Source organism: Notolepis coatsorum (assembly GCF_963971535.1).
Source record: "Notolepis coatsorum genome assembly, chromosome: 16".
Taxonomy (NCBI): Eukaryota; Metazoa; Chordata; class Actinopteri; order Aulopiformes; family Paralepididae; genus Notolepis; species Notolepis coatsorum.
Genome location: NC_140180.1, coordinates 78525017 through 78669195, shown reverse-complemented (window position 1 = coordinate 78669195; position 144179 = coordinate 78525017). Strand labels below are relative to the sequence as shown.

At 43.7% G+C, this 144179-nt stretch overlaps 2 protein-coding genes across 2 annotated transcripts; both read left to right on the top strand.

The window, feature by feature from the left end:
* Positions 1-2046: 2046 nt before the first annotated feature.
* med7 (mediator complex subunit 7) lies at positions 2047-3989 on the top strand. Its single transcript, XM_084331612.1, has 2 exons — positions 2047-2204; positions 2896-3989. The coding sequence occupies exon 2, from the start codon at positions 2902-2904 to the stop codon at positions 3646-3648; it is 747 nt and encodes a 248-aa protein (XP_084187738.1). The 5' UTR covers positions 2047-2204; positions 2896-2901; the 3' UTR covers positions 3649-3989.
* A 28859-nt stretch (positions 3990-32848) lies between these two features.
* lonrf4 (LON peptidase N-terminal domain and ring finger 4) lies at positions 32849-124290 on the top strand (the record flags this gene model as incomplete). The annotated part of the gene is made up of 12 exons (XM_084331837.1): positions 32849-33155; positions 49861-49979; positions 54552-54674; positions 56697-56885; positions 69000-69117; positions 88640-88715; positions 108312-108426; positions 112033-112154; positions 113034-113192; positions 118638-118800; positions 119518-119667; positions 124141-124290. The coding sequence occupies 12 exons, from the start codon at positions 32849-32851 to the stop codon at positions 124288-124290; spliced, it is 1791 nt and encodes a 596-aa protein (XP_084187963.1).
* Positions 124291-144179: the final 19889 nt, after the last annotated feature.

Sequence of the window (144179 nt, the reverse complement as noted above, 5' to 3'; positions counted from 1 at the left end):
TCCCCTTAACAATTGTATGTATTGAGCTGTACTGTACTGAGTCTGTACCCATTCTGCAATCTGTTAATAAACTTTTCAATCAATCAATCAAACCCTCTATCTTGCTGGTAAAAGACTACACGCAACAGGGACCGTTACGTGATTGACGCCTCACGATTTATGTTCATTGGTTGTTCAACATCACCGAATTGTTATTTTACCGATGAGTATACGGTCTAATGCTTCCTTTAGTTGCCCGTGGCACGGGACTCATCCCGCTGTAGCTGCTGTTCTATTAGAAAATATTGAAATGACAAGTTCACAAGAGAGAAAAGCAAGATAGAGGGTAAAACAGGCCTATATGTTGTCATCATCTTCACCATCACGGAATTGATCGTGCATAATGGATATCTTTTGGATATGAATTGTGCCAGCGGAGTTAACTGACTTGTGTTTCGTTTTTAAAGATCCACGGATTTAGGGTTGAAGTAATAACTTTCATATATTTTCTTGATAGCACATGCTCACATTATAATCGTATTGACTAATTTCAGAATAGCCACCGCAAGCCAGAAACACTTCGAGGAAGCTCGAAACGGGCAACAGCATTACACACAACATTAAGGTCCCCTTATAGGGGGACCCTGCTTTTCTTTATCATAAATCGATCAATAGAGACCGTATTAGATCCCCAATTATCATATCATTGGGTATCATTGGAAAGCCACACTCATTGGCTACAACCCTGTGCAAAGATTTTCGAGATCGCCAAATGATTCACGGAGCTAGAGCCCCGGGAGTCGGGGGTGGTAATGTGTACTTTTGCATACTTTGGGGCACGCCTCACATATCGGCATGTAACTCGAGAACCGCTGAACGGATTTTGTCACCTGAAAGGGCAATCGACAGGCAACAAATAGGGCTTTAATTCTATCTATAGATTGTATTAAAATAAATGCACACCCAAGCCACTAGAGGTCGGCAAAGAATCGTCTACATGTGGGCCCTTGGATGTTAAGAGGTCAATGTTTTAAAAAGAAATTTAGCCAAGAGTAAAGACCATAACCCTATCAAAAACAGTAGACAAAGTGTATATTTTCATTTTTACCAATGTTTTATAGAATTGATCGGAAATACAAATTTATCGGAAAATGCTAATTATCGTAAAAACCGCAAGGAAATTACTAAATCCAGATTCAACCCTGCCATTGGAAAGAGGAGCCTTTTCCCTATCCATAGATGTATGATTTGGCCATAATAAGGTCAAGTTCAAGGTCAAATATGAATTTATAATTAAAATCGATTATCATTAATTACTGTATCTACAAATCCTTCTGTTTAATCATCTTCCCGCAGTTCATTTGCTTAGATTTTCTGTACACATGATCTCAATAAGGTGGTGAATGAGCTCAGTGAGCATGTTCTCCTACCCGTATACATTTTTGATCAAAGATGCAAAAATCATAAATCATAATTTATATTCTCCTTTTCTTCATTACAATTTACTCAAGCCTAGTAACAGACACAATATTTCTGACACTGGAAATACATACCCCCAGGTCCCTAGATGTTACTAGATACCAAGAACATGCTAATTGACCTTGCAGAAGTGGAGCAATCTACCATTTACTTAGGCATGTACCTTTAGGCGAAATACGGCTTACAGTTTATCAGGTTAAGAGAGAGAGAAAACACTGCTTTAAGGAAAACAGCTTCTCTCAGACTTTGGACAGGATTTTAAAGTAAAGGCTACATGTCTTTTTGTTCTCCACATATAATCACGCTGCTGTTAGCAACTTGGACAGTAGTTGAATGAGAACCTGCGAGGCGGCAGCTACGCGATTGGCGCAGAGAGAAACATCACTGGCCAATCAGATCGCGGAACCCGAACGCGGAACTGCAAGTGTGTTGGTAAAGGACTACACGCGGCCGGCGTCTTGCCTTATCCGCTCCAGTTGCTGGGTTGTACAGTAGGTGGCGGTATGCGCCTTTCTGTGGTTGCGACCCGCCATTAACTCCAAAGAAGAAGAACAAACGGAGCTCACCCAATGGCGTGTCAGCAAAGACTGCCGCTGTGATGATTTTAGGAATTTTTAGCATGGTAGCACTATGGTAGCACAGCACCAGCCAGCTACATGTCCATGCAGTATAGCTGTTGTTGTTGCCGTGAAGCTAATATCTCAGTAACGTGACTATATTCATCAACCGAGGAGAACATTTGAAAGGTATGTGAAACTAGCGTCGCTCTTTTTTCTTTGATATTATCGTGTCGTCGTCTCTTGTCAGTACAGCAACCATTAGCATGTCGCTACTGCCTCAATGGAAAGCAACGCTCCCTTGCTAGCCGGCTAACTAATTGACGTTAGCTAGCTAGCTAAGCTAAACGTTAGCATTGTGTATAAGTTACGCTACCTAGCGAGTTGAATGAACAACTAAGTCATTGTATTTGCTCTTTCTTGTGGTGTTTTGAGTGACTCGTTAACATTGCACACACACAGTAAAATGTATATTCGCTATATTTTTATTTGTCATTATGCTGCTATTTAACAAGGATGTCACTCTACTATAAAAGGACAGGGATGTGACAAATAAACTTGAAACTTGGGCAATTTAAGCCATTCAAGAACAACTATACTAACGTTATGTTGTGATGAAGCTATTAGCTATCAACATATCAATAAGATATACTCTAGTCTTGAGTAGCCAACGTGTTTCTTGTTAATTATTCATTGAAATGGGGACTTTTGATAACGTTATTTATTCTACTCCTTTTGATTGTAGACTAGTAGTTCATTATTCCACTATTTTCATTGTAGACTAGTAGTTAATTATTCTACAATTTTGACTGTAGACTAGTAGTTAATTATTCCACTCTTTTCATTGTAGACTAATAGTTAATTATTCTACTCTTGCCAGGTCACCATGGGTGAACCGCAGCAGGTGAGCGCCCTGCCTCCTCCTCCGATGCAGTACATCAAGGAGTACACGGACGACAACGTCCGCAAGGGCCTCGCCCCCAAGCCGCCCCCTCCCATCAGGGACAGCTACATGATGTTCGGCAACCAGTTCCAGTGTGACGACCTCATCATCCGGCCGCTGGAGAGCCAGGGCATCGAGAGGCTCCACCCCATGCAGTTCGACCACAAGCGGGAGCTGAAGAAGCTCAACATGTCCATCCTGGTGAACTTCCTGGACCTGCTCGACATCCTGATCAAGAGCCCCGGCAGCATCAAGCGCGAGGAGAAGCTGGAGGACCTGAAGCTTCTGTTCGTCCACATGCACCACCTGATCAACGAGTACCGACCGCACCAGGCCAGGGAGACCCTGAGGGTGATGATGGAGGTCCAGAAGAGGCAGCGGCTGGAGACCGCCGAGAGGTTCCAGAAACACCTGGAGAGGGTGGTGGAGATGATCCAGGGCTGCCTGGCCTCTCTCCCCGACGACTTGCCCCAGTCCGAAGGCCTCGGCGGGACGGGGGATGGGTCCACGGGTGGTGGCGATGTTGGAGGCTGCTCCGGGCCAGCCCCCAGGTTGAAAACGGAGCCTATGGATGTGGACGAGGTGGGGTCGAGCTGCATGGCAGTGAGCCAGCAGGACAGGAGCAGCACACCCACCTCAAAGAGGGACAAAGATTTGGCCATGTGCAGTATTATAGACGAGATCGCCTGAGGTTTCTAAGAGTAGTCATGTTCTTTATTTTTTTCAAGTGCACATAACCTTTAGGATTGTTTTTGTTTGTTATTGTATGTATATTGTAGGTAGCCTGGAAAAACTTATTTTTCCTTTTCTTCATTTTGTGGATTATCCTGAACCGAAAACATTTTCACAGATCCCATTTTGGAGTTGTTGGATAACAAGATTTATTACAGACTGTCTATCCAGTAACCTCAGACAGGAATTCTGAAGAATTGACAGATTAAAGAAGATTCAAACATTTGGATTTTATTAGGGAGATATGCTTCTCCCATTCAGGTTTTGGTAATGAATCCAATAAAGCAGTTTCCCATCGACATGAGAGTTCACACAAGACTAACTGGTTTATTATTGATATGATAGGCACACAAGACTAACTGGTGTATTATTGATATGAGAGTTCACACAAGCCTAACTGGTTTATTATTGATATGATAGGCACACAAGACTAACTGGTTTATTATTGACATGAGAGTTCACACACGACTAACTGGTTTATTATTGATATGAGAGTTCACACGACTAACTGGTTTATTATTCATATGAGAGTTCACATGACTAACTGGTTTATTATTGATATGAGAGTTCACACGACTAACTGGTTTATTATTCATATGAGAGTTCACAAGACTAACTTGTTTATTATTCATATGATAGGCACACAAGACTAACTGGTTTATTATTGATATAAGAGTCACACAAGACTAACTGGTTTATTATTGACATGAGAGTTCACACACGACTAACTGGTTTATTATTGATATGAGAGTTCACACGACTTATTATTGATATGAGAGTTCACATGACTAACTGGTTTATTATCGATATGAGAGTTCACACAAGACTAACTGGTTTATTATCGATATGAGAGTTCACACAAGACTAACTGGTTTATTATTGATATGAGTCAGACAAGACTAACTGGTTCATTCTTTTTTCCACCACTGATATGATGGCAGTCTTGAGAAGAGGATGTATGGTATATGTTTTACTGTCCGCTGTCGGTACTGTAATAACATATTGCGTAGAAACACATTCAAATGTCAGTTACTTGCACGCCTTTAACCTATCCTTGAACTCTAAGAAGGGTCAGTGAAAGATTAGCCTACAGGTCCCAGTTGCCTGAATACTTTTACTAACGGATTTCCAGTTCTGCGCTCTGATTGGCCACTGACGTTTCTGGTCATGTGACATGTGCACAATCGTGTGACGGCAAGTTCTGCCACCGGTTAAGCTTAGGCACTCTTTCTTAGTTGGTTATGGTTAGAGTTTGTCTTAGAGCAGGGTGATAGAACACCAGCCCTGATTCCAAACTCTAACCTTAACCAACTTCGAAAGAGCTAAGCTTAACCAGTGATAAACTAGGCGTTAGGCAGTTTGCTGCTGTTCGAGGCGGAAATCGGCGCGTCACGCGATTGGGCGCACATGTCACATGACCAGAAACGTCAGTGGCCAATCAGATCGCACCAGAAACGTCAGTGGCCAATCAGATCGCAGAACACGGAACTGGAAATCCGTTGGTAAAAGAATAGACGCGTCCCAGTTACATAAAATGCTAGCTACCCCTTAAAGGAACACACCAACATTATGCTTACCATCTTCTCCAGAATCAGACAAGGAGATGGATACCAGTTTCCTCTCTATGCGTTCAGTAGAAATGAATGGAAGCGGGCAGTACCGGTTAGCCTAGGCGTTGGCCAACAAACACCCCTTTCCCGGAGTTTAAGCTAGGCTACCGGTACTGTCTGCTTCCATTTATTGTGCTAAGCTAGGCTAACGTGCAGCCAGATAGCTTTCTACACAGAGGAAATTGGTATCTTATCTTCTTGCCTAACTCTGGAGAAGACGGTAAGCGTCCCTTAATGTTGGCATGTTTCTTTAAGACCCTGACACCCTCCCCCTGTTTACATAGTCTTTTTGGCCCCGTCTATGGAACATGATATGTAACTTGGGCTTTAGCAGTAAATAATGGCGGCAAGGCCTAGTTGATTCCTACAAAGAAAATGTAAAATCCAACATCAGTCTGCTTGCTCATCCTGGGCTGTGCGAGTTACACTTTAGTCAGATGCAAACTACCACACACCAATCCCATGTGTCCTTATTACAACACAGGGGTGAAACTTGATGCTTGTCATGGACTCTGAGCAAGGCACTTTATAGCACAACCGGAAACGGTAACTCCTCTATAACAGTTGTGCACACATTCATTTAGTTTGACAGTTATTGAGAGTAAAGTAGTTTTAATATGGCCACCAGTGATGTCAGTGTTGTGTTAATTACAGCTCAATGAAATCATTTGATAGCAGTCCCTGTAAAACAAGGTATTGCTATTTTTATGATTTGATTGAGCTGTAATTAACAACAAGGATTCAATGTCCCAGATCACTGGTGGCCATATCCAAACTCAACTATCAATAACTGTCGAACTAAAGGAATGTGTGCAAAACAATTTAGAGTTTTTGGATGTGTGTGAGATTATAAATCAGCATTGTTTTTTTGGTAAAGCCACAGGGAACTGATGATGCGTGACAGCAGCGTCATAGGGCGATAATTTTTTTTTTTTACAGGGATGTGGATAAAATGTCTGCGTCATAACAGTACAGATAAAGATGTAAAGGCACAGTGCAAATGAAACTCAAGTGGGTGTAAATGTTATTTGACTAAAACAAATTCCAACCTGAACCTCCCCATTACTGTTAATGGAGAAAGTCCAGAAAGTTGCAGATAATCTTTCTCTCAAATCTCTTCAAGTCCAGCTTTGGGAGAGACTTGTTAGTGAACACAATACTTATCTAACCGGTTATGTCCATAACTGAGGTTGCTATACTTGCATGTCTGATACAGCCTGTTTGCAACACTCACAACGGTAAATCAGATGAAAGTGGATTAAATAAAATAAAAAAAACATTGTTATGAGGTATATATATATATGAATATAAAATGATAAAGAAAGATCTCTCCTTTCATTAGCAACAGAGGTCGAAGCCAAAGCAGTGTCCAGTGACCATCTGGGTCCTTTATAGTGCAGCCTATATGCTCACCTCCTGCTGCTGTTGTGATTTATGGCCCAGACATATGGGCTGAGGATAAAAAAATTACTTATAATGTATATATATATACTAAATATCTTGCATGGACTTTAATATTTTTTGACCCATTTTTGTTTCTCCAGCCTTACAGCGCAAACTCTATCAAGTATCTCTGAACGCACGTCCGACCCGGGACTCCTTCACGTTGCCGTGGCCTCCCTGAAGCCGCTGACCCAGAAACAACGCTGGTGCATAAGAGATTACATGCTGACATGCCACAGTAGCCCATGTAACGACAAACCCACATATAGATGTTATTATGACACAGCTCTGCAGGTCCCTCAACCTAAAGAAGCCAAGTTGTTGTTGTTGTTGTTGTCTATTTTTCTTTTCAGGAGCAATTATTGAGGATCTTTCTTCAACCTTCCTAGTTTAGATCTCTATTAGCCGATTGTTTTGGAATGCTAAAATGCCAACTGTGTTTTTACAACAGATTTGGCCAAAAGAAAAACACTATGCATTTGAAAGTGGAAAAGTTTTGCTATGAACGTTTCTGTATTGTAGTTAGACTGGCAATAATTTGTATTTTGGATCATTTGGAACACTCCTAATTTAACCCTAATTTGTATTAGATTAGATTAAAATGTATTGTCATTATACAGCACAATATAAGTACAGTACAACGAAACTAGGTTTGACATCCAACCAGAGTGCAAATGTAACAGTAAAGTGTATGTACAGAGTTGTAGTATTATTAGGTACAGTGATACAGGTATGAAGACACTATGGTAGTAAGTCATACTGGCCAGCAGCATAACTAGTAAGAGTAGAGTCAGGATAGGCTACATGTATAGATTGAATTTAAGATGTTAATAACAAAATAATGATATATTATTATTATATAAATAAATAACACAAACCATTCATCCCAGCATGATCTTTTACATATATTGACAGTCAATAGTAAAGTAAACCAAAACATAACGTATATTAAAGAGAGAAAACTGTTTTAAGTGAGAGTTAGGGTCTGGCAAAAGCTGAAAAAGACAGGAAATTAAAATGAGTAGCTACTGCAGAACCTAACTTGACCTATGACCTGATGAGGCTTCCCAGCAGGCACTGCTTTCTGTTACGTTAGTAGCAATGTTGTTCTACTCTACAACATACTCACCACTGGGTTGCTGAGGACATTAAAAGTCTCTCAAATAGCCTAATAGATGCTCTTAGAGGTTTCCCCATGCTTTACAATTATATATACTGGCATACATTCCCACCTTTTCAATATATAGAGCTCCTTTTACACAGTTATGTTAATATTATAAACAAAGCCTATTTAATTTAATGTTTTTTTTTTTTTTTTTTAACAGTTCTTCTACTACCTGCCTACACCTAGGAGGCTGTTTCATAGACACAGATTAAGCCTAGTCCTGGACTAAAAAGTCCTTTGAATGGAGATTCTCCATTTAAAAATGCTATTTAGTCCAGGACTAGGCTGTGAAATAGCCTCCTACGGCTGGTGTCAAGAACACAGATTAAGTCTAGAATTGAATTGACTTTGAATCAAGAATCGCCATTCAGAATTATATTTAATCCAGGCTTAAACCCTGTCTGTGAGACCGGCCTCTAGAGTTGTATTCAGTATTCAGGCTATTTTCTCCCAGCAACAATGAGGACTCTTTCTGTTGAATCTTGTATTTGACACTTTTACATGTGCACTTAAAATCGTTGACGTTTGAATGTTACACACCTTCGGCTCAGCTTCTTCCCCCAGGCCATCAGAGCCTTGAACACTGAACTCTCCACACACAAGCACACATGAGCACACAAACGACACACACACTGTAGTGTACACGCTCACACACTAGCAGCCACTTTAACATGAGCAAACACACACTCATGCTGCACACGCTCACACTTCTGGTCACTTTACAAAAGGAAAGGTCACTTTAAGAATAGTATAGTATAACTTGAGATTGTATAATATAGCATGTACATAAAGATCCAGTGCCTCATCCGTAGCTAACAGTGTATTGCACTACCACAGGACCTAGCATGTCCTACCATGCTCTGTAAATAACTCATGTACATATACCGATATGCCCTACTCTGTTTACTTGTTTTATTGCACAATGTCGTTCTATTGGATTCTATTATATATTACTATTGTATTATTGTGAGGATTGGTCCAATACCGCACGCTTCCAGGTACCAATTACCTTCACGCACCTGAAGTGAGTTTCAAATCAGCTCGGTGGAGCCCTTATATACTCTGGGGTTCTGTACGTTCTGGGTCGGGTCGTTTTGCTTACCACTACCTGCTGCTTGTTCCTCCCGTGTGTTTCTCCATCGTTTCTCCAGAACGTCCTTGGAAGTCGCCACTCTTGCCCTTGGTGAGTTTTTGGAAACATACTTTTTGGATGCTCTGTTTTTTCCTTGCATTTTCCTGGACTCGGGACCTTTCTGTTTTTGTGTGTTTTGGTAAACACTGAAGATGTGTCGCTTGTGTTAGTACTGGACTCAGCTAATAATACTGGACTGCCTCGTATTCCATACGCTCGTTTGTTGACATTCTCTCTCTCTCTGTTCCTCCCCGAGTGGATCTGTTCCTCCCCGAGTGGATGTCCAAGTAGCTGCAGAGCCGCAGAGTCAGAGGCGCAACGCCACAGTGCCGTCTCTGCTCTGAGCCGAGCTGCAGAGCCGCAGAGCCTACTCTGCCCAAGGACATTCTCCCCTTATGATTTTTGTTGTTTTTGCTCTTCTCTGTTTTGCAAATAAATACGCCCTGGTTTTTGGCTAACTCTGAACTACCTGTCTGTGCCGTGCTGTTGGGGTTGTTTACAAACCATAACAATTATGCACATCGTTGCCGGCAAGACCACCCGCATTTCATTGTATACTTGTATGCCGTGACAAATAAAACTCTTGACTTGACTTGACCTTGTTGATGAGGCAGTTGTCCAATTATGGTTGTATCTATTATTTTATATACAGAGCATGGGGTACCCCATTTTAACACGCATGTCAACCCTTTACACAAACACTGAAATGAAAGAAAAGAATTTTGTTGAACGTTTATCAGTTTACAGTTGGATCGATGGAATTAGCGTTAGCTGGCTGGTTAACTAACTAACTAAACTAGCTAGGTAGCTAATTCGCTCAAGTGAAACGAGCAGTCATGATAAGTGGCCACTGTTTAAAGTAGAGCGATATATATAGCACAATAGCTATTCGTCAGATGATTTCTGGGGATGAATGACATTGAAATACAATACAGGCAGTCCACTAGTAAAATGCTCTATTTCGTGCCTGTAGACGGGGTAGACGTTTGTGCACATAGACACCTCCCTGGTGTCCATCCACTTGATGAACAAGAGGTCCTGTCTCTGATCCACTGGATGGAACCTCTTGGGGACCTCTTGCTCAGTGCATTCTCCAGGGTCGTAGGCACTCCAATACATCCCTGCCTGTAGGCAGTGGCTCATTTCAGTAAAAGCCAAGGTATGGCAATTCGGGAAGGGGGGGGGGGGTGGATATTTTTTTGTCAAATCAGTTGCGCAATAGTCACTTTTGGTGAGTTGTTTCTATACAATTCACTTATATGACATTTAGGTATGACACAGGACTACACAAGCATTTTTTGTATAGAAATGTGTCAACAGACTAAAGCAGGGAACCACAATATTTTGCATACAATTTATGCAGAATGTAATATCATAACTGTCTATTATTTTTCTTGCAATTGAGCCAATTTTCCTTAGGTACGGTTTTGAGGTGTGTTCAACAGAATGTAGTATCAAAAACACGTTCACAAAAAGTATGGGTTACTGAATGCTGAACTGCACTGTTATAATCACTAAGCCATTGTAAGACCTTACCTGTGTCCCTGTATCACTTGTCTCTGCTGCCCTTTGATTCAAAACGTCTGTATGTCCATTTTCCTTTTTTTTTTGGCATATTTGAGTTATATTAGTAGTAAAAGTCACCTAGTAAAAGTGAGATAATTGACAATATCAAAACATGCTAGGGCTGTACCGAATAGTTCGAAGCTTCGTTCATAATGTTGACATTCGAATTCTAAATAAACATAAAAAAAATTGTAATTATAAAAATATATAGGCCTATATATATATATATTTTATTTTTAATTTGCCAAGGTACCAAAATGACGCCCCTGCCTGTAGGTACCACAGGCCCCAAATCCCTGCGGGCCCAGGTGACGATAGAGGAGGGGACTGGTGTAAAAATTATCAGTATAGAGATAATATAGCCAGTACCCAGGTACGCCTTGTTGACGAGCATCGCCACAATGTCGTAGGACAGCCCCTTCCCTGTAGCAGCATGCTGTTTCCCGGTGTAAATCATGTAGTCAACTGTGTACCCGTTGATATTGGCCAGGTCAAAAAATTTGATGCCCCACTTTGTTGGCTTTGGCCTTCATGTATTGTTTGATGGCCAGCCTTGCCTTGGTGCCGACCATCCGCTCATCCACGGAAATGTGCTGCCTGGGGTGGTAGACTGACTTGCAGCGGATCCGCATCATCTCCATCAGAGGTCTGACCCGGTGGAGGGGGTCATACAACTCCTCTGTCCCCTTCAGTTGGTCATTGATGATGTCCTCGTTGGGGTCACTCATGTGGATATTAGCTCCAATAGCCAGGAAGCGGTCCCGGGACATTATGGTGGCAGGGAAGGGGACATGAAAGATGGAGTTCTGACGCCGGAAGTTGGAGATGGTGGGCAGCTTCAGCACAGCTGTAGAAGCTAAAACCGACATATTAGAAGTTGTATTATTTATGGTGTTGTATTTGTGTTTGAACACTAGGGGGCACACCACCTCTACTATAAGAGGCTCTGCTGATCAGTGCAATTTATGCACCTGCCATGGAGTCACGCTTTTGTTTTCACTGTTGGAACTGATCACTGCTGAACAACTGACAACTGTTCTGTCAAACCATCATCATCATCTTTCCTTTGGACAATAAACTCTGCAAACTACATCAGAAGCAGCCTGGACATTCAACCTTTTATCAACATCCACAACTTTGTTAACTGAGTAAGAAATATCTAAGTGTGCATCGTGACGCTTGTCAATACATCTGGGGAGTGACAAGTGGCCACTTCAACAGCCATGTACAATAGCAGCCCTATGTATTGACGCAGCTCCGGTGCTTCGATGTCCGTCCATGCAAACCGCCCCTGCAGGTTCTTGGCCGCATATATATTCGTGTTTCTGCTGAAGAACCTCTGCATCGAAAAACTTGGAGAAGATCTCCGATGGGCTCGGGTCTCCCACATTCAGCAGTGCTTGGGGTGAAGTGTGGGGGTTGAGTGACATGGTCGTCAGCCTCTTCCTCCGATTTCCATCAGACACACTGAAAGAAATGAAGCCATAAGTAAAACATCAACAAGAGAACTATTCTCTGCTTTCAAGTCAAGTCAAGAGTTTTATTTGTCACGGCATACAAGTATACAATGAAATGCGGGGGGTCTTGCCCGCAACGATTGTGCATAATACAATAATAATATATAATAATATAATAAGAATCCAATAGAACAAAATTGTGCAATAATACAAGTAATCAAAGTAGGGCATATCTGTATATGTACATGAGTTATTTACAAAGCATGGTAGGACATGCTAGGTCCTGTGGTAGTGCAATACACTGTTCGGTACGGATGAGGAACTGGGTCTTTATGTACACTGCTATACAATGCTATATTATACAATCTCAAGTTATACTATTCTTAAAGTGACCTTTCCTTTTGTAAAGTGACCATAAGTGTGAGCGTGTGCAGCATGAGTGTGTGTGTGCTCATGTTAAAGTGGCTGCTAGTGTGTGAGCGTGTAAAGTGTGTGTGTTGTGTGCAGGGGTGCAGTGCTGGGCATACGCGGTCAAACGACGTTTGGGCTTCGTCACTGAGGCCGAAGTGCGCGCATCCTATTATTATGCAAAGTCTAGGTGATAAGTACCGGCGCGACGACACAAAAATGACTCGTCGCCGGCACTTATCACCTAGACTTTGCATAATAATAGGATACCGACAACCAAATACAAGCCCTGTAGGTGGGGGGTTGCTTGATCTCTCGACTGGAAGGATGAGACAAGGTGTATCATCTGTTCTGTGCGCAACCGAGGGAACATGTATGCGCGTGCACGCGCGCGCGGGCGTTTGGCTTTCGCCCATATTACGACTGCACCCCTGGTTGTGTGTGTGCTCATGTGTGCTTGTGTGTGGAGAGTTCAGTGTTCAAGGCTCTGATGGCCTGGGGGAAGAAGCTGAGCCGAAGTCTCTCTGTCCTAGTTGCTGGTGTTCGCAGGGTTTGCCTGACCGCAGCAGCTTGAGCTGTTGTTGGGGTGGTGAGGGTCTGTCATTATTCTGCAGGCTCTGGATTTGCACCTCTTGTTGTATAGGACCTGCAGGGGTGGTAGTGCAATACCCGTGGTACGCTCGGCTGAGCGCACCACTCTCTGTAGGGCCTTCTTGTCCTGTGCCGTGCTGTTTCCATACCAGGCAGTGATGTTTCCAGTCAAGATGCTCTCTACAGCTCCGGAGTAGAAGGACTGGAGTATCTTCCCAGATACTCTGAACTTCCTTAACTGTCTCAGGTGGTAGAGGCGCTGCTTCGCATTTTTTACAACTGAGTCTATGTGTGTTGTCCATGTCAGATCCTCTGAGATGTGGACCCCCAGGTACTTGAAGCTGCTCACCCTGTCCACGGTAGCCCTGTTTATCCTCAGTGGTGTGTGTGTCCCCTGCTGTCTTCTCCTAAAATCCACAATCAGCTCCTTGGTTTTACCAATGTTCAGGAGCAGGCTGTTGTCCTGGCACCAGCGTTCCAGTACCTCAACCTCCTCCCGGTAGGCCTTCTCGTCGTTGTCCGAGATCAGCCCCACCACCACTGTCTCATCCGCAAACTTCACTATGGAGTTGGATCTGAACTTGGCCACACAGTCATGTGTGTATAGTGAGTACAGCAGGGGGCTCAGAACACAGCCCTGGGGGGACCCGATGCTCAGGGTGATGGTGTTGGAGGTCTGACCCCCCACCCTGACCGTCTGGGGCCTTTCACTCAGAAAGTCCAGTATCCAGGCGCTCAGAGCAGAGCTCAGACCCAGCTCGATCAGCTTGTCCACCAGTCTGGTGGGGACTATGGTGTTGAACGCTGAGCTGTAGTCAATGAACAACAGTCTCACATAGCCCGCCTTCTGGCGGTCTAGGTGAGAGAGGGTGCTGTGCAGTACTTGGGAGACTGCATCATCAGTGGACCTGTTTGGCCTGTATGCAAATTGCATAGGGTCCATAATACTGGGGAGGGAGGCACAAATGTGATCCTTGACCAGCCTCTCAAAACATTTCATGGCCACAGAGGTGAGTGCCACCGGTCTGTAGTCATTGAGACCTGTTGGGGAGGATTTCTTTGGTACCGGGATAATGGTAGACATCTTGAAGCAGGCAGGGACCACTGACTCCGCCAGGGATAGATTAAATATGGTGGTGAACACAGGGGCTAGCTGGTTAGCAGAGGACTTAAGTATGCGTCCTGTTATTCCATCTGGGCCAGCCGCCTTCCTGGTGTTCACCTGCATAAAGCTCTTCTCACACTGTGTTCCGTCAATGAGAGAGCGTCCCGCCCCCGCGGATGCCCCCCCCCCCTCCACAACAGCCGGCGCGCCAGTGACGTCACTAGCCGGTGAGCTAGCGTCGCCACTGTTTGCCCCAAACCGAGTGTAGAAGGAGTTGAATTTGTCCACGAGAGAGGGGGCGCTGACTTTGTAGTTAGTTATCGTCCGCAATCCCCGCCATAAGCCTCTTGTGTCATTCTGTGCCATTTGTGCCTCCATTTTGTCAGCATACGACTTCTTAGCAAGTTTAACAGCCTTGCGCAGAGTGTAGACTGTTGTTTTATACTCGTCCATATTTCCTGTCTCTCTGCCCAGGTTGTAAGCAGTGGTGCGAGTTTTCAGAGCTGCTCTGATAGTACTGTCCACCCACGGTTTCTGGTTCGGGAACACCCTCGCCTTTTTTGTGGGGACGATACTATCAGCTAAGGTTGCTATGAAGCTAACAACAGTGTCTGCGAACTTGCTGACGTCACTGGCGCTTCCCTCGAACATTCCCCAGTCGACGTCTTCGAGTGTGTCCTGAAGCGTGGCCTCTGATTGGTCGGACCATCTCTTTACCTCATGTGACACGACGGCGTCACGTGATCTCTGCCTGTAAGCAGGAATGAGGAAGATGGAGTCGTGATCCGATGTGCTTGTAGCCCCCGCTAATGGCGGAGCCGGTACTGCCTTGTACCCGGCTCTGAACGGGGTGTAGCAATGATCCAGCGTGTTTCCTCCCCTGGTGGAGCAGGCGATGTGCTGAAAAAAGGATGGCATCACTTTCTTCAGATTCGCCTGGTTGAAATCGCCGGCTATGATCATTGCTGCGTCCAGGTGCTTGATCTGGTGGATGTTGAGATGTCCCTGTAGCTCCGCCAGGGCCCTGGTGGTATTCGCTTGGGGAGGGATGTACACTGCAGTCATGATGATTGCGGTGAATTCTCGGGGGAGATGAAACGGTCGACATTGAATGGCCAGATGTTCCAGGTCCGGGGAGCATGAACTGGAGAGTATCTTTATCTCCTTTGGGCTAGTGCAGCCATTGTTGGTAAGGAGACAGACACACCCGCCAATGCTCTTACCGGAGGCTTCAGTACGGTCCGCTCGGAAGACGGTGAAGGAGTCCGAGGGAGAGACGCTGTGATCCGGAGTCGCTGGTTTCAGCCATGTCTCCGTGAAGCACATGATGTTACAGTTCTTTCATTGAGTTCTGATCCCAATAAAATATGTTATGTAAAACAATGTTGAAGAGACAGCCTGGCTTGAGTTGAGAGACTAGCTGCAGGCTAACACAGGTCTGCAGCAGTGGCATCACTAGACCCCATTTACTGCTCTCTATTACTGCTTCTCTGTATACCTGTGGCCACACGGAATACTGTATGCGTTTTCCCCCATCCATCTGATACACCAGTTGTTGGAGCGGGTACGTCGGGAACACAGGACTCTTATTCTGGTTGCGCCGGATCTTGGATCAGCCTGTTGGTTTCCTAATTCAACTCTTAGTCGCTCCACCATGGCCTATCCCATGGTCTCAGGAGTCCTCTCTCAAGCACGCGGCTCTGTGTTTCGGCCGCCTGTCCTGGGGCAGCGTCTGATGGCTTGGCTGATTTTTGTTTGAATTTGGAAAGCGCACACAGGGCCTCAGGGCTACCAGTCAACTGTTTGTTTGTCACGATGGCCCTAACAAAGGTAAGGCGCTGTAAAAACAACATCTGTCACATTGGTTGTGCAAGGGCATCACCCTTTGTTACACCTTGGCTGGACAGGTTCCCTCCGCAGGTATCAGACCACATTCCACTCATGATGTGGCAGCCTTTTCTGCCCTGCTTAGAGGGGTCTCGGTGGAGGACATTTGCGCTGCGGCTTCGTGGTCCTCCCCAGGTCCTTTTGTCAGGTTCTATCTCATGGACTGGACTGAGAACTCTGTCTCTCATGCAGCCCTCAGTGCTGGGACCTCATCGTAGCAGCTAATAGCAAATTAGACCCAGGCAACTACCGCCCTGTTTCTATTCTTACCTCCATCTCGAAAGTCATGGGAAAAATTGTCTACGAACAGGTCGAAAAGTACCTTGCGAAAAAAAAGCTAATCTACGAATTCCAATCTGGCTTCAGAACATCCCACTCCACTGACACATGCCTTCTCTATTTGAGCGACCACATCAAACAAGAGGTGGACGCGGGCAGATACTGCGGCATGGTCATGCTGGACCTACAAAAGGCTTTCGACACTGTCAATCACTCCATTTTGATTGACAAGCTAAAAGCAATATGTTTTGATAGTTTATCGGTGAGCTGGATGCAATCCTACCTGGAGGGGAGAGAACAGATGGTGGAGGTAAACAGTACACTATCCCCCCCCCCCTCCCTGTGAGCTGTGGTGTTCCACAAGGAAGCATACTAGGACCATTGCTGTTCCTAATTTATGCAAATGACATGTCATCAGCTTGTGACTGCAACTTGTTCCTGTTTGCGGACGACTCAGCCCTGCTGGTCTCTGACAAGAACAAGTTGCAGGTTGAAAAAGCCCTCAGCTGAACTGGGCAGAATCTGCACCTGGCTCGCAGATAACAAACTATCATTACACCTGGGTAAAACAGAGTCTATTCTCTTCGGATCAAATAACAAACTCAGCAAAACAAACGGCTTCTCTGTTACAGTGGGTGACAATATTGTCACAAGGAAATATATAATTACATACCTGGGGTCCATCCTAGAGGCAAATCTTTCCTGTGAAAAAAAGTCAACCAACGAACAAGATTCTTGTACCCGATCTCCTCCCTGGTAAACAAGAATACCCTGAAGACTCTAGCAGGAGCACTCATTCAAGGGTACTACGACTATGCTTGCACCTCATGGTACCAAAGCACCTCAAAGGCACTAAAAACAAGACTACAAACATCACAAAACAAACTGGTCAGACTACTGCTTGACCTTACTCCTAAAACCCACCTCACCCCTGCCCATTTTGACAACCTAGGATGGCTTAGAATAGACAACAGAGTACAGCAACTTGCAATGGGCCTGGTCTACAAGATACACTACACCACTAAGGTACCCATGTACATGTTGAGGTACTTCCCAAAGGTCAGTGAATACCACGACCACAACCAGAGGGAGTTCCACAAACCATGTGCAACCCAGATTCGGCTCAAACAAGGGACTAAACACATTTTCACAATTATGCCACATCAATGTGGAACGCCCTACCCACAGCCGTAAAACGCCCTACCCACCTGCAAGGCTGCAATTTGAAACTGGCCCCTGAACCCCCCTCCTAATGTACAGTTCCCTCCCCCTTGTATGTATATATTTTCTGTTATGATCTCTGTTTAACAGTACTGTATATTTGCATATCTTGTATGTCACAAATGTAACAGTAATGTATATCTGTATGTCATGTATGTCACAAAGGTCGTGATTAGATTAGATGATTACATTTTTATATCTGTATATCTGTATGTTGTGTATGTCATAAATGTCATTATGAATTGAAAATGGGGGACCCTGATGTAAACAAGACAAAAGTCTTTCTCTGGTCTGCATCCCCTTAACAATTGTGTGTATTGAGCCGTACTGTACTGTACCCATTCTGCAATCTGTTAATAAAGTTTTCAATCAATCAGTGTGTTTATCACCATTAAACTCATAATTAATCAGCATATTTAATTTAAGCAATATTACATGAGAGGGAGGTCCTATATTGTTAACATCAGTCCGGCTGTTACGTCATAGGCACAAACTGTTGACAGAGTCACCTGGGGAGCAACAATAATATGTTCATGACGACAAGGTCCTTCTTTAGCCTTTGGCGTGGTTTATTATTTCACACATAGCTTATGCACCATGAACCCTTCTCACTGTGAGAGGCGACGGAGGAAGAGACAGCTACAATATTACCTGACGTCAGCTACAATAGCTACGTCTCCTTGCGCCTATAGCCGCCCTCTTGTGGAAACAGTTAAGCAGTTACATGCAATCATTATAACACAAACTCAACAATTTTTATTATTTTTTTTTACCAAAAGCGAATTACTCATTCTTAAATGTATATCATCATTGTTCCACAAGTTAACCCCAACAATATAAATATATCTCCTTTTAATCGCTTTTTTAACAGTAACCAAAGACAACATGAGTAGGTGTGCAAAACTGCCAACCCATTATTAAATCATCTTCGTTTCAAAACAACTAACAAACTTATATGTCGCAGAAATTGTGTTATGAAACTCGGCATCGTTATGTATAAAAGGGTTGAACGCCGAGCTCTCCTCCAATTGGATATGCCCGCTGCCATCTCACGTGGCTTTTTATTTACGTTGTGTAATGTATTTGTAGCCGTGTCAAGTTGGTTTAATTAAGCTTAATTTTGGCTTCCTGTATAGACGTTTTACTTTTCAAAATAAATGCGCTGACACTGGCACGAACGCATTCATGTGGATTAAAGTGGATACAAAATATACTAAATCATAAAGGAAGATCTCTTCTTTCATTAGCAATGGAGGTTGAGCCAAAAGCAGTGTCCAGTGACCTTCTGGGTACTTTATAATACAGCCTAGACTCACTTCCTGCTGCTGTCATAGCTTATAACCACACATTATGTAACGGATGGTACCGCGAAGCGCAGTCACAACGACTTCAGATATTGTGAAGTGACTGGGGTGAGTAGCGGTGCTATGGGTTAAACTCACTCTCATCCTCAAAAGACACATAGACACGTTACAGGGGGCGCAGGGGGTCCGCCAGACCACAGATGATTTTTTTTTTTTTTTAATTTTTTAATTTTTTTTTTTTTATTAATTTTTTTTTTATCATCAGAAGCATGAATAGTCTTAGCATCTTGGAGAAAAATAGAAGAAAACATAGTAGCCCCACATAGACTGAAGGACATAGCATACACTAAACTACCAATCAAGCACTGTGAACGAAAATTTGGCCCCATAATTACTCATGCGATCCGGATATGGCGTGAATCACAAAAAAAAAATCCTAACCCACAAGAATGGCACAATCATACTCCCTTATTCAATAACAATGCTCTCTTAATTGGAAAACGACCTATAAGATTCCCAAGTTTAACAGCCTTGCGCAGAGTGTAGACTGTTGTTTTATACTCGTCCATATTTCCTGTCTCCCTGCCCAGGTTGTAAGCAGTGGTGCGAGTTTTCAGAGCTGCTCTGATAGTACTGTCCACCCACGGTTTCTGGTTCGGGAACACCCTCGCCTTTTTTGTGGGGACGATACTATCAGCTAAGGTTGCTATGAAGCTAACAACAGTGTCTGCGAACTTGCTGACGTCACTGGCGCTTCCCTCGAACATTCCCCAGTCGACGTCTTCGAGTGTGTCCTGAAGCGTGGCCTCTGATTGGTCGGACCATCTCTTTACCTCATGTGACACGACGGCGTCACGTGATCTCTGCCTGTAAGCAGGAATGAGGAAGATGGAGTCGTGATCCGATGTGCTTGTAGCCCCCGCTAATGGCGGAGCCGGTACTGCCTTGTACCCGGCTCTGAACGGGGTGTAGCAATGATCCAGCGTGTTTCCTCCCCTGGTGGAGCAGGCGATGTGCTGAAAAAAGGATGGCATCACTTTCTTCAGATTCGCCTGGTTGAAATCGCCGGCTATGATCATTGCTGCGTCCAGGTGCTTGATCTGGTGGATGTTGAGATGTCCCTGTAGCTCCGCCAGGGCCCTGGTGGTATTCGCTTGGGGAGGGATGTACACTGCCGTCATGATGATTGCGGTGAATTCTCGGGGGAGATGAAACGGTCGACATTGAATGGCCAGATGTTCCAGGTCCGGGGAGCATGAACTGGAGAGTATCTTTATCTCCTTTGGGCTAGTGCAGCCATTGTTGGTAAGGAGACAGACACACCCGCCAATGCTCTTACCGGAGGCTTCAGTACGGTCCGCTCGGAAGACGGTGAAGGAGTCCGAGGGAGAGACGCTGTGATCCGGAGTCGCTGGTTTCAGCCATGTCTCCGTGAAGCACATGATGTTACAGTTCTTTCATTGAGTTCTGATCCCAATAAAATATGTTATGTAAAACAATGTTGAAGAGACAGCCTGGCTTGAGTTGAGAGACTAGCTGCAGGCTAACACAGGTCTGCAGCAGTGGCATCACTAGACCCCATTTACTGCTCTCTATTACTGCTTCTCTATATACCTGTGGCCACACGGAATACTGTATGCGTTTTCCCCCATCCATCTGATACACCAGTTGTTGGAGCGGGTACGTCGGGAACACAGGACTCTTATTCTGGTTGCGCCGGATCTTGGATCAGCCTGTTGGTTTCCTAATTCAACTCTTAGTCGCTCCACCATGGCCTATCCCATGGTCTCAGGAGTCCTCTCTCAAGCACGCGGCTCTGTGTTTCGGCCGCCTGTCCTGGGGCAGCGTCTGATGGCTTGGCTGATTTTTGTTTGAATTTGGAAAGCGCACACAGGGCCTCAGGGCTACCAGTCAACTGTTTGTTTGTCACGATGGCCCTAACAAAGGTAAGGCGCTGTAAAAACAACATCTGTCACATTGGTTGTGCAAGGGCATCACCCTTTGTTACACCTTGGCTGGACAGGTTCCCTCCGCAGGTATCAGACCACATTCCACTCATGATGTGGCAGCCTTTTCTGCCCTGCTTAGAGGGGTCTCGGTGGAGGACATTTGCGCTGCGGCTTCGTGGTCCTCCCCAGGTCCTTTTGTCAGGTTCTATCTCATGGACTGGACTGAGAACTCTGTCTCTCATGCAGCCCTCAGTGCTGGGACCTCATCGTAGCAGCTAATAGCAAATTAGACCCAGGCAACTACCGCCCTGTTTCTATTCTTACCTCCATCTCGAAAGTCATGGGAAAAATTGTCTACGAACAGGTCGAAAAGTACCTCGCGAAAAAAAAGCTAATCTACGAATTCCAATCTGGCTTCAGAACATCCCACTCCACTGACACATGCCTTCTCTATTTGAGCGACCACATCAAACAAGAGGTGGACGCGGGCAGATACTGCGGCATGGTCATGCTGGACCTACAAAAGGCTTTCGACACTGTCAATCACTCCATTTTGATTGACAAGCTAAAAGCAATATGTTTTGATAGTTTATCGGTGAGCTGGATGCAATCCTACCTGGAGGGGAGAGAACAGATGGTGGAGGTAAACAGTACACTATCCCCCCCCCCCCTCCCTGTGAGCTGTGGTGTTCCACAAGGAAGCATACTAGGACCATTACTGTTCCTAATTTATGCAAATGACATGTCATCAGCTTGTGACTGCAACTTGTTCCTGTTTGCGGACGACTCAGCCCTGCTGGTCTCTGACAAGAACAAGTTGCAGGTTGAAAAAGCCCTCAGCTGAACTGGGCAGAATCTGCACCTGGCTCGCAGATAACAAACTATCATTACACCTGGGTAAAACAGAGTCTATTCTCTTCGGATCAAATAACAAACTCAGCAAAACAAACGGCTTCTCTGTTACAGTGGGTGACAATATTGTCACAAGGAAATATATAATTACATACCTGGGGTCCATCCTAGAGGCAAATCTTTCCTGTGAAAAAAAGTCAACCAACGAACAAGATTCTTGTACCCGATCTCCTCCCTGGTAAACAAGAATACCCTGAAGACTCTAGCAGGAGCACTCATTCAAGGGTACTACGACTATGCTTGCACCTCATGGTACCAAAGCACCTCAAAGGCACTAAAAACAAGACTACAAACATCACAAAACAAACTGGTCAGACTACTGCTTGACCTTACTCCTAAAACCCACCTCACCCCTGCCCATTTTGACAACCTAGGATGGCTTAGAATAGACAACAGAGTACAGCAACTTGCAATGGGCCTGGTCTACAAGATACACTACACCACTAAGGTACCCATGTACATGTTGAGGTACTTCCCAAAGGTCAGTGAATACCACGACCACAACCAGAGGGAGTTCCACAAACCATGTGCAACCCAGATTCGGCTCAAACAAGGGACTAAACACATTTTCACAATTATGCCACATCAATGTGGAACGCCCTACCCACAGCCGTAAAACGCCCTACCCACCTGCAAGGCTGCAATTTGAAACTGGCCCCTGAACCCCCCTCCTAATGTACAGTTCCCTCCCCCTTGTATGTATATATTTTCTGTTATGATCTCTGTTTAACAGTACTGTATATTTGCATATCTTGTATGTCACAAATGTAACAGTAATGTATATCTGTATGTCATGTATGTCACAAAGGTCGTGATTAGATTAGATGATTACATTTTTATATCTGTATATCTGTATGTTGTGTATGTCATAAATGTCATTATGAATTGAAAATGGGGGACCCTGATGTAAACAAGACAAAAGTCTTTCTCTGGTCTGCATCCCCTTAACAATTGTGTGTATTGAGCCGTACTGTACTGTACCCATTCTGCAATCTGTTAATAAAGTTTTCAATCAATCAATCAGTGTGTTTATCACCATTAAACTCATAATTAATCAGCATATTTAATTTAAGCAATATTACATGAGAGGGAGGTCCTATATTGTTAACATCAGTCCGGCTGTTACGTCATAGGCACAAACTGTTGACAGAGTCACCTGGGGAGCAACAATAATATGTTCATGACGACAAGGTCCTTCTTTAGCCTTTGGCGTGGTTTATTATTTCACACATAGCTTATGCACCATGAACCCTTCTCACTGTGAGAGGCGACGGAGGAAGAGACAGCTACAATATTACCTGACGTCAGCTACAATAGCTACGTCTCCTTGCGCCTATAGCCGCCCTCTTGTGGAAACAGTTAAGCAGTTACATGCAATCATTATAACACAAACTCAACAATTTTTATTATTTTTTTTTACCAAAAGCGAATTACTCATTCTTAAATGTATATCATCATTGTTCCACAAGTTAACCCCAACAATATAAATATATCTCCTTTTAATCGCTTTTTTAACAGTAACCAAAGACAACATGAGTAGGTGTGCAAAACTGCCAACCCATTATTAAATCATCTTCGTTTCAAAACAACTAACAAACTTATATGTCGCAGAAATTGTGTTATGAAACTCGGCATCGTTATGTATAAAAGGGTTGAACGTCGAGCTCTCCTCCAATTGGATATGCCCGCTGCCATCTCACGTGGCTTTTTATTTACGTTGTGTAATGTATTTGTAGCCGTGTCAAGTTGGTTTAATTAAGCTTAATTTTGGCTTCCTGTATAGACGTTTTACTTTTCAAAATAAATGCGCTGACACTGGCACGAACGCATTCATGTGGATTAAAGTGGATACAAAATATACTAAATCATAAAGGAAGATCTCTTCTTTCATTAGCAATGGAGGTTGAGCCAAAAGCAGTGTCCAGTGACCTTCTGGGTACTTTATAATACAGCCTAGACTCACTTCCTGCTGCTGTCATAGCTTATAACCACACATTATGTAACGGATGGTACCGCGAAGCGCAGTCACAACGACTTCAGATATTGTGAAGTGACTGGGGTGAGTAGCGGTGCTATGGGTTAAACTCACTCTCATCCTCAAAAGACACATAGACACGTTACAGGGGGCGCAGGGGGTCCGCCAGACCACAGATGATTTTTTTTTTTTTTAATTTTTTAATTTTTTTTTTTTTATTAATTTTTTTTTTATCATCAGAAGCATGAATAGTCTTAGCATCTTGGAGAAAAATAGAAGAAAACATAGTAGCCCCACATAGACTGAAGGACATAGCATACACTAAACTACCAATCAAGCACTGTGAACGAAAATTTGGCCCCATAATTACTCATGCGATCCGGATATGGCGTGAATCACAAAAAAAAAATCCTAACCCACAAGAATGGCACAATCATACTCCCTTATTCAATAACAATGCTCTCTTAATTGGAAAACGACCTATAAGATTCCCAAGTTTAACAGCCTTGCGCAGAGTGTAGACTGTTGTTTTATACTCGTCCATATTTCCTGTCTCCCTGCCCAGGTTGTAAGCAGTGGTGCGAGTTTTCAGAGCTGCTCTGATAGTACTGTCCACCCACGGTTTCTGGTTCGGGAACACCCTCGCCTTTTTTGTGGGGACGATACTATCAGCTAAGGTTGCTATGAAGCTAACAACAGTGTCTGCGAACTTGCTGACGTCACTGGCGCTTCCCTCGAACATTCCCCAGTCGACGTCTTCGAGTGTGTCCTGAAGCGTGGCCTCTGATTGGTCGGACCATCTCTTTACCTCATGTGACACGACGGCGTCACGTGATCTCTGCCTGTAAGCAGGAATGAGGAAGATGGAGTCGTGATCCGATGTGCTTGTAGCCCCCGCTAATGGCGGAGCCGGTACTGCCTTGTACCCGGCTCTGAACGGGGTGTAGCAATGATCCAGCGTGTTTCCTCCCCTGGTGGAGCAGGCGATGTGCTGAAAAAAGGATGGCATCACTTTCTTCAGATTCGCCTGGTTGAAATCGCCGGCTATGATCATTGCTGCGTCCAGGTGCTTGATCTGGTGGATGTTGAGATGTCCCTGTAGCTCCGCCAGGGCCCTGGTGGTATTCGCTTGGGGAGGGATGTACACTGCCGTCATGATGATTGCGGTGAATTCTCGGGGGAGATGAAACGGTCGACATTGAATGGCCAGATGTTCCAGGTCCGGGGAGCATGAACTGGAGAGTATCTTTATCTCCTTTGGGCTAGTGCAGCCATTGTTGGTAAGGAGACAGACACACCCGCCAATGCTCTTACCGGAGGCTTCAGTACGGTCCGCTCGGAAGACGGTGAAGGAGTCCGAGGGAGAGACGCTGTGATCCGGAGTCGCTGGTTTCAGCCATGTCTCCGTGAAGCACATGATGTTACAGTTCTTTCATTGAGTTCTGATCCCAATAAAATATGTTATGTAAAACAATGTTGAAGAGACAGCCTGGCTTGAGTTGAGAGACTAGCTGCAGGCTAACACAGGTCTGCAGCAGTGGCATCACTAGACCCCATTTACTGCTCTCTATTACTGCTTCTCTATATACCTGTGGCCACACGGAATACTGTATGCGTTTTCCCCCATCCATCTGATACACCAGTTGTTGGAGCGGGTACGTCGGGAACACAGGACTCTTATTCTGGTTGCGCCGGATCTTGGATCAGCCTGTTGGTTTCCTAATTCAACTCTTAGTCGCTCCACCATGGCCTATCCCATGGTCTCAGGAGTCCTCTCTCAAGCACGCGGCTCTGTGTTTCGGCCGCCTGTCCTGGGGCAGCGTCTGATGGCTTGGCTGATTTTTGTTTGAATTTGGAAAGCGCACACAGGGCCTCAGGGCTACCAGTCAACTGTTTGTTTGTCACGATGGCCCTAACAAAGGTAAGGCGCTGTAAAAACAACATCTGTCACATTGGTTGTGCAAGGGCATCACCCTTTGTTACACCTTGGCTGGACAGGTTCCCTCCGCAGGTATCAGACCACATTCCACTCATGATGTGGCAGCCTTTTCTGCCCTGCTTAGAGGGGTCTCGGTGGAGGACATTTGCGCTGCGGCTTCGTGGTCCTCCCCAGGTCCTTTTGTCAGGTTCTATCTCATGGACTGGACTGAGAACTCTGTCTCTCATGCAGCCCTCAGTGCTGGGACCTCATCGTAGCAGCTAATAGCAAATTAGACCCAGGCAACTACCGCCCTGTTTCTATTCTTACCTCCATCTCGAAAGTCATGGGAAAAATTGTCTACGAACAGGTCGAAAAGTACCTCGCGAAAAAAAAGCTAATCTACGAATTCCAATCTGGCTTCAGAACATCCCACTCCACTGACACATGCCTTCTCTATTTGAGCGACCACATCAAACAAGAGGTGGACGCGGGCAGATACTGCGGCATGGTCATGCTGGACCTACAAAAGGCTTTCGACACTGTCAATCACTCCATTTTGATTGACAAGCTAAAAGCAATATGTTTTGATAGTTTATCGGTGAGCTGGATGCAATCCTACCTGGAGGGGAGAGAACAGATGGTGGAGGTAAACAGTACACTATCCCCCCCCCCCTCCCTGTGAGCTGTGGTGTTCCACAAGGAAGCATACTAGGACCATTACTGTTCCTAATTTATGCAAATGACATGTCATCAGCTTGTGACTGCAACTTGTTCCTGTTTGCGGACGACTCAGCCCTGCTGGTCTCTGACAAGAACAAGTTGCAGGTTGAAAAAGCCCTCAGCTGAACTGGGCAGAATCTGCACCTGGCTCGCAGATAACAAACTATCATTACACCTGGGTAAAACAGAGTCTATTCTCTTCGGATCAAATAACAAACTCAGCAAAACAAACGGCTTCTCTGTTACAGTGGGTGACAATATTGTCACAAGGAAATATATAATTACATACCTGGGGTCCATCCTAGAGGCAAATCTTTCCTGTGAAAAAAAGTCAACCAACGAACAAGATTCTTGTACCCGATCTCCTCCCTGGTAAACAAGAATACCCTGAAGACTCTAGCAGGAGCACTCATTCAAGGGTACTACGACTATGCTTGCACCTCATGGTACCAAAGCACCTCAAAGGCACTAAAAACAAGACTACAAACATCACAAAACAAACTGGTCAGACTACTGCTTGACCTTACTCCTAAAACCCACCTCACCCCTGCCCATTTTGACAACCTAGGATGGCTTAGAATAGACAACAGAGTACAGCAACTTGCAATGGGCCTGGTCTACAAGATACACTACACCACTAAGGTACCCATGTACATGTTGAGGTACTTCCCAAAGGTCAGTGAATACCACGACCACAACCAGAGGGAGTTCCACAAACCATGTGCAACCCAGATTCGGCTCAAACAAGGGACTAAACACATTTTCACAATTATGCCACATCAATGTGGAACGCCCTACCCACAGCCGTAAAACGCCCTACCCACCTGCAAGGCTGCAATTTGAAACTGGCCCCTGAACCCCCCTCCTAATGTACAGTTCCCTCCCCCTTGTATGTATATATTTTCTGTTATGATCTCTGTTTAACAGTACTGTATATTTGCATATCTTGTATGTCACAAATGTAACAGTAATGTATATCTGTATGTCATGTATGTCACAAAGGTCGTGATTAGATTAGATGATTACATTTTTATATCTGTATATCTGTATGTTGTGTATGTCATAAATGTCATTATGAATTGAAAATGGGGGACCCTGATGTAAACAAGACAAAAGTCTTTCTCTGGTCTGCATCCCCTTAACAATTGTGTGTATTGAGCCGTACTGTACTGTACCCATTCTGCAATCTGTTAATAAAGTTTTCAATCAATCAATCAGTGTGTTTATCACCATTAAACTCATAATTAATCAGCATATTTAATTTAAGCAATATTACATGAGAGGGAGGTCCTATATTGTTAACATCAGTCCGGCTGTTACGTCATAGGCACAAACTGTTGACAGAGTCACCTGGGGAGCAACAATAATATGTTCATGACGACAAGGTCCTTCTTTAGCCTTTGGCGTGGTTTATTATTTCACACATAGCTTATGCACCATGAACCCTTCTCACTGTGAGAGGCGACGGAGGAAGAGACAGCTACAATATTACCTGACGTCAGCTACAATAGCTACGTCTCCTTGCGCCTATAGCCGCCCTCTTGTGGAAACAGTTAAGTAGTTACATGCAATCATTATAACACAAACTCAACAATTTTTATTATTTTTTTTTACCAAAAGCGAATTACTCATTCTTAAATGTATATCATCATTGTTCCACAAGTTAACCCCAACAATATAAATATATCTCCTTTTAATCGCTTTTTTAACAGTAACCAAAGACAACATGAGTAGGTGTGCAAAACTGCCAACCCATTATTAAATCATCTTCGTTTCAAAACAACTAACAAACTTATATGTCGCAGAAATTGTGTTATGAAACTCGGCATCGTTATGTATAAAAGGGTTGAACGTCGAGCTCTCCTCCAATTGGATATGCCCGCTGCCATCTCACGTGGCTTTTTATTTACGTTGTGTAATGTATTTGTAGCCGTGTCAAGTTAGTTTAATTAAGCTTAATTTTGGCTTCCTGTATAGACGTTTTACTTTTCAAAATAAATGCGCTGACACTGGCACGAACGCATTCATGTGGATTAAAGTGGATACAAAATATACTAAATCATAAAGGAAGATCTCTTCTTTCATTAGCAATGGAGGTTGAGCCAAAAGCAGTGTCCAGTGACCTTCTGGGTACTTTATAATACAGCCTAGACTCACTTCCTGCTGCTGTCATAGCTTATAACCACACATTATGTAACGGATGGTACCGCGAAGCGCAGTCACAACGACTTCAGATATTGTGAAGTGACTGGGGTGAGTAGCGGTGCTATGGGTTAAACTCACTCTCATCCTCAAAAGACACATAGACACGTTACAGGGGGCGCAGGGGGTCCGCCAGACCACAGATGATTTTTTTTTTTTTTTTTTTTTTTTTTTTTTTTTTTATTTTTTTTTATTTTTTTATCATCAGAAGCATGAATAGTCTTAGCATCTTGGAGAAAAATAGAAGAAAACATAGTAGCCCCACATAGACTGAAGGACATAGCATACACTAAACTACCAATCAAGCACTGTGAACGAAAATTTGGCCCCATAATTACTCATGCGATCCGGATATGGCGTGAATCACAAAAAAAAAATCCTAACCCACAAGAATGGCACAATCATACTCCCTTATTCAATAACAATGCTCTCTTAATTGGAAAACGACCTATAAGATTCCCTATATGGGAAGAGCAAGGCATACACTCATTAGGGGATGTTTTTAACAAACAGGGTTTTTGTAGTGATAAAGAAACACGCAAAAAATTTAATCTCACCAAGTCCACATGGCTTTTTCACAAACAGTTAGAGCTATGTTTGAAGTCTCACGGTGTTCCATTAGACAGACCAATTGAACACCACAGATACCACAAATTCTTCTACTCAAGAGAGACATCGAGAGGTTTTGTTTCAGAATTTTATCATCAATTACTAACGTCCTCGTATGAAACCCTCCAACTTGACTCTGTCTGGAGGAGGGATATACCAGACCTGGAAAATGACTTTGATTGGCAAGGAGCCTGGGCAAATGTCCGACTTACATCAAGGAACCCGGATCATCAACAAATCAATCTTAACTATATTCACAGGACATACTTGACTCCTATAAGACTGTGCCGAATGGGGCTCAAACAAGATTCCAAATGCACCCAATGTACAAATGGGGACGAAGGGACATTTATGCACATGTATTGGGACTGCTCACCAGTTAAGGCATTCTGGAAAGATGTGACCCAACAAATATCAAAACTCGTATCTTGGAATATACCTGTACACCCCTCGGTATTGCTGTTGAATGATGTTTTTGAGTTTGCAGTGAATCCACAGCTAAAGAGATTGGTTTTATCGGGTATCACAGTAGCCAAAAAGCTGATCGCATCACGCTGGTTTCAACCGGAAAAAATGTGCCGTAAAGTTTGGTTTCTTACATATCTCGATGTAATTTACCATGAAATATCTACAGCAAGAATTCTGGGTCTCAATGAATCCAAAATGTCAATGTGGTTAGAAGTGGTGGAGAGAATAAAAGCTAGCTTATATTGGTAGTGTCTGGTTAGGTGCGAGGGATAGTGGAGGTACTTCTCAAGGTGGGGTCCGGGAGGGGGGGGTTCGAGCTGAGCATATGTGTGTAGGGTTTTTTTTTTTTAGATAACAGGTATTATGGGTATATCTTATATAAAACAACTAACCAAAAGGTGATCTCATTGGATGTGCCCTGACAATTAATGCTTGTATATCTTATCGTGTGTTGTCATGTTTGTTTATATGTTTGTTTAAAAAATAATAAAAAAATAAAATACAAAAAAAGAAGCATGAATAGTCTCTCCACTACAATAAAAAATAAAGATAAATAAATAAACATCTAGACATGATTTTTGAACGTTAACAGTAGGCTACCGGGTAGCCGCTAAAACGCGAATCAGTTGACTGTATCACTTTCTGTAGCTAGCCTAGCACGCTAGTTAACTTTCTCGGCTCGTCTGCAGTCAGCCGCCAGAGGCGAAAATGTGTGACAAACGAAAAGGAGATGACGGCAGCTCATCTGCAAAAAAAGTTAGGACCTACAGCAATCGCGAAAATTACATCACCATGGGCTTCACTGAGGGACCAGACAAACGACCTGAGTGTGTGATTTGTGGAGAAAAGTTGGCAAACTCGAGCCTGAAGCCCAGCAAGCTGAAGAGACACCAGGCGTCTAAGCACCCAGAAACCGTTGGGAAGGATCCAGACTTTTTTCGGAGGAAAGAACAGTCTCTCAAGGCGAACAAGCCTGTTGATGTTAGAGTAGCGTGGAGCAGGGGTGGCAGTGATTTACAGAAGGCTACCGAAGCCTCCTTTGAGTGTTCGCTTTTAATTGCAAAAGCAAAGAAACCGCACAATATTGGCGAGCAGCTCATCAAACCAGCCTGCATCAAAATGGTTTAGAAACTGTGCGGCCCACAGGTGGCGGATAAACTAAAATCAGTACCACTCTCGAACAATGTAGTGAAAGACCGAATTGATAAGATGTCAAGTGATTGCGAGCAGCAGCTGTCAGAAAAGCTTAGAAAGGGTCCATTTGCCATACAACTTGATGAAACTACAACTGTCGCAGACGAGGCTGTGCTCATCGTTTATGTGCAATATATTGAAAATGAGGATCTGAACCAGGACATTCTCATGTCAGTCAACCTTACTACCACCACTCGAGGTGAGGATATTTTTACTGCAGTGGATTCTTACTTCATTCAACATAAATGCAAACCGTTCACCATTAGGGCCTGATTTGAGAGGATGAATACAGGATTTGAATATTGGCCAAAATTTTGAAATACATATGGTGCAAGATTAGATTTGTTGATTGAAGGCACAAGTCAAAGAAGCATAGTGGGTCTAATTATGATGCATATGCCTGTGTATAAGCAGTTTGTTATTAAAATGACAAAAAAAAGGTATTAAACCCAGCTAGGACAGATTCTCTCTGCTACTGATTGGAATTTCCTGTCTCATATTTAGTTTAATTTGTTGCATTGATTTGTTCCATAAATGCAAACCGTTCACCATTAGGGACTGATTTGAGAGGATGAATACAGGATTTGAATATTGGCCAAACATTTTGAAATGCATATGGTGCAAGATGAGATTTGTTGATTGAAGGCACAAGTTAAAGAAGCATAGTGGGTCTAATTGTGATGCATATGCCTGTGTATAAGCAGTTTGTTATTAAAATGACAAAAAAAGGTATTAAACCCAGCTAGGACAGATTCTCTCTGCTACTGATTGGAATTTCCTGTCTCATATTTAGTTTAATTTGTTGCATTGATTTGTTCCATAAATGCAAACCGTTCACCATTAGGGCCTGATTTGAGAGGATGAATACAGCATTTGAATATTGGCCAAACATTTTGAAATGCATATGGTGCAAGATGAGATTTGTTGATTGAAGGCACAAGTCAAAGAAGCATAGTGGGTCTAATTGTGATGCATATGCCTGTGTATAAGCAGTTTGTTATTAAAATGAAAAAAAAAAGTATTTTATGGTATCTTATTAGGAGGGGGTCCGCGAATTTCATCAGAGATGTTTGGGGGTCCCTGGGGGGAAAAAGGTTGGGAACCACTGACTTAACTACTCTTACTAGTTACACTGCTGGGCAGTGCTGGCCAGTATGACTTACTAACATAGTGTATGTAATGTATACATGTATCACTGTACATAATAATAATATAACACTGTAGTATACATACATCTGATTAACACTATTACTCAGTAGTATTAATTTATATGATTTATACACTGTTTAATCACTTGTACATTGTATATAGCTATTACACTTTACTGTTACATTTACTGTTACATTTGTGGTCTGGTTAGATTCCAAAGTATTTTTTGTTGTATTGTACTTGTGCTGTATAATGGCAATACATTTAATAATTCAATTACTACAAATTTGTTTACTAATTTTATATAATCTCATCTAAAAATGGAATTGCATTTTTTTTTTTATAAAAATAGTTTATTTTGAAAAGTCAAATCAATGTCTGTCCGGAAGTAGAAGTCCTGATTCCAACTGACTTGACACTGCGCGTACAGCTAGAACCTGGGATACAGTACAGGACAACTTTTCACAGAAGGAGAATTAATTGAAGGCTCGCTCCGTGTAAATATGCAGACAGAAAGAGGAAGACAGCGTGTACGGTAAAGGGAAGATGTTATTATATGCTCCAAAGCAGATACGGCTACTATAAGTTATGATTTACAAATGGATAACGTCGGTGAATGAAACGTTATAGAATAAAACGGAAAGCTATCATTTGGAAAGATTGGGTGCACACATGTGTATTTATTTTGGGAGTAGTGCAGTGTGCCAGCTATGGTTAGATAATAATAAGGTGCGTCTTTTATTGTAGCCAACGCGTTACTTAATTAACCCCGTCCGTTTAATTATAACAATGTTGCGCTCGACAGATAATAAACCTCATAATACTCGTTTGACTTGAGGAATAATAAAGTAAACAAATAAATAATAATAACAACAACAACCAGTGCGGCCAATGGATCTGCTGGAGTGTCCGTCCTGTCTGCTCCTGATGTGGGAGCCTGTCACCGTGTCGTGCGGCCACTCGTTCTGCCGCCGGTGCGCGTCGGGGGGCTACCTGCCGTCCAAGTGTCCGTTATGCAAGGAGCGCTCCTTCAGACAGAAACATGTGAAACACACAAAGAACAACGTTCTGCTGATCAGCGTCATTGAGAAGTGTTGCCCCGGCGAGAGCAGACTGATGTGCCGGATCCAGGAGAAGCTCAGAGCCGGCGACTTCGCAGATGCTTTACGCATCATCACGGACGACGGAATGGAACTAGGTACGGTTTTAAATACTGTCCAGTGTCTACCCACATAACTCTGTGCTAGCATGTACAATAATGCTGTATATATATTAAATATATTAAAACCCAATATGTCTGAATATATCTGCATCCTTTCTATACGTATACGCCTTAATATAACCCATATAACTGTATGATATATATTTTATATATTTATTTATTTATATATCCACAGTTGTCTGTACATACCTGCATATTTAACCCTTGTTACATGTCTGTAGATACTATATCATATATGTATATCCCTTACTCTTACTATACACTGCAGTACTGTATGACACTACCATTAGTGTCTTTAACTCAATAACATGGTCACTGAAAGTTCACATTGCTGTCAGTAGGCTAGTTTTGCGTTTCTAGCTTTACGCACTGCTCAAACTCTTGGCTTTTTTACCCAGTGCCCCAACAAATTATGTCATGACCTCTGTACATCTGGATGACTGAGTGATTGATTGATTGAAAACTTTATTAACAGATTGCAGAATGGGTACAATACAGTACGGCTCAATACACACAATTGTTAACACATTGGTCGCCAAAATCGCTTTCCAGCGTTATTGCCTGCCATGCGTTGACCGCCAACATCGCTGTACAGCGTTTTTGAGATCAATATTTAATTTGTTTGCCATGGCATTCATAATTCATCCACCCAACCCCCGGTGCCCTAGCGGGACCCTAGATGGGACTGCAACGGCTCAATACCGCCGCCTGGTGGATGGTCGGGCGAGTTACACACTCAAAAAACGGAAAGTGTCATCGGTGCGTCGAGGAAATTCCTCCGGTAGTCACATCTCGCTACGGGACTCCTGACAAACACTATAGTACATATGGATCGCTGCCATAACGCAATAATCGATATGATTTCGGCGTTTATTGCGCCATACAAACCGGAAATGGATCTAGGAGATCGGCGTCGAATAATTGGGATCTTTCTCCGCTAGTCTCATCGGCGCACGGTAAGGGGGCAGTAACGTTATTTTCAACCCGATTGTGCATTTCCTTGTTTGCAAACAGTCTGATCAATATATCCACCCATACTACATAAAGCCGTTACTGACGATCAAGGACTTATAAACGACCCCCCCCCCTTTCCTCCACGCATGATGAAGCATAATGTATACCGATCATATACATTTGAATTTTTTAATATAGCGTGTATGGGAAAGAAACGCCAATCGATAATCAATATATGCTTCAGGGCCTATAACTACTGTTTTTGGAATTACAGCAGAAAAGATTAAAAACATACTTATATTCTCGAAGGTATCAACACAACAATGTATGAATGAAAAAATATAACGTTCCCACATCCTGAACGATAGATAATCGATGTTGAATGGGCCATAGTAATGTCAATATAGCAATACAATTAAAAAAGTTATAGCCCTGCAAAGAAGGTAAACATCTCCATAGGCTTTCAACGGTGGCAGAGAGTGGTATAAGATGGGCACAATCCCCGGCGCACAATGTGTTAAGGGGATGCAGACCAGAGAAAGATGTTCGTCTTGTTTACATCAGGGTCCCCCATTTTCAATTCACCATGAATTGAAGCAGATAATATAATATACGCATGCAGATATATTATACGCAGATACAAACAATTTCAACTTGAGTTGGAAGAGCACTCTTGAAAGTACACGCTACTTTTGATTTTGTGTAGATAAACCAATAAATAACTGAACCAGGATCATTTCAATTTGATGCTAAATAAATCAGTATAGCTTACTATTTATTTATAAAAAAATATTTATTGGATTACACCATGATATTATCATAGCATTATTTAACTACCATGGTGACCCTGTGACTTTAACAATGATCATTGTCTTATTTATACAAATCCTGGTATCACACTGTACATCAGTTGAGGTTATTGCATGACTACTAGTGAGGCAGTGCTTCACTAGTAAGTATACAGACAAAAATATATATATATATATTATTACATATTTTTATTATTTTTTTAATATGTATTTTTATTAGAAATGTTTTCCTCTGTGAAAAAAACAATGCCAGTGACATTTTTTTTCTTCAAAAATGTCCAAGTGACAACTCTCTGACCCTGATCCCATAACACATTGATGCTGGTCAGGCTGTCAGCTGTCAATCAGTCACTGCAAATGTTTGCACTGGGCAGGGCTTAAGAATCTAATAATCCAATCAAAATAGGGTATTTGAGAAAGAAAGAAAAAGGCGGTTAGTGAGGCCATGTGCACTTGATTGATTGGCGTTCACGCCGTGTTACATTGTGTTGACAACCTTGAGATCCAATTAGAGAATGCCATGGTGCCAGCTAATGATGATACAGAACTGCAGCTGGACCCTATTGACTGTGGCGTCAATAGCCATCTAATGTTCTAGATTTTCTGTCATCATCTCACCACTGAGACTGACTGTGTGGAATTTGCCTTGAAAGATACTGACATTGAGAAAAGAAGATTAATTTGCCTAATATAATAATTCATATTTTAAGATCTTTATTCAATTGTTCATGAACTTATTGTGCATAGTTTGATGATATATATATGTATATATTTTTTTTTTCTTCTACCTTTTCTCCCCATTTTCTATTTTTTCTCCCATCCCAATTTTGTATTATCCAATTCTACCCTCCCCTGTCGAATGTTGTTAGACCATGCCTCCCACTGGTCGGCTGCAATGTGGATGAAGCCTTGCATCACGTGTCCCCTCCGGTACACAAGGAGGCAGCCGTCGCATCTTTTCACCTGCACAGCGGGATCTCTCAGTGGCGAGGAGTAACGCGTGGGAGGCTCACGCTGCCCCCGATACTTCCTGATTCTGCTGTACAGGCGCACCAACCGACCTGTAGGAGTCGCTGTCCACAACGTCCGATCCCCACCCACCGGCTTTCCCACCCCATAATACTGCCAATTGTATTAGTATGAACGACCAGCCAAGCCGGAAGCAACGCAGAGAGCTGGGCTCGAACCCAGCATCTCCTGCGTTAGTGGCGAGCGCCTTGCCCACTGCGCCACTTAGCCGCCCTATATATATTTTTTATCTCAGTTGAAGTAGTGTAGTTGACGTGAACGTGCCGTCTTGGACTCTGTAAGCTAACTTGTTAGCTTACAAGCTAGTAGCTTAGTAAGCTCCTGTCCGGTCTTTCTCAATTCTTTCCCCCAAAGTCATCGAAACGTTCGCCCAGAGGAAGAACCGCTGTGCTCCCTTCCTCTTCATGTGAGCAGCACACAGCTTTGGTGAGTGAGTGCTACTGCTCTCTGTGGACATTTCGAGACTATCTTAGTTGGCAACTTGGTCCATATATGGGCATTATGCGAGTGCGTGACGCGAGGAATTCCCCTCTGCAGTCTGCAAGCATCCAGTTTACGGAGGAGACCAGACTTACGACGGAGGAGAACAGCGCTGCTCAAGCATGCAATTATGACTTTTGAAGAGAAAAGGATTATTATTGCAAGAGGACGTCCAACTCCCAAACTTGTTGTCGGACAGCAGCGTTTGACTGCACAGATGCTGCACAGATTAGAATGAAGACATCCGACAGCTTTTATGACAAAGTCATCGCAGAATTCACAAAGAATGATCGGAGGATGGACTTCATGTACAAATAAGGTAGGAAGTTTGCATATTTTGAGCATTATTTTGTATATTTGTGTATTGTATTGTAAATAGCTGCTGCGATTTGTTGGCCCGCTGTGGCCGTTGTGTTTATTATGTGCACTGCGTGTGTGTGTGTGTGATGTGTGTGTGTGTGTGTGTGTGTGTGTGTGTGTGTGTGTGTGTGTGTGTGCTGTAGTCAGGGCCGCCTCAGGGGGTGTGCGAGCAGTGCGGTCGCACAGGGCCTCGCGGGAAGGGGGGCCTCGCAAAAAAAAAAAAAAAAAAAAAAATTTATTAATTTTTTTATTATTATTTTTTATTTTTTTTATTTTTTTTTGCGAGGCCCCCCTTCCCGCGAGGCCCTTTTTCATCACAGACCTAAAATCTAGTTTTGCTTATATGCTTATATATTTCACATTAGACACGTTTGTAGAATGTGTCTGACTTGTTCCTGGGTCTGCAGTCCTGCAGCTGCAGACATACTCACTATTGGAGCTCAGCCTCTGGGGTTCTGCAGCAGCATTGGTTTCAACGAAGGGAGTGGTTTTACTTACATCATGTGTAGACAGTGTAGTACGCCGGCAGCGTGAGTCGGCTGTGTTTGACATTTTCGCGCGTGCAGCTTTTGACTATGCTTAGTTATGCCCAATAGCCAAGACGAAGAAAGAGGTCGGTCATTATCAGTCGGTCGGTCACCAACCAAGGAACGTTGACGAAAGGCCTCTCGCTAGCGGGACAAATGGCCGGAGCCTTTCATGGTATAGCCATGTCGGCTAGTAGCTAGCTTAGCTAAATGCTAACTAGCGTTAGCTAACCTAGCGAGGCGAGGCGAGTGGATGTCTTTTCAAAAGAAGGAGAAGAGAACTTGTGAGCAGATAAATCTGTTAGGCAGCAATACGCCGAAATTACACCGTGGGGCCAAGAAAGTCTCCTTCCACGTTGATACTGCGTTATGGTGAGTCAACTTATGATTATATACCCGCCGTGGACCTGAGTCACCTGACCCTATCTCTCTTTCTCTCTCTGGAGCCAAACTGGTCGACTAGCTAATACTACTAGTAGCTAACTGTGTGAGCTAACTGTTAGCAGGCTGTTTAGCGTCAGCTGGGAACGTTCGTTTGATGCTATCAGTTAGCCTTGAGAATAGCAGGCCCTTTGACAGAAGATGTAGTCGGGCCTGCACCATGACAAGGCTCTGGCCATAGCTTCTTTTTGTCCCGCCAGCGAGAGGCCTTTCGTCAACGTGGAGACCTTGCGGCCTTTCGCCCTGCGTTCATCGTGCAGGTAACTTGGATTAATGAAAATGTCATGATGACATTACCCCACTCTTCCTTCCTTCCCCTCCCGAATGTTTTGTTAATAACGATGTTTTTTTCCAGGCAAAACATATGCTACTTCACAACATTTGGAGATACGACATGTGCTGTGTGTGAATGGTCGTTTGTGTAGCTTGGGTAGCGTTGGGCCGTTGGCCAAAGCTGTGTGTCACGTGGCCTGGTGTCACAGTACCTGGCTAGCCTATTTAGCTGATGTCGGCCATTGGCTCCTTGCTGCTTTGGTTTCTCTGTTGACCCTCTTCTTGTTGGATTTAAGTGTTGATCTTTGTCCTTTTGAATCTCTCATACATGCTATAGTCTCTCTCTAACACACACACACACATGACAAACACACATGTTCTCTCTCTCTCTCTCTCTCTCTTTCTAACACACACAGTCTGCCTATGGCGGCCTTTCTCGATGGCTAGGCTCAAGGATCTTCAGTCACAGTGCTCAGGTATTCTGCCACTGTGTACTCTCTGTTTAGGGCCAAATAGCATTTCAATTTCTTTCCAATGTGTCTCTCTCTCTCTCTCTCTCTGTACACTGTATATTGACTGTAGAACGGGAGCTCTCTCTCGCTCTCTCTTTTGCTATATGTTGACTGTATCATGCCCCGCCTCGGGCAGCGCTATTATTTAAGAATATGTTGACTGTATAAAAAAAAAAAAAAAATATATATATATATATATATATATATATATATATATATATTATTATTTTTTTTTTTTTTTACCTTGTGTTGACAACCTTGAGATCCAATTAGAGAATGCCATGGTGCCAGCTAATGATGATACAGAACTGCAGCTGGACCCTATTGACTGTGGCGTCAATAGCCATCTAATGTTCTAGATTTTCTGTCATCATCTCACCACTGAGACTGACTGTGTGGAATTTGCCTTGAAAGATACTGACATTGAGAAAAGAAGATTAATTTGCCTAATATAATAATTCATATTTTAAGATCTTTATTCAATTGTTCATGAACTTATTGTGCATAGTTTGATGATATATATATGTATATATTTTTTTTTTCTTCTACCTTTTCTCCCCATTTTCTATTTTTTCTCCCATCCCAATTTTGTATTATCCAATTCTACCCTCCCCTGTCGAATGTTGTTAGACCATGCCTCCCACTGGTCGGCTGCAATGTGGATGAAGCCTTGCATCACGTGTCCCCTCCGGTACACAAGGAGGCAGCCGTCGCATCTTTTCACCTGCACAGCGGGATCTCTCAGTGGCGAGGAGTAACGCGTGGGAGGCTCACGCTGCCCCCGATACTTCCTGATTCTGCTGTACAGGCGCACCAACCGACCTGTAGGAGTCGCTGTCCACAACGTCCGATCCCCACCCACCGGCTTTCCCACCCCATAATACTGCCAATTGTATTAGTATGAACGACCAGCCAAGCCGGAAGCAACGCAGAGAGCTGGGCTCGAACCCAGCATCTCCTGCGTTAGTGGCGAGCGCCTTGCCCACTGCGCCACTTAGCCGCCCTATATATATTTTTTATCTCAGTTGAAGTAGTGTAGTTGACGTGAACGTGCCGTCTTGGACTCTGTAAGCTAACTTGTTAGCTTACAAGCTAGTAGCTTAGTAAGCTCCTGTCCGGTCTTTCTCAATTCTTTCCCCCAAAGTCATCGAAACGTTCGCCCAGAGGAAGAACCGCTGTGCTCCCTTCCTCTTCATGTGAGCAGCACACAGCTTTGGTGAGTGAGTGCTACTGCTCTCTGTGGACATTTCGAGACTATCTTAGTTGGCAACTTGGTCCATATATGGGCATTATGCGAGTGCGTGACGCGAGGAATTCCCCTCTGCAGTCTGCAAGCATCCAGTTTACGGAGGAGACCAGACTTACGACGGAGGAGAACAGCGCTGCTCAAGCATGCAATTATGACTTTTGAAGAGAAAAGGATTATTATTGCAAGAGGACGTCCAACTCCCAAACTTGTTGTCGGACAGCAGCGTTTGACTGCACAGATGCTGCACAGATTAGAATGAAGACATCCGACAGCTTTTATGACAAAGTCATCGCAGAATTCACAAAGAATGATCGGAGGATGGACTTCATGTACAAATAAGGTAGGAAGTTTGCATATTTTGAGCATTATTTTGTATATTTGTGTATTGTATTGTAAATAGCTGCTGCGATTTGTTGGCCCGCTGTGGCCGTTGTGTTTATTATGTGCACTGCGTGTGTGTGTGTGTGATGTGTGTGTGTGTGTGTGTGTGTGTGTGTGTGTGTGTGTGTGTGTGTGTGCTGTAGTCAGGGCCGCCTCAGGGGGTGTGCGAGCAGTGCGGTCGCACAGGGCCTCGCGGGAAGGGGGGCCTCGCAAAAAAAAAAAAAAAAAAAAAAAATTTATTAATTTTTTTATTATTATTTTTTATTTTTTTTATTTTTTTTTGCGAGGCCCCCCTTCCCGCGAGGCCCTTTTTCATCACAGACCTAAAATCTAGTTTTGCTTATATGCTTATATATTTCACATTAGACACGTTTGTAGAATGTGTCTGACTTGTTCCTGGGTCTGCAGTCCTGCAGCTGCAGACATACTCACTATTGGAGCTCAGCCTCTGGGGTTCTGCAGCAGCATTGGTTTCAACGAAGGGAGTGGTTTTACTTACATCATGTGTAGACAGTGTAGTACGCCGGCAGCGTGAGTCGGCTGTGTTTGACATTTTCGCGCGTGCAGCTTTTGACTATGCTTAGTTATGCCCAATAGCCAAGACGAAGAAAGAGGTCGGTCATTATCAGTCGGTCGGTCACCAACCAAGGAACGTTGACGAAAGGCCTCTCGCTAGCGGGACAAATGGCCGGAGCCTTTCATGGTATAGCCATGTCGGCTAGTAGCTAGCTTAGCTAAATGCTAACTAGCGTTAGCTAACCTAGCGAGGCGAGGCGAGTGGATGTCTTTTCAAAAGAAGGAGAAGAGAACTTGTGAGCAGATAAATCTGTTAGGCAGCAATACGCCGAAATTACACCGTGGGGCCAAGAAAGTCTCCTTCCACGTTGATACTGCGTTATGGTGAGTCAACTTATGATTATATACCCGCCGTGGACCTGAGTCACCTGACCCTATCTCTCTTTCTCTCTCTGGAGCCAAACTGGTCGACTAGCTAATACTACTAGTAGCTAACTGTGTGAGCTAACTGTTAGCAGGCTGTTTAGCGTCAGCTGGGAACGTTCGTTTGATGCTATCAGTTAGCCTTGAGAATAGCAGGCCCTTTGACAGAAGATGTAGTCGGGCCTGCACCATGACAAGGCTCTGGCCATAGCTTCTTTTTGTCCCGCCAGCGAGAGGCCTTTCGTCAACGTGGAGACCTTGCGGCCTTTCGCCCTGCGTTCATCGTGCAGGTAACTTGGATTAATGAAAATGTCATGATGACATTACCCCACTCTTCCTTCCTTCCCCTCCCGAATGTTTTGTTAATAACGATGTTTTTTTCCAGGCAAAACATATGCTACTTCACAACATTTGGAGATACGACATGTGCTGTGTGTGAATGGTCGTTTGTGTAGCTTGGGTAGCGTTGGGCCGTTGGCCAAAGCTGTGTGTCACGTGGCCTGGTGTCACAGTACCTGGCTAGCCTATTTAGCTGATGTCGGCCATTGGCTCCTTGCTGCTTTGGTTTCTCTGTTGACCCTCTTCTTGTTGGATTTAAGTGTTGATCTTTGTCCTTTTGAATCTCTCATACATGCTATAGTCTCTCTCTAACACACACACACACATGACAAACACACATGTTCTCTCTCTCTCTCTCTCTCTCTTTCTAACACACACAGTCTGCCTATGGCGGCCTTTCTCGATGGCTAGGCTCAAGGATCTTCAGTCACAGTGCTCAGGTATTCTGCCACTGTGTACTCTCTGTTTAGGGCCAAATAGCATTTCAATTTCTTTCCAATGTGTCTCTCTCTCTCTCTCTCTCTGTACACTGTATATTGACTGTAGAACGGGAGCTCTCTCTCGCTCTCTCTTTTGCTATATGTTGACTGTATCATGCCCCGCCTCGGGCAGCGCTATTATTTAAGAATATGTTGACTGTATAAAAAAAAAAAAAAAAAATATATATATATATATATATATATATATATATATATATTATTATTTTTTTTTTTTTTTACCTTGGGGTAGTAGTAATCAATGCTATTGGGTCTGTGCTAAATGCTATACACAGTGAGTGCAGAGGTTTTCTAGCATCAGATGTTGTTTGTAGGCCTGTTTGAAGTGTGAGATGGAGGTTATTGCTCTGATGTGGAATGGGATCTCATTCCAGATTTTGCTGTTTATGTGGAACAATGATCTTAGTCCATAATTATTTGTGTAAGCCGGTACTGGAATGAGTGCATGTGGGATTGATGTGGTGATACTTCTTGACTTGTAGCCTATTGTGTCTTGGCAGTAAAGCTGTGAGTGTTGGGGAAGTGTTATTTTAATTTTTTATTTTTTTATTGATCTTTTTCCCCCTCCTTTTTCCTCAGATTTTCTCCCATCCCAATGTTAGTCGTTATGCCAATTCCCAATCCCCTTCCTGGTCGCTGTGCACTTACCCCCCACAGTCGGTCTGGGAGAGTGGAGGCTATCACGTGCTTCCTCCGACACACGTCTAGCCAATCAACCGCTTCTTTTCACCTGGCAGCGCGGACTCTCACTGAGAGGGTGTAACGTGTGGAAGGATCACACTACCCCCCTTAGATCCTATCCGCGCTGAGCAGGCGCCCCGACCGAACTGTAGGAGTCGCTGTTTACAACGACCCGGACCCACCCCGCCAGCTTTCCCACCCTCTAATACTGCCAATTGTATTAGTGTGAACGGCCAGCCAAGCTGGTGACAACGCCGGAGCTGGGAGCTGGATTCGAACAGCGTCTCCGGCGTTGGTGACGAACGCAATCTCCGCTACGCCACCTGACCGCTGGGGGAAGTGTTATTTCTGAGCATAAAATAGAACTTAGTGGCTAGATTTTTTGTGTAGTTCTGAAAGGTTGTAGCAGGGAAGTGTGAGAGTGCAGTACAGTGTTGAGTCCAGGGTGGAAATTTACCATGCATTTTATAAGCTCTTTTTGCATGAAATTGCAAACAAATTGCATGTAGATGTGTTTTGAAACAGTGAGGATGAGAAATGGTCTGATCTTGCTGTAAACAAATAGTTTTTGATTTGCGTTCTTGACTAAGCTATTGTTGTGATGTGTGTAAGTGAGGTGTGTGTCAAGAGTTACTCCAAGGTATTTACTACTAGTGCCTGTTGTCTTTAACTGTAGTGTCTGTCTGCTGTCTTCATAACCACACTGTGTCTGTACTTCTTTATTACATTTATTCGTATCTCTCCCGTCCTCCCCAATTTTTTAACTCGTCACCAGCCACTACTGTCACACACATTGGGGGATGTTTTAAAAATATAATATAATATAATAATCTGTGCTTAACCAAACATTTTTGTCAGCAGCCGCCACTGCTGTACATCATACTGTACCATCATACTGTACCATCATACTGTAGCTGACTATCTGTACATCATACTGTACCATCATACTGTAGCTGTATATCATACTGTACATCATACTGTACCATCATACTGCACCATCATACTGCAGCTGTACATCTTACTGTACACCATACTGTAGCTGTACATCATACTGTACCATTATACTGTACATCATACTGTACTACATCATACTGTACATCATACTGTACCATCATACTGAAGCTGTACATCATACTGTACCATCATACTGCAGCTGTACATCTTACTGTACATCATACTGTAGCTGTACATCATACTGTACATCATACTGTACCATTATACTGTACATCATACTGTACTACATCATACTGTAGCTGTACATCATACTGTACCATCATACTGTACATCATACTGTACCATCATACTGTACCAGTACATCATACTGTACCATGGTAAAATGAAAAATACAATTTAATACCAGCATACTACCACAGTACCTTTTTGTTGTGCCATAGTCCACTGAAGCGTATTTTAGGGCAGTGGGGTCCCCGGGTTTGTGTTTTAATTCCCGGTGGGAACAGGGTAGAAAGGGATCCCAACCTGAGCACGGAGAGCAAAATGGCCACCATGTTAATATGGTCAATGAAGGAAGGGAGACCTGGTGGAAAGCCCTAAAATGTACCCTAACGTACATCTGGATGATTCTGATGTCCTGTTGTCGATGATTAACCTGTGCTGTCCTGAATTATGTGTTATGTGTATGTGTTATGAACAGCCTCTATTTTGTGAAAGCGTGTCCTACTCCTGTGTCTCTGCATCACTAGATCTCTAACCACATGCATACTGATATTGTCCTGATAGGTAACAACAATAATACAGGCCATAACGCAGACAACGTGAGGTAAGGATTCAAGGAGTAGGGACACGTTATGGCAACCATGTTAATCTGGTCAATGAAGGAAGGGAGACCTGGTGGAAAGCCCTAAAATGTACCCTAACGTACATCTGGATGATGCTGATAAGCCTGTTGTTGATGATTAACCTGTGCTGTCCTGAATTATGTGTTATATGTATGTGTTATGAGTAGGGCTGACCTTCGATTTTTTTTGGAATTTGAAGCTTCGTGGCCGAGATTCGATTTTAATTCGAAGCTTCGAGATTAGAAACAAATATATATATAATTTTTAATTTAAAAAAAAATGTATGTTGTGGGACTAAGTAGAGCACTTTGTTCAACTCTATCAGTGCTGTAAAGTTTAAACCTTTTTAAATCTTAGACAAACAAAACACTTTGCTTTCATGAAATATTGTAAGCCGTCATTTGAGGCTTTATAAAAGCAGCACAATGAACACAAATCTGTCAGTGCCGAGTCCGACCTCATCTTAAATAACAAACAGCATTGCTTGTTGTAGTTAACAAAGAGAGGCAGAGTTGATTTACCAAAAAAAGAAAAAACTTTATATATATTTTTTTTTAATAATCGATTTGAATTTTTATATTCAAATCCCATGCCCATCGAACGAAGCTTCGAAGTATTTAAGACAGCCCTAGTTATGAGTCATGAACAGCCTCTATTTTGTGAAAGTGTGTCCTACTCCTGTGTCTCTGCATCACTAGATCTCTAACCCTGCATACTGATATTTTCCTGATAGGTAACAACATTATTACAGGCCATAACGCAGACAATATGATGTAAAGATTCAAGGAGTTACTTAAAGGGACACGTTATGGGAAATGTGCTTACCGTCCTCTCCAGAGTCAGACAAGAAGATACAGTAGATACTAATTTCCTCTCTGTGCGTTCAATAGGAAGCTATCTGGTGTTTTAAGCTAAGCTTAGCTAGTGGTCCATATCCGCTTCCATTCATTTGTGCTAAACTAGGCTAGCTTGCAGTCGGATAGCTTTCTACTGAACGCACAGAGAGGACATTGGTATCAATCTTCTTGTCTGACTCTGGAGAAGACGGCAAGCGCATTTCCCATAATGTTGATTATGTGTTCCTTTAAATGTAACCTAATACCACTATACACTGGTTGCTTATGGTTTGTACTTATCTGTGTCAGAGCCATTTAATACATTTTCTCCCTGCAGTTGTGTGAGAAGTAAAATAAATGTGTCTGTCCTAGATCCTGCAGGTTCTTTGGTCTCTATAACAACACGCGGGGGGGGGGGGGGGGGGGGGGGGCGTGGGAGTGTTTGTGACGTGTTCTTAGCGTAGTAGTGAACCACGTAACGCATCAGCCGCCCTGCTGCCAGTCCAATTAAACATAGCCTTGTTATCTTTCTCACTGCGCTCTCTGCACCTTCACTTCTTGTGTAACAATCTAAATAGTATACCTTGGTAGTAACGCTGGATCCTATATGGTGCATGTACATGTACATGCACACACACACACACACACACACACACACACACACACACACACACACACACACACACACACACACACACACACACACACACACACACACACACACACACACACACACACACACTGGAATGTCCATTATAAAAGGTGTACTGTAGTTGCTCTTGCTGCTTCAAGTACACACAAGAGGAATGCCAGAATTCCTGTCAGGGCCACATCCAATGCATCTCAGAATGCTTGGAAGTCTGACCAGGTCACGATATTGCATTGTTAAAAGGTCAAATCCGCCAGTCTGTGAACACAAATATTCCCCCTATTCCCAAATTTAGAAACAAGAGAACGGAGACTTTAATCTGTGATGTCACCAAGAGAGACACTGTTCTGTTGGCAGTGAATGGGAGGTGGAATTTGAGTAGAATGAGTTTCAATTCATGTTAGTGCTAACCAGTGTTGGGCAAGTTACTTTTAAAAAGTAACTAGTTACTTCTTCCAAGAAGTAACTAAATTACATACTCAGTTACAAATGATAAAAGTAACTCGTTACTTCAGAAAGTAACTATTGCGTTACTTTCAAGATTTTTTTTACATAAACAACATACACAAATCTAAACTATTTTAATGTTGCTGTGGGACAAAGTGATACTAGCCTCCAATCAAATGCCATGTATGTAGATATTATAATTACTATGTTTATATAGTGGATCATACAAATACAAACACAATAGATGTTTTGGAACTTTTTATATGTATTGCCCCTCAACAGGCCACAACTGGGCAACATTAAATTATGCTTGTTAAGCACTATACCAAAAATAAATAACAAATATATACTGATTGATTGAACATTTTAATTAACAGATTGCAGAATGGGTACAGTACAGTACGGCTCAATACACACAATTGTTAAGGGGATCCAGACCAGAGAAACACTTTCGTCTTGTTTACATCAGGGTCCCGCATTTTCAATTCATGACATTTATGACACAACATACAGATATAAGAATCTAATCTAATCATCTAAACTAATCTAATCATGACATTTAAGACATGCATGACATACAGATACTGTATATATCTCTGAGCACCAGACTGTGCTATTAAACCAGGAAGTGCAGCACTATGTTGATAAGGCTGTCAGCAGTATAGCCACTACTGCAGTGCCCTGCGCTGCAACACAACAAGAGTGAACAAAAAACGCTCATGGACCCGCGGTCTGTCGTTGACTGCTTGCTTGTGTTGTTCGTTGGATTCGTTTTGGATTATTTGGGCTCGCCAAACAAACTATCAAAACGTACACTACACGGACCCGCGGTCTCACGCTGAGTCGCTTGTGTTGTCGCTGTGTGTCAGACTCTGGATGCTTTAGACACCCGCCCACCTCTACCTCTGATTGGTTTACCATGACATTTTACTCAACCTCAGCCAATCGCGCACTGCCCACTAACCAGGAAGAATAGTATGCCTCTCGGCGCAGAGATCTGTCTGATGAAAGAAACAGGTTCAATCAGTAACGTGCCGCATTTTTTGGCAGTAACGGTAACAGCGTTATTAAGATTGGAAGAGTAATCCGTTAGATTACTCGTTACTCAAAAAACTAACGCCGTTAGTAACGCCGTTACTTATCACGCCGTTATTCCCATCACTGTCTGGTGCTAACACTACACTAACATTGATGCTGACACTATCGCTAACACTAGCACACCAGCTACTAGGACAGAGAGACTTCGGCTCAGCTTCTTCCCTCAGGCCATCAGAGCCTTGAACACTGAACTCTCCACACACAAGCACACATGAGCACACACACGACACACACACTGTACACGCTCACACACTAGCAGCCACTTTAACATGAGCAAACACACACTCATGGTCACACGTATGGTCACTTTACAAAAGGAAAGGTCACTTTAAGAATAGTATAGTATAACTTGAGATTGTATAATATAGCATGTATAGCAGTGTACATAAAGACCCAGTGCCTCATCCGTAGCTAACAGTGTATTGCACTACCACAGGACCTAGCATGTCCTACCATGCTCTGTAAATAACTCATGTACAGATACCGATATGCCCTACTTTGTTTACTTGTTTTATTGCACAATGTCGTTCTATTGGATTCTATTATATATTACTATTGTGTATTGTTGCGGGCAAGACCCCCCGCATTTCATTGTATACTTGTATGCCGTGACAAATAAAACTCTTGACTTGACAAACGCGAACACCGCTAACGCTAACACTATCACTATCACTATCACTATCACTAACACTAACACTAACACTATATCTATCACTATCACTAACACTTCTGGACCAGAATACACTCTGGTATGTAATATCGTTATAAAATGTATTTATTTTAGGGCTATCAATTGATTAAAATATTTAATCGTGATTAATCGCATGATTGTCCATAGTTAACTGTGATTAATCACACATTTCTTCTCTGTTCAAAATGTACTTTAAAGGGATATTTTTCCCTTTCTGCCCTTTTAAAACACATTTGTTTCTGCTTTTGTAATGTGTGTTATGCGTCAAAAAGATTAGTGGCGTTAATACGCAATCCTTTCTCTTTGTCCGTATTCACCTTGTTACACTTTGTAGCCTGATCAGACCGTTCCTTTACCTGCTTCATTATCAAAACAGCCGCATCTCTTTCTGGGATACATTTGGCGTTCACGTTAGGAGGAGCAAGGATGTCAACGTTTAAAACATCTATATATATATATTAAGGCTGTAAAAGTTAACGCGGTATTAACGCGTTATCGCCCGATTCTATTAACGCCACTATTTTTTAAAACTCACGATTAACTTTTAATAAAAAAATCATTTTTTATTTTTATTTTTTTTACTAGACTTCACTCAGGTGTATTATTGATGCTCTCATTGATACTATGTTTGTTTCTGAAGTGTGTGTGTGTGTGTGTGTGTGTGTGTGTGTGTGTGTGTGTGTGTGTGTGTGTGTGTGTGTGTGTGTGTGAGAGTGATATATAGAGAGAGAGGGGGGTGAGAGAGATGAGGAAGGGGCAAGAGAGAAAGAGAGCTGGCAGAGTGTGTGTGTGTGAGAGAGAGAGGGGGGTGGGGGGTGGGGTGGGGGGTGGGATGGGGGGGGGTGAGTCCTCAGCCCTTGTGTGGGTGAATGTAACAAGTTCCTAATGTTTTCTTTCCCCTATTATTTCATGCACACTTTATTCATTGTTTTAAATTATTATTTTCTTTTAAGTTATTTTGTGCATCACTCTGTTTTGAATTTGATGCAAATTTGCAATGCATGAGGGTCATCCTTTTGTGTTAAATGGCTGCATAAAGCAAGCATTTGTTGACTCGCATGTTGATAAGAGTATTAAAACTTGGAACTTGAAAAAGATCCGTTAAGGTACAAAAAAAAAAGATTGATTTGCGATTGACAATCATGCGATTAATCGAGTTAAATATTTTAATCGATTGACAGCACTAATATATATATATAATTTTTTATTTTTATTTTTTTTAGATTCGATTACATTAAAATGGGTTGGCATCTAACCAGAGTACAAATGTAACAGTAAAGTGCAATAGCAATATACAATGTACAGGTGATTACTGTAAACTGTGTATAAAATATATAAATGACTACTAATCAGATATATGTACAGTGATACAGGTATAAAGGCACTATTGTAGTAAGTCATACTGGCCAGCGATATAACTATAACTATAAATAGTAAGAGTATAGGTAAGGGATTTGTACATATAGTAGGTATGTAAAAAGGATTATATGCAGGTATATACAGACAGATGTATATATATATATATATATACAGGTGCCATATTATGGTACAGTATATATATAACTATATAATTTAAATACATATATATATATATATATGATGTCATGATATAAGAGCTACTGAAAATCATGTGTCATATATCCTCCTCTCTTTCCCTCCCTTTTCCTCTTTCTACCCTCTTCCTCCTCAGTCCCAGACGATTTGAGTCTGAAGGTGTTCAGAGCGGAGGCCAACTGCGGGTTGAGACATTTCTCTGAAGCGCTGACCGACCTCGATGACCTCTGTTGCCTTCGCCCAAACTGGACTGAGGTTTGATTGATTGATTGATTGATTGATTGATTGAAAAGTTTATTAACAGATTGCAGAATGGGTACAGTACAGTACAGCTCAATACATACAATTGTTAAGGGGATGCAGACCAGAGAAAGACTTTCGTCTTGTTTACATCAGGGTCCCCCATTTTCAATTCATCATAACATATATGACACACACGACATACAGATAGACAGTACTGCTACATCTATACATTTATGACATACCAGATTTGCAAATACAGTACTGTTTGTGATACAAAAAGTGTCCAGAAAAGAGTGTATATACATTTGATGTAGAAACTGTACATTGGAGGAGGTTGGGTAGGTGGGGTGGGGTTGGGTGGGTGGCGGGGGACACTGTACACTGTACATTGGAATACTGATACTGATACATACTTGGTCATTTACTGTACAACTGGGTTAGGACATTTGTAGGGGCCAGTTTCGAATTGCAGTCTCCCGTAGGTCAGGGGCGGATTTAGGATTGTAGGAGATCCGGGGCTTAGCCCAGATAGGTGCCCGCGTGAGCGGGCACGGATCTTTTTTACTTCGACACCACAACCTTTAACTTATACCACCACCTTAAAGCGGACAAAAGGCACTAGAGAACACTTAAATTCACACCCTTTAATTAATGAAGCAAACTATAATAATTTATAATAATAATAATAATAATAATAATAATAATAATAATACTAATAATAATAATAATAATAATAATAATAATAATAATAATAATAATAATAATAATAACTGTGTTTGTATAGCACCTTTCATACAAGAATTGCAGCTCAAAGTGCTTCACAGCAGTACAAAAAGACAGGCATAAAATGAGCACAACATTGGCAGATCAAGAGCAATGCATAAAGTGCAGACATAAAGCATAAAATAGATAGCAGTAAAATAGACAAAGTCAAGGTAAGACATAGAACATTAAATCACATCGTTTTTCATATTAGGATCTAAGATCTAGGGTTAACTCGATAAAATAGAATAGTAAATTAGTATTAGAATTAGAATTAGTAAAATAGAATAAAATAATGCAATAGTGCATTGCAATAAAATAGTTATCATCGTATTTTTTCGGGAGGCCGGTAAGGAGTGCATTACAGTAGTCGAGTCGGCTTGAGATAAAGGCATGGATCTGGTTTTCAGCATCCTTTTGATTTATAAATGGCCGTACTTTAGCTATGTTTCTAAGGTGGAAGAATTATGTTTTTGTCAACTTGTTGATTGTGATTTAAAGCTTAGGTCTGAGTCTACCATAACACCAAGACTTAACTCACTCAAATACAGTTAGCAGCTGGATAGACTACAGATAGAAATTAGCTTCTGCTAAATCTGGTGCAAACATATTTTCATGTAACAATGATTAATTGTAAAAAAAAAATATATATATATATATTATTTATAATATTTGTATTTATTAATTTTTTAATAGATTCGGGGCTTTTCAGTAAACATTCGGAGCTTAAGCCCAAGTAGCCACCCCCTAGCCCCGCCCCTGCCGTAGGTGTTCTTTGAGAGTGTTTTTGAAAGTGGGTAGTGATTCACATTCCTTTACAGCTTTGGGTAGGGCATTCCACATTGATGTGGCATAATTGCGAAACGTGTTTAGTCCCTTGTTTGAGCCGAATCTGGGTTTAACATGATTTGTGGAGCTCCCTCTGGTGTTGTGATCGTGGTATTCACTGACCTTTGGGAAGTATTTTGATGATGAGTGAGGGGATGTCGGCTGCTGGACTGGATGTTGTAAGGCAGTGGTCACACCTGATCTACAGTGTGCCCTAGTCTCGCACGGCCAGACCTCTCTGTCTCCACACTATGTTAGCACTGTGGTCTGGCTGAACCTATTATCATTCCGGTATAGGGCGGGAAAACACTCTGGCTTGTTTATATTTCCTTAAACCAATCACAATCATCCTGGGCGGTGCTAAGCAGAGACGGTGCCCTTTGCAAAATAGTCTCTCAGATAGCGGTATGGGAGGATAATTCCTACTGAAATAGTTGGCTAAAGGCATGCTTATACCCACAGTGTCATGATGCCGATCCAGATTATGTCTGCCCTGACTGTATTTTCATCAAGAATAACATCACATTTGATCAAATGATTTTCACGAGGTACAGGGCTGAGGAAGGGATTTGACATTCACGGGTGTTTACATTTTTATTTGATTTCGTTCATGTTTTACATATATAATCATTTTAGTTTTTTGTTTTGCCTATATATATTTGTTTTGTAAGGTTTCAATTAGTACACTCATTTGAGTAGTGGAAAAGGGGTAGGATTAAATAAGTGTATACTTCTTCCTACTCCTTTTCGAACATGTAAATTGAGTTATGTTTTGTTTTTGTTTATTTATTTATTTGTTTGTTTCCATTTAATTTCTAGAGATCAATGATTTGTTTTGATTTTATATTGTTTGTATTTACATGTTTGAAATAAAGATTTCAAATCAAATCAATAACCACACCTGACCTGACCAATGTCCTTTTGGGCAATGGGGCCTTTGCATAGACCTCTGCATGCAGTTTGCAGCAACATAAATCTATTATGGATTAGGTGCAATTGGAGTGTAATCCTACAGCAAACCTGATTTGACTCAAAACACCGATTGGTTTTGCCAGTTTTTTAAACACATAATCACAGAATACATTTTTTGATTTTCAGATCACCATTCCTGAGTTGACCTGCTTAGAACCAGTACAATGTACCCATCCTGCTGACTTGTTTGTGATTATCCTTGTGTTTGGATAAAAGCATCGGCTAAATGACTAAATGTAAATGTACAATTGTGGTAATTCAGTGAGGGAAAAAAAGTTTGATCGGTTGCTATGGGAGATTAACATTGGCTAACCTGTGCTAGCAGGGGATGAATACATTGTCACAGTTGCTGTGGATGTTTTTGAACCACTAAATAACTTGTAGCAAACTACTTTCATTACTTGTTTGTGAACTAACTAGCTGCCTGATCTCCTTTACAACTACTGACAGATATGAACCCAAGTAGAGTATGCAATCTCTTCAGGGAAGCAGATTGGATGATATCTGAAATGTTTTGATTTAGTTGATATCCAGGGGGATAGTGATAATTCAGTCATAATTTTCACAACAACAACAACAGTTCTAACATTTGGGCAATTTTACATCAACATACCCTCCGTAAAAAGATGCGATGAGATTGTAAAAAAAACATGATTTTCATTGTACTAAATCTTGTTTTTGTGTTTTTTGTTAGATTCCATTGATGTTATGTCATTTAGAATGTTATGCAAGCTACTTATGTCACAGCGCAACTGACAGTAGTTATGTCATTGAGTAGGTCTAAACAGTAGCTCACATGTTACATGACTATACTTATGTTTACTCAGCTGTCCAGGGAATCTCCAGAGGTCCATTCATTATAGAGTTATGAAACAGCCGATCAGCTCTTAAGTGCATCTGGAGACTATTGCCTTGTCTCCATTAGCTATTTTCAGCCTGGCTGGCTCTAGCCCTGGTCTAGCATGGTATGGCATGGTTGTGTTTGTGTCTCCATTAGCTATGTTTAGCCTGGCTGTGTCTAGCCATGGTCTAGCATGGTATGGTATGGTTGGGTTTGTGTCTCCATTAGCTATGTTAAGCCTGGCTAGGTCTAGCCATGGTCTAGCATGTTATGGTATGGTTGGGTTCGCGTCTCCATTGCGTTTCTTGTAAACTCTCTGGTTGCTAGGCAACCTTTCAAAATTCACACCAACAACTGTGGTACACAAGCTAAACCATGATGATATAACACAACCATGTTGTGAAAGGTGGCTGTCTCAGGTTTAGGTTTAGGTTTACTTTATTTGTTCAAGGGGGACAGTGTACATTAATAAAACATTTTACAAATGTAAATGCACCCAATTTTAGCCAAAAGGCTAATTTCCATTGGCAGTCCCCCTGCCAGAAGGTACAGGCTAAAATCCTGTGTAAAAAAAGGGTTAGCAATAAAAACAGAATAAAATCAAATCAGAATAAAATCAAGATAAATAACATTAGAATAAAAACACAACAAAAGCACATAGACATAGTAGGGATACAGGTCACAATACAGTCATGGACACAAGGACAGAGCACATCATGACATATTAAGAGACCCAGACATAGACAGACGCACCATATCCACACACACACATACACACACAGACACCTCAGTGTTGACAGTTCTGGTTTTCAATGAGCCATTCCCTAACCCTGCACTTGAATGAATGGTATGATGTGGACACTCTAATTGTTTGAGGAATTGAGTTCCATTGGTGGGATGCTCTGTATGAGAAGACGGCCTGGCCAAATACACTTTTTTGAAAGGGATTGTACAGTCCCCCCTTGCCAGGCCGTCCAGATATGTTTGACCAGGTTCTAAAGACAATGGAGACGCTCACTGTGTGCCAGACAGGCCACAGCACGGCTGAACCCTGGCTAGTGGAGACAAGACATTGTGTAACTACCATGCTCTTTGAAACTACAGTATATCCTATGGGCATATGAGTGAATTACAGAAGATAATGGTGTATCATAGCCGCTCATCTCTCTCTTTGTGCACAGGGCTTCTTTCGTAAAGGGAATGTTCTGCTAGAGATGTTCCGCCAGAAAGAAGCCCTCGTACACTTCCATCGCTGCCTCAAACTTCAGGCCGACTTTGTCCCTGCCAAGAGCCAGATCAAAAAGGTCAGTAGCACTGGACTCACCGCACCTCACTGACTGCTCAACAGATCTCGCTTATAATATGTAAATAAAGTACTAATCAACCACAGGAAAAAAGGTACATAATGTACGATAAGATAAGATAATCCTTTATTGATCCCCTTGGGGAAATTCAGGAATGTATGTTATGTTATAACTATAAGTAATATATTTACGTATTGTATAGACAATTTAACATGTACACCTATTACAAATAAGTGTAAATAAATACATATTACATATAAAAATATCTTTAACTTTTTACATTTTCAGAGAACGATTAAGTTCCCCTGCAGGGGATCGAACCCTAACTTTATGTCCTAACCATAACCGTTAAGCAAATGTTAAAACTAACCTTAACTCTTAGTTATCTATAGTTAGATAGTGGTGAGAGCACTCGCCCGCGATGATTGTTGGTTCAACTCCTGAATGCGCCGTTGTTTTGAACTTTTGCAGATACAATACATAAATATATTACTTATGGCTATAACATAATGATGAGACTGTGTTGCAACAGACCATAACAGCACAGAAAACAATAGAATGAGATGATAGTATGAGTATGAATTCTGAGAAATAGCCTAGTTAGTCTTGATGGTTGTACTGTATCAACATGTCACGTCGTGTTTCTCTGCGTGGCTGAATGGGACAAGGAAAAGCCAGGATACAGAGACACAGCATGACATCTCCAGGTCCCTGTATTAGGAGGGTTATGTAACGGATAATGTATGGCTACGAGGTCATTGTCGCAAAATAATTGACCGACACAGAGTTTAGAATACCGAGGCGTCTCGCCGAGGTGTTTTAAACGTAGTGAAGGTCAATTATTTTGCGACAATGACAGAGTATATAAAAAAGTATATAAAAAAGGCTTTAATAAATAGCTTAGTTCATATTCGAACCATTAAAAACCACCAACATGTTTCGGCCTCTCTATCGGCCTTCTTCAGGGCATACAGACATACAAATGAGTAAACAGAGCTATATACAAGGTGGAGGCTGTGCTGATTGCTCTATTGAGCTCAGGTGTGTGTACCTAGTCAGCTTGAGGTCTAGCTGTCACAATAGTATGTGCCTCTAGAGGTCCTCAAAAATCTATAGACTTACAGCCATGTCATATCCAGGGATAAATTATACTATAGATATGGTGTCCTTTTTGTAAATATGGGAATAATTTGTGTTGGTGTTTTGCCTTTCTAGTTTAAAATTGTATATATGATGATTTATGCTTGTTTTGGTCTCTAGATGTTTGAGGACCTCTAGAGGCACATACTATTGTGACAGCTAGACCTCAGGCTGACTGCTTAGAAAACGGAAATGTCTAATTCAATTATTTTTTATTTCTCCACGTGGTAAATACACAGGTCACAACATGTTTACAGGAACGTTTTGGAGTTGTATTTAATTGTAATTTATAAAAAAAAATTATCATTCTTTCCAAAAGAAAAGAGGCCTAGAAGCGTGGCTAACGCTAATGGCACGCATACCAGAGGCTAACTGCCTACGAAAACAGGCACAGAGGCACTGAAAGAGGATTTCACCCATCTAATGAACACACTAGACTAGACAATATCAAGATGTATCCATCAGTGGACCAATTGCATGCTTTTGCAGAGGACAAGAAGCCTTCAGTCGACTCCTTCAGACATTAAGCACCCCCACAGCCCAAATGGAATGATAAAAAAAAGAATTATACTTTTTTTTGGTCGACTAATAGTCGACTAACGGCAAATTTTGGCCAATCATAGTTGACTATCCAAATCCTTAGTCGGGGACAGCCCTACTGTAGTGTACACTGATACTGTAGTATAGTGATATATACTGTAGTATACACTGATATACTGTAGTATAGTGATATATACTGTAGTATACAGTCAACATGTCATTTTTCAACATCAGGTACAGGTGCAGCACGGTTGTCTGAGGTGGCTTTAGGCCGATGCCAATGGGAAAACAGATGTAATATGTTGTGGCTGACTTAATGTTCCCACTGGGTCGAATTGGCAGATTCTGGAGTCGGAGGGTGTTGTGGTGCCAGAGGAGGTGCCCCGTATCCTGCAGGTGGTGTCTGAGTACCTGGAGGAGCCCTGCCCCATCACCAGCCTTAGTGGCTCCCAGGAGCCCACGCACCTCCAGGGCCTAAACAACCCACAGGGGGAGGAGGGAGAGCGGGACGGGAAGAGAGAGGCTCACCAGGTAGGCTTTGCACAGGATTATGTGGATTATGTTATGGACTGGTAGGTCTGCTGTTTATAAATGGTATACCCATACCTGTGTGGCCAGGTTCAGCTCCAACTCCATAGTGAAGTTTGCGGACGACACGGTGGCGGTGGGGCTGATCTCTGACAATGACGAGAAGGCCTACAGGGAGGAGGTTGATGTACTGGCACGCTGGTGTGCCAGTACAACTAACGTGAAGGAATTATCCAACCACTGCTGCCCAGACCTGGAATATATAACCATCAAGTGTCGTCCTTTCTTCCTCCCGAGGGAGTTAACGGCGATCATCCTTGTAGGAGTGTATATTCCACCGCAAGCCAGCAACAACGTCGCGCTCTCCAGACTCCACGACGAGGTAAATAGAATACAAGCGGCGAACGTTAACGCCGCCATTTTGGTGCTGGGTGATTTCAATAGCGCCAATCTGAGAAAGGTATTACCTGACTTCTATCAGCATGTGACTTGCAACACCAGAGGCGGTAACATCCTAGATCACTGTTACACGCAATTTAAAGGTGGCTACAAGGCTCATTCTGATAGTGGCTTTGGTAAATCAGATCACGCACCAATGTACAAACAGAGAATCAAAAGTACTCCTGTAGTCTCGCGAGAGGTGCAGAAATGGGATTTGACGTCAGAGGAGACGCTCCAGTCTGCGTTTCACTGCACAGACTGGAATGTGTTCCGCGACACAGATAACATTAATGTCTACACGGAGACAGTGCTGGACTATGTTTGTACTGTGGTGGAAGAAACAATCCCCACTACCAAAATGAGAGTTTACCCAAATCAAAAACCCTGGGTAGACAAATCCGTCCGTGAAGCTCTGAGAGAGCGCACCAAAGCATACAACGACGGCCTAGTGGCAGGCAACATGAATGACCACAAGGTGGCGCGATACAACGTAAGGAGGACAGTGTCAGAGGCCAAACGGCGCTACAGGGATAAAATTGAACTCCAGTTTGAACAAGCTGACTCTAGAGCTATGTGGCAGGGGCTCAAAACGATGACAGACTACAAAGGCGCCTCCCTCAAACTGAACAGTGACATCTCCTTAGCAAATGACTTCAATACCTTCTATGCGAGGTTTGATGCTGGTAATAACAACACCAGCTCACAAGCCACGGCAATGGGGGGGGGGGGGGGGGGGGGGTCGGCTGCTGATGGAGGCGCAGTGTTCAGGGTAACAGAGCATGAGGTGAGGCGGATCTTTAAAAAAGTGAATATCAGGAAGGCAGCAGGTCCGGACGGCATCCCCGGCCGCGTCCTAAAAGTCTGTGCCGACCAACTGGCCCCAGTATTCACTGACATATTTAACCTGTCCTTAGAACAGGCTGTCATCCCCACCTGCCTGAAGAAGTCCACTATTATCCCTGTACCCAAAAAATCCAAGCCTGCTTGCCTCAACGACTACCGCCCTGTAGCTCTCACCTCCATAGCCATGAAGTGCTTTGAGAAGCTAGTAAAGGGCTACATCTGCTCCTCCCTCCCCATCAACATGGACCCCCTGCAATTTGCATACCGCCCCAACAGGTCCACGGAGGACGCCATAGCCCATGTGCTGCACACAGCAGCATCACACCTGGACAAGAGGCAGGGGAACTATGTGAGAATGCTATTCATCGACTACAGCTCGGCATTCAATACCATAGTCCCCTCCATACTCATAGCCAAGCTCAGGGACCTGGGCTTGAACTATGACCTCTGCCAGTGGGTCTTGGACTTCCTGACTGGCAGACCCCAGGTGGTGAGAGCAGGCAACTGCACCTCCTCATCCATCACCCTCAACATAGGGGCCCCCCAGGGCTGTGTTCTGAGTCCCCTCCTCTACTCCCTGTACACACACGACTGTGTGGCTCAGCGGAGTAGCAATACAATCATCAAATTTGCTGACGACACAGTGGTGGTGGGCCTGATCTCTGCCAACGACGAGAGGGCCTACCTGGAAGAGGTCAAGGTCCTGGCGGGATGGTGCCAGGAAAACAGCCTCTCCCTGAACGTCAGCAAAACAAAGGAGATGATTGTGGACTTCAGGAGGTCGGGGGTCAAGGACTACAGCCCCCTCAGCATCGACGGGGCACCGGTTGAGAGAGTCAACAGCTTTAAGTACCTCGGAGCCTACATATCCGAGGACTTGACATGGACCACACACATTGACAGTGTTGTGAAGAAGGCACGACAACGCCTCTACTTCCTCAGGCGCCTAAGGAAGTTCCAAGTCAGTCAGAAGATCCTTAAGAACTTCTACTCATGTACAATAGAGAGCATCTTGACCGGCAACATCACCTCCTGGTTTGGGAATAGCACTGCACAAGACCGAAGCAGACTACAAAGAGTGACACGTTCAGCCGAACGCACAATTGGAGGGGGGCTCCCCACCCTCCAGAACATTTACAACAAGCGTTGCAAGGGCAAGGCTAAGAGAATCATTAAAGACTCCAGTCACCCGAACAACTGCCTCTTTGAACTGCTGCGGTCAGGCAAGCGATACCGGAGTCTCAAGGCGAGCACAGAAAGACTCAGAAGAAGCTTCTATCCCCAGGCCATCAGGCTGCTAAACGAACAATGAACACTACACAACAACAACCACCAAACGCACATAGCACACACATCCACACGCACACACTCACTTTAAACAAACACACTGTAGCACCCACTCCACACACTTTATAGCACACACCCACTTTAAACAAACACACTGTAGCACCCACTCCCCACACTTTATATTTATTGATGAAGGATTGCACTACAACTCGTACACCTTACTGTAAATTGTACCTAAATTGTACCTCATCCCATTTCTGCTTTGCACTATATAGTACTGTACATTAGTACACTGCATAGTATTGTATATTATATGGTAACTCAGAACATTGTACATATGTCTATACCGAACACTGTGACCTAATTTTCTTCTTCTAAATTACATGCTATACTATGTTATTTGATACTATCTTGTCTAGCACAGTCTCTGGAGCGTAACAGTAAGAAGCATTTTGTATGAAAGTATTCTGTACTTCTGTATGACAACTATTAAAGAAACTTGAAACTTGGTGCCGGGATAACAGCCTACTCCTGAACATTGCTCAGGTGTTCAATCTCAGTGCTGTTGATTTGGAGATGGGAATTCTCAGTCTGCAAAATTACATCCAGTTGAAGTCACATAAGTCTGCTGCTGATTTCTGGAAGCTTGTGGGTGCAAAGAAGCACCCCAACATTAGCACAGGGGCCATGGAATGTGCTACTCTGTTTGGCTCAACATACCTGTGAGAATCTGAACCTACTAGGCCTAATTGATCAAACATTTTCCCACAGGAGTGACAAAATGCTTACTTGTGGTGTTTCTGATTTAGGAGTTAGTGACCGTTGCCTGTGGCAGTGTGGCATGTATCAGAAGCACTCAGGTTAACCATCTGTAGTGTGGTAGTGAAAGGGTTAAAGAAGACACAATATCACACTGTTATCAACAGAAATCTACAAAATGTTGATCAAGCTTTTTTAATTGACCATTTCCACAGCAACATCCACTATACTACATCTCAAAGTTCTGATGTTTAAAAAAAAGCACTGGGTTTTTTCAGACCTTTCTTTCAATCATTAACAAACATACACCATTCAAAAAGCTTAGAGTAAAAGACAGCCCTTGGTTTCCCCATAAATTATCTGCTCTATTTAAGGAACAGAACAGAGCCTGGTCTCTTGCTAAATGAACGGCCTGATCTCAAACCTACCGAAGTCAGCCCATGTCACCCCACTTCTTAGGGACCTGCACTGGCTCCCCATTGCCGCACGAATCCGCTTCATGGCCCTCGACCTGGCATACCGTGCGGCAAAGGGAACCGCTCCCGCCGACCTCCGGTCAATGGTCTCTAACTACTAGGGATGTCCCGATCCGATCACGTGATTTTCCGAAGATCGGGATCAAAAAAAAAAAAAAAAAAAAAACGGGATTATTATTTTATTATTTTTTTTATTTTTTTTTATTCAACAAACATGACCATGTTCACGTCTTAAACTCATACTGAGGCCTTAGTTTTATTTATTGTCACACAGAGCAGAAGAATTTTGCCAAAACAAACCAATAGTATCCAGCTGCAGAACGGCAGACCAGCCACACTCTCAGACCCAAACGCATTTCCTTTGATTTAATTATACATCAAATGATTTATGTCAAGGATTGCAATGCCTCGCTTCAATGAAGTTAACTTTTCACCTGGATAACGTCAACATTCAGGGTGAATGTAATGGGAGAAATTGGGATTTTTTTTTGATCGGATCGGGAAAGATCGGTATCGGTAGATACTCAAAATCACATGATCGGGATCGGATCGGGAGCAAAAAAATGTGATCGGGACATCCCTACTAACTACACACCCTCAAGACCCCTACACTCTGCATCTTCTGGCCATCTCAGACCCACTCCTATCCGAGATCCGGAAGGATCATCAAGGAGAAGCCGCCTTTTCTCAGTCCTTGCCCCACAATGGTGGAACGAACTCCCCACCACAGTTAGGACAGCCGAAACCCGTCCAATCTTTCGCTGTCGACTAAAGACGCACTTCTTCAACCATTATCTGAAAAAAATAAAAAAAAAAAATATATATATGTAACCCTAACTAACCTTACTGTCATGCACTTGTCCTAATACTAACCTACACTGTAGCACTCAACACTTTGATGAACATTGTTACTCTGCTGATAGAGTTGTGCCCTTCCTGATGACTTGTCGTACAGAACTTGTAAGTCGCTTTGGATAAAAGCGTCAGCTAAATGACTAAATGTAAATGTACTAGGGATCCATCCCATTGGTCTTCATTTAGACAACTTAAATGCACATCCTCTGTGAGGGACACCAAATCAAATCCGGTCCTTGCCCCACAATGGTGCAAGGAACATCCCACCACAGTCAGGACAGCTGAAGCCCACCCAATGTTGTAAAACACTTCAATATCAAAAAAATGTAATAAAAAAAACTCTTACTGTCTTTTACTATTATGTACTACTATGCTACTACTACCTACCATGCTACTATACTACTATGCACTTCAACATTGTTTGAAGAACAACACCACTTACCCTTAGCTGCCAGAGGTGTACCCCTCCTGCTGACTTGTTGTACACAATAGTCGCTTTCGATATAAGCGTCAGCTAAATGACTAAATGTGAAAACATTGCATTGAAAATGCCAGAAAACATTTTGTATACTAATAATAAATGTAGCCGCAAGCAGCAATTAGCAGGGGTCCAAGCCTTGGGCATAATTATGGGGAATTGAAAGTCAGCGATTTTGGCAGGTATGAAGCATTATGGTGTTTTGGCAATAAACATGGCATTAAGCATTATGGCATTTTAGCATCGAGCATTATAGCATTATGATATTGGATATTATGGCATTGGCAGCATTATACATTATGCATTATGGCATTAAGCATTGTGGCATTGGGCATTATGCATTAAGGCATTAACTCATTCCCCGCCAACGACGAGTATACTCCAATCGTTGGACGCCAACAACGAGTATACTCGTTATTTGATCGTTATTTCTTTTATTCGCTATTTCCATTAATAAATCATCCAGGAAGCAGGGCTGTACAGTGCGAGATATATATTGCACGTGCTACAGCAACTTCGGTCTGTGCGATGAATGGATTTACTTCAGTAGCACTGGTGCGATAGGCATTTGGTTCATGTTGAAAATCCTGTAGCGGGTCTCATTTCCGCCTAAGCGCAGCTCCAGCTATAATAACTATGGCTCCGGCAGCTAGCAACGCTCAGTTCATATCGATACTCTTATTTTGAAAATCTGTGGTGTCGTGACTCATATCCGCTCTACAGCACACAGCAGTACTCGTCTCAGTAGTAGCAGTAGCGTCTGGAACACGCACATTGCAACATAGCAAGGCTAGTGTGCCTATTTCGCGACCCAAAACAAATCCCTGCTGTTTTATTCCGCAACGGGTCAAATGCATATAACATGCTTTGCAATCCTCGCCATTCCTTTATGACCACGTCATGTTTAAGACCGGAATTAACGTTACGTTAGCATAAGCTAACAACAAGCTAAAACCCTGTTCAGAGCGATAGAGAACAGCAGAGTGGGGACTGGGAAGGAGGGGGGGTGGCAGGCATTCTCCCTTCTGTGTGTGTGCGTTTGAAAAGATATGATGTCAGACGAGTATATTATATTGATAGTAAATGTACTGAGGGTGGACAGATAATGTTGATATTTAAACATAAAAAATACAATACATAATAAATGTATGCATGATCATCATGCAACATAAAACAATTGCAGGAACGGTTTGGGAGAGGAAGGGGTTTTAGGTTGCGTGTTCCAAAAGAAATTTACTTAAAGTTTAAAGCTCAATATATCAAAACGTGGCACTTTATAGTGAACAGGAGGTCTATTTGTATTAAAAACAATAAATAGTTTTTCATTTAAATGTCTGGAAGAGCTAAACATTTGTTTCCAAATTATATTTGTTACCTTTTTTGAGTTGATCTAAATGTTACTGATTGTGTTAAATGGGCTTACGATATCATCTCATATCGATTGCAGGCACCTGCATTGTATCGTATCGTGGCAGATATCGGCAAATATCGTATCGTTGTCCAAAGAATCGATATCGTATCATGATGAAACTGGTGATTCCCACCCCTAGTAGAGTCCATACACCCAACACCAAATCCCATAATTCCTTACACGTAATGTGTCTGGCTGTGTGACGTCAACTTGTCAGCATGAAAATGACAGCCAAACATGGCACTGCAACTAAATAACACAAATACAATAGGCACATTTGTGACTGTTACAAATATAACACGTTTTATACTTGTGCTACAAGATTTTGGCCTGTGCTACAAAACTATCAACCTCTGTAGCACCAGTGCTATGTGCAAAAAAAGTTTACGTACAGCCCTGCAAGAAGGCTGTGTTACCATAGGGAATGAGTCTGAGATCGCAAAAGTACAATACCGCCGCCTGGTGGTATGCGGCCGATGTTGCACTCCCTTTGAGACTCTGTGTATGTGGCTGTGTGCCGATGAATGTCATCCGGGCGGACGTTTCTAGTAGCCTGGATCGATGGCATTGAATAGTTTTCGGGACCCCCGATTCATCAGGGTTCCCACGGTACCTGGAAAACATTGAAAACATGGGATTCATTTTTTCATTTTCCAGGTATGAAACTTGAGTGAAACTTCTTATGCAAGTTTATCCTCAAATGTAAGTAGCTGTGTTTTAACTATGTGGTAAACCTGGGTTTATCAACGTTAGTTAGTAAGCAGTGCAATCTTGCTAACTAGCTAGCCAACGTTAGCTCTCATAACGAGCCAGTTAGCCAGCGCCAGGTACAGTAGCTAGCCAACGTTAGCTCTCATAACGAGCCAGTTAGCCAGCGCCAGGTACAGTAGCTACCAACGTTGGCTCTCATAACATTAGCCAGCGCCGGGTACAGTAGCTAGCCAACGTTAGCTCTCATAACGAGCCAGTTAGCCAGGAAGAGAAGAGGCCGCGAAGATGGAAGAGGAGGATGACAGAGGAAAAGGGAGAACAGTGGAGAGGAGTTGAGAAGAGTAGGAAGAGAAGACAGGAGCGGACACAAGGGGAGGTGTGGAGAGAAGAGGACAGGATGAGATAGGAGAGGAGTGGAAGAGAGAACATATATCAATCCCAGTGCTCATGTGTTCCAGTTCAATAAATTGTTGTTCATCTACAGCTTGTTGCATTATTTCATGCATTGATATTATCAATAAGACAATCTCTACGCATTTACAATGTAGACTTGACTGGCACATCTTTTAAATCAAGTAAGTAGTCAGGTGTCCTAGGGGGTTGTGTGTGTGAGGGGAGGGGGGCGTGGATGGGGGCGGAAAACTTCAGGGGCCTATAGATCATCACTTAATATGGTACCTGGAAAATCAGGAGGTAGTATGGAAAAAAATGTCAAGGCAAGCGTGGGAACCCTATGCTATGGTGGGTTATGTCGTGGCCCAAATGGACATACGGTCTAGCAGATGGCAATCAAATAATTGGTATATTCTTTTTGGAATCTTACTGGCTGGCCACAGGTAAGAGCAATCTAACGTCAATTTCAGCTCGATTGTGCTTTGTTTTCATAGCCATTGCCCTGATCAGCGTATGCTGTTGTACTAACGAATGCCGTTATTGACAATCAATCAGAACCCCCCCCCCCCCCTTTCATGCATTCATGATGGAACATAATATACCGATCATATGCATTTGAATTTTTTATTGTAGCATGTATAGGGACGAAATGCCAATGGATTAAGTATAATATGCGCCACGGCCTATTACTAGCCTCCCAGGAATGACCCTAAACCACTCTAAAACCATACTTATATTCACCACGGTATAAAACGGGAATGTATGGATGGAAAAAATATTCCTTTTTCACATCTTGAACGATAGATACTCGATATCAAATGGGCCATAGTATTGCATCCATAGCTATACTATTTATATAGTTATAGCCCTGCAAACAAGGTGAGCGACTCCCATCGTTTACAGCGGGGGCAGTAGCTACTACAGGATAAGGCTAATAGCTGGCAGTCAATGAGTTAAGCACTGTGGCGTTATGCATTATCTCCCCCTCCCCCCTCTGCCCCCAAGTGACACTGGCACAATGACACTGACTGCACTGCACTAGTCCGTACTGGAACTCTGCACTCTTCACTTTATATATATATATGTATTTTATTGATTAATCCTCCACTGCACTGTTTCGTTTCTTGTCATGTGTCTGTGTTGGTGTTGTTTACTGTGAAAAAAAGAAAAGAAAATGCATACACTGTATTGCTGCAACAATTACCAATGTGTTTTTACACAAATGGCTCAATAAAGGAATCTGAATCTGAATTGAGTATTGAGTACGTATTATGGCATTATACATTACGGTGCCGCTAGAAGAAAAGTCTTTGGTGATTTGTAATTAGTAGTGAGCGGCCATAGGAACTCACCTGGTGAATGTAGTTGGTCTAGGGCAGTGTTTCTCAACTGGTGGGTCGCGACCCAAAAGTGGGTCGCGGGGCCATTTTGAGTGGGTCGCGGATGTGTGTGTAAAAAAAAAAAAAAAAAAATGTTTTACTACCTATCTTTGTGAAAGTGGCTTCTCAGCTCTGTTCCAGCTGAAGACAAAGCAGAGGAACAGATTGGACATTGAGCATGACCTCAGAGTTGCTTTGTCTACCAGACTCTTGTCAGGAGCAAACAACATCCCCAGTTATCCCATTAGTTCCCTGGGATGTTAAGCTAAGAAGTCTGCTAAGAAGCATATATTATTTATTATTATTATTATTATTATTATTATTATTATTATTATTATTATTATTATTATTATTATTATTATTATTATTATTATTATTATTATTATTATTATTATTATTATTATTATTATTATTATTATTATTATTATTATTATTATTATTATAAATTATTATTATTATTATTATTATTATTATTATTATTATTATTATTATTATTATTATTATTATTATTATTATTATTATTATTATTATTATTATTATTATTATTATTATTATTATTATTATTATTATTATTATTATTATTATTATTATTATTATTATTATTATTATTTTATTTTATTTTATTTCATTGTGTTTTTAGCCCTAGTTGCACTTTTGTTGCAACCCCAGTTATCCCATTAGTTTCCCCAAACTTAGGTCTGTTATGTTAAGCTAAGAAATCTGCTAAGAAGCATATATTATCTATTATTATTTTATTGCATTGGGTTTTTAGCCCTAGTTGCACTTTTGTTTTTAACAGTGCATGAAAGATTGTGTATTACTGCAATTTTTTTGTTGTTGAAATAAATCATAGTGGTTCAAAAATTTGGGTCGCGACTTAATGACTAAGGAAAATGTTGGGTCCCGAGGCTAGACCAGTTGAGAACCACTGGTCTAGGGCTTATGGTTGATACTTTTAGTGGAGAAAAATAAGAATAATCCTAACATACAATAGGGTTCCAGTAGCTTTGCTGCTTGGACCTTATTACCATTTAGCTGCCAGGGCATGAATACAGATACAGTTAAACAATGGTATAGGTGCGCAGCGCCACTATGACAACGCACCAGCGCCACCATGTGTTCAATTGTATTTTCTTTTTAATATATATATTTTCTTTGCAGTGAAGGCTTGGGGCCAGAATAGAAACAGACACATCATTGTGTAATACGTGATTGCTTGGTCGCCTGGTCCTCTGTTCCACTGTGTGTTTATGCATGTGTGCAACCATGGGGGTTTTAAGTTGCAGGAAATGTCTTCATTGGAATTTTTTTTGCCACCCCTTAGTTATCTTGTTTGAAAATCCTGGGGAAAGCCCTGAAGTTGTGTTAACTAACCCATGTATTGTGCTAACTAACCCAGGTGTTGTGTTAACGAAAGGTTATGTCTATAACCTATTATATGAGTACTGGCTGAGCGTCTCATTCTTCGCCATACTGAGATATACCTCATCTCCAGTACCTACTGTACTTCATTAACGAAAACAATGCACCCATGCACTTGACCAGGCCCCGCCCCTAGTGTCCCCTATAAGACACCGGACATGGTCACACTCGCCCTTCCTCTGGAAAAGTTTTCCATCATAGAAAAAACCCAACCAAGGGACCTCAGGGCGCGCTAAGAGCGAGACGCTCAGCCAGTACTCATATAACTAGGTTATAGACATAACCTTTCGTTATATATTTGTACTGGCCTTGCGTCTCGCTCTTCGCCATACTGAGATATGAGGCAGAGCAGACGCGTGGCCCGACAAATGTACCCCCTGAGGACCTGCAAGCCCTACCACCAGGGGGGAGGGGAGTCCCGTCCACCCGCCCTTCCTAGAGACAGAACCCCCAGTCATGTCCCTGAGGTAAAACCTAACGAAGGGACCCGGGGAGGACCAGGAGGCCGCAGCAGAGATGTCCTCTACCGAGGCCAGCCCAGCCAACGTGTAGCAAAGGGCAATGCCCTCGCACAACCAATGTGACAGGCGCTGTTTGGACAGTGCCTTACCAGCGCGAGAGCCACTGTAACAAACATCACCTCATGGCGTCGGCCGGGCGGGGCACTGTTCCAACATGCCAGAGGCAAAGGACTGATGCCACCTGCTTCACAAGCAACCAGCAACCTCCACTGTGGTGTGCACCCATGAAGGGGTTAATGAATAAATGAACTAAAACTCCACCAACACACTACAGAATGGGCTAGCCCATACACACAACGTTAAGGGGATGCAGACCAGAGAAACACCAGTCCGGCACACCATTAATAAATTCACAAAAAGCACACCAGCCCTAGGCCTCAGCCCATTCACTCATGAAAAAAGGTAAACAAGCCCCTGTCAACACTCCCAACAGTAGACACCGATTGACCGTCAGCATGAATGGTTAAGAGGAGGGAAGACCTTTTATTAAATTTTTTTAAGACAGCCCTCAGCGGGGAATCAAACAGAACAGTAACCCAGCATCGTAGCATAGCGTTAGCCGCGCGCTCCAGGATAACCGGGAAAACGACAACGTTTACCCAGATATCCTGCCCCTTGCGCCAATACACAACTCGGTTGTCTCACGGGACAACGAGCAGCATCACTAACGCCAGCATTGTTATGCCTAGTGGCGCAGACCCTACCTGGGCGCGACCTAGCCACGACAGCTAGCCGCCGCGCGACGTCCCTCGATCGGCTGTCAGAAGACTAGGAAACCCCAGGACAGGGCCGACGCGCCGTTGGAACGTGCCGAGAAGATTCCAGGGGCTGGCAAATCTCCGGCGAAAACCCAACATTGTTCAATTTTCTCTCTGCATTTCATCAACAGCTAGTTCATGGAATGCACTGCACGTCCATGATGGAAAACGAAAAAGAGGAAGGGCGAGTGTGACCATGTCCGGTGTCTTATAGGGGACACTAGGGGCGGGGCCTGGTCAAGTGCATGGGTGCATTGTTTTCGTTAATGAAGTACAGTAGGTACTGGAGATGAGGTATATCTCAGTATGGCGAAGAGCGAGACGCGAGGCCAGTACGAATATATAACTAACCCAGGTGTTGTGTTAACTAACAGGGCTCCAGGGAGAAGCATGGTACCAGTGGTGAATGTTGCCTCAGCCTCTGCCAAGCCATCTCCTTCCTCTCCCCCAGCGAGGAGGACGAAGAGATGATGATGAGGAAGGAGGAGAGTCACCGTAAGGGTAAGCATGCATGATGCAACGCATAGTACACTTTTTAATCACTCACTCACAGTTAGCCACTCTGCCCCTAGTGGCAATTCACAAGCATGACACTTCACTAACATGCTGAGAATTTGCCCTTGTCCGTATCAGACATCTGGGTACCTTTTTTCCTACTTTTGGGGGAAACACAGACACGTGCTGAGAAGCGCTGGGCAAACTGCAAGGTTGTAAGAAAATACAATGTGGAATTTGCAAAAGCTGCAACTAATTATGCAACTGGTACAAGTAACCTCTTCGGGTCGTATTTAGCACGTGAAACTATATAAAAGTGCACCAGGGGACTTCCGGTATGAGAGCAGACGGATAGCACACGTGCGGTGGAGCTCCTGGTCAAATGAGCGAAAAAACGGATAAATAAAGACCCGAAAAGAGATTAAAAATAAAGATGCACACGAGAAGTAAGGAGGAAACAACAAATGCGAAGGAGAGAGAAATGGAGGACTCACGAGAAGAGGAGAATTTGAAGGAACAGAGCCCCCGAAACGAGGACGAGAAGAGACAGGTGGAGGAAGGGGGAGGATCGGCTGAGACCGACACGGGAATGCCAGGCTGGGCCGTGATCATGCAGGCCGGAATATTGGCGACTATACAAATGAACACAGACACGATAAGGAACGATATAGGGAGGCTACGGGAGGAATTGAGGAAGGAACAGGAGGATTTCAGAGGTGAAATAAATACAGGACTCAAAGCGGTTGATGAGAAGATGGCGGAGCAGGGTAGGAGTGTAACCGCGCTGCAAATAAGAGTGGCGGAAGCAGAGGAATGGAACACAGAGATACACAAGGTATTAACGATAGCAATTCAACAACAAGAAAAGATGAAGACAAAGATGTTGGACATGGAAGGGAGATCACGGAGAAATAACATCAGGCTATGGGGATTGAAGGAAGGAGTCGAAGGGGAATCGATGGCCCTATATGTGGAAACGCTTATCAAGAAGGAATTGAAAGAGACGGGACTGGATAAAATGGAGATACAGAGGGCTCACAGGGCGCTTGCTCCGAGACCACAAGCGGACAGACCCCCGAGAGCGGTGATTATTAACTTTCTGAGATTCGAGGTAAAGGAACTGGTACTTAGAACCGCGTGGAGCAAGAAAATAGAAATCGAGGGGAAAAGGCTGTCGTTTGACCACGACTACTCGACAGCGGTGGCAATAACACGCCGGTCATACGCGGGGCTTAAGAGAACTCTGAAGGAAAGCGGAATAAAGTCCCAATCGCCCATGACCTCGCTACGAATTCACTGGAAGGAGGGGACCGTGACATACGCGACGGCGCTGGAGGCGGCGAAGGAGATGAGACGGAGGGGGGTGGAGGCAGCGGAGGAAGGAGACGGGAGGAACGAGATGGAGCAGACGCTCAGCCTGCAACGGAGATTGGAGAAGGCACGCGTGTGGACCAGGGTAGGCGACCGGGGTCCTGGAGCGGAGAAAGGAGGACCGGAGTGAACCGAGGCAGACCGAGGGCGGAGGGGGGGGGGGATAAAAAAAGAAAATTAAAAAAAATATATATATATATATATATGGGCGCACACAGAGGATACCACATGTTAGACTGGGTGGAAGGAGGGGCAATGGACAGTGTGACTCACATTAAGAGAGACATAGGAGATGGGGATCTTTGGACAGGAGGAAGGACATTTAGAGCACTTTGACCAGGAGCTCGTAAGCACTAAAAACAGCACGAATGCTGGACAATTATAGTGAGAAGATGGGGGCCAAGGCTTTAGGCCCCCACGCCGCTAGGAGGAGCCCTCTCACTAAGCAGTTACTCTTCACCCACCAGCAGGGGACAGGGGGGGACACACGGAACCCCCGAACACCTTGGGAGCACTATATGTAGAGTTTATGTTTTTCTTTTTTGTTAATTATGATGGGTATTCGGTAAAGAGAGCGGAGGCTACAACCGAAGGTAAAACTGTAGGTGACATGGGGGGGACTGACAGACGAGCAAAGAAGAAAGATGACAAAGGTTAAAGGTATAAAAATGATGTCGTTGAACGTAAATGGAATGAATAATCCGATAAAGAGGAGTAAAGTGATGTTGAAATGTAGAAAGGGTGAGATGCAAGTGGTATTATTGCAAGAGACGCATCTTACAGCACAGGAACACAAGAAACTGAAGAGATTTGGATATGAGAATGCATATTATAGTTCCTTTAAACGGACCCTGAGGAGAGGAGTAGCCATATTAATCAAGAACACGGTAAAATTTGAATTGGTCAAAGAAGTAAGGGACAGGGAAGGGAGATTTGTTCTGGTGAAGGGGAAAATGGAGGGTCAGATGGTTACGTTAGTGAATGTATATGCCCCCCCGGAGAGTGAGAGATGTTTATATGAGACCATTTATGACATGATAGCAATGGAATTGGAAGGGATATTGATATGTGCGGGGGATTTTAATGTGGTATTAAATCATGACTTGGACACTACAAGTACTAGGAAAGGGAGACCACGAATCAGTAGGTATATGAATATACAGATGACAGAAATGGGAATTACAGACGTTTGGAGGGGGATGCACGCTTTGGACAGGGAATACACGCACTACTCACATCCACACGCGACATATGCGAGAATAGATTTTTTTCTTATGACGACGGGGGACAGCTACAGGGTAAAGGAGAGCAGAATAAGGGTAGCGGACATATCAGACCACAGTGCGACATATCTGACAGTAGATCTGGAGGGAAGACAAGGGGGTGGTGAGTGAAATTAAGGAGGAGATAGCCAGATATAAGGAGGAAAATGACAACGGGGAGGTCGACCCAAACATTCTATGGGACACACTGAAGGTGGTGATAAGGGGAAAATTGATGGAGAAAGCAGCACTACTGAAGAGAGCCAGAACGGAGACATATCACAATCTGATAGGGAATGAATGAATGAATGAAAACTTTATTTAACAGATTGCAGAATGGGTACAATACAGTACGGCTCAATACATACAATTGTTAAGGGGATGCAGACCTGAGAAAGACGTTTGTCTTGTTTCCATCAGGGTCCCCCATTTTCAATTCATATAGACATATATGACATACATGACATACAGATAGTCAGTACTGCTACATCTATACATTTATGACATACCAGATTTGCAAATACAGTACTGTTTGTGATACAGAAGGAGTCAAGAAAAGGGAGTATATACATTTGACGTAGAAACTGTACATTGGAGGTTGGGTGGGGGGGGTTGGGTACATTGGGATATTGACAACCATACTGGGTAATTTACATTGGAGGTGGTTGGGGGGGGGGGGGCGGGGGGCACACTGTATAAACAAGTAACACTGTACATTGAGGGGGGGGGGGGAGGAGACACTGTACAAACAAACACAATTGTACATTGAACTATTGACAAAACCATACTAGGTAAATGACTGTACATTGGAGGGGGTTGGAATGATTGGGTTAGGATATTTACAGGGGCCAGTGTTGAATTGCAGTCTCCCGTAGGTGTCCCTTGAGAGAGGTTTTGAAAGTGGGTAGTGATCCACATTCCTTTACAGCTTTGGGTAGGGCGTTCCACATTGATGTGGCATAATTGCGAAACGTGTTTAGTCCCTTATTTGAGCCGAATCTGGGTTTGACATGATTTGTGGAGCTCCCTCTGGTGTTGTGATCGTGGTATTCACTGACCTTTGGGAAGTATTTTGACATGTACATGGGTACCTTGGTCGTGTAGTGTATCTTGTAGACCAGGCCCATTGCAAGTTGTTGTACTCTGTCGTCTACTCTAAGCCATCCTAGGTTGTCGAAGTGGGCAGGGGTGAGGTGGGTTCTAGGAGTAAGGTCAAGCAGTAGTCTGACCAGTTTGTTTTGAGATGTTTGTAATTTTGTTTTTAGCGCCTTTGAGGTGCTTTGGTACCATGAGGTGCAAGCATAGTCGTAGTACCCCTGAATGAGTGCTCCTGCCAGAGTCTTCAGGGTGTTCTTGTTTACCAGAGAGGAGATCCGGTACAAGAATCGAGTTCGTTGGTTGACTTTTTTTATTACATTGGATGCCATTTTGTCACAGGAGAGATTAGCCTCTAGGATGGACCCCAGGTAGGTAATTTCATCTTTCCTTGTGACAATATTGTCACCCACTGTAACTGAGAAGCCGTCGGTCTTGCTGAGTTTGTTATTTGAACCGAAGAGAATGGACTCTGTTTTGCCCATGTGTAATGATAGTTTGTTATCAGCGAGCCATATGCAGATTCTGCCTAGTTCCGAGCTGAGGGTTTTTTCAACCTGTAACTTGTTCTTGTCAGAGACCAGCAGGGCTGAGTCGTCCGCAAACAGGAACAAGTTGCAGTCACAAGCTGACGACATGTCATTTGCATAAATTAGGAACAGTAGCGGTCCTAGTATGCTTCCTTGTGGAACACCACAGCTCACTGTGAGGGGGGGGGATAGGGTACCGTTTACCTCCACCATCTGTTCCCTCCCCTCAAGGTAGGATTGCATCCAGCTCACTGATAGACTATCAAAACCAATTGCTTTTAGCTTGTCAATCAGAATGGAGTGATTGACCGTGTCAAAGGCCTTTTGTAGGTCCAGCATGACCATGCCGCAGTATTTGCCTGCGTCCACCTCTTGTTTGATGTGGTCATTCAAATAGAGAAGGCATGTGTCAGTGGAGTGGGATGTTCTGAAGCCAGATTGGAATTCGTAGATTAGATTTTTTTCCGCTAGGTACTTTTCGACCTGTTCGTAGACTATTTTTTCCATGACTTTCGAGATGGAGGTGAGAATCGAAACAGGGCGGTAGTTGCCTGGGTCTAATTTGCTGCCCTTTTTGTGCAGAGGGGTCACCCTCGCAATTTTGAAGTCCTTGGGGACGTGTCCCTGTTTTATGGAGAGGTTTATTATGTGTGTGATGATTGGTGTGATGGCGGCTGCTGAGTCTCTGAGGAATTTGGAGGGGATGTTGTCATGGCCAGTGGCCTTGTTAGGTTGGAGGGCGCTCAGTTTATTGAGTACCTCATCTGTTGTTACCATTTCCAGCTTGAAGTCGTCCTTGCGGACCCCTAGGTTTTTGTAGAAAGCTACTATGTGTTCTACCCCATAAAGCCCTGAGTGGGAGGGTAGTTTGTTTACCAGTGTTGTGGCTATGTTTGTGAAGAAAATGTTTAAGTAATTGGCTACATCCAGCTTGTCTGTGATGAGCGTGTTGTCAGTTTTTATGTTTATGTTTGAGAATCTGGTTTTAAGTTTTTTACTGCATCCTAGTTGATTATTGAGTAATTTCCAAAGTTCACGTGGTTTGTTTTTGTTTTCCTCAGTTTTGTCATTGATGAAATTCTTTTTTGCAGTTTTGATCATGGAGTTTACGTCGTTTCTTAGTCTGTTTCTTTCTAGTTTGAGTTCAGTCACGTGGGCTTGGAGTTCACTGCTCGTGCTTTTAGTAAGCTTTGACTGACTTTTACGAAACTCAGAGCATTTTTTGTCTCTGGTTTTCATAGCGGCCAGTATTTCGGAGTGCATCCACGGCTCAGCGCGATTTTTTACCCTGGTGGTTCTTAGGGGGGCCATGTCGTTTAGTATTGCTGAGAATTTGGTTTTGAAACCAAGCCATGTTTCGTCAACCAGTGTACCATTGAGTTCATCTGACCAGTCCAGACTCTCCAGTTCAAGGTTGAAGGCCTCGCTAGAGTAGGTTTTGAGGTCTCTAGATGTGACTGTTTTGTGGCAGCCAGCCTTTTGTTTTAGTTTTTTTCGGGTACAGAATATCATATAATGATCACTTAACCCACATGCTATAACCCCTTTATTTGAGATCTTGGACTTGTCGGAGGTCAGAATGAGGTCAATGGTAGTCTGAGTTGATTCACATACACGTGTGGGTTGGGTGAATAGCTGGCTGAGGCCATGCAGATCACAAAACCTACTGAAGGCCTTGAAGACGGGTGCATCTTTTCGTTGCATATCCGTGTTCCAGTCTCCAATAAGAATTTTGTCTACATCCTCAACTCCAGCTAAACACCCATCCATTGTATCATAAAAGCCACTATGATCTGGCGGCCTGTAGACTGTGCCAACCAGTAGGGATTTCGCCCTTTCGAATAGGATTTCCACCCATACAGTTTCAATTGATTTATGATTCAGGTCATTTCTGTTGATGAATTTGGTGTCCTTGTGTATGTACATACAGACACCACCTCCATGTTTGTTCCTATCATTCCTGATTATTGAGTAGTTCTCAATCTCTATCTCTGGATCTTTTACAGAATCGTCGAGCTTAGTTTCTGAGAAGCACAGTATGTTTGCCTTACCATTTATGAATATTTGCTTGATTTCATCCAATTTGTTTTTTAAGCTGTTAATGTTAATGTGAAAAATGTTCAGTCCATTGGCGTTGGTTATTTCATTTATGTTGGCAGGTTCGAAGTATTGTCCGTTTGTGATCTGTTCCTCTGTGTTGTTGTGGGTGGGAAGGGGGGAGGGGGGCGTCGGGTCCCGCGCCGTGTTGGAACAACAAAGAAGGGGGGAGGGGGGTGTCGGGTCCCGCGCCGTGCTGGGACAACAAAGGACTCGTTCCTGGTTGTTTTTGTTGTTAGCTCTGCTAGCTAGCCGGCTATCGGGCGTCGAGATGTTTACATCCCGCGTCGAGATGGTCGTCATGGTTTCGACCCTCGGTTCACCTCCTCTCGTCACTGCCTCACGTGTGCTCGTCTGCTGCGGCGTCATTGGGGAAGCGTTGCCGTCCGCGCAGTAGATGTAGCCACAGGTTGCGTTGTTGATGCTGTTGGTCGCGATGGGAACCTCCATCGCTTCTTGCTGTAGTCTCTGGTTCCGTGTCATTACGGGACCAGGGTTCTGATGTATGTCACCCGACATGAGCAGATATAATAAAAACATTGATCTCTTATTACACTTGCCTGCCGGGGGTAATTTCTTTCGTTCCGGATTTGCAGTAAGTACTGCGTGGATCGCCGAGGCTCCGAAGGGTGGATGTTTCCTCTCCGTGCCCGTTAACAAGTAGAAGTCGCAATGGGACTGTTGATTTACGTTTTCGCTACCCTCCACTTCTGTCTGGAGTTGCTGCTTGAGTTGTGAATTCAGGTACAAATCCATAATCCACAGGAGGGAAAGTAGAAAATGCGCAAAGTACTTTGTTGTTGCTCTGTTGCGTTGGCTGTTGCGTTGGTTACGGGAGCTACGTAAAATGCGACCGTCCATGTTGAAGCCAGGGGTGGGGAAGCTGAAGGATTTAGAGAGGAAGCACCAGATCTCAAAAGAACAGGAAACGCTTAGAGAAATCAAAGAAGTAAGGGCCAGGATAAATAGGGAATTACTGACGGAAATAGAAAAGAAAGCGAGGTTTATGAAACAGACGTACTATGAGGGGGGACCAAAGGCGACTAGATTGCTAGGAGAATCAGGACCCAACAGAAGTTAAACACGATACACACAATAAGGGATACAAAGACTAACGAAATATTGAGAGACCCAGCTGAAATAGAGAGGACATTTAGAGATTACTATAAGACACCATACACACAGCCAATGGCAGCGGGAGAAGATGAAATAGACGCTTTTCTGGAGAAGCTGGAGTTACCATCGATAGGGAGAGAACAGAATGAAGAATTAAATAAAATAATTACAGAACGGGAACTGGAAGAGGCAATTAGTAGAGCAAAAAACAACAAATCGCCGGGGAGCGACGGATTCCCATCGGAATTTTACAAGACATTTAGAGTAGAATTAGTGCCCATGTTAGGAGCGGCATTCAGGCACACGATGGAAGAGGGCAAAATGCCTCCCTCATGGAAGGAAGCCATAATCACCACGATACCAAAAGAAGGGAAGGATAGAGAATTATGTAGTAGTTTCAGACCTGTGTCCATACTCAACGTGGATTATAAGATGTATACATCAATAATATCAAAGAGATTCGAGACGTTTATGCCAGACATTATAGGAAGATCAGACTGGATTCATTAAAGGGAGACAGACGCAGGACAACGTGAGAAAGACATTACACATAGTGGAGGAGATACAAAAGCAAGGTGGGAGTGCGGTACTGATTAGCCTAGATGCAGAAAAGGCATTCGACAGTGTTAGATGGGTATTTTTATATAAGGCGCTAGAGAAATTCGGACTAAACGAGAGGGCAATGAAGATGATCAAGGCACTATATCAGGAGCCGACAGCGAGAATTAAGGTGAATGGCAGCCTGACGGATAGAATCAGATTAGAGAGGGCTACCAGACAGGGATGTTGTCTCTCGCCGATGCTCTTCGACGTTTTCATAGAACCACTGGCACAACTGATCAGACAGACCAAGGACATCAAGGGGGTAGAGATAAAGGGGACGGAACACAAATTAGGCCTATTTGCAGACGACGTGATAGTGTACATGAGACAACCAGATAAGAGCTTCCCGGCACTGATGGATCTACTGAAGGAATATGGCCACTACTCAGGATACAAACTGAACGTGACAAAGACACAGACCTTAGCGTGGAACTATACTCCAACGACAGAAATTAGGGAGGAGTACGGGATAAGGTGGGACATGGACAAGATTAAATACCTAGGGGTGAACATTACGAAAGGGGTGGGGAAGTAGTTTGAGGCGAATTATACACAGATCAATCAGAACATCAAGAGAGACTTAGAGAGATGGACAGTAATGCCCTTGGACTTCAACTCAAGGATAGAGGTTATTAAGATGAACATACTATCAAGGTTACTATACCTGTTTCAGTCACTACCGATACAGATACCACAGAACCAATTCAGGGAGTGGGACAGACTGATATCAAGGTTCATATGGGCAGGGAGAAGACCATGGGTCAGATATAAAACACTGCAACTACCAAAGGAAAAGGGGGGAATGGCAGTACCCAGCCTACAAGACTATTATTATGCAGCACAGCTGAGAGCAGTGACATGCTGGTGCAACAACAACTATGAGGCCAGATGGAAAGACATTGAAAAAGAAGGGGGGGGGGGGGGATACAAAGTTCAGGTTCTGGTAGGGGATAGGGAACTATTCAAGGAAAAAGAGGAACTGTTAGATCCAATCACCAAGTGCACCTTGATTATATGGAACAGAGTAGTGAAAGCACACAAATTGGGGAAGCAGTCAGGGGTTCTGAGATGGGTAGCACATGACAAGAGGTTCGAACCAGGGAGGGTGGACCATGGATTCACAAGGTGGGAAAGGGGCAGGGCAACAGCGATATGCAAAATGATAGAGAAGGGGGAATGCAGACCCTACAAAAATTAAAGGAGAAATTTGGACTAGAAAACAGGGACCACTTCAGATATCTACAGATTAGAGATTACTATAACAAAGAAATAAGAGGGGACAAGGATGAAGAACAGAATGGAATAATTAGGATGATAGTAAGGGCGTACGAAGGAGGGAAAGGAAGGGTAATATCAGCACTGTACCGGGCTATAATGGCCAGCAAGGGACACACGACCGACTATATAAGGGAGAAATGGGAGAGAGAACTAGAGATGGGAATAACAGAGAAGGAATGGGATAACATATGCGAGGTGCAGCACTCAACAACAGGATCAAGGGTTTGGGAGGAATTTGGATGGAAAAACATAATCAGGTTCTTTATAACCCCGGAGTTGAAGGGTAAGTATGCACCAACACAAAGGGCATGCTGGAGGATGTGTGGGAAGGAGGGGGCAAATCACACACATGTATTCTGGGGATGTCAGAAGCTGAAGGGGTATTGGGAGGAGATAGGGGAGGCAATAACCAGAATAATAGGATACGGGTTACCCCAAACGGGACTGGTGCTTTACTTAGGGGACCTGACGCACAAGGGTACACAAGGGGGGGACAAATATTTAATAAAGATAATGCTGATATCGGCCAGAAAAGCAATAACGAGACTGTGGTACAAGGAAGATCCACCAACAATAGCACAATGGGTAGGAATAGTAGACGAGATACAGGATATGGAGAGGATAACACACATGCTGAGGCTACAGGAGGAGAAATTTGAGGAAAGATGGGGAAAGTGGGAGGATTATAAGGGGAACGAGAACGACATCACAGAGGAAGAAACAAATGCAACACAAGAGGGCGAAGGGTAAAGGAGGAAAGAGGTTCAAGGAGGGTCTCTGAGCCCATGTCGCACATTTTTGCTTTAGTTAGTATTTTCTATTTAAATTTTTTTTGGGTATGACAATTGTTTTTTTTGTATTTTATTTTTTTATTATTTTTTAAACAAACATATAAACAAACATGACAACACACGATAAGATATACAAGCATTATTAACAGTGCACATCCAATGAAATCACCATTTAGTTAAATGTATTATACAGGATATACCCCTAATACCTGCTATCTAATACCCTACACACATATGCTCTAGCTCAGGGCTATTCAACTGGCGGCCCGCGGGCCAGATCCGGCCCGCGGGATGATTCTGACTGGCCCGCCAAAGATTACATGATAATAAAAAAAAATTAAAAAAAATTAAAAAAATTTTTTTTTTTAATTTTTAATTTTTTTTTTAACTTTTTTCTTTTCATGTCAATGTTAACACGCACAATTGAGCCAAAAGTCACTCAATTAATGACAGATTTCATTGATAAATTGAGGGAAAACTTTGCAAGTCGATTTGATGAATTTGACATGTCCAGAGAATTGATGCATTTTGTGAGCAACCCATTTGCCAATGTAGCTGCTATTTCCACAAAAGGACACATTGATGAAGGTCTCCTGCAACTTGAAATAATTTACATGCAAGCATCATCTGCTCTGAAGCAGGCACTTGAGAATGAATCCACCACAACATTTTGGATAAAGTGTATTCATGTCAAGACATTCCCCAAAATAAAAACGCTGGCAATATCTGTGCTACGTGCCTCCTTGACAAATGAGCATTTGCATCACTGTTTGCGGGTAGCCCTCACTTCCTATGAACCCTCTTTCTCTGCCATTGCCCAGTCAAAGAAGTGTAATCGCTCTCATTAGATGTGTGTATGTAGGCTAGGCCTGTCTGCCCCCCACCCCCCTGATGTTTGAGAGTTAAGAGTGGACAATAAGTGCTAATAAGATGCTGTGATTTGCTGTTGTTGCACAGACATGAAGCACTTTTTCATAAGCTCAGCTGCACTATAAATGTGTTTTTTTGTTCAAGTGTTGATGTTAGAATGTTCAGATGCACATCATGCACTTGTTTGTTTTTTATTTTATTTTTATATTGAAATGTTGAAGAGGAGATGTTGCAGTTGTTGCACAGTCATAAATGAAGCACTTTCTGCAGGAGATGTTGCAGATGTGGCACATAAATGAAGCACTTTTTTTGAAAAGTATACTACTTTTGCAACGTAGTTAAATAAAAGTTGTGAAAATGTGGTTGCGTGTTGTGTCAAGTGTACATATATTCATAGCACGGGGAGGCGCCGTGGCAGTCCGGCCCCTGGCCCCTTGGGTTTCTGACAATGTGGCCCCCTGAACAATTTAGTTGAATAGCCCTGCTCTAGCTCGTACCCCCCCTCCCAGACCCCCCATTGGATAATCCATCCATTATCCCTCGCTCCTAACCAGACACTACCATTATATGCTAGCTTTTATTCTCTCCACCACTTCTAATAAATATATTGATCTTTTTCCCCCTCCATTTTCCTCCGATTTTCTCCCATCCCAATGTTAGTCGTATGCCAATTCCCAATCCCCTTCCTGGTCGCTGCGCACTTACCCCCCACAGTCAGATCATCTGGGAGAGTGGAGGCTATCACGTGCTTCCTCCGACACACGTCCAGCCAATCAACCGCTTCTTTTCACCTGGCAGCGCGGATCCTCCCTGAGAGGGCGTAGCGTGTGGAAGGATCACACTATCCCACTCAGGTCCTATCCGCGCTTAGCAGGCGCCCCGACCGAACTGTAGGAGTCGCTGTTTACAACGACCCGGACCCACCCCGCCAGCTTCTCCCACCCTCTAATACAGCCAATTGTATTAGTGTGAACGGCCAGCCAAGCTGGTGACAACCCCGGAGCCGTGAGCTGTATTCGAACAGGCTCCGGGGTTGGTGACGAACGCAATCTTCGCTACGCCACCTAACCGCCTCTCTCCACCACTTCTAACCACATTGTCATTTTGGATTCATTGAGACCCAAAATTCTTGCTGTAGATATTTCTTGATAAATCACATCGAGATATGTAATAATACAGACCTTTCGGCAAATTTTTTCCGGTTGGAACCATCGTGATGCTATCAGCTTTTTAGCCACTGTTTTTTTAAAGGAAAATTAAAAACTTACCTATACAGTCTAGCTTACAAATAGTTATGGCTTGGAAAAACCTGATGGATCCATGAGGCTAGGATAAGCCTTGTGGACCCAACTCTTTAGATGAAGGAACGGGTACATACGCACACAATACACGACCACTGATGGATCCGTAAGGCTTGGATAAGCCTTATGGACCCAACTCTTTAGATGAGGAAACGGGTACATACGCACACAATACGCGACCACTGATGGATCCATGGGGCTTGGATAAGTCTTATGGACCCAACTCTGACCACTAATAAAAAAAAATTAAAAATAAAAATAAAATCACTAGCGTTATAAGAGCTAACATTGCTACCTACCGTACAAGTGCATTGGTTTAGTGCATTTCCTACTTCCGGTTGCTACTGAGCGGACATGTTTGTGCGGACCTGTTCTCCCAAACTGGTAAGCAAATGACTGTTTTCATGTTTTCATTTTTACGTTATTTTTATTATTATCATTATTATTATTATTATTATTATTATTATTATTATTATTATTATTATTATTATTATTATTATTATTATTATTATTATTATTATTATTATTATTATTATTATTATTATTATTATTATTATTATTATTATTATTATTATTATTATTATTATCTTTTTTTTTTTTTTTTTTAACATTGATCTTAGCTGATCACTGTGACTTTATTGCTTTAATTGTTATATATGCCTATGTTTGTGTACAGCACTTTGAGCTACATGACATGTATGAAAGGTGCTTTATAAATACTTACTTACTTACTTACTTACTTACTTACTGTGATACCCGATAAAACCAATCTCTTTAGCTGTGGATGTACTGCACACTCAAAAACATCATTCAGCAGTAATACAGAGGGGTGTACAGGTATATTCAAAGTTAAGAGATTTGATAATTGCTGGGTCACCTCTTTCCAGAATATCTTAACTGGTGGGCAGTCCCAGTACATGTGCATAAATGTTCCCTCGTCCCCATTTGTGCATAAGGAGCATTTGGAGTCTTGTTTAAGACCCATTCTGTTCAGTCTTATAGGAGTCAAGTATGTCCTGTGAATATAGTTAAGATTTATTTGTTGATGGTCCGGGTTCCTTGATGTAAATCGAACATTTGCCCAGGCTTCTTGCCAATCAAAATCTTTTTCCAGGTCTGGTATATCCCTCCTCCAGACTGAGTCTAGGTGGAGGGTTTCATAGCAGTAGTCTTGTCTTATCCTAATACGTTCGTTCAACGTATCGTTCGTTCCTTACTAGTAAAGCCTTCATCACGAGTCAACGACCAAGTGAAGTGAGCAACCGTGCATCTAAATAGAGCACTTATAACCGCGTGCGAATAGGATAGTAAAGTGTCAGAGCTTAGTGGAATAACGTCAAGTTCGACCTAGTTAATGTGAAGTACCGCGCACCGGATAATCTACACCGGTGAATGCAGAGCCCTTTCCAGCTGGATTATTGCTTGGTCCTGTGGATGTTGGAGCGGAGGAGAATTGTCTACACCCGCTACTGTGTGGGATTTACCCGTGAGGAACATCACTCGAGCCCGTCTCTTGGAGAGGCTGGCCGGCTTTCACCTATGCTGCACGCATAATTGGATTACAGCTGCTGCTTTCGTCTGCTGATGGAGGGAGTAATGTACCGTCTCCCGTAGCTGGAGTTTATTGATTCCCCGTTGATCCAGAGCTTGCATTCGAACATTTCCTCCCCCTGCTGGCTTACAACCGGAGGGACCCTACCAGTATCTCCCGCTGCCTTACTAGAGTACCATAGATATAATTCCTAAGATTCAGGTTGTATTCATTATCTCCTGCGTAATATGAGAATGGACATACGTTATTGATTTGCCTACGCACATTCCTTTGCCTTATAAGCGCACCCTACGTAAAGTATTGTTATATATACTATCATTGCTGCTAATAAATATTCTTAAACCCAGTTTTGTGTGGAACCGTGTCATTGTGGAGGTGTTCTCATCATATACCTGTGTACTGTATGGCCAGTAGTAATGTACATAAGACAGTAGTGGTTTAATGATACCATACTTATTAATACAGTCAGGGAATTGTACCCCTCAGTTACATAGGTAGTACGTCCATCTTAACTATTGATATCCGTGCCTGTACTGAGTTTTTAAGTTTTGACAACCTGTCAAGGTCGTCTTTGATTTTGTTTTGGATTTTTATGTAATTGTGCTTCACCGTTTGTCTTATGGTGGGGAATATTTCCACTCCCAAACATCTAAAGTGTTTTACCATAGGTATCTCTTCTGGGAGGGTTATATTTCTTTTTGCAGGGGCGTTAAGTGGAAGGAAAGCCGACTTCGGCCAATTTATCTTAAATCCCGATAAATCTCCAAAGTCCTCAATCAACTTGAGCAGATGAGGCAATGTGGTGTTGGGGTTTTGCATGAACAGTATTACGTCGTCCGCATATAAACTAATTTTATGTTGTGTGCCCTTGATTATGATTGGTTCTATGGATTGGGATTGTCTTATATATTGTGCTAAAGGCTCTAATGATAGATCGAATAGTCCGGGACTAAGAGGGCAACCCTGTCTAGATGAGCGTGATACCAGTCGCGACTACTTTAATCATATCAATGAAACCTTTACCTAACCCCATCCTTTCTAATACTGCTCATAGATACAACCATTCCAATGACAATTCTTTTATGTTTTTTTACTTTATTATTTATGTCTGTTTAACAGTGTTGTACATTCCGTCTTTGTATTATGTACATGGAAGACCAACGGATGTGAGATTATAATTCAAGGAGGATGTTGTTTGTATGTTTGGGAGTCTATGTAAATACAAATTTTGTTTAGGGGGGAAAAAAAAGAAGAGAAAAAGGCAAAGAAAAATGAGGTTTAAAGGAAATAGAAGGATAAGGGAGGAAGGAGGTTCAAGGAGGGTCCCTGGACCCATGACGCGCATATCTACCTGAGTCAGAATTTTTTTTTTTTAAGAGCAAGTATTATAATTTGATATGATGGTTTAAGGACGACATACACTAAGTATCAGTACCAAGTATCTGGGAAACCAACTGATGTGAGATTAATAACCAAGGATGATGGGGTATGTAAAACAAAATGCAAGGTAAAACTGAGTTTAAAACTTTTCTATATATACCTGTGCAAGGAAGATGTACATACCGTCATTGGATTTTGTACAGGCCAACGAATGTGCGATTACTATTCAAAGAATGACTTAGTCAATAATTGTATATATTCTTCTTTCTGCAAGAACGGTATTTTTGTATTTTTTTTTATTTTCTCTTTATGGTTTAGGCCTGTATAAGGGCAATGTACACTATGTCTGTGTAATCTGTACCTGAAAAGCTAAATGGTGGAAGATTGACAATCAAAGTTGTTACTATTTGTATGTTTGTGAATATAAATGCAAATACAAATCGAGTTAAAAAAAATTAAAAGTGCACCAGGGTTGCAGGAGTTCTGCTCACAACCATTACAGCAGACAGTTTAAATGTAGTAATATATAGATAATAATAATACACTTTATTTGTTTAGCACCTTTCTTACAAGAATTGCAGCCCAAAGTGCTTCACAGGAGTAAAAATAGATGCAGACATAAATTGACATAAAATGAACATAAAATAGAAAGAATAAAATAGCTCTCATTTACAACACAATAATAACAGTGTGGATGTGATGAGTCTAAGTGGCAGAATGTATTAAAAGGCTAGGGTGAAGAGATACATTTTTAGCTTACCTTTGAAAATATTTAGTGAGCTAGCTTCCCTAATGTCCATAGGTAAAGTGTTTCATAGCTTTGGTGCATAATTAACAAAGGCTGCATCCCCGGTGATTAGGTGAGAAGGGATAGTTTGGATTTCTGGACATTAAGTGGTATGAAATACTGTATAGTTGATGCAGTGCCATTAGTTTACTCATGAGTCCCGTGGTCGGAGTTCTGGCTTGGGAAGCTTCAGACAGGCAAATAGGGTCAGGAGACAAAGTGTTAATCCACCATAACATGCAGGCAAGTGTTGTAACTATATACTGTACAATAAACGCAGTCCTTAAGCATTTCCTATGCTTCATAGTGACGCAATGTCTTCTAGTCCCAAAGTGACATAGTCACAATGCGTTGGGACTTGTACCAACATGAATCAAGCATGCTGGCACACTGCCTGCATGTTATGGTGCGGATTGTCTCGTGACGCCATTTGCTGTCTTTCTGAAGCTTCCCAGTTTGCTCAGAAATGGGCCAGATGAACTCCGACCACGGGATTTGGTGAGTAAGCTAACTATACTACTAGTTAGTATTGCATGGCACTTAAAGGAACACGCCAACATTATGGGAAATACACTTACTGGATACGGACCAGCTAGCCTAGCTGTTGGCCAAACCTGTCCCAGAGTTTTAAGTTAGGCTAGTGGTCCGTATCCGTGTACATTCATTTGTTCTAAGCTCGGCTAGAGGAAATCGGTATCTATCTTCATGTCTGACTCTGGAGAAGACGGTAAGCGCATTTCCCATATGTTGGCGTGTCCAAAGATTAGACCGGCTATTAGCAAAGTCTCAAGTATTTTCAGGGAGGTAGAATATTCCTTATTGAGGTTCAAGGTGCTATAGATAAATATTTTATGTAGAGTAATAATTTGTATAACTTACAACGTAAATAACTTAAAAATTATTCTAAATAACTTTTTTCTGAAATGTAGTCGTCAATATTCACTCAATGTTGATTGAATGTTGCTTTCCCAACATAAAAAAGGTCATCAGTTGTCAACATTAATTCAATGTCAATTCAACGTTGATTAAAAATGTTGTTTTCAACTTCAAACAAAATGTAATTTCACCATTGAATCAATGTCACTTTGCTTTTGGAGTGTGGCTGTTTCTTTTCTCTCACATCCAAGGCCATTAGTGAATACAATGCATTATGCGTGGCCTCAGAGCACATAGCGGATAGCAGTATCAGCTTAGAAAATGTAAAACCACACTAGGGTGCATACCATGTAAAACCACACTAGGGTGCATACCATGTAAAACCACACTAGGGTGCATACCATGTAAAACCACACTAGTGAAGGATTTGGGGTGCTTTTTCAATGTATGTGATGTATAGATTGGGGGGAGGTGACCACAGCTAAAACGGGGAGATCGAAATGTGCATGGAAGCAGGAGACGGTGGTTCAGTAGAGCAGGGTGATTGTTGTGAGGCACACTGCCAGCGAGAGAATGTTTTGCATTCCTTGTAAGAACAAAGATAACGGAGCGGTACAGGGCGAGGGAGAGGGGTGACCTCTTTAATGCAACAGTGAATGAAACGTTTAATGGTGTGAAAGGTTATTAACGCAGTTGTCATGACAACGCGGCACATGACAACCAGAAAGGGGTGGGCTATCGTTGCTACGGCGAGGATCTATAAGTCGAACGGTGTTTCCGAGTGTAGGGCAGACTAGAATCTGACCAAGAGCGAGTAGGACTGAGATCACACAGAAGACACTCTCTCCTCTCATCACAGAGAGGAGTGGGGGGGGGGGGGAGAATGCCACATCATCATTAGCTTCGGCTAACGCGAGGAGGGTTAGGCTAAAGACCAGGCCTGAACACTATTGGACTGAATAACAAAAGGACGATAGACGAACACACCGAAAGGTCATTAGAATAGACTCTTCAAGGACAATACAATCTGTTAACATCTGAGCTGAGGTTTCTGTTTATCAAATAAAACCACGCTTTTCCTTGTAAGGTATTTCACGTTGTCGAAGTGTCGAATTCTTACGGAGGTGGAGAATTATTATGGTTTGCGGATTGTACTAACGGGGAGAGATAAGGATCTTATCAACCGGTATCGGAGATGTCAGGACCATTAAAATGACACAACGCAGAGGAATTGGATGGAGAGCCAGACAGACGAAGACGTGATACTGGCCAGTTTGATCAGGATCTAACACTAGGGTGCATGCCATGTAAAACCAGACTAGGGTGCATACCATGTAAAACCACACTAGGGTGCATACCATGTAAAACCACACTAGGGTGCATACCATGTAAAACCACACTAGGGTGCATACCATGTAAAACCACACTAGGGTGCATACCATGTAAAACCACACTAGGGTGCATACTGCATACCATGTAATCACAAGGTCTTGGGTTTGAATCGAACCCAAGAACTTTGATGCATGTCATCCCCTTTCTATCTAACCATGATTTCCTGTCACTAACTGTCCCATCTAATTGAGCAGACATGCCCTAATTTTAAAGCGTCCTTGATGCACCAGGTTCCTGATGTTCAACTCACAATCAATACTTAACTATTCTATGGACAATTTAAAAACATGATTAAAAAACCTCCCCACCTCAGTGTGTAACTGTTTTTAATTTAAGAACATGATCACAAACCTTCCTACCTCAGTGTGTGACTGATTTTAATTTAAGAACATGATCACAAACCTCCCTACCTCAGTGTGTAACTGTTTTTAATTTAAGGTTATGGGTGGGGGCAAGGGAGAACAGGTGGGTTTTGAGGCGAGCTTTGAAGGTGGAGAGTGTGGGGGAGTCTCTGATGGACTGAGGGAGGGAGTTCCAGAGTCGGGGTGCAGTTCGAGAAAAGGCCCGATCACCAACGTTTTTGAGTTTGGATGTCGGGACAGTGAGGGAGGCAGTGGAGGAGGACCGGAGGGAATGGGTGGGGCGGTAGGGAAGAAGGAGATCAGTCAGGTAGGGGGGGTGCAGGCTGTGGAGGGCTTTGAACGTGAGGAGTAGTGTTTTGAAGTTTATGCAGTGTTTGATCGGGAGCCAGTGGAGGGAGTGGAGGACAGGAGTGATGTGTTCACGGGACCGGCGGGCGGCTGAGTTTTGGACCATCTGCAGTTTATGGAGGGAGTGGGAGGTGATGCCAGTGAGGAGGGAGTTGCAATAGTCCAGGCGGGAGGAGATGAAGGCGTGTATGAGTGATTCAGCAGCAGGGGGGAGAGGCAGTGACGGATTTTAGCAATGTTGCGGAGGTGAAAGTATGATGTTTTTACAATGGAGCGGGCGTGGGGGTCAAATGAGAGGGTGGGGTCGAGGAGGACACCAAGGTTTCGGACTATGCAAATGTATTTGATCCCTTTTATACAGTATGTGCTCTGAACTGTTTGTACAATATTTGTAATCTCGATGGCATTGCAAACTAACGTAAAACCTCATGCTTCGATAATAAATAAAGGTATCAAATCAAACTGTAGACCATGCCAGGGGCAGTGAATAATCGATGTTTCTTTGCGTGTCTCCCAGGTGTCTCTGGTCAGGGGAGTGAGACGGTATTGAACGTTCTCACAGTATCAGACTTTGAGTGCCCTCTCTGCATACGGTGAGTGTACTCCATGTACAAAAATCAATCATGTATTATTAACGTGTATTATTAACGTGTACTCTCTGTACCCACTGCGCTGCAGTCACACAGTGTCCCTCGTACCAGTGCTCGCTCCTCTCTCGGTGTCTCTCCTATTATACACACACACACACACACACATACACACACACACACACACACACACACACACACACACACACACACACACACACACACACACACACACACACACACACAGTAATAGTAGTAGTAGTTTATTCAGTCATCATCTCACACAATACAATATGCACAATCATTTAACAATATTTGATTTTACAGTGACTGAAAAGGTACAAACTGAAGCATAATGCTTATACATGCCTGTCCTATATTCTTAATAAAATTAAGACTCAAAAACAGTATTCTAAAAGAAAATAGCAAAAAAACTGTATTATTCACCTTTGTAGTTTTCAAAAATAGCTTTACAAACCATTTTCTTAAAAACCAAAAGCGAATTACTCATTCTTAACTGTATATCAGCATTGTTCCACAAGTTAACCCCAATAATAAAAATACACCTCCTTTTAATCCCTTTCTTAGCTTTTTGAACAGTAAAATTACAAATATCTCTCAAATCATATTTTCTTTCATGTATTGGAAAAAAAAACTCCCTGTCCAGGAGTAACTTTGCTTTAGCTCTGTACATTATTTGCATAATTTTATAATAAACCAAATCATTAAATTTCATAACATGAGACTTTATAAACAATGGATTTGTGTGGTCATAGTAACCAGCATCAAAAATGTCAAGCTCTCTTTCAATATCAAACAAAAGTTCCTTTAAATTACTTCCTGAACAATATAAATTTGTATCGTCTGCAAAAATAACAAACAGTTCAGCAACATTGCACATTTCATTAACACATCAAGTGCCAGTCAGCAGGGGGCACTGTGGGCCGTCAGTGCCAGTGCTATGTTCAATGGGGAGAATACCGTGTTTGCAGTGCTAAAAACTATATTTTATATTATAGCTATGGATCTAATAACGCCGTCGATTGTCAGTGGGTTTCTTCCCGTCGACATGCAAAAAACAGATACTTTCTTCATACATACATTTCCGCTTTATACCGTGGTGAATATGAGTATAGTTGTAGAGTGATCCTGTGTAATCCCAGGGAACTCCGTCAAACAGCCCTTTAGTGAAAATCCACTTATCACGTTGCCATTTTTCAACTGATTATCGAATCATCCTGAAATCAACCCTAGATTATCGGTATTATGTTTCCTCATGCATGCACGAAAGGGGACAGGGGAAAACCGGCTATCGCAGCCAAAGGCACGCACACACAGGCTGCAATCGTGGGGAAAAAATCATCGGATCAACGCAAAATTGATAACATAGAGTCCTTACCTCGTCTATGATGTACTGCAAAAATAATAATCCAATTATCTGATCGCCATTCCAAATATTGATTGCGTCGTGTGTCCAACGTTTATCCACCAAAACACATGAATCCACGGTGCTCCAGTGTCCCCAATCCATGTGTTATAACGTTACTCATGCCCAAGAAGGAAAACCCGGACCAGACTTCTTAGATCGATGCACAGCCCAAGCCAGAGGGATTCCAATGATGTGCAATACCGGCTGCAAGGCGTTAGGCGGCGGTATTGGCCATCTGCGATCTCAGACACATTCAGGACAGCATGCACAAGGTGCCTCGATGGATTATGAATGGCAATAGCAAATAAAAGAAATAATGAAACAGAAACGTAGATAGTTTTTTGGCACTCAACGGTATGGCCACGTAGCTCTACGTGAACGGCAGTCAATGTGTTAATATAAAGTATAAAAAGTTTTGGACCTATCACAGATCCCTGGGGTACTCCACAGGTGACCTTCCTAAATCCTGACACAGTGTTATTAATTTGCACACATTGCTGTCTGTTTTCCAAGTAGCTCTTCAGCCAAGAGTTAGCTATACCTCGTATCCCATACATCTCCAGTTTTCTCACTAATATGCTGTGATCTATTGTATCAAAAAGCCTTCTGTAGGTCAATATAAATACCAATAGAAAACTTGTCATTTTCAACTGCTTTTGTTATTTCTACTCTCTCCATCACTGCATATGTAGTAGTTCTATTTTCCCTAAACCCATACTGGTGTTCACTCAATATTTTGTATTTGCCAATGAAAAGATCCAGTTGTTTCACAAATAATTTCTCTAATATTTTAGAAAATTGAGGAAGTAGAGACACTGGTCTATAATTGTCCATTTGATGTTTATCTCCATTTTTTAATATTGGAATTACCTTGGCTGATTTCATATTATTAGGAAAAACACCTATTTGAAAAGACAGATTGCATATATAGGTCAAAGGTTTTACAATAGACTCAATTACTTCTTTAATAATTACCATGTCAATGGAGTTTATATCAGTTGATGTTTTGTTTTTGAATTTACTTACAATTTCAATTATATCAATTTAATTTACTGCACAAAGGAACATAGAACTGATATTACCATTAATCAGATTATTAAACATTTAAGCATTACATGACGCGACAGAGTGTGTTATAGAAATTAGATCACGCCTATGGGTAGTTGTTAGGCCCGAGGCACAGCCGAGGTTCGTTAGACCCCCATAGGCGTGATCTAATTTCTATAACACACTGTCGCGTGATGTAATGCTTTTATACAATGGCCGAATTCATCCAACCTTATTGCTATACAATAAACACACAGTAATTGAAGCATAATGGAGATTTATTCACAAAACCATCAGCAGAAAAAGTAGGTAAAAAAAAAAAAAAAAATTGCCTCCATGTCTAGAAGCAGCTGGGAGGTGCGGTGCTTCAAAGCATGCCATCTAACAGTGAAGTTACCAGTTGTTATTTGATTGATTGATTGAACATTTTACTAACAGATTGCAGAATGGGTACAATACAGTACAGCTCAATACACACAATTGTTAAGGGGATGCAGACCAGAGAAAGACTTTCGTCTTGTTTACATCAGGGTCCCCCATTTTCAATGCATCATAACATATATGACATACAGATAGACAGTGCTACATCTATACATAGGTTGCTACAAAGCATGCCATCTAACAGTGAAGTTAGCGGTTGTTATTTGATTGATTGATTGAACATTTTATTAACAGTGAAATGACAGTGGGTCTCATTCCCGAAAATTTTTCAAAGATATATTCTGGAAGACTTATCTTGGAACCACTGAGACATAATCTATGACAAGTACACTCTGAGTCCTGAACGTGCTGGTAATATGTCTTAAGTGGCTGAAAAGGTTGCACAAATTATATTATCTGATATCTGCTTGGAGAATGGCATTCTGTCTTAAACTCGAAAGCGCGTTCCCGTTCAGCTCATTTGCAAAACAGCTCAGCTCAAAACAACGCCTCCATAGCTCCTTATAAGGCAACTGGTGACGCAGCTGTGTGAAATGGAATGGCGGAAGTGCTTTGCGAGTCTTGCGAGCCGCGTGATTACGAAACCTAGCGTCAGTCAGTGCCAATCAGAGAGCGTCTCCGAGAAATGCGGCTAGGTTTCGTAATCACGCTTGCGCCCATCAAAACTAGATTAGATTAATGTATTGGCATCATATACAGCTCGCGGTACACACCTGCCGCAGCGCGCGCACACACACACACACGCACGCGCAGTACTGTATATGAATGAATGAATGACATATAATATATATAGCCTACGGCGGGCGTAATGATTGAACGCAGTATGGCTTATTATTCCATAATTAAGCCTATAGGCTACTGTTCATTCGTAGGCGCACACAAGACTTGTTATGGAATATTAATGCAGTCTATTTCCACCGATTAGCTTTAGTTCTTATTTATTTATCCACTGTCATTTCAGTGTTGGTGTATAGGCTATATAGTGTATTTCAATATAAGTTTAATTGATTAATGATATATTCGAAGGAATGCAGGTTTATAGCTATATCAACCCCATCCAATGTACAGTAAATGACCAAGTATATTTTTGTCAATATTCCAATGTACAGTTTTGCTTGTACAGTGTAAGTCTATCCCCCACCCACCCCTCCTACCCAACCTCCTCCAACAGTTTCTACGTCAAATGTACTCTCTTTTCTGGACTCTTTTTGTATCACAAACAGTACTGTATTTGCAAATCTGGTATGTCATAAATGCATAGATGTAGCAGTACTGTCTATCTGTGTCGTGTGTGTCATATATGTTATGATGAATTGAAAATGGGGGACCCTGATGTGAACAAGACGAAATTCTTTCTCTGGTCTGCATCCCCTTATGTAATTGAGCTGTACTGTACTGTACCCATTCTGCAATCTGTTAATAAAGTTTTCAATCAATCAATCAATCAATCAAACAAAGGTCTGTCCCATTGTATACCAATCAATGGGATACATTGCATGTTGACCTGCATTCTTTCAAATGTATATAATTAATCATTAAAACAGACGTGTAACAAATAAGAAATACAAATTCCACAGAAGGCATTCAATTATTATTATTTTCAATCATTTCACAATAATTGCATAATTGTGTTTGAATATCTGAGTAATTAAAGTAATTATACATTTGTCCAAAATAGCTGGTTCAGATATGGTTAAGCAGCTGCCCTGTGATCAGATGAATCCATATTATTTATTTTTCCGACATCAAATGCGTAATTTCTTATCGTACAAATATTGTCATATTTATTTGAATTATGATTAAGTAATTAATTCCAAGGAGGCCTGTAGCGTTGACGTGAAGGAATCACTATGAGAACACAGTCTGTCAAGTTATAATAACATTTTAAATTTGTCAATCAATCATGAGATTTGATCGTGGGCTGAGAGCATATTTAAGTGTGCTCCTCAGCACTCTTAAATCTGCTCTCAGCCACAATCAAATAAGATCTCAGGAAAGTTTAGGGACTCCCACTCCCAGCCCTAATATGTCTTAAAGGGGAACTCCAACATTTTGGGAAATTAGCTTATTTAACATCTTCCCTGGAGTTAGACAAGAAGATACATACCTTTTTTGTCTCTGTGCGTGCATTTTAGCTTTGGGAATAGACGCTCCGTTAGCATAGCTTAGCTTCATCACTGGAAGTGAGGCAGGACAGTAGCCTTACAGTGCCTTACAGTGTATTGCAAGGTCTGACATTGACCAAATTTGATATGCATGACCTTGGTGGGCTCTAGGTCAACTCCTGAAAAGGGGGTCAATGTCAGACCTTGCAATCAAAAGTTAGGGGGCGCACTGAAATTATGGCAAGGGTTATTAGCCCCCTAACTTTTGATTGCAAAGTCTGACATTGACCCCCTTTTCAGGAGTTGACCTAGAGCCCACCAAGGGCATGCATATCAAGTTTGGTCAATGTCAGACCTTGCAATACACTGTAAGGCACTGTAAGGCTACTGTCCTGCCTCACTTCCAGTGATGAAGCTAAGCTATGCTAACGGAGCGTCTATTCCCAAAGCTAAAATGCACGCACAGAGACAAAAAAGGTATGTATCTTCTTGTCTAACTCCAGGGAAGATGCTAAATAAGCTAATTTCCCAAAATGTTGGAGTTCCCCTTTAAATGGGCTGAAATCTGGCTAAGACGAAATATTTTGTCGTAACTTCGTTCGGGAATGAGACCCAGTGTCCTTTTGAAGGAGAGGGAGGTTCTACAACGAATGCCATCTAACAACACACTTCCCACGATAAAAATTTGTTTCACAATGAGTCATGACCAACCAATTACATAATCCAACATTGTGTAAGCAACTAACACATTCCACGTGACTTTATCGATTTTGAATGAGTCATTATGACGCTATCAATACATCCATTCATAAAGATTATTGTCCGCCATCTTGGTTTCATTCCTAAAAACACGAACGGCGGAGTGATTCGGGTGTGGGTGGGTTCTGGGATCACGTGGAGTGTGTTATGAGAAATAACAACGTCTGAAAGAAGTGTTTCAGCCAATCAGAATCAAGAAATTTGCATGCCATTGTATAAATCTTTTTTATCCTCGGGCACAAAAATTTTGCTGGCCAAAGTAGTTCCAACACCCACAAAGTAGTAATTGAAATCGTCAACGATGCTTTTTACATTGTCCACTTTAGCATCAGAGCTATTTAGAAAATAACTTGGAAATTCAGATTTATAACCTCTATTCCGAATAATATTATTGATTATTTTCCAGGTCCTTTGTATATTATTTGCACTGTCCTCTAATATTTTATTGTAGTATTCCCTCTTCTGTACTCTCACACACTTCTGAGTTCTAACCATGATGTGAATGAATATCCCTGATCTGCTAAGTTGTATTGTGTGGGTTACAGGGGCCATATGATGGTATATGGCTTACATGGTATATTATATAAATGGAATTCATTGACGTTTTATGAAGTTCTAGTTTTGAGCCAGTGGATCTTCGTCAGCCAGCGGATAGTCATACATGTCTATACAGAGACGTCACCTGGTCACAATGTAGGTCTACACAGGTTTTGAATAGAAACGCATTATATCAATATCATCATATTAATTTATAAATGCAGGTGTCATAGCAGCATGGGGGTTAGAATTAGGGATGTCCGATATTATCGGCCTACCGATATTATCGGCCGATATCGGCATTAAAATGTGATATCGGAAAATATCGGTATCGGTTTACATTTCTATAACCTTTATTTGGGGGGGGGGGGGGGGGGGACCCTGCATATATCGGTATCGGTTGATATCGGTTGAAATTAAGAGTTGGACAATATCGGTATATTGGTATCGGTAAAAAAGCCAATATCGAGCATCCCTAGTTAGAATAGGTAATAATAATGATAATAATAATAGAGCATAGAACAATAATGATGATAGTGATAATAGTGATAACAGTAGTGAAGAGTAGTGAGTGGCAATTAAATCAGACAGAGTATGTGCAGTGTTTATTATTAACACTTTGAGTGCCACGGGTCCGGTGCCCCGGAACCTTGTTGCGTGCCACCACCCACTTCAATGACAGAGCTCTCATATTTGCGAACGCATAAACTATATCTTAAATTATGGCTATGTGTCTAATATGGCCGTCGCTTATCAATGACTTGTTTGCAGTCAACATTGTCGAAACGGATTGTTTTTTAATCGGTTCATTTCCGTTTTATACCATTTTGAAAAACGCTTGTTTTTTTAAAGTTCCAGAAAAAAATTAAGATTCTGTGATAAACGCCCTTTACTGGAATACACAAAACACGTGTCATTTTTCGGCCTATTTATGAATAGTTTTCAAATAAACTCTAGATTATCGATAGTATATGTTGTTAGATTCTGATCAATCGGCCAGTATCACGTCTTCTTGTATTATCATCTCTCCATCCACTCCCTCTGCGTTGTGTAATTTTATCTCTCCGACGTCTCATCATACTGGCTGATAAACCTTATCATTCCCCGTTAGTGCAATCCGCAGCATAAGTATTCTTCACCTTCGTAAGAATTCGACACTTTGACAGCATGATACCTTTCTTGGAAGAGCGTTGTTTATTAAATAAACAGAACCTCATAATCAGATGTTATCAAATTGTATCGTCCTTGCTATCGTCCTTCTGCTATTCAGTCCAATAGTGGTCAGGCCTGGTCGTTAGTCAGAACCCTCCTCGTGTTAGCCGAAGCTAATGATGATGTGGCCTCCTTCCTCCCCCCCCCCCCCCCCCTCTGTGATGAGGGGAGGGAGTCTCTTCTGTGTGATCTCAGTCCTAGTCAGATTGTAGTCTGCCCTTACCCGGAACCACTGTTCGATTTATATGATCCTCGTCATAGCAACGACGGCCCCACCCCTCTTCTGGTTACTAGGTGCCACTGCCATGACAATTGCTTTAACCTTTACACACATCAAAACGTTTCATTACTGTCAAAACCTCCATCGCTCTGCTCCTGTGCCCTGCCGCTGTATCAGCTTGTTGTGTTCTAGATCGGAATGTAAACATTCTGCCCTGCTCAGTGTGGTGCTCACACTAACACCCTGCTCGCTCTGAACCACCGTCTCCTGCTTCCACCACCGTCTCCTAAACCATGCACATTCCGACCTCTCTGACCTGGCCCCTTTTAGATGCGGTCATCTCCCCCAATATATACATCACATACATTGAAAAACCACAGATTTCTCTCAATGTGTACTTATGCACACTATAGAAGCTGGCTGAAAAATCGATTATCTTATTTCCTGATCGCACACACACACATACACACATATGGCACATGCTGATATATAGGTGAAAATAGCTCTGATTATCCCAAGACTGGTAAAATAGATTCCTTACCTCAGATCAGATGTTCTCCAAAAAGATTATTCCAATTCCTGATCGCCATTCCAAATATTGTTCGCGTTTATTGATCCAACGCTGGGTACTGGAAACACACATTCTCCGCTGTTCTGGTGGTAGGCGATTACTTGGATCGTCTCCGGTTACATGCCTGACAAGTAAAATGTGGAAGCAGGACTTTTTTTTCTCCATGCGTTTCATTCAATCCAATCCAAAGGGGTGCAGTACCATCCGGAGAGACGATAGGAGGCGGTATTTTCCCTGTTCGAGTTCAGACAGATCCCCACTGGTAACGTGAGGCTAGATTGATGAAAAATGATAATAATGAAAAAAAACGAGATCTCTCGTTTTGGCACTCAACGGTTGGCATGAACTAACGAGAAATCTCGTCGTTGGCACTAAAAGTGTTAAGAGTCAGATAGTCCTAACAGTTCTCAAGTTCTCCAGCTCGCCAGCTGCAAATGAACACTGACTGACCTCAGTCACTCGCACAATAAAAAGAAAAAAAAAGTAATGACAACATTATATTACAAGTCAATTTATTAATTATAAAAGTCCAAAACAAACACTGCAACCAAGAGTTGAACTAACAATCATTGCAGTCGTGGGCGAGTGCTCTCACCACTATGTAACTATGATTATAGTTATAGTTGAGGTTAGTTTTAACATTTGCTTAACGGTTATGGTTAAGACATAAAGTTAGGGTTAGGGTTTGATCCACAGCAGGGGAACTTAAATGTTTTCTGAAGTAAAACAAGATTTTGAATGATGTAAAATAGGTACTTATTTGTAATAGGTACACATGTCACATTTTCAATACAATACATACATATATTAATTATGGCTATATCATAACGTACATTACCATATGTACCTTTTTTCCTGTGGCCAATTAGTACTTTATTTACATATTTTAAGCAAGATCGGGTGACATTATCATATATAAATGAAAGTAGTGTGTTGGCAGTGTTGAGTTTCTACTATGATGTGAATGATATAAGTTGGTAGTGTTGAGTTTCTACTATGATGTGAATGATATAAGTTGATATTGTTGAGTTTCACTTTCTACTATGATGTGAATGATATAAGTTGATATTGTTGAGTTTCTACTATGATGTGAATGATATAAGTTGATATTGTTGAGTTTCACTTTCTACTATGATGTGAATTATATAAGTTAATAGTGTTGAGTTTCTACTATGATGTGAATTATATAAGTTGATAGTGTTGAGTTTCTACTATGATGTGAATTATATAAGTTGATAGTGTTGAGTTTCTACTATGATGTGAATTATATAAGTTGATAGTGTTGAGTTTCTACTATGATGTGAATTATATAAGTTGATAGTGTTGAGTTTCTACTATGATGTGAATGATATAAGTTGATATTGTTGAGTTTCTACTATGATGTGAATTATATAAGTTGATAGTGTTGAGTTTCTACTATGATGTGAATTATATAAGTTGATAGTGTTGAGTTTCTACTATGATGTGAATTATATAAGTTGATAGTGTTGAGTTTTTCTACTATGATGTGAATGATATAAATTGATAGTGTTGAGTTTATACTATGATGTGAATGATATAAGTTGGTAATGTTGAGTTTATACTATGATGTGAATGATATAAGTTGATAGTGTTGAGTTTCTACTATGATGTGAATGATATAAGTTGGTAGTGTTGAGTTTCTACTATGATGTGAATGATATAAGTTGATATTGTTGAGTTTCACTTTCTACTATGATGTGAATGATATAAGTTGATATTGTTGAGTTTCTACTATGATGTGAATGATATAAGTTGATATTGTTGAGTTTCACTTTCTACTATGATGTGAATTATATAAGTTAATAGTGTTGAGTTTCTACTATGATGTGAATTATATAAGTTGATAGTGTTGAGTTTCTACTATGATGTGAATTATATAAGTTGATAGTGTTGAGTTTCTACTATGATGTGAATTATATAAGTTGATAGTGTTGAGTTTCTACTATGATGTGAATTATATAAGTTGATAGTGTTGAGTTTCTACTATGATGTGAATGATATAAGTTGATATTGTTGAGTTTCTACTATGATGTGAATTATATAAGTTGATAGTGTTGAGTTTCTACTATGATGTGAATTATATAAGTTGATAGTGTTGAGTTTCTACTATGATGTGAATTATATAAGTTGATAGTGTTGAGTTTTTCTACTATGATGTGAATGATATAAATTGATAGTGTTGAGTTTATACTATGATGTGAATGATATAAGTTGGTAATGTTGAGTTTATACTATGATGTGAATGATATAAGTTGATAGTGTTGAGTTTCTACTATGATGTGAATGATATAAGTTGGTAGTGTTGAGTTTCTACTATGATGTGAATGATATAAGTTGATATTGTTGAGTTTCACTTTCTACTATGATGTGGGTGATATAAGTTGATATTGTTGAGTTTCTACTATGATGTGAATGATATAAGTTGATATTGTTGAGTTTCACTTTCTACTATGATGTGAATTATATAAGTTAATAGTGTTGAGTTTCTACTGTGATGTGAATTATATAAGTTGATAGTGTTGAGTTTCTACTATGATGTGAATTATATAAGTTGATATTGTTGAGTTTCTACTATGATGTGAATTATATAAGTTGATAGTGTTGAGTTTCTACTATGATGTGAATTATATAAGTTGATAGTGTTGAGTTTCTACTATGATGTGAATGATATAAGTTGATATTGTTGAGTTTCTACTATGATGTGAATTATATAAGTTGATAGTGTTGAGTTTCTACTATGATGTGAATTATATAAGTTGATAGTGTTGAGTTTCTACTATGATGTGAATTATATAAGTTGATAGTGTTGAGTTTCTACTTTGATGTGAATGATATAAATTGATAGTGTTGAGTTTATACTATGATGTGAATGATATAAGTTGGTAATGTTGTTTCAAGTTTCAAGTTTCTTTAATAGTTGTCATACAGAAGTACAGAATACTTTCATACAAAATGCTTCTTACTGTTACGCTCCAGAGACTGTGCTAGACAAGATAGTATCAAATAACATAGTATAGCATGTAAATTAGAAGTAGAAAATGAGGTCACAGTGTTCAGTATAGACATATTGTAACTGAGGGGTACAATTCCCTGACTGTATTGATAAGTATGGTATCATTAAACCACTACCGTCTTATGTACTTTAATTACTGGCCATACAGTACATGATATATATATATGATGAACACTTCCCACAATGAATCGGTTCCACACAAAGTTATAATTAAGTATTTATTGCAGCAAAAGGTATCCACGGGGGCTCAATAAGCTCCTGCTATGGGAGGCGGTATATTACTCCCTGATCGGCAGACGAAAAGCAGCAGCTGTAATCCCAGTATGCGTGCAGCACAGGTGAAAGCCGGCCAGTCTCTCCAATAGAGACGGGCTCGAATGATGTTCCTCACGGGTAGATCCCACAGCAGTGGGTGTAGACGATTCTTCTCCGCTCCAACAGCCTGGTCCAAAGCAATAAGAATAATAATCCAGCCGGAAAGGGGCTCTGCATTCACCGGTGTAGATCCTCCGGTGCGCGGTGGTCCACATTAACTAAGTTGAACTTGACGTTATTCAACCAATCTCTGATACTTTACTATCCTATTCGCACGCGGCTATAAGTGCTCTATTTAGACGCACGGTTTGGTCACTTCACTTGGTCGTTGACTCGTGATGAAGGCTTTACTAGTAAGGAGCGAACGATACGTTGAACAAACGTATTAGGATAAGACAAGACTCTATTTTGGGGCAAAACGGGCCCACTTCACAGCACGTTGTATCGTGGTGAAGGCTTCACTTGGGTAACTCGAACTCGAACTACTTCTGTATTCACCTGCGCCATATTTATATGTACGGGGAATAATCTAGTGCCAACCTTATTTCTGTCTCGTATTCATGGGCAAAGCCGGGCATGTACAGACATGTCTTGACTGTGGCTTTGAACTCGACTCTGGGGGCATGGCAATGGCGCTGGTGGAACGCTATCCAATAAGAGAACGAAATATTATGGTCTGTACTAGGCTAAAGGGATATTCCGTGTATATGTACAAAGAATACACAAGGGATATCAAACGATATACAAATATTATGCAATATATATCAATCAATAAATACATATATTCGGTTTAATCTGACCCTTTGTAACAGCCGCCTCCTAATTAGTCCCACCTAATTAGATAAGCAGAGACAGATTAACCGCACTGTCCACTACTCAATGTCCGTTGTGAGGGTAGGGCAGTTCACAAGTCAGGGGTCATGGTCGTCATTAAGCGAGTCGGGGAGCCTTGGCGACTCTATCAGCCTCGCCATGGGTCGGTTGTAGGTCCGCCCTTGGACGAGCAATTCTGCCGCTCTGACCTTTCCGTCGGCACCAGTGGTCACTTTGCTTACGCGGCCGGCCGGCCACGCAGCTCGGGGTAGTGACTGGTCTATGGTCATGACGACTGGACGGGATGAAGGGGGGCTTAGGAGGAAGCGGGCCTGAGACTGCTTTGATCTGTGCTTGGCTGTGCCTCCTCCTCCTCCGTCTGTTTCTCTTGTTTGCTCTGTACCCCGTTTGAGGAGGGGCCGGTGCCGGCCGCCCCGTCAAGGAGTCGCTTGGGGTGCTGGGTTCGAGGTCAGCTACATCTGGAGCGCAGCTGAGGGGGGTGGAGTTCCGAACTCCCTCTTGTGCCCACTGTTCTCTCACAGGCCTCTCGCTTAATGTCAATAGCCTCTGCTGTACGAGGGAGTGGCCGGTGTCGCTCGCCTTTGTGTGTAGGCAGCGTGTAGACGTGGGTTGACTGTCAAGTCCGTAGAGGGGGCCCTGGAGCGTCCATCCCAGTCGGGTCTGAACCGCGACTGGGCATCCTTTGGGTCCGATGTGGGCCGCCTCAATTGGGAGAATGAGGTCCGCGTGGTCGAAGCCGATGAGCAGGGTCGGTGTGGCGCCGTCGATAAGCGGTATAGGTAGTTGATGTAGGTGCACATACTTGTGGCTGGTGAAGACGTTGGTTATACTATACTGCTTCTCGGGCTGGTCCACCGCTGCTATCTTGAAGGAGACCTTTTCACCTTTTATGGTCTTCTGGTCCCTTCTGATGGTGCGTATGGTCATGGTATCTTTGACACCCCGCAGGCCCAACTGGGCTGCTGCGGAAGCGAGGAGGAGAGTCTTTTCAGACCCATCGTCCAGGACGGCGTAAGTGTCCAGGACCTTGTCCTCGTAGCTCAGGAGCACTCTGACCACTTTGATGAGCACTCGGGGGGTCCCGCTATGCTGGTCAATGTGGAGCACTCCTGTTGGTCGGTTGCCTTGGATCTTCTGGTGGGCTATTATTCTCATGTTATCCTCGCACAAGAATCGGCGGTGACCGGCTTGTGGGGGGTCAGACGCAATCCACTGCTCCATTTCGGCAATGGTCAGTTCCGGGAACACGTCGCACTGGTCCAGCCAGTGTCCTCCGCGGCAGTACGTACAGTCGATCTTCCATACCTCCTTTGCCGGGGGGTTGTCACCTGTCTGTGGTGACACAGAATCTATATGGTGCGAGTCGCACCGTGACTCCCAGTGTCTGCTGTAGCAGTCGGGACACCAGGGAGCGGTCTGGTGGAACTTTGGTACTGGTGCCACCGCCTCGGCATGGTACATTACCGCGACGGGCCCACTCTGTTGTCCTGGCTGACGCTTGTTGATGTCATGCAGGACCTCCAAGTGGGTGCCACCGCACCTGCTGCACTTCTTCTTCAAGCGGCATTCAGCTGCCAGGTGGCTGCGCGCGCAGCGGAAGCAGCGGCGGTGGTCCTTGATCCACTGACTCACCTCATCCGTGGTCAGCTTCCCGAAAGTGTCGCATTGATACAGCCGATGTTCTCCCTCACAGTACTGGCACTCAATCTTCCACTGGTCCTCTTTCGTCGAGGGGGTGTTGTGGTTCTTGTGCTGCGGTACTGATTCGGCTTGGTGCATAACGGTCTCCAACCGGCGGTTATCTGTTGATCCCCGAGGTCAGAGTCTTGGGCTTGGTCCACTCCATACGAACGTGTCGAGTCGTAGGCTACTGACCTCCCTGGCGAGGAACTCAGATAGGTCTAGGAGGGATGCCTCTGGACCGTTGGGGTCGCGGTGGTCTCTCTGCCGCCTGAAGCGCTCTTGTCGGGCGGGAAGGAGCTTCTCTAGTATCCTCTCTACATTAGAGTTAGCGTACAGTTCATAGATCCCCTTTTCCTTTTGGGACCCCAGCATCCCTACCAGGGACTGTACCTTGATAGAGAGGTCATCTAATGCTCTGTTGTCTCTGGCTGGGGGGAGACGGTCAATGTCTCTTATCTCCTGTATCACATAGTCCCATATGCGTCCATAACGTTGGTCGAGGGCTACTAGAGCCGCGGTGTATGGGGTAGTAGAGCTGGAATATGCCAGCGCTATATTGTGCGCTCTGGGCACCTTCAGGTGCTTGAGTAGGATAGCATACTTGTACGGTTCATCTGGTACGTCGGACAGCATAGTCTCTAAGCACATTCGTAGCTCTGTGTACTGTGCTCTGTTCTCGTGTGTGAAGTCCGGGAACGTCGGTGTGCCAAGGTACGATGCCATGGATGACTGGCACATCGGTGAGCGTTGGGGGAGAGGCCTCCTGGGCGAGTCTCCCCGTGCGTGTCGTCTTGGGCTGGTACTTGGTGGGTACCGAAGGTCGGGTACCCAGGTGCTGTTCCTCGGGGCTGGCGGTGCGTCAAACTCACCCGTGAGTTGAGTCGGGGGTTTGTAGCGCAGGGCCTCGGGGCTGACGTCTGGGCTGTACTGGACCTCCTGGTCCAGAGTATGTTGCTGCTGGTCGGGGCTGTACTGGGCCTCCTGGTCCAGAGTACGTTGCTGCTGGTCGGCTTGACATTCCTCCTCTTCCTCTTCCTCTTCCTCTGCTAGGACCTGGAGTCTTCTGTTCAGTCTCTCGGCGTGGTCCGGTTCTTCCCGGTTGCTGGGTCTCGTATGGACCGGCCGGGGAGGGGGTTCGGAGACGTGGACAGGATCCTCCTGTTGGCGGGGTCCCGGGTCGCTTGGTCGGGTAGGGGAATGTGTCCTAGACCCTTGTCTTGACGATCTCCGGGAGCTCCGTGCGGAGTGAGGGGGTGTCGCCATGGTGATCAATTTGTCCATCAGCTGCGCCTGCAGCCGGTCGCGCTCTGTCTCGCGCTGGGCATGGGCGGCGTCGTGCGCTGCTTCGCGCTGGGCATTGGCGGCGGCGCGCTGCGCATTGGCTGCGGCGTGCTGCGCATCGGCACGGCTTCTCTCAATGTTCTCTTCCGTCTGGAGGCGTCTGGTCTCCAGTCTTATGCGGTCGTCTTCACTCCTTTGTTGCTCCTGGAAGCGCTCTCGCTCGGTTGCAGAATGTTCGCGTTCACGGAGGGCTTGCGCTTGGAGTTGCGCGTGAAGGCGCTCTTGTTCGTCTGCAGCTTGTTCGCGCTCGCTCGTCTGTTGCGCTTGGAGTCGATCGCGTTCACCCTGAAGTCGATCGCGTTCGGTAGAGGCTGCCAGGGTGGCGATGAGTGCCTGTGCCAGCATCTTGAACGCCTCGCTGGGGGAAGACGCTGGTAGAGGTGATCGGCTTCTGGTAGTACTCGTTGGAGATCCGTTCTCCTGTCGCGTACCGAGGAGATCCATCTCCTGGGTGCGCGTCTCTTCTTGTGGTGGGTCGGGTTCCGTCCCGGGAGGGCTTTCTTTATCCTGGAGCTCTCCGGGGACTACCTCGTCGACGTTGGCGGGGGGTAAAGTCATGTCAGGTCACTCCTGGTCCCCACCGTGAGCTTGGTCAGTTACGTTAGAACCCACTAGGGTCTCTACTGGCGGGGTAGCCTGGTCGGTAGGGTTGGACATACTTTTACTATCCGCTTTAGTTATTTTATCCGCATTTAACTTCCTTTTAAAGCTAGGTATTGGACTGACAACGTAGTCCTCTAGGTGAAGAGGTGGCTGCCGTCTGCGCTCCGGGCGATCTAGCTTAGGAGAACCGTTTGTGGAGTGTTCATCATCGGCCATGTTAATATTAATATTATATTAATATTACGCTAATTCTTATCTCCGGCTCGAAGGACCAATTGTAACTGAGGGGTACAATTCCCTGACTGTATTGATAAGTATGGTATCATTAAACCACTACCGTCTTATGTACTTTAATTACTGGCCATACAGTACATGATATATATATATGATGAACACTTCCCACAATGAATCGGTTCCACACAAAGTTATAATTAAGTATTTATTGCAGCAAAAGGTACATAATATACTTCTCTATTTTACTTTGAATGCGCTTATAAGGCAAAGGAAAGTGCGTAGGCAAATCAATAATGAATGTCCATTCTCTGGTTACGCAGGAGGTAATTATACAACCTGAATCTTAGGGAATTATATCTATGGTACTCTGGGGAGGCAGCGGGAGATTCTGGTAGGGGTTTCCCACCGGTTGTAAGCCAGCAGGGGGAGGAAATGTTCGAATGCAAAGTCTGGATCCACGGGGGCTCAATAAGCTCCTGCTATGGGAGGCGGTATATTACTCCCTGATCGGCAGACGAAAAGCAGCAGCTGTAATCCCAGTATGCGTGCAGCACAGGTGAAAGCCGGCCAATAGAGACGGGCTCGAATGATGTTCCTCACGGGTAGATCCCACAGCAGTGGGTGTAGACGATTCTTCTCCGCTCCAACAGCCTGGTCCAAAGCAATAAGAATAATAATCCAGCCGGAAAGGGGCTCTGCATTCACCGGTGTAGATCCTCCGGTGCGCGGTGGTCCACATTAACTAAGTTGAACTTGACGTTATTCAACCAAGCTCTGATACTTTACTATCCTATTCGCACGCGGCTATAAGTGCTCTATTTAGACGCACGGTTTGGTCACTTCACTTGGTCGTTGACTCGTGATGAAGGCTTTACTAGTAAGGAGCGAACGATACGTTGAACAAACGTATTAGGATAAGACAAGACTCTATTTTGGGGCAAAACGGGCCCACTTCACAGCACGTTGTATCGTGGTGAAGGCTTCACTTGGGTAACTCGAACTCGAACTACTTCTGTATTCACCTGCGCCATATTTATATGTACGGGGAATAATCTAGTGCCAACCTTATTTCTGTCTCGTATTCCTGGGCAAAGCCGGGCATGTACAGACATGTCTTGACGGTGGCTTTGAACTCGACTCTGGGGGCTTGGCAATGGCGCTGGTGGAACGCTATCCAATAAGAGAACGAAATATTATGGTCTGTACTAGGCTAAAGGGATATTCCGTGTATATGTACAAAGAATACACAAGGGATATCAAACGATATACAAATATTATGCAATATATATCAATCAATAAATACATATATTCGGTTTAATCTGACCCTTTGTAACACATATGTACAATGTTCGATGCAGAATAGACGTAACTGAGTTACCATATAATATACAATACTATGCAGTGTACTAATGTACAATACTATATAGTGCAAAGCAGAAATGGGATGAGGTACAATTTAGGTACAATTTACAGTAAGGTGTACGAGTTGTAGTGCAATCCTTCATCAATAAATATAAAGTCTGGGGAGTGGGTGCTACAGTGTGTTTGTTTAAAGTGAGTGTGTGCTATAAAGTGTGGGGAGTGGGTGCTACAGTGTGTTTGTTTAAAGTGAGTGTGTGCGTGTGGATGTGTGTGCTATGTGCGTTTGATGGTTGTTGTTGTGTAGTGTTCATTGTTCGTTGAGCAGCCTGATGGCCTGGGGATAGAAGCTTCTTCTGAGTCTTTCTGTGCTCGCCTTGAGACTCCGGTATCGCTTGCCTGACCGCAGCAGTTCAAAGAGGCAGTTGTTCGGGTGACTGGAGTCTTTAATGATTCTCTTAGCCTTGCCCCTGCACCGCTTGTTGTAAATGTTCGGCTGAACGTGTCACTCTTTGTAGTCTGCTTCGGTCTTGTGCAGTGCTATTCCCAAACCAGGAGGTGATGTTGCCAGTCAGGATGCTCTCTATTGTACATGAGTAGAAGTTCTTAAGGATCTTCTGACTGACTTGGAACTTCCTTAGGCGCCTGAGGAAGTAGAGGCGTTGTCGTGCCTTCTTCACAACACTGTCAATGTGTGTGGTCCATGTCAAGTCCTCGGATATGTAGGCTCCGAGGTACTTAAAGCTGTTGACTCTCTCAACCGGTGCCCCGTCGATGCTGAGGGGGCTGTAGTCCTTGACCCCCGACCTCCTGAAGTCCACAATCATCTCCTTTGTTTTGCTGACGTTCAGGGAGAGGCTGTTTTCCTGGCACCATCCCGCCAGGACCTTGACCTCTTCCAGGTAGGCCCTCTCGTCGTTGGCAGAGATCAGGCCCACCACCACTGTGTCGTCAGCAAATTTGATGATTGTGTTGCTACTCCGCTGAGCCACACAGTCGTTTGTGTACAGGGAGTAGAGGAGGGGACTCAGAACACAGCCCTGGGGGGCCCCTATGTTGAGGGTGATGGATGAGGAGGTGCAGTTGCCTGCTCTCACCACCTGGGGTCTGCCCGTCAGGAAGTCCAAGACCCACTGGCAGAGGTCATAGTTCAAGCCCAGGTCCCTGAGCTTGGCTATGAGTTTGGAGGGGACTATGGTATTGAATGCCGAGCTGTAGTCGATGAATAGCATTCTCACATAGTTCCCCTTCCTCTTGTCCAGGTGTGATGCTGCTGTGTGCAGCACATGGGCTATGGCGTCCTCCGTGGACCTGTTGGGGCGGTATGCAAATTGCAGGGGGTCCATGTTGATGGGGAGGGAGGAGCAGATGTAGCCCTTTACTAGCTTCTCAAAGCACTTCATGGCTATGGAGGTGAGAGCTACAGGGCGGTAGTCGTTGAGGCAAGCAGGCTTGGATTTTTTGGGTACAGGGATAATAGTGGACTTCTTCAGGCAGGTGGGGATGACAGCCTGTTCTAAGGACAGGTTAAATATGTCAGTGAATACCGGGGCCAGTTGGTTGGCACAGACTTTTAGGACGCGGCCGGGGATGCCGTCCGGTCCTGCTGCCTTCCTGATATTCACTTTTTTAAAGGTCCGCCTCACCTCATGCTCTGTTACCCTGAACACTGAGTCTCCATCAGCAGTTTATACTATGATGTGAATGATATAAGTTGATAGTGTTGAGTTTATACTATGATGTGAATGATATAAGTTGATAGTGTTGAGTTTATACTATGATGTGAATGATATAAGTTGATAATGTTGAGTATCTACTATGATGTGAATGATATAAATTGGTAGTGATGAGTTTCTACTAAGTGTCTCTGCTCCACAGGTTGTTCTATGAACCCGTCACTACGCCCTGTGGTCACACCTTCTGTAAGAACTGCATTGAGATGAGTCTGGACCACACCCTGCGCTGCCCGCTCTGCAAGCAACCCTTACAAGAGGTAACTGGTGAACTAAGTACATAAACCATCAAATTAGAGCTGCAGTAGGCAACTTTGAAGCAATTAGCAAGAGTATGTTCATTGATTGATTTTTACATCTGATTGATTATTGATGCACAGAGCTGTCGTTTTTGGCCAATCAGATGTTTTTTTTTCTTCCCCGAGTCGCATCAGAAAACGTAAGAACACCATTACTTTCCTTGTCATAGAGTACACACAATGAGCTAACCACCTACCCATTCGAATATTTTATTGAATTGTATTTAGCTTAAAGGTCCCGTGTCTTATAAATGGCCTTTTCCAGTGTTTAGCATTGTTTTCTAGCAATGTGGGGTTGTATCAATCGGGTCTGTGTCTCTAATTCTCATTTTGGCTCATCAGTCCAGTCTCGAGTTCACGAGATCCTCCCTCACTGAACTAAGCTATTCTGAATTTTGCGTACCTGTGACATCCAAGAATTCTCATCTGCATAACTAACGCCCCCTCTATGGTTGTAGAACTAATGCCCCCTCTACTTGTAGCCACACTCAACCATTTGCTCAACAACAGAGCGAGTGGAAATACTGACACTTTGGTTGACATGGTGTGGGTGCCGACAGAGAGATCAGAGAACGAGCGAGCGAGAGAGAGGGAGAGAGGGAGATAGAGAGGGAGAGAGAGAGAGAGAGAGGGACACGGAGCATTTACACACACACTCCCGACCGCGCGCGTGGGGAAACACACACGCAGTCAGGAGCACTTGCATATCACTGTCAAACTGCTGCAAAATGTCATTGCGCACGCTCCCACGCGCGCGCCCGTATTCCGATCCGTGCAATAATATTCACAGAGGTATATATTGTCATTTGAAACAAGTTACCAATGCATTGTCCTGTGGGATTATGCCCCCCCCGCGGCGAAATTAATCAGTATCCCCCTCAATCTCTCTATGTCTCTCTCTGTCTGCCAGTGCAGACTGTGGGTGACTGTCACTCAAAGCGCTTATGGGCGGAGCCCAGGCCAAAACAGCTTGAAATCTTGAAGTGAAAAAATTCTGCTTTAGAGTACTTGATTAGAAATACAAAACAATGCATTTTTGGGAAAAAAACCTTACAGATGTGTTCCATAGACTCACAGGAATTGTGTAACATTGCCCAAATAGTGAAAGGAATAGCAAAACACAGGACCTTTAACACATTGTCCACCATGCATTGTACCCATCCTTGGGCCCAGTCTGCCAGTGATGTAACCCTATGGAGATGTTTACCTTCTTTGCAGGGCTATAACTTTTTAAATATTATAGCTATATCGACATTACTATCGCCCCTTCAACATCGGGTATCTATCGTTCCGGATGTGGGAACGTTATATTTTTTCATTCGTACATTGTCGTGTTAATACCGTCGTGAATATAAGTATGTTTTTAAGGTTTTTTGCAGTAATTCCTAAAACGCGAGTTATAGGCCCCAACGCATATGATAGATTATCGATTGGCGTTTCTTTCCTATACACGCTATATACAAAAATTCAAATGTATATGATCGGTATACATTATGCTTCATCATGCGTGAAGGAAAGGGGGGTGGGGGTCGTTTATAATTCCTTGATCGTCAGTAGCGTCTTTTTTTTTTACTATGGGTTAATACGTTGATCAGATGGATTTCAGTGAAATAAATAAACAATCGGGCTGAAAATAACGTTAGATTCCTCTTACCGTTCGCTGATGAGACTGGAGGAAAAATATTTGAATTATTTGACGTCGATCTGCTAGATCCATTTACCGTTTGTATGACGCAATAAACGCCGAAATCATATTGATTATTGCGTTTCGAAAGCAATCCCAATGCACTTGATTGTGTCTCTTGATCCACGTTACAAGATATTACTACCGGAGGATTCTCCCAGATGCACGAGCGCCACTTCCGGTTTTGCATGGAGTGTAATTCGCCCGAAATCCACCAGGCGGCGGTATTGAGGCGTTGCAATATCAGAACAGGGTCCAGCTGCGTCCCGGAGAGAGGCTGGATGAATTATGAATGCCATGGCGAATTTTTTTTATATTGATCCCAAAAACGAGTTAACTCGTTTCTGGCGCACAAGGCATGGCGGGCAATAACGAGTATACTCGTTTTTGGCGCACAAAGTGTTAAAGCTGATGGTGCCTCTGGGAGCTCTATTTCAGCTGGGCAGGTAAACTCTTGCTAATTTCTCCGAAGTTGCTTTAAGTTAGTGATGACAATAAGGCAAACGACCATTACTAATTTTAAACTAAAACTAAAAATTAGAGCGTATCCTTTAATCAATTTTACAAAATGTCGATTTAAAAAAGTAAAAGTCCAGGAAGATTTGCCAGTTTGTACTGCCACTCTGTTCTCAGTGATGCAGTGAGGCACAGTGATGCGTTATAAAGTCTGATGGCTGTCGGAATGAAGGACTTCCTGTGCTGTTCAGTGTTGCATCTTGGGAGTCTTAGTCTAACACTGAACGTACCCCTTCTATCAGCCAAGTCTGTGTATAGTGGATGGGAGGGGTTGTCCATGATGGCGTGGAGCTTAGCAAGGCTCCTCCTCTCTGACACCACCGCTAGAGAGTCCAGCTCCACCCCCACCACGTTACTGGCCTTCCTGACCAGCTTTTCCAGCCTGTTTGCGTCCCCCGCTCTCCCCAGCAGGTCACTTCGTATAAGAAGGCACCGCCACCACCGACTCGTGGATCATCCTCAACATCCTTGTACAGACGTTGAAGGATTTCAGCCTTCTGAGGAAGTAGAGTCGGCTCTGGCCCTTCTTGTAGAGTGCCTCAGCATGTTTTCAAAGTCAAAGTCAACGTCAGCTTTATTGTCACCTCTCGTAATGTGCAACACATACAGAGAAATTTAATTGCGTTTCCACTTTCCCATGGTTTATGTAAAAAACAAGATCTAATATAAACATAAAGTAACATAGTAGTACACTATAAACATAAAGTAACATATGGACACAGGACTATATACAATGTAGACAGTAGCTAAAAAAAAAGTTTATGTATGAGTGCATGTAAATATAGAGGTAAACGAGAACTTAGTGGAAAACTTTTAGCAGCAGTGGTACTTAGTAAGTATGAATAATAAATAATGGCAGTAAAATACAATAATACAACTGTTTTGACCCGTTCAGTGTTTTTTCAGGGGGACAGAGACTAGCAGGGGCCGCAGTGTCACACCTGTTGTAAAACTGTCCACATCTCCATCCACTCCCCTTCCCCCCGCCGGTTTAATGCCGGTTATGGTCTGCATGCCAGTCCAGACAGATTTTCTCCAGTTCCCCCTCCAACTTCCTCCTGTAATTATCTTTGGCCTCTCTGAGGTTAGTTTTCAGCAGCCCTTGAACTCTTTTCACCTCCTCTCTGTTACCTGTGTTGAAAGCCCTCTTCTTTTCGTTCAGTAGGGCTTTGATATACTCATGGCAAGGCTGGAATTCTATTTAGCTATCCAATCACCGACCGCGCACGACAGTCTATGATGGTGTCTGCGACACAATAAAAGAAACAAATTCTGTCGAGTCATTTCTGTTACGAGCGACGGTTGTTGAAAGTGTCAAGAGTCAAAGCATAAATCAACCTGTACCGTGACCATTTTTCCTGTTTCAGTACTTCAAGGCCAGGAAGTACAATCCCACAGCGATGCTCCAGGAGCTCACGAGCCGCCTCTTCCCCGTGCAGCTGGCTGAGAGGAAGCAGGTCCATGAGGCGGAGATGGCTGAACTCTCCAAGTAGGCTCCTGTCCCGACACAACAACAGAGTGTGCTCATCAGCATAGCGGCACATACACAGCAACACATATATCAGATATGATGTACTTTCTATTGACTCATAGTCACTATGAGTACCAGCAAAGTCACTAACTCACCTATTCATTGAGTTAGTTTAATACTGTGATTATTGTATTGTAAATTAGAGTTAATTTATTGTTGTTTATGCTGCTATTTTATGCAATTTCTGATCAATTTGTTGTGTTGTTATTGTCTGCATTACTTTGACCCTTTTCTTATTTTCTGCATTATTCTGTCTATTTTATGTTAATGTTAATGTCTATTTTACTGTCGTAAAGCACTTTGGGCTGCAATTCTTGTGTGAACGTGCTATACAAATAAAGTTTATTATTATTATTATTATTATTATTATTATTATTATTATTATTATTATTATTATTATTATTATTATTATTATTATTATTATTATTATTATTATTATTATTATTATTATTATTATTATTATTATTATTATTATTATTATTATTATTATTATTATTATTATTATTATTATTATTCATTCAGTCACTCTCAGTCATATCCACTTTGTCCCTAGTGGTGGGTCACAGGCATGGCATTTTGCTCAGTATTTATGACACTGTCTGTCTGTCTGTCTGTCTGTCTGTCTGTCTGTCTGTCTGTCTGTCTGTCTGTCTGTCTGTCTGTCTGTCTGTCTGTCTGTCTGTCTGTCTGTCTGTCTGTCTGTCTGTCTGTCTGTCCGTCCGTCCGTCCGGCTGCCTGTCTGTCTGTCTCTCTCTCTCTCTCTCTCTCTCTCTCTCTCTCTCTCTCTCTCTCTCTCTCTCTCTCTCTCTCTCTCTCTCTCTCTCTCTCTCTCTCTAGTCTTACCCAGGACATCCCTATCTTTGTGTGTGCGGTGGCCTACCCCGGTGTGTCGTGTCCGCTGCATATCTTTGAGCCCCGCTACCGGCTGATGATGAGACGTTGCATGGAGACTGGCACCAAGATGTTTGGCATGTGCAGCTACGAGCACGGCAAAGAGTACGCTCCACACACACACACACACATTAGGGTTGCCACGGTGATGTGAAATTTCCCATGACTAATAAACCCATGACAACACCGGTGTTACCGGTGATGCTGAAATGACGCTCAATATCTGTAGAGCACTTACTTTGATCTTTAATGTTATACGGCTACATTGATCTGCTGTGTCTGACCGTCTACTTCTGTTTTTAATTCAATTCAATCATTAGTATCCATTTGTTGGACAGACAGAGTTGACGTCAGGTTCTAATAAAATAATAAACCAATATACCAATAACTAATACCTTTCCATCACTTTTCTATCTGTAACGGACGGACCAATGTAGCTGCAGCCTTATTTAGCGCATCGAGCAAACATCCTGTTGCTTGTCCTCGGAGCTCATCTCCAGTCGACCTTTTGCTGCTGCGGGTTTCAGGTGAAATATTTCACAATCCTCCGCTAGCGTCGTGTAGCGCGTCGTGCCGTCTCTAGAGCCGTCTTCCTTTACTTCAGATGCAGTTAAAACTAAGTGAAAGTGAAACCTAAAAAAAATACACGTTCACCATCTGATTCACATGCTTCATAACACAGTAGCACCCTTGGTCGCGCTACAGAAACAGTACGTAGAAAAAATAGAAGGGATCGGGGAATGTGTGGTGTGTGTATGTACTGTATGTATGTGTGTGTGTGTGTGTGTGTGTGTGTGTGTGTGTGTGTGTGTGTGTGTGTGTGTGTGTGTGTGTGTATGTCTGTGTGCTTCCCACAGCCTGTCAGGCTGTCACAGTATTTGACAAATTAGCGTATTTCTTTTTTTTATTTGAATGTGGGCACTGATATGTGAAAATGAACTAAATGGGTTTTATTTTTATAAAAATAAATAAACATACACCGGTGGGGGCGGTGGGCAAGTAATGTAGCCTACTTGGTGGATGCCTGAACACAGAGGAACACCGGTATCGCAGACTAGCGCGGCAAGCCTAACACACACACACACACACACACACACACACACACACACACACACACACACACACACACACACACACACACACACACACACACACACACACACACACACCCTGTCTCTCTCCTGTTTTAATTGTGGTTCACTGACTATACGATAGAAGACAAGGAACCAATATAATCTGCACAAGATATACATTTTAAAGGAACACGCCGACATTATGTAAAATGCATTTACCGTCTTCTCTGGCTTCTCTAGCTTAGCACAAATTAATGGAAGTGGATACGGACCAGCTAGCCTAGCTGTTGGCCAAAACACCTCTCCCGGAGTTTTAAAACTAGACTAATTGTCCGTTCCTGCTTCCATTAATTTGTGCTAAACTAGGTTAACTTGTAGCCGGATAGCACAGAGAGGAAATGTATATCTATATTCTTGTCTGACTCTGGAGAAGACGGTAAGCATATTTATAATAATAATAATAACTTGGTTTTATATAGCACCTTTCATAAAACCCAAGGTCGCTTTACATAGGGGGGGGAAACAACTAGTATATTCCTACAGAATCCTACAATAATCTAAGGTTATTGTAGTACAGTACAATGGGATTGCTTATCTGGAAGGAGGAGAAAGGGATCATACGTGATAGAATTGTTGGTCTCCTCATCTGACTTAAAGCAGATGAAGAATAAACGTGTAGCCAGACAAACCAGAACTGTAGTTCAACTCTTCTGATTTATTTGAGCCCGGGCCAACAGTGAATAAAAGGTTGCCTTTCACATACAAAGGATTATCAGACAACATTAACATGGCTGCTGTGTACAGGAATCAACAAGGTTTGCATCTCAAACCCCAATATGTACATAAAACAGTCACTCGTTAACATAATTTGAACATAGAGAATTTACTGTACACATTATACATGAGTAAATCTGGTTTACCGATCAGGGATCTGTACATTACTCTAATCTATAAACAACCATTGGTGTTTCCCATGATTTACTCACGTAAAATGCAATCAGCTCACAGTAGTCTCTGGGTGGGGAGCGGTTGGAGCCGCAGACCTGGGTTGGGTGGTCTGGGCTCCTGAATAACACTATGTTTGCCCTTATATCCTATAATTTCTAGCCAATAATAGCACATTTTCCTAATATGGTTGGTCCAATCCTGCGTCTTCTTGTGGGGGGGTTGGTTCTTGTCTCCGGGTGGGGTGGTGTGATGTCATCTTCCCTCAGTGATAAGAAGGGGGGTCTTTATGGCCCCCCCTTCCTTGATGTGGTCTCAGTGATCAGAAGGGGGGTCTTTATGGCCCCCCCTTCCTTGATGTGGTCTTTCAACTCAACTGATTACAGAGGCCTGTTCCAATAAACCTTTTACCAACTGTATCTCCCGTATATATGAATTTACCCATTTCTAATATTATCAGGGCCGTCTCAGGGGGTGTGCGAGCAGTGCGGTCGCACAGGGCCTCGCGGGAAGGGGGGCCTCGAGAAAAAAAAAAAAAAAAAAAAAATTATTTTTTCTATTGTTTTTTTTTATTTTTTTTTTATTTTTTTGCGAGGCCCCCCTTCCCGCGAGGCCCTTTTTCATCACAGACCTAAAATCTAGTTTTGCTTATATGCTTATATATTTCACATTAGACACGTTTGTAGAATGTGTCTGACTTCCTGCCTCTGCGGCTCTGCAGACTGCAGTTTTCCGGTTTCTGCGGATTTGCTGCTCTACAGATTTTAGGATAGTGTTTCCGGCCCGTCCGCCGTAATACCAAATAGAAGAAGAAGACACACGAGGTAGATAATTCAGCGCTATTCAGAGGAGCGAGGCGAGTGGATGTCTTTTCAAAAGCCGCATGGATCAGAAGAAATTACACCGTGGGCCAAGAAAGTCTCCTTCCAACTTTACCATTGGCGCCGCTGCCGCCGCATTGATACTGCGTTATGGTGAGTCAACCTATGATTATATTCCCGCCGTGGACCTATGCTCTCTTTCTCTCTCTCTGGAGCCAAACTGGTCGACTAGCTAATATAGTACTACTAGTAGCTAACGGTGTGTGCCTGGTGTCAGCGCCTGTATTGCTTTTCTCATGTTGTAGTTTCAGTGGTAGTGCGTTAGCTAATGGTTAGCGATAGCCGGGTTGAGCTAACTGGCTAACTGATAGCATCAAAGTAACGTGCGCAGCCAGCAGCTAACGTCGTAGCTAGCTGCCGGCTAGCTGCCGGCTGCGCACGTTACTTTGATGCCATCAGTTAGCCTAGGCTAGAGTTAGCTGTTAGCTTGTGCTACGAGTCGACCATTGACATTAGCCGTGAGAATAGCAGGGGGTTCTGGCTTATTTTGTCCCGCCAGCGAGAGGCCTTTCGTCAACGTGGAGACCTGTGTTGCGGCCTTTCGCCCTGCGTTCCTTTTGTGCAGGTAAGATTAATGAAAATGTCATGACATTACCCCACTCTTCCTTCCTTCCCCTCCCGAATGTTTTGTTAATAACGATGTTTTTTTCCAGGCAAAACATATGCTACTTCACAACATTTGGAGATACGACATGTGCTGTGTGTGAATGTCTTGGTCGCTTGTGTAGCTTGGGTAGCGTTGGGCCGTTGGCCAAAGCTGTGTGTGGCCTGGTGTCACAGTACCTGGCTAGCCTATTTAGCTGATGTCGGCCATTGGCTCCTTGCTGCTTTGGTTTCTCTGGTATAGACCCTCTTCTTGTTGGATTTAAGTGTTGATCTTTGTCCTTTTGGATCTCTCATACATGCTCTAGTCTCTCTCTAACACACACACACATGACAAACACACATGTTCTCTCTCTCTCTCTCTCTTTCTAACACACACAGTTTGCCTATGGCGGCCTTTCTCGATGGCTAGGCTGTGCTCAAGGATCTTCAGTCACAGTGCTCAGGTATTCTGCCACTCTGTACTCTCTGTTTAGGGCCAAATAGCATTTCAATTTCTTTCCAATGTGTCTCTCTCTCTCTCTCTCTCTCTGTACACTGTATATTGACTGTAGAACGGGAGCTCTCTCTCGCTCTCTCTTTTGCTATATGTTGACTGTATCATGCCCCGCCTCGGGCAGCGCTATTATTTAAGAATATGTTGACTGTATAAAAAAAAAAAATATATATATATATATATATATATATATATATATTTTTTTTAACCTTTTGGGGGGGGGGGGGGGGGGGGGCTCGCGTTAAATCTCGCACAGGGCCTCGCATTTCTCCCAGGCGGCCCTGAATATTATGGTTTACTCTCTTGATACTAAACAGTTGATTAATAGATAACTTTGTTTGTGACTTAGTGTCCATGACTAATCATCTCTTCAACAAGTCTAAACTGGTCTGCCCTGTGGTCAACCCAGCTGTCTCTGCTCAGCATTTACATACAGTCAGTTCGAGAAGGTGTCGTTTGTTCCCTAATTTAGTCATTGCTTGAGTGGGGGTTGAAATAACTGTTGCTGTTGTTATCTGATGCAACTGTCTCAACTGACAGTTGAGACTGTTTAGCCACTGAGTCCACTCTGCTATTGAAAGGTACATCTGGCTTTACATTTATGGTTCTCCAATTTATTCACACATATTAATTATGAAATTCAACGTCAATATTTACCACACAACAATAACAAACATGGTGTACAGACACGACATTCAATGTAGGAGGTTAGGGGTCAAAGGCCATGCTGAAGAGGTGAGTTTTGAGGAGTTTTTTCCCATAATGTTGGCATGCTCCTTTTAACGTTAAAGGATAACTCCACTATTTTGGGAAATTAGCTTATTTAACATCTTCCCTGGAGTTAGACAAGAAGATACATACCTTTTTTGTCTCTGTGCGTGCATTTTAGCTTTGGGAATAGACGCTCCGTTAGCATAGCTTAGCTTCATCACTGGAAGTGAGGCACGACAGTAGCCTTACAGTGCCTTACAGTGTATTGCAAGGTCTGACATTGACCAAACTTGATATGCATGACCTTGGTGGGCTCTAGGTCAACTCCTGCAAAGGGGGTCAATGTCAGACTTTGCAATCAAAAGTTAGGGGGCTAATAACCCTTGCCATAATTTCAGTGCGCCCCCTAACTTTTGATTGCAAGGTCTGACATTGACCCCCTTTTCAGGAGTTGACCTAGAGCCCACCAAGGTCATGCATATCAAATTTGGTCAATGTCAGACCTTGCAATACACTGTAAGGCACTGTAAGGCTACTGTCCTGCCTCACTTCCAGTGATGAAGCTAAGCTATGCTAACGGAGCGTCTATTCCCAAAGCTAAAATGCACGCACAGAGACAAAAAAGGTATGTATCTTCTTGTCTAACTCCAGGGAAGATGTTAAATAAGCTAATTTCCCAAAATAGTGGAGTTCCCCTTTAAACTATCCAATCCTGCATTACTTTCTTAAAATTAATTTCAATTACATTACCCAGTTCCAGCATATATATAGCCACATTATAGCCTTTTGTAGACTACGGTTATAGGCTTTCGTAAGTTACAAGGGTTCCGGTGTGCTCCAGGTTTGCAGACTACGGCTGCATGCTGGAGATCCTGGGTCTGGAGCAGCTGCCTGACGGGAGGTCCTACGTGGACACGGTGGGCGGCAGCAGGTTCCGCGTGCTGCGGAGGAGTCAGAGGGACGGCTACCACACTGCCGACATAGAGCACCTGGAGGACCACAAGGTCAGCATCCGGGCCGTCCAGAGAACCTGCTCATGTACTCAGTGTTTGTTCAGGAAAACACTAAATTGAATGTTATTGTTTATATTATTTTATGTTACTTATGTTATTTTAACTTGACAGTTCATGTTGTATATTATCAATTATGTTATCAGAAATTGAGGAACATTTGATGAAAATAAAACACGTTTTTAAAATTCTTTTTTAATATAACCACATTACATAATGCTTTTGCTCTGTGTGTGTGTGTCGCAGTGTTGTGATCACTGCCTGACCACCATGGTAAATGGACTGCATTTATATAGCGAGCAGAGAACAGAGAGCAGTTAGGGGTTAAGTGTCTTGGTCAAGGACACTTTGACATGCTGCCTGGGAGGAGCTGGAAATCTAACCGGGAACCTTCTGATCACCAGACGGCAGCTCTATCTCCTGAGCCACTATCGCCTCCACATACCTGTTGCCATAGCAAACAATAGTTAAATCCCCATTCATTTTGACGAATCTGGTTACATAGCAACAGAATTGTGAAATAGGAAATTGATAAATTCTTGATCACCATCACGCTTTAATGCTTTCACTCACTCACTCACTCTTTTTCCCTCCCTCTCTCTCTCTCTCTCTCTCTCTCTCTCTCTCTCTCTCTCTCTCTCTCTCTCTCTCTCTCTCTCTCTCTCTCTCTCTCTCTCTCTCTCTCTCTCTCTCTCTCTCTCTCTCTACCAGGTCGATGGGACAGAGTTGGAGCAGCTGCAGCATCTTCATGACAGTGTGTACCAACAGGCTCAGGATTGGTACCAGCGCCTCAGCAGTAGTATGAGAGAGCAGGTCAGCAGACAGTACGGAACCATGCCGGACCAGGAGGATGACATCCAGGTCAGAACATGGGGCCTCAAAACCCATTCTAACCTGAACTTATGATGTCTGGAAACATTTCTCATAATTTACGTTTTTCTAAGGGTTCTATTCTTGAGATTTGGATCTCACAAGAGACTAAGAACACACACTCCTAGGGCTGTCACTTTTTAGTCCAAGTTCAAGTTTTCGTTCGAACCTGGTGAAATATTAAAAGTCTAACAGTAATGATGTGATCGAATTCAAAATTGGAGCACTGCAGATAACGCTTAGCCCCACTAACAATTTAGTAATCTGCTTTCCAGAGTCCCAGAATCACATTTAAAGTAGCGTGTCTGGTATTCCAGCAGATGGCGGTCTTGCACTGCCTGGCTGCTAAACCGCATTGTCACGTTGGAATTATTGCATGTCATAGAGCTGTATAGAGAGAGAGCCATGAAAAATATATATTATTAGTATCTGTTGAACGGATCATCTCAACACCAACACACTAAAGTACATTATTAGTATCTGCTGGACAGATCATCTCAACACCAACACACTAAAGTATATTATTAGTATCTGCTGAACAGATAATCTCAACACCAAAACACTAAAGTATATTATTAATATCTGCTGAACAGATCATCTCAACACCAACACACTAAAGTATATTATTAGTATCTGCTGAACACATAATCTCAACACCAACACACTAAAGTATATTATTAATATCTGCTGACCAGATCATCTCAACACCAACACAGTAAAGTATATTATTAGTATCTGCTGAATAGATCATCTCAACACCAACACACTAAAGTATATTATTAGTATCTGTTGAACGGATCATCTCAACACCAACACACTAAAGTATATTATCTGTCCATCCCGTTGCTTTTTTGAATGACAACTAGTGACCATAAACCACTTTGGAGTGACTATCAAAACAGGCTGCAGGTAAAGCCTTGGATTTTCCTGAGTCAGCTAATTCCAGCCGGCTAATTAACCCTCACAACGCTCTCTCTGTCATGTTGACATTTGTTTTGCTCGTGAAGGAAGTTCATGCCATATTCCCTCCAACATGAAGAAAGAAGTTGTGTCTCTCTCTCTCTCTCTCTCTCTCTCTCTCTCTCTCTCTCTTTCTCAATACACAATTACAACTATCCAAACTAATGATAATTGTTTTTGGGATTGGGTGGTGGGGTGGGGTGGGGGGTTAGAGGATTCTGATGACATAAAAGTTCTATATAATTCAAACAAATTCCATATGAATAATAATGCATCTCATTTATATAGCACACTTTAAACTCAAACGAGATTTCATGATGCTTCACAGCAAAAGAGAAAATAAAAGGTTAAAGGTAAAAACATAAAAACATAGTCGCAGCAAAAAAAAACAGGCCCTAGTGGAAGACGGAGTAAAATAAATTAGTCTTAAGGCTGGTTTTGAAGGCAGAGTAAAATAAATAAGTCGTAAGGCTGGTTTTGAAGGCAGTAAGGGGGGCTGAGGCCCTGATGGATCTTGGCAGCTGATTCCACAGACAATCCCCCATGGTTTACAGCCCGGTGCGTGGGATGGCGAGGAGGTTTTGGCTGCCAGACCTGAGTGACCTGGATGCAGGTTGAGGGGAGAGGAGGTCCTGGAGGTAGGTCGGGCTGGAGTGGTTACTGGCCTTGTAGACCAGCAGGAGACTCTTAAAGTTTATCCACTGGTTTATTGGTAGCCAGTGGAGGACTGGGGTGATGTGCTGAGTTTTCCAGGTTTTGGTGAGGACACGGGTGGCACTGTTCTGGACGTACTGTAACTTCTGGATGGTTTTGGAGGGAAGGCCTGCCAGCAGACAGTTACAGTAGTCGATGCGGGAACTGACAAAGGCATGGACCAGTCTTTCGGCGTCAGATAGGGAGAGTGAGGGTCTGAGTTTAGAAATGTTTCTCAGGTGGTAGAAGGAGGTTTGCCATTTAGCTGCAGGGAGTTTCATCTGGCATCTGGTAGCCCGGGTGAGAGCCAGATGTGAGTCAGGGAAGGTTTGGAGGTAGATTTGGGTATCATCAGCATATGAGTTGAATTTGATGTCTTGGCTTTGCAGTATGTTACCAAAGGGGAGCATGTAGATTAAAAAGAGCAGGGGCCCCAGGACTGACCCCTTTGGGACGCCGGAGATAACCCATTTTGTGATGGAGATGAGGTTCCCCAGCATCACATATTCCTGCCTCCCCAAGAGGTAGGAGTGGAAGAAGTCGAGAGCCGTCCCTGTAACTCCCACCTCCCGGAGGCACTGACACAGAGTGTGATGGTCCACCATGTCAAAAGTGGCACAGTCAAGAAAGATAAGTCAAATCAAGTTGAGTTGGTTCAAACTTGACTTTAGGAGAAAGTGACAGCCCTATACACCCCGCCTACACACACACACACACACGCACGCACGCACGCACGCACGCACGCACACACACACACACACACACACACACACACACACACACACACACACACACACACACACACACACACACACACACACACACACAATCTCTGATATGAACAGGAATTAAATGTGCTTTAGATAATATTTGTATCTAGAGTAATCATAATAATGATAAATAATAAAAATAAAATAATACATCCACAGAGTTTTTAGAAAGGTAAAAGTATTGATTGATTAATGTATTTCTCATGTAAAAAGAATTTCTGGTTCAAAATGTATGTTGTTTACATGTATCCCCTCCCTACTTCCCATTTCCCCAGTGGAATGGACTTCAATGGATAAAGTACATCCTGGTGCTCTAGTGCGACATCTAGTGGCTGTTGAATGAATGAATGAATGAATGAATGAATGAATGAATGAAAACTTTATTTAACAGATTGCAGAATGGGTACAATACAGTACGGCTCAATACATACAATTGTTAAGGGGATGCAGACCTGAGAAAGACGTTTGTCTTGTTTCCATCAGGGTCCCCCATTTTCAATTCATATAGACATATATGACATACATGACATACAGATAGTCAGTACTGCTACATCTATACATTTATGACATACCAGATTTGCAAATACAGTACTGTTTGTGATACAGAAGGAGTCAAGAAAAGGGAGTATATACATTTGACGTAGAAACTGTACATTGGAGGAGGTTGGGTGGGGGGGGTTGGGTACATTGGGATATTGACAACCATACTGGGTAATTTACATTGGAGGTGGTTGGGGGGGGGGGGGGGGGGGGGGGGGGGGGCACACTGTATAAACAAGTAACACTGTACATTGAGGGGGGGGGGGGAGGAGACACTGTACAAACAAACACAATTGTACATTGAACTATTGACAAAACCATACTAGGTAAATGACTGTACATTGGAGGGGGTTGGGTTAGGATATTTACAGGGGCCAGTGTTGAATTGCAGTCTCCCGTAGGTGTCCCTTGAGAGAGGTTTTGAAAGTGGGTAGTGATCCACATTCCTTTACAGCTTTGGGTAGGGCGTTCCACATTGATGTGGCATAATTGCGAAACGTGTTTAGTCCCTTATTTGAGCCGAATCTGGGTTTAACATGATTTGTGGAGCTCCCTCTGGTGTTGTGATCGTGGTATTCACTGACCTTTGGGAAGTATTTTGACATGTACATGGGTACCTTGGTCGTGTAGTGTATCTTGTAGACCAGGCCCATTGCAAGTTGTTGTACTCTGTCGTCTACTCTAAGCCATCCTAGGTTGTCAAAGTGGGCAGGGGTGAGGTGGGTTCTAGGAGTAAGGTCAAGCAGTAGTCTGACCAGTTTGTTTTGAGATGTTTGTAATTTTGTTTTTAGCGCCTTTGAGGTGCTTTGGTACCATGAGGTGCAAGCATAGTCGTAGTACCCCTGAATGAGTGCTCCTGCCAGAGTCTTCAGGGTGTTCTTGTTTACCAGAGAGGAGATCCGGTACAAGAATCGAGTTTGTTGGTTGACTTTTTTTATTACATTGGATGCCATTTTGTCACAGGAGAGATTAGCCTCTAGGATGGAACCCAGGTAGGTAATTTCATCTTTCCTTGTGACAATATTGTCACCCACTGTAACTGAGAAGCCGTCGGTCTTGCTGAGTTTGTTATTTGAACCGAAGAGAATGGACTCTGTTTTGCCCATGTGTAATGATAGTTTGTTATCAGCGAGCCATATGCAGATTCTGCCTAGTTCCGAGCTGAGGGTTTTTTCAACCTGTAACTTGTTCTTGTCAGAGACCAGCAGGGCTGAGTCGTCCGCAAACAGGAACAAGTTGCAGTCACAAGCTGACGACATGTCATTTGCATAAATTAGGAACAGTAGCGGTCCTAGTATGCTTCCTTGTGGAACACCACAGCTCACTGTGAGGGGGGGGGATAGGGTACCGTTTACCTCCACCATCTCCACCATGTTCATTAAGCTACTCTTAATCCGTAAACGTATAAACCGTAAAAAAGATTTTTGCCCCCAAAACTGGAGTTATGAGATTTTCCGACGACAACATGACACATGATAACTCTCTGCCTGTTGCCCACCAGGCGTCTTCCAATGGTCCCACCTGGTGCTGGTGGCTACTCTCCGTCCTCCAGTTGGACCCGTCCTACCAGACCACCGTGCTGTCCCTCACCGCCCTCAAAGACCGCCTGGGACATCTGCGCATCGTCCTGGAGTACTTCTCCCAAAGCTAAGCCCCCGTAGCCACAGAGGGCCGTGGTCCCTGCACCCTCCTCCTACCCGCTCACTCCACTGGAGTCAAAACACTCAACAGACGAACTGTTGGACTGTCCACGACCTCCCGCTGTGGTGCGGCATCAGTAGGGTTTGGATCATGGAGAGAGAGAGGTCCCTACTGGTCTGTTTGAGAGAGCGAGAGGGATTTCCAACACAAACACACTGTAATTTAATCAATTTAGTATTTACGGGAGAGGGGATCATTTTGACTGTTTTACTTTGGATATGTTTGTGTTCGTGTACTATGTTTCATGACGACTATGGTAATATACTCTAATATATGTGTTCCAATCCAATCCAACTTTATTTATATAGCATGTTTAAAAACAACAAAGTTGACCAAAGTGCTTCACAATCAACCAATACAGTAAAAAACACATAGACTAATCACAATACAATGCACACAGAACTACAAACAGATTACGGCAGCAGACTGTAATATTTTTCTTTAAATGCTAGGGAGAATGGTAAATGGCTGCTTTTTTTTAATATAGCACTTTTATCCAAAGCGCTTTACAATTTGTTACTCACATTTGTGTGAGATGTGTTTTAAACATTGAACATTTTGATCCGGATTTGGCCATAAGCATTATAGAAATGTTTTGAACGGAAGACCAAAGATGCATTTGAGTTAAGTCCAATCACAAACAGACAAATTTGTTTTGTTTTTATGTATCAAAGAAAGGCTTCACTCGATTTTGAAATGAGAACATAGAACTCCTGACAGCATTGAAGTAGAATTATGGAGTGATAAGGAAACCCAGAATCAACGAAAGTCATCCAGTAAATTGGACTATGCACAATAGTTAAAAGGTTTGGGTTCATGTATTATATGAAAATAATAGTGTTGCCTTGAACATTTAGATTTGAACTTGATACTTAACTGGTCATGTTTCATCCGTCACTCTGGATTTACAGCCAGTTCACTCCATACTCATTTGATTTGGCGCTAAAGAATCGCCATGTCGCTATCCGTTATGGAAAACAATCCTTGCTAGAAATAATATCGCAATAATGGTCATACATTTTGTAAAGCGTAAAAAAAAGACGCCGCCTGGATATAAAAAAACTTTAATATTTAGGAATGAAAAGCTGCTAGCCGGGCTTCTGTATTTCTACGCCGCTTGCTTTCATGCAGTGGGAAGTGAAGTGGATTCCCAGCTTAAATTCCCTATTTACTACTTCTTTCTGCGTTGTGATTTAAACCTTTTTACAAGCTCTTGGGATCCACTCTGTGCTAAATGCAGATAACCAGTGTTCTAACTTGGTTACTGCTTACCCAGAGAGAAAATACGGCGCGGCCGTTGAAATGAAGCGAGATCTGAGCAGTTTGAAAAAGAACCCGTTTTTAATGAAAAAAGGATTTCAATTAGATGTTACAAAAGAAATATTTGAAAGAATGGTGCAATGAATTCTACCGGAAGCATTCGCTATGCCGAAGGTCAGTAGAATTCAGTCTAAATTCTCAATAACAAGCTCTGTCTAAAAACACGTCTCGTCTCGTCTTCGATTCTGCTGCGTCGATTTCTCCTCCTTGCTGGGTCTGTTGTGGAGAAAAAGGGTGTGTGTTTCTTGTCCCTTCCTGGTTCTGTTCGGGTGTGTTCTGACTCTCCTGGCACGGAGTCTTTGCTAATATCCAATTTAGGCTCCGCCTCTAGTTTTACGGCAAGCGGGCGTTTTCCAAACTCTCCTCGAGTGTTCCTATTGGAGGACACTTACTCTCAGCTCTCATTGGCTAACTCCTTATCGTGACGTTTTACACCGAATTACGTCACGATGTGGATTCTAAGTCCAAATCCTTTGATCAACTGCTCCTTTGTAAAGAAAAGACTGTCTGGCGTCTCTCAAGGCAGTTCCTTTGTATTGGACCATTTGCCTAGAACACTTAGGGTGTAAAATCACCCAGTTTATTACTCCCAGGAAGTCCAAACGAGACTATCTCTTCATTTGATCAACAGCTGCCTGTCTCAATCACTCTGGTTAAGTGCCTTGAGTCCACGCAGCTGTTTCAAATCACAGATACGTCTTGTTTGTTTTGTTGAATGAAAATGGATAGCGGCAGAGAAGCCAGGAGAATTTGTGAATGCATTTTACCTGTCGGTGTTGTGCCATTCTGAGACCCAAGGTGTACAGTACAATAGTTGGTTTGACTGAAATCTACTACAGTTTCCCCGGTTTGGGGATTAATTATCCCCAAGATACATGTTAGTATTTTCTCAAACAAACTGTTTACAATTACCTTAACCTTACTGTTTAACCTAATTACCTCAGAGCCAACCTTTCCAGAATCCTTCTGACTCATTTTCCATATTTGTTAGTATCATTTACTTTCAACACCCACATTACTCCCTCCCCTACTGACCGACTATGGACCCATCTTTTATTTACACAGTTCTCTATTCACTCACACCATTTAACAATTTCCACTCATTTTGCAGGTTATATACAATGTTATCAGTTATATCAATTTCACTTCAGTCTAGGTCCGTCCCTTTATACAAAAAGATGATCGTACCAATTACCAGGTTTAGACTATACTTTATGTGTTTTTTATCCAAATGTGTCTGTTTTGTGCAATTCACTCTGAAAGAAAAGACCTTACATTGCATTTACTATCTAAACATTTCTAAAAAAGGAGAGAGCTTAGCTAATGAAAAATGAAAAATTAATATGTACACGCCCTCTCCAAGGCCTATCAGTTACACTATCCCTTCCTTTGCCTATGTATATCGTTTAGGCTTCTTGATGACTCATTGTGGTCGAGTATCTTGTTCCGGGCTTGTGCTAAGCACTGGTTCCTCTGGCTCTTCTGGTACCTTCTCCATGTCCACAGAGGAGAAGTTATTATGTTCCAATTCATAATCCTCTCCTCTGTCTGGTTCCTGTAAAAAACCTTCATCTTCTACTGGTGGCCAATCGTGGCCCCCTCGGTCTGGCTCGCCATAATCATCCGGGTCTTCCCCATCGTTTGGGGTTAGCGCCGCCTTCACTTCGCCTTCGTGTAACGGTTGCGACGCCCCGGTTTTACCGTCAAGGTCTTGTGGTTCAGGTTCCCATTCTTGGTCCGTATTGGTTGCTTTTACACAATGAGTAACGTGAAACCACATAGGCGATCCTTCAACTTGTAAAGCCCTCTCGGTGGCTCGAACGACTTTGTATGGCCCTTCCCGTCTCGCGCCAAACCACTTGCGTCTAAATACTTTGACATAAACGTAGTCGCCTGGTATGATTTGAGGTGTAGTCTGCCTATTCACCTCCTCCCCGGTTTCATGCTCCTGTCTACTGGAGACATGAACCAGAATACTTTTGTGTATCTTTGACATGTATTTTACGTACTCACGCATGTCGTTGTCCAGGATGTCCAAACTCGGACCTTTGCCTGTCGCGCGCAAACCTGGTACTACCATGCAGCGACCTAGCATCATTTCGTGCGGTGTCAAACGCAGACCGCGAATTTCGCACGAACGACAAGCCATCAAAGCTAAAGGAAGAGCGTTTAGCCAATTCAAGCCTGTGTGTTGACAGATCTTTACCAATTTGTTTTTTAGTGTCCCGTTCATGCGTTCCACCAACCCCTGGCTCTGCGGATGATAAACGGCCCCCAATCGCTGTTTTATGCCTAAGTGTTGGAGTATTAAACGTACAGTTTTGTCAACGAACTCTTTTCCATTGTCCGACGAGATTCTGTCTGGTAAACCAAAACGGGGAATTACCTCTTGGCACAGGAACTTAGCCACAGATGCTGCATCCTTGTGCCGGGTGGCGCACGCCTCCACCCACCTTGAAAAACGACAGACAACGACAAGAATATATCTCTTCTGATTAATGGGCTTAATCATGTCAATGTAATCAATTACAAGGTCTCGCATTGGGCCATTGGGCGTGGGGATATGTCCTGGTGACACACTAATCCCCTTACGTATATTGTTTTTCAAACATATTACACACCTCTGTAATACATGATCAATTTGACTGCCCAAATCTGGCGCCCAAAAGCCATATTCTCTGATTTTTCTCCTTACCTCTCCTTTATGCGCATGGCAAAAGTCGTGCGCCGTGTGGATCAGCAGTCCGACCAGGCCAGCAGGAGCCACCACAAATCCACCGGCGTCGCGCCACAAACCTGAATCATCCTGACTAGCTCCCCTGGTTATCCAGAGGTTCCGTTCCACCTGACTAGCCTCCTCCTGGAAAGTCAAAACATCTTTGTAGGTTATCTTGTCCTCTAACTCAACTCTGTGTGTGATAACCAATACCTTGCCTGTTCTGTCAGCACCTGTCACTTCCTTGGCAGCTTCGTCCGCTCTTCTGTTCCCTCGAGACATCTTGGACTCGTCTGACTGATGAGCAGCACACTTGATTATCGCAACCTGCTTTGGTTTCATAATTGCTTCTAACAAACGTTTAATCTGACTACAATGTTTTATGGCGCTTCCATCGGCTTTCTTGAATCCTCTCCCTTTCCACACTGTGCCAAACAAGAAGGCGGTACCATGTGCATAGGCGGAGTCGGTTACAATATTTACAGTTCTGCCCTCTGCCATGTTACATGCTTCCGTCAGTGCGACCAATTCTGCTAACTGGGCTGAACAAGGTTGTGATAATGCTTCGGCTTTTTCTACCACAAATCCTTCGCCCTGTGACCTTACCACGGAGTAACCTGCTTTTAGTCCCTCGCCCACACGATAACAAGAGCCGTCAGTCCATAACTCCAGATCTGGACTGTCAAATGGAAATGCCTGCAAGTCTGCTCTGAGTTTAGAGTCGCTTTGACCCTTCTAACCTCCTTCCAGTTAAGAGTACCCTCCTCCCGTTCGGATGCACTCCTTGCCCTACTTAGATGCACCTCTCCCCTCCAGGATCAGGAGATACCACGTGTGGGGAAACCGGCTTTTTCAGGGCCGCATTGCCGCCTACACTGGACCCCCTCTCACCCAACCAAGGATACAGGCCTCCACTTCCAGGCTAAGGTCTCCTCACATGAACAGAAGAAGTCCCCTTATCTTACCTTCAGGTGCAGTTTAAGGCTGGGTCCCTTTCCAATCTTAGGAGAGACAATTCAGATTCCTCTGAATTGACACCCCTCATCCCTCTGCTTCCCAGCATTTTCTTTTCAAAAACACTGATCACAGAAGCACAGCTCGCCTACTAACCCTGTATCGGCTAGTAAGGTTACCGTGGCCTGACTGTACATTGAGCCAAGTGCATTTATGCCCATACTGTCCAGTCACTCACGGTCCCCGTCCCGCTATCTGTGACTATAAGCAGGGGTCATAACGCTCTCCTGACCGGCTGGCGACCCAGTCGATAGCGACCTCATAGTCCGTCATCAAGTCAGGACCCCAAGCAGCTGACTGTCCGTAGTACCTATCAGCCACTCAGTTTAGAAACCGACGGTCTTGTCCCCACCCCGCTTGCTCTGGGCATGGAAATATTGACCGTTTTCGCCAGCCTTGCCTGTTCATGGCAGGAGCTGTGCCCCCTACGGTGCACCGCCCTGCTCCTAGGTGTGGACTGTCGCCCACGTACCACCCCGTGCCCACACCAACTTGCGTGCGACGTTTCCTGGGCCGACTAGACGGTACCACAGTGGTATGTTATTTCATACCTCGTTACGCACGAGGGCCTTCAGTTTCTCCCCAGCACTATAGTGTGTGTTTAACGTGCGCCCAGACTCTTGCGAGCCCACTGCCGCCTGTTAGAGGCTAGAGGTTCGGGGTGCCTAATCCCCTCCCTAACCTCTCGACTTCGACTAAACAGTCGTGGGGCTCTCCATCTTCAGGCGTAGGGATGTCAGCTGCCGGGTTCGTTACGGAACACCTGACCAGCGTCACATCTTCCTGTTCCAAAAGTCTGTAGTAGTGTTTAATGCGAGGCATCGTCAGTGCATATTTACCGGACTCCAACAGACTCTTCAAGTCATGCCTCACCATGATATCCACTGGATATCCCATCGTAATACTTGCGGCTTTCTCGTACATCGTATACACTCCAGCCATTTCTCGGTAGCATGGAGCCATCCCCATCTCTACTTCCGAGTAGGCAATTGAGTAGTACGCCATCGGCTGTGGTCGCGCCCCCACCCCTGTGTCCTGAGCCAACACCGCACACGCCTGCTTCTGATCTGGTGAAGAAGAGACGTATAGTATGAATTTCTTGGTATAGTTAGGCAACGCCAAGGCCGGCGCCTCTAACAGTCGGGACTTGATTGTTTCGAATGCCCGTGAGCCCTCTTCGGTCCATACCACTTTACTGCTCAGTTTATCAACGCCCGTTTCTTTCAGCATCTCTCTCAATGGTTTCACTATTTCCGTATAGTTCTCGACCCACGGAGAGCTGTACCCCATTATACCCAGAAATCCCATTAGCTGTCGTACCGTCACAGGCTTGGGTGCCGTCCTTATGGCCACCAAATGTTCTTCTGAAATAGCCCGATGGCCCTGTGAAATTGTTTGTCCTAAATAGACCACTTTAGGTTTACAATATTGCAACTTTTTCAACGACACTTTATGGCCGTTTTTCGCCAACAGTTGCAACAGTACCACGGAATCGCGATGACATGTTTCCTGATCGTCCGCGCACAGTATCAGATCATCCATGTACTGAATGACCCTAGAGGTCATGACTTTATCCAACCCCTCTAAATCCTCCCTTAGGATTTTGTTGAATATGTGTGGCGAATGTTTTAGTCCCTGCGGGATCCTAGTATACTCATAATATTCATCCTTATAAGTAAACCCAAAAAAATGCTGGCACTCCTCGCTCAAGGGCACACTAAAATATGCACTACACAAATCTATAACTGTATAGTACTCGGCTTTCGACGGGATAAATGTCAATAGCACATGGGGGTCGGGGACATCGGACGGATAGTCAAGTAACACCTCGTTGATCGCTCTTAGATCGTGCACCAGCCGGTAAGAGGTATCCGGCTTCTCCACGGGTAGCAACGGCGTGTTGCTCCGGGGATCAGTTGTTTTCCGTAAGACTCCCGCAGCTAAAAGTCCTTTAATTTGTGGCTCGATTCCAGCCACTGCTTTCTCCTTCAATGGATACTGTTTCTTCCAAGGCAGGGTGGCCCCAGGTCTAAGCTCCACCTTCACAGGTTGAGCGGACTTGATTAGTCCAATGTCAGTGCTGTTCTTTGCCCACAGCGTCTCAGGCACCGCCTCCATCATGTCCTCTTGGAGGCTTGATGCATTAGGGAGTTCTCCCAGTGTCTCTTGGGATAATTGCACAGTTTGGGGATGACCCATCCCTGTGCCTTGAACCATGATCTTAATAAACCTTCTATCAGGGCTTATCCAGATCCGTTTGTTTTCTTTCATCTGTTCAAATTCTATCCCTTCAGCTTTTTTCATCATTTCGCCTATGTGTTGTTGATCACATGAGCTGATTACCTTCAAAGTCACATGGGGAACACTATCCATTATGCCGTGCTCTTTACTCAGATAGTCACTCCGTGCAATACGTAACGCTGCTCCCTGTGGCCCCAATATGATATTGGTAGCATTCAGCTGTACTTTGTCAGGTTGCACCCTCAGCCACTCCTTAGTCTGTGACGAGTCTGCATCTCTATGATACTGCAGAGTGCAGTGATAGGGGGTCTTTGGATCCCTTGCTTCAGGCATATTGGCAGTGATAAATTTCTCCCATTGTAAGGCGGGGCCAAGTAGCTCTTGGTCCAATCCCCCTAGACAATAGATCTCTGGTGGTTCACTGTCAATTCGTTGTACCATCTGATAGTACTGGTCTTCTCGTTCGGCTATCACGCAACCCTCCGCAGTACATTTAATGTCCATCCCCAGTAACCCCAGCCCATCTCGGCCGAGCAAGTTAATAGGTGTGCTCTCCGAGACCAGCACAGGGAGAGTCGCTTCCCTGCCTTGATATCTCAGAGTCACAGGTTCGGTAACAGCCGTCAGCTGGTTTATTCCCTCAAATCCAATTGTCCGTACATATCGACCGGACAAGGTTAGGTGCGTCGCGTCTTGGGGTTGTACTACCGTGTAAGCCGCGCCGGTGTCTGCCATCATCTCGACAGATTTATCATTCACCGTTACGCACACAATAGGCTCCTCCCTTAAAGACGACACTGACAGCTGACACCTCCCCATTGGACTCTCTTCATAGTGATGATTCATTTGGCCCTCTTGCTGGATTTACCGGGCCATTGTTCTCATTTCGGTCTTGGACTCGGGGTTGACCTTGGCCTTGCCAAGTTCTTTCCTGGTCTCCCTCTCCGGGTTGACCAGCCTGTCTACAGTTCCGTGCGAGATGACCAGTCACCCCACATGTCCAACAGACCACCACCCGTGGCCGGAATCCTTCCGGATTCCGGGGTCTGCCTCCTCCTTTCGGCCGTGGTTGCCACTCTCTCGGCCTCTGTTGTTGGTCCGGCGCATAACCCTCTTGTGTTCCCACTTGAGCCCGTCTCTGTCCCTGTGGTTCCCCTTCATATCCTGTCCCATTTCTTGGTCGTGGGGCCGCCTGGACTAAGGCTTGAAGGTATTCCACTACCTTTACTGCCTCGGTTGGCTGTTGGTACATGATCTTACGTTGTTGCTCTGCATCCTTCTCCTTTGCTCTTTGCTCTTTCTTCCGATACAGTTCAACGTAATGCTCTATTTGATCTATATATAATTCCAGCTCCATCTTTGACAATGACACCACCTCGTCCAATTTCTGCCTTACCTCTATGGGGAGACCGCTCTCAATCTTGGTTCTCAACTGGGCTTCATGCATAGGGTCAAGTCCCGCCTCCCGACCAGTTGTGTTCTTCCACGTGGAGTAGGCTTTTTGTACGTATTGCCTGGGGTGCCCTGATGTCTCCAAAGTACCAATCGGAATTTGGTCTGCGTGCAGTCTCATTGGATAGGCTTCTCGTAGGGCCGCCCACGTTACTCCCCTGTACGCTAGGAACAGGTCCGCATCATGCGCTCCAGTCCCCACATGGCCTTGCAGGCGAGCCGCCTCCAGTATCCTTTCCATGGAGTCTTTTCCCATCACGATTGTCAATATTTTCTTGACATCCCCCATTGCCATTTCCGTGCCAACCATTACCTCCTCCAGTCTGGCAATCCAAGGATTGGCCCCATTCTCGAGGGGTGGCAATTTCTCAGTCACCTGTGTCATGTCCGACACCTTCAGGGGGTGATATTCCAGGTCCTGTCCTCTTATTATTATAGGAGCCATGCGGATAGGGGCTTGCATGTTTCTCGTCTGGGCTCTTGTCTGTACACGCTCTTGTACACGCTCTTGTATCCGCATAAGGGCCTCTTGCTTCTCTCCTTTTTTGTCTTCCAGGTCCTTTTGCTTCCCCTCAATGCCAGCCCGCGTCCTCATGAACGTCTGATATTCCTCCCCCTCCTCTTGCATGGCCTCAGGGCCGGGTCTTTGTCCTGCTAGGACCGTTTGATCTTGGTCCAAGTCCATGAGCCCCCGCTCTATCTCCGTCAGATCATCTTTTATCCGTCCCATCTGTACCCCAAGTACGATGTCGAGAGTCTCCAGATCCTCACCTACTCCAACCATAGTCACATGTGGTGGTATTGTGAGATCAATCTTGTGACTGTCAGGTGCTACCCCCTTGTGGCCCTGGGGTTGGGGGGAGGTATAATGCTGGGGGGGAATGAGCTCTCGATATATAGTACGGGGCATATGAGCTGGGGAGCTTTGGGGGTGCTCCAGCTGGTGGACAGGCTCTCTCTGGTAGTCTCTCTGGGGGTTACACTCTCTCTGAGGCTGACCATGGGCCTTCTTCACCCTTTCCCACTCTTTCTCTCTTAACATTGCCTCATAGCCTTCCTTACCCTTTCTCTCAGCTGCTTGTATCACTCTTGTTCGCTCCGTCTGCTCTTCTATCCTATCCCTTGGTCGTTGGGTGGTTACATATTCTCTGCCTGACCCAGTCTGGGCTGACCTTTCTGGTCGCCGTGAGGCGTCCACACCCTCTCTGTCTGACCTTGACCTATCTGGTTGCCATGAGGCGTCCACACCCCCTCTGTCTGACCTATTCCAGTCTGACCTATCTGGTTGCCTAGCTGTCAGCTGAATAGATGTCTTTGCTTGTCCCCTCTCTAGGTTCCCCAGATCATCTGTCAACTGGTAAGGGCTTATCATCTCTAACAAAGGTAGGATGGGATATATCGGCTCCCCCTTCTCACTGGCATATGGCGGGGGTGCTAAAGCTTCCTCAATTCTATCCTGTTGGACCATAAGATAGGAGGCTGGGTTGGGTGAGGCTAACTGCACCGCACTTTGGGCGGTGACAGGTGTCATCTCAGGGGCCTGGGGAGTTCTGGTGACCTGGACTACCCCCTCTACTGGCTTGTCTGCATCATTGCCATTTGCAATGGCCTTCCTTTCATTTTCCCTTTTCTCACCTTCCCGTCTATAAGCTTTTAAAAAGCTATTTTCTTGCAACCTTTTCTTTGCTCTTCCCTTCTCTTTCCCCTGATATGTGTAGGCCTCAATTAGTGTTCCTATTTTAGCTATTAACTCCAAATCAAAAGAACCATCGACTGGCCAAAGCTCCCATCTTTTATTCCATCTTTTTGATATATAAATTGCTTTGTCCAAATAATATTCGTTATCTTTTGTCGTGTCGTGTTCATTTGCAATAATTTGTACTGGACTTTCTTCCATCCACCCAATTACGGTCGACTTACCTGCGTCGGTTTTGTCTTTTATCTTTTTATATGCGTTTAGATTGTCTCGTTTCCGCCCCATTTTTCTCTTGTCTCTTTTATCTCGTAACAATGGCAACAGGCAGAACAATAGCTTGTGTAATCCCTATCTAAGTGTAGGTGTCTAGGCTTTTGTGACTATCTCCTACTCGGACAGCCAATAGTGGCACTGTGGGCCCTTCCTATTCTCTCCTGTCCTCCTTGAAATTACTATTCTTACCTGATTTGTGGTGTTCCGCGTGTCCAATCGAACTGCTGTAGATCAGAGCACACAATGACAACAGTTCTTGTTAATTTATCAACCGGACTTGTACTTTACTCTGTCTTTTTAATCAAATTCCTGAGAGGTTCCTTTCATTCACTGTACGAGTATCTTTTTTACTTTCCTCATACACTCTTAAACATGAGACAATTGTAATTGATACATATGTGTGATACCACCCGTTTCTACTCCCTGTTTTTCTTCTCGTTCGATCTCTGTCAACACACTGGGTTCCTATGTTTCGAATTTCCGCTCTCCTTTACTTCCGCTTGGTTCTGCTCCAATTCTGATACCCCTCGGAAAACAAAAACATCATGATTAATATAGTTGCATTCATTTTTTCACATTCTTTTTCATTATTCAGTACCACACCCCCCAGGGGACACCTGTCACCCAGACACGTGTCCCCCAGAGGTAATCTAAAGAATGCCACAGACGCCGCGCCACGCACGCCGTGAGGTGTCGACCCTGTTTTACTGAAGAGACCTTGACAGCCCCTCCACAGCGGCCTAAACCCACCTCACCACAGGTACACAGCAGACAGCATCCCGGCAACCTCTCCCGTGCTCCAGGCCAGTATCCCCAGAGTCCAGTGCCCTGCCGGACGGCCACACATAGCCGACCAGACCCAACACCGAACCCCGGGCACACCGCCCCACATCACACAGCCCTCCAAACGTACCTACTATGGGGAAAAAAAAACCACAATTGTACACACAATCCTATCCCGTCAATTGCAACGCACGGTCGTCCAGGAACGTCCCCCGCCTCACACCCACACGCACGCCCCGGCCCTCCCACTCCCCAACCCTGAATGTCCACCACCCAGATCAGAGAATAGTCGCCAGCGCGGACGCCGGGCACCACGGCTTTATCGGAACGCCCACACCTACCCTGCCACCCTCCGCGCCAACCTTCATCACCATCATTGCATACGCAGGCGCAACCGAGCGGTGTGGGTCCCCAGACGCAGAACCAGCCGCGCCGAGAGTCTTGAACACGTACGTCACACACACCCTGATAACATTCACACAAACTACTATAACCGCAAACATCACCACAGCACACAGCAAATACTTAGCAATTGTCCATCCTATGTAACCTAACCAACTTTGGCCCCAGCCCTCCCACGAGTCCTCCTGCGTGGGCTGCATCTCCCTAGTAATATTCTTCAAATGCTCTATAACTTCCTGTATGCCGCCTATGTCATTTTCGGGGATAAATGTGCAGCATTCCTGACCAATCAATGCACACGTGCCCCCTGAACTCGCCAACAGGAAGTCCAAACCCGTCCTTGACTGCAGCTCCATCAGTCTTAAGGACCGTAACTCTTGAGCCTCCAGGGCCATACCTCTGGCGGTCGTAGCCGTCATATCCTCAAACACGCGAGCTAGATGGTCTAGTTCACCCATGTTTGCATACGTCCCCCACCAGGGAAACGCCACCCTGAAAAAGTGGTCCGCATCTATAAACCTCCTCCTCCTTGACTTGGGAATCGTCGGCAAAACATCTGACACCCTCATAGCTGGCACCAAATACCCCAACGCACACCTACCCCTCCACTTAATAGGCAACGCTGCGTAAGCATACTCACCACAAATCCAAAACGCCCCCCCTAGGGGCCGGCGCCTCCGAATTCTTACCCCATATTCCACTCTCACCCTTGCAGCCGTCCAAATATCCCACGTCCCTACCACCTGACTTCCCCTCTACGCACATCTCAAACCCAGCCGCCCTAAACGCCACTGGAATGGGGCTAGTGTCCTTAAGACCCCCATAACCCACTGCCTTATTCGACCCCTGTTCCCGGCCCAAATACCTCAACATCCTATCATGACCCACCCCGTCGCATAGGCCGAGCAAAGGCTCGTCCCTCAACACATTGGCATGACACTTCGTTAAGGGGTGTGCAATCAAGGGAAGACCTGCGTCGCCTGCTAGCGGGGCTAAGCCACACACATAACAATCCGACCTATTGGCTACCTTAGCCACAGTCCTCGCCATCCCCAAAAACAGATTACCGTGATGGTCTGGCTGCGACCTCCTACCCACTACCACCACCTCTGGCTGTTCAGGTCGCAGATATGGATCATACATTATAGTACCGATCAACACACATAACCAAATCATTGCCACGGCACACCCCCGAAGCACCCGTCTACTACTGTCTCTCAAACCAGGAACCATGTTTGTCTGTTCCGTCCTCCTCTTCCTCCCTCCGTCACCGGCGCGTATCCTAATATGTCCTGCAATCCCCACAAACAACAACACAACTTTATAACCGAACATACCCTCAGTCTACTGACATGAAGACCCCAACCTAAACACAACACCAGGACATGTAGAAAAGGCCGCAACGTAGTCGCCCACCGGCCAAGAGAGAACCAGGCCAGAGGGAAGACATGTAACTCCATGTCGGTCTACAGACGGAAGAGGGGGGAGGGTGGAGAGAGGCACAGCAAGTGGGGCACAGGATGGAGCGGGGGGGGGGGGGGGGGGGGGGGGGAGAGAGCAAGAGAAAAGGAGGGGGGGTTTGAAGGATCACCAGGAAAGTGGGGGGGGGGGGGGGGGTTCAAAGGAACAGCAGGGAAGTGGGGGGGGGGGGGGGTGGTTCAAAGGAACAGCAGGGAAGTGGGGGGGGGGGGTTCAAAGGAACAGCAGGGAAGTGGGGGGGGGGGGGGGAAGTTCAAAGGAACAGCAGGGAAGTGGGGGGGGGGGGGGGGTTCAAAGGAACACCAGGGAAGTGGGGGGGGGGGGGTTTCAAAGGAAAATCAAGAGAAGGGGGGGGTTCAAAGGAACAGCAGGGAAGTGGGGGAGGGGGGGGGGGGGGGGGGGTTTCGCAGTCCCGAACAGACCTGTTCCAAACCATAAAACACATTTATCATACCCTGCACTGCCCCCATGTCTCCTATGGAGAAGAAGGGAGAGAGAGAGAACAGCAAGATAGCTAGAAAAAGAGAAAAGAGGGAGAGAGAGAGGAAGACGAAAGGAAGAGGAGGGGCAAAGGAAGAGGAGGGGCAAGAGGAAGAGGAGGGGCAAAGGAAGAGGAGGGGCAAGAGGAAGAGGAGGGGCAAAGGAAGAGGAGGGGCAAGAGGAAGAGGAGGGGCAAAGGAAGAGGAGGGGCAAGAGGAAGAGGAGGGGCAAGAGGAAGAGGAGGGGCAAAGGAAGAGGAGGGGCAAAGGAAGAGGAGGGGCAAGAGGAAGAGGAGGGGCAAAGGAAGAGGAGGGGCAAGAGGAAGAGGAGGGGCAAAGGAAGAGGAGGGGCAAGAGGAAGAGGAGGGGCAAAGGAAGAAGAGGGGCAAGAGGAAGAGGAGGGGCAAAGGAAGAGGAGGGGCATGAGGAAGAGGAGGGGCAAAGGAAGAGGAGGGGCAAGAGGAAGAGGAGGGGCAAAGGAAGAGGAGGGGCAAGAGGAAGAGGAGGGGCAAAGGAAGAGGAGGGGCAAGAGGAAGAGGAGGGGCAAAGGAAGAGGAGGGGCAAGAGGAAGAGGAGGGGCACAGGAAGAGGAGGGGCAAGAAAAAAGAGGGAGGAAGAGGAAGAGGAGGGGGAAAGGGAGGGGGGGGGGGGAAGAAAGAAAATGGCACGTGTGGGAGAAAGAGAGAGAGAGATAGAAAGAGAGAGAGAGAGAAAAAGAGAGAGAGTGAGAGAGAGAGAGAGAGAGAGAGAGAGAGAGAGAGAGAGAGAAAGAGAGAGAAAGAAAGAAAAAGAGAAAGAGAGAGAGCGAGAGAGAGAGAGAGAGACACTACACACACCTGATCGCTTTATAGCCACACATGATACGCTGGTTAGGACGGGAGTTCCAATGCCTCTACCGCCCCCCAGTGCACATCACCGTACACTCCATTTTAACACGGCCGCCTCTCCCAGGTTGACTCTGACGCCATCTAGTGGTCTCTTACCCACATCATAATTAATTTCAGTCTCACCCGCCTCACACACACAATGTCCCTTCTCACAAGCGCGCATGCGCGCACTCTGAAGCGGCCCACTCATTCACCATGCATCCTGCATACGTTCAAACTTTCAGCCAATACTCTGCAAACAGTAGCCCACACTGCAACTCACCCAGCTCATTCATCACAAACGACCATTCAGTTACACTGCAATATCGCCTCAATCACAACATACAGTATTAACGCTTATCGCCCCATCCACAACATACAGTATTAAACCGTCTCAGGCGAGCCACAACGAGCTATCGTTTGTAGCATGTTGCGCGCTACGACACGCACGAGTTCCAACGAGAACGCGCTCTGTCCAGCACAAGCATGCACGCGCCCCCCTCCACGAATAGTTGGGTGGCGCATTTGCCGTTGCGTGTGTGCGCTTTGGACGTCGCGTGTGTACCCGATTCAATATTAAAAACCGTTCTCAGTCATATTGTAAGTGCCAATTTACAGATTTAATCCATATACATCACACATGTTAACCCTAACCATAAGTCCTTTCACTCATACACAAACATCATACACTAACAATTGTTTAACCATAGCTTGCAACATACGAGTCTACTTTAAGTACTATTCTAATGTTACAGCCTATCGTTGCAACATACGAGTCCTATGTTACAGCCTATCGCCGTTTAAATTTAACACGTCCGGCGGTGCCCAAGGCTAAACTAGACTCTATTTATGCTCCATCTCTACTGTAGAAAATACCACGCAAATGTGCTAAAGCCAATACTGTAAGGCGTACAACGCACATGTTCCCCTTGCTTAACCCTGAGCACAAACCTAGACATTGTCTCTAAATACTTCCATACCTTTTTTTTAATGTTCCGACCTCGGGCGGCGTCCCGTTTATTGTGCTAAAATTCTACTATAGAACGTACAACGCAAAATTGTGCTTAAAACCATTACTGTAAGGCGTACGACAGCACAGTGTGGTTAAAAATCCTGCTTACAGGACCTATAACTCACACACAGCCTCGAGTCGCCACCCTTTGGTCAGAACATTCCATTTAATATCCAATTACAGTCATACTTTTAGCAACCCCCCGTTGGTTCGAATAGAGCCCCCATTTTCATCATCACACTCACCTCTTAGCGACTCCAGTCACTTGAAGACGGATCGATTGATCAGTTGATTCCCCGTTTGACCGTTCGTGAAGAAAGCGAAGCGAGGAGAGAAAAAAAAAATAATAATAACTTTTCTTTGTTGTGATGAAAAAAAAACGAGCGCGTCGATTCTTGTCACGGCACCACAATTGAAGTGGATTCCCAGCTTAAATTCCCTATTTACTACTTCTTTCTGCGTTGTGATTTAAACCTTTTTACAAGCTCTTGGGATCCACTCTGTGCTAAATGCAGATAACCAGTGTTTTAACTTGGTTACTGCCCTACCCAGAGAGAAAATACGGCGCGGCCGTTGAAATGAAGCGAGATCTGAGCAGTTTGAAAAAGAACCCGTTTTTAATGAAAAAAGGATTTCAATTAGATGTTACAAAAGAAATATTTGAAAGAATGGTGCAATGAATTCTACCGGAAGCATTCGCTATGCCGAAGGTCAGTAGAATTCAGTCTAAATTCTCAATAACAAGCTCTGTCTAAAAACACGTCTCGTCTCGTCTTCGATTCTGCTGCGTCGATTTCTCCTCCTTGCTGGGTCTGTTGTGGAGAAAAAGGGTGTGTGTTTCTTGTTCCTTCCTGGTTCTGTTCGGGTGTGTTCTGACTCTCCTGGCACGGAGTCTTTGCTAATATCCAATTTAGGCTCCGCCTCTAGTTTTACGGCAAGCGGGCGTTTTCCAAACTCTCCTCGAGTGTTCCTATTGGAGGACACTTACTCTCAGCTCTCATTGGCTAACTCCTTATCGTGACGTTTTACACCGAATTACGTCACGATGTGGATTCTAAGTCCAAATCCTTTGATCAACTGCTCCTTTGTAAAGAAAAGACTGTCTGGCGTCTCTCAAGGCAGTTCCTTTGTATTGGACCATTTGCCTAGAACACTTAGGGTGTAAAATCACCCAGTTTATTACTCCCAGGAAGTCCAAACGAGACTATCTCTTCATTTGATCAACAGCTGCCTGTCTCAATCACTCTGGTTAAGTGCCTTGAGTCCACGCAGCTGTTTCAAATCACAGATACGTCTTGTTTGTTTTGTTGAATGAAAATGGATAGCGGCAGAGAAGCCAGGAGAATTTGTGAATGCATTTTACCTGTCGGTGTTGTGCCATTCTGAGACCCAAGGTGTACAGTACAATAGTTGGTTTGACTGAAATCTACTACAGAAGCTCTCCGGTTGAATATGAGAACGAGGACGCGAGGAGTTGAGAGGCTTAAGGGAACTGTTGTTTCACTCTCGTAGGTGTGTGTGCTATATACTGTGTACACAGGTGTATATTTACTCTCGTAGGCCTGTGTGTGTGGTATACATATACTGTACACAGGTGTCTATCTGTATGGATGCTTAAGTATGACTGTAGCACACATTGTATATATCTGTACTGTATAATATGGATGCAGTAATTTTTTATATATAGCCGTCCTCTGAATATGCCCCCCACCTCTCCTTCTGTCAGCCCCAATGATGGGTGTTGTCAGGTCTAGTGCTGATGGGTGGATACTTGAGAGAGTTCACACGCTAAACCTGTCCAGGTGAGGACCGGTGCTGCTCAGATCTGGACCATATAGTCACCAAAAAGAAAGGTACTGGAGACACGTATCATCTTTAGAAACATTTTAATTATCCACTTGCACAATGTGGGGGCGTCATATCCGGTTACGTCTTTAGCCCTGTAGACTTCTTCCGGTCCCCTCACAATACATTGAGTTTAGCAACTTTTCTCCCGTCAATTAAACAACTTTATCGTCACTTTTTTATTTTTTCTTAGTTATATGTCTCATTTCATGCCCCATATCTAACAGATTAATGTATTGGATTTAGGCGGAGGTAAATGCTAATGTGGCTGACTCTAACAGTACACTTTTTTACATGAAAATACAGCCCAAAAAACCTTAGAGAAAAGTGACGATAAAGTTTAATTGACAGGGAAAACTTGCTAAACTCAATGTATTGTGAGGGGAACGGAAGAAATCTACAGGGCTAAAGACGTAACCGGATATGACGCCCCCATATTGTGCAAGTGGAGAATAGGGTGCAAAAAAACACTTACAGAGTGATTACTCTGAAAGACACGTTAGTGATTTTCTGCACCCTATTAAATATGTTTCTAAAGATGACACCGTTGCAATAACATACAACAAGGTGCTGCTATATCATGGTTACTCGCACAGTATCCTGCGACGGTAGGAACCAGGCCGTGGACAGAGCTCCCATCAGCACACCAGGGCCATTACTCCTATACAGCATTTTCTATGCAATCCTTTCAAACACGAGGTTAAACAAAAAGACTAAAATTATAAATCTGTGTCTTATTCCTGGATCTTGAAAACAAGACAGTGGTGGAACGGTGATATGGCGCTTTCCCGTTGTTTCTACTCGACCGCCGCATTGGAAATTAGGCATTTTCTTTCTAAACCGGTTCTAGGCAGCCATGTTGGAGAAAAGGGAACTACACAAACCCTTGTGCGACGCCTCTATCAGTTCCCTGTTGCCACGGTAACCAGCAGTTACAAGCAGTGTGTCTCTCGTCCAATCACAATGCGTGTAAATGTATAAAATCTGTATCTTGTATCTTTTATACAAGTTACACATCTGTATCTTGTATCAAATCTGTATCTATCCACACAGCCTTTCAGTCACCTCCAGGCCTCTTCTTCGGGGTGTGTTTTGGGGGAGGGGGGGAGCTTGACCTGGGACACCGCCTCCCACTGTGGTGCCTCCGTCCCGTCTACTACACCTACCTCTGTACCCCCTCCTAACCCCTTCTCCAACACCAGGCACAGTGCCTGCGAGTGCCTGCGCCAGTTGGACCAGGGGGCCCCCAGGAGTCTGAGATCTCCAGAGTTCTAATACAGAACAAGAGGGTGGACTTTGTTATTTTGATCATTATGTATCTGTTTGCCATTGATATGTCCTTGGTTTAGTGCTACATTCCATGGAATGTTGAAGCCTCAGTGTTACATATGATCGATTTACTAACAAACTTGGGCTTTACTGGGTGAAAAAACAAGCACATTTTTTGTTTTGTTTTACTATACAGTAGACCAGAGAATCGGGTGTGGACGTTGCCTGGAGTCACCCTTTCACACATGTAGCACACAGCAGGCGATTCTCCGTGACAGACGTGTTGTCACATATGAACTATACTTCTGCTCCTTTCTCCGACCATCATACCTACTCATGTGCGATAAAAAATGTCGGTGCTACCCTCGGCGAAGCATTGGTGCCACTTTGACGTTGGAGTATAACGTTTGCTTTACTTCACTTGGTTTAGGTGAGGGGTGTCACCTAGGTAAAGCGAGGGCATGACGCAGAAAGGGAAAAGTATCTCATTCGCCTCTGTACAGAAGATCATAATTACAAATATTCATATAACTGGCCATGTAACTCAACATCGTTGCAATCGAGGGAAATCTCAACTTCTTTCAAGTTAAATTTAAATGAAATAAGGGTCAACGGTGTTCCGTACAGAGTGAAATAAGTGACCAACGGTGTTGCGTACAGTGCCATAATGGATTTTACGCCATGAAACTGTATATACATTGTTGGAACTGTTCATTTATGTAAACGTTTCTGGATGACGAGCAAACAGCGTTTCATATCTCTCATCCTCAGTCAGACAGCGGAGCAAACTGGCCAGCAGCACATCATCTTGCCTTGATATTTCAAACATCTTCCATCTCAAAGCATGATTGAGCAAAAGTTGACCTATTTAACACATTATGAGCACTTAATAATCATTTCATACAGGCATACTTTGCTGCAGTCTCACTCTTGCCATGTGCCTCCATGCTGTCACTTTTATTGGGCGCACCCCGCAAACTCACTCAAATCTT

Coding starts and splice junctions, on each gene's coding strand:
- med7 (XM_084331612.1), top strand. CDS start 2,902: ATGGGTGAACCGCAGCAGGTGAGCGCCCTGCCTCCTCCTCCGATGCAG.